The sequence below is a fragment of the Ascaphus truei genome, chromosome 12 (genome assembly GCF_040206685.1).
Source record: "Ascaphus truei isolate aAscTru1 chromosome 12, aAscTru1.hap1, whole genome shotgun sequence".
Lineage (NCBI taxonomy): Eukaryota > Metazoa > Chordata > Amphibia > Anura > Ascaphidae > Ascaphus > Ascaphus truei.
The window spans coordinates 15,821,005-15,965,183 of NC_134494.1; the positions used below are offsets into that span (position 1 = coordinate 15,821,005).

General features: G+C 48.0%; 1 protein-coding gene and 2 long non-coding RNA genes across 5 annotated transcripts; 2 read left to right on the forward strand and 1 right to left on the reverse strand.

The window, feature by feature from the left end:
- Positions 1 to 3,704: 3,704 nt before the first annotated feature.
- On the reverse strand, positions 3,705 to 33,087 carry IRF7 (interferon regulatory factor 7). Of its 3 annotated transcripts, none has more exons than XM_075566800.1 (11): positions 33,006 to 33,086; positions 25,729 to 25,819; positions 23,744 to 23,903; positions 22,007 to 22,247; positions 21,559 to 21,665; positions 21,246 to 21,300; positions 18,052 to 18,189; positions 16,877 to 17,104; positions 15,278 to 15,676; positions 11,722 to 11,834; positions 3,705 to 5,239 (listed from the first exon to the last, which is right to left on the reverse strand). In XM_075566800.1, the coding sequence occupies exons 2-11, from the start codon at positions 25,743 to 25,745 to the stop codon at positions 5,057 to 5,059; spliced, it is 1,641 nt and encodes a 546-aa protein (XP_075422915.1). In that variant the 5' UTR covers positions 25,746 to 25,819; positions 33,006 to 33,086; the 3' UTR covers positions 3,705 to 5,056. The 3 variants fall into 3 exon arrangements, with proteins under 3 accessions (XP_075422915.1, XP_075422914.1, XP_075422916.1); XM_075566799.1 differs by having other exon boundaries at positions 21,559 to 21,668; XM_075566801.1 differs by lacking the exon at positions 25,729 to 25,819 and having other exon boundaries at positions 21,559 to 21,668; positions 33,006 to 33,087.
- On the forward strand, positions 6,949 to 87,839 carry LOC142463923 (uncharacterized). The gene is made up of 4 exons (XR_012787542.1): positions 6,949 to 7,636; positions 23,831 to 23,992; positions 74,813 to 74,921; positions 87,614 to 87,839. It is a non-coding gene; the product is annotated as an uncharacterized LOC142463923 (long non-coding RNA).
- A 1,680-nt stretch (positions 87,840 to 89,519) lies between these two features.
- LOC142463805 (uncharacterized) lies at positions 89,520 to 121,010 on the forward strand. Its single transcript, XR_012787500.1, has 6 exons — positions 89,520 to 89,572; positions 97,413 to 97,588; positions 97,900 to 98,024; positions 107,026 to 107,113; positions 116,655 to 116,791; positions 120,585 to 121,010. It is a non-coding gene; the product is annotated as an uncharacterized LOC142463805 (long non-coding RNA).
- Positions 121,011 to 144,179: the final 23,169 nt, after the last annotated feature.

Sequence of the window (144,179 nt, forward strand, 5' to 3'; positions counted from 1 at the left end):
ATTAACATTCCAGAGGGCGGGGCTGACGAAACACAGCAGTAAGCAAACGCAGATATTAACCCTTAACACGCTGGTTCTGTGCAGAGGGGAGCAGCTCTTGGGGAAACCCACCAGGCGTCCACCTTTTGGGGCGACGCAAATGTAGACTGAAGGGGTTCAGAACCTCTTCAGCCTTCATCTGCGTCACCCCAAATGCCAAAGGGTGTCAGCCGTTTGCTGATGTTACAGCTGATCTGTTAGAATCTGAAACACACCAACCTTCTTATCCCCCTGTACCTTAAGTTTCCAATTACTCTTCCTTACGCATTGCATGTTCCTTGGGGCAGGGCCCTACTTACTGTACCCACTGTAACAATGGATCTTTGTTATTTTTTTTTTGTTTCGTCGTCCAACCCTACTGTACTGCGCTACGGAATATGTTGGCGCATTATAAATAAAATGATGATAATAATAAATGGACATAATTGTAATGGCTACAATGTCGCTTCAGCCTGTGCACCATATTTATATGTGGGTAATGTGTGTCCCTTATTCAAGGCTCAAGGAAAGCACGTGTATCTCGTGTCGCCTACCACTGCTGTATTCACATCACCAACTACTGTGCAGCTTCTATCTTTCCACGACTGTCCAGCACGGAGAGATGTAATGTTATTACATTGCTGTGCGTGTCATTACAGTGCTCTGCTCATATACTGTTCTGCGTGTTAATAATATACTGCCCTGCGTGGTGTTACGTAGCTGTGCATGTTGATATACTGCTCTGCAATGCATTATTGGCCTCTCGCGCAGAGAAAAGAAAAACCTACACCAATACAAAAATAGTATCAAATCACTGGGACAGAGCTTTGCTCTATTAATTAGATTAACATATTTATAGATAACAAGAAGGAAAAAAAAAATCACATATACACGTGGCTCGGCTTATAATAAAATATTTATTTTTCTTATTGTATTTACAGACACACCGGGATTTACCAAACACTTGTTTTGTAAGACTTGCAAACAAGAATACAAAAAGCTGATTACCAGCCAGATTGTGTTTTAAGCGATGCAATGTGTTTATCAGCAATAAGTACATTACATCAACAGTCCAGCTGAACAACATATTTGCAATAAACTATATATTATTAAAAAAAAAAAAACTTTCTAAAGTATATCAACTGAACAGGCCGGTTTTCTTCCATAATACCCTATTGGCCTCAATGGGGAATTTCAGCCAAAAAGGCCAGTTCAAAGAAGTCCCTTAGCCTCTTAAGGGAGAGATTTCACCTTTAACAAAAGGCTAAAATTCACTAAACGGTGCTTTTGCCATAAGACCCCTTCCCATCCAGAAGACATCTTATGTGACTCGTTCACGTGAATGGACCGGAATGCGTCGTCCGGCACTGGACGGTATTTTATGGCAATGCTTCTTAAATATTACCCTTAATATTGTAAGATTCAAGGGCTCTTATCTCCAACAACCCCTCCCCAATTCCACAGCTGCAGAATTTCTATGCCCTAATGGGAGGGGATCCCAGGTTCCCGCCAATCCTCTGCTGCGTATCATGGCGAGAGTCTTGATAGCAATGGTAAAAGCCAGATGTCAACCTAAACCAGTGTGATTTGGGGCTTCTGGGTCGAACAACAATCAGTGCTAAATTTATTACCAACAATGACTCCATAGAAGTCGATTGGTTAGAGTGCAAGCAAATCAGGGCAAAGTTACGTGTAAAATTGCTTGTAGTGCTAAACATTGGTTGTTCTGGGTGTATTCCATGAGAATTACCTATGCAAAAATACTGCTACTAAAAAATACTCATTGGCAACAGTATAAAGCATACATCTGTACCATATGGATTCTTTTTGTAGGGAAGTGGACTTTTTTTTATTTTTTATTTTTAAGGTTCAACAAAAAGATCCATATAGTGAATCTGAAATTATTGGGCATAGGACTGAAATACTAAGTGGGCGAGATGCTTTTTAATACCACATTTCCTTATTTAATTGAAGTTTGGATGTAAAGACGGCATGTCTTTCAGGGCTCCGGCACCCTTCCTATAGTTTAAATGATAAATCTCGACATCCTGGGGTGGGTAATATAAATTAGATATATATTTTACCTAATCGGTCCTTATCTTGCACTTAATGTAAGTTTTTTTATCTCTCAATATTGTGAGATTTCCTTCTTTTCACCCACAATTTGCCCAGATTTTGAAAGACCCAGATGAAATCACTAGATAAAGTCACACGGTTTGGGATTTGACAAGACGCTTGCATGAATGAGACTGGCTCCAAAGCATTGAGGCTCACAGAACTTCAATGAGAGGTGCTGTTTAAGGAGCTCGGAGTGGTGAGAGCATCGGGTATAAATAAGATTATCTATTATTAATAATAAAGGTCAAGGAGGGAAATGGGCAATGTGAATGGATCCTTTATACCCCTTTCGTGGCAGAAACGGTGGTGGAAGAGGCAGGGCAATACAAACCGCGAGACGGAAACCCTGCCCTGCAGAGCTTGCGATCTAAAGATTCAAAGTGCAAAAAAATCCCCAAACAATTCCTTCATTAACCCAGTCAGTGCCAGAGGGTCCTGCCACCTCCACGGCCAAGATCCTCCCTTCCCTGCCGGCACTTCCTGATCACGATCTACCCCTAGAAAACTAGCGCAGTGCCATGATGCACAGGTGCATTATAAGACGACAGAGAAGTCCAATGCTACATCCAACATGACAGAAATACACAGTAAAATAATTATATATTCTCTTGAAAAAGGGTCATTTAGTTTAACCCTTTGGCCAAAGCGTTGTAAGCCTGTGAGCCACGACAAGGCAGACCCTGTTCGCAAGTCCTGACACTACCAGATAAAATACTAATATACCTCTATTAGGATTAAAATTCTCATTTACCTCTATTAGGAGGGAGAAAGACCACATTGGATCTATGTCCAGTAGAATGAAAGGACCTACTAACTTGCATTATAAGACCCCACAGGGCTCTCGTGGTGTATGTACACTATTTCCACAAGGCACCATAAAAGCATTAAAACCCAGTCAAGTAAGATATAACCTTACCCATATTGCCAACTAGTTCCAGAAATAATTTTTTTCTTTATTATTGCTCTTTATGGGTTGAATAAATATGGGCGTCAGAAACTTCCTTGCATTAACGGCAATCATCCATTAGGCTACATAAAAGTGACAGTGCTATAAAACCATTGGCATAGTCAACGTTTCTCAAGGGTAAAGATCAGCACTACAAATCCCAGAATGCTCAGCGTTTGACCTCACAGCATCATAAATTTCAAATCCTCTGTTCACTGCATTTTAAAGAGTAATACAATAACAGCTAATTTACCAGAAAACTACTAGTTTCTTCACAGTGCACTGCAAAATAGTGTAGTGCAGATAGAGAAAAGGCACAAAAGACTGCAAGCCCCAAAAAGCTTGCAGTCACAATTGGAGACAGTTGACATTTTAAGACCCCTTTCGAGATTGCGACGTATGAAATAAAGTGAAAGCAAAACGGTTATGTCATTACCGACCAGTAACGAAGACTAACGATGCCACAATATTAGGCAAGACTGAGTAAGTGCTGTGTTTTCATTAAACCTAACAAATAATTACAGGCATAGTGGTTCTCTCCTGGTTCTTAACTAGATTATATATATATATATATATATATATATATATATATATATATATATATATATATATATATATATATATATATATATATATAATTAGTAAATACATGAGAACAAAGGCACTCCGTCAGGTAGATAATGGTGGGTGCAAATCCTGTATGAAAAAAATAGGCAATACGATACCGTGTGAACGAATATCAGAGGCAGCACTCCAGAAAGTAGTCAAAAAGAATTGTATTAATAAGACATCATATCCGATGGAGGTTTCTTGTTGCGTTTTTCACCCACCATAACTAAAATATATATATATATATATATATATATATATAAGGTAGGGTGACCATATTTTCCCAGTGAAAAACCGGGACAACTGTCAAGCAAGCGCCAAAGGCTCGCACCGACTGCACGAACGGCCAGGGCTGACCGCATGCGCGACCGGCCCACACAGATTGCGCATGCGTGGCTGGCAAGAGCCGATCGCGCATAGACAATGGCCTCTTGCTGGCAGTGCATTCGCGATTGGCATGGGCCATTCGGGGAGCCGATCGCGCATGCGCGATAATAATGGGGCATTTTGGCACTTTCTAAAAAGTCATCGGGACACAAAGCCAAAAACCGTGACAATCACGGAAAAAACGGGACGTTTGGTCACCCTATAATAAGGGGACTGGTTAAACAAAATCTGGATTACCGTTAGAGATGTGCAAAACGTTCCCAAACGGTTGTGAAACAGGTGAAATTTGGACTTGGGACAGTTGAAAATGTTGCTAATAAAGTAGAAAAAAAATGAATGGTCACTACTCCCTTGTACCGACACAAGCTTAGTAGATTAAAAAATAAATTTTATTACAAAAAAAGACTGGACATCATGGATAAGACCACTCTGACGCGTTTCATCCCGACATGGGACTTTATCAAAGAGAACATTTTTTCTCTGATAGCAGACACGTCTATATAGAAGCAACCAAGAAAATGTTGCTAAGTTGTCACCATTCACCGCTATCATGCTGGTTGTGTGTGTAAGGGCACCCCCAGAACAAGCGTATATGAGACAACCATCGTATTCCTCAGGATTGCAAACTGGGAACGGGTTCTAAACTCTTATAGCTGCTCATATTTACGTAAATCTGGCAAAATGTGGCAAATCTGCGGATAAAATAGTTTGCAAAACCTTTGCCCATATCTGCATTTCTGGGAGAAATCCCCAAAAATGTTTGTGAAAATGTTTCACAAACTAAAATGCACACTGCAGGTATTTGCACATCTCTAATTAGAAGACCATGTTACAAAACCCGCCGAGCCCATCTATGATAATCTGGAGTCAGGATATATACCCCCTACAATTCGATTTCAAACCAGGAGTGTCTAAACCTGCCACTGATAATCTGGAGTCAGGTCATCCCGTCTTCGTGAAGAAACCTCAGAGGCCAGTTTATAATAAGGAGGAGAAGTCGATAGCCATGTCTATGTCCATGAAGTATTGAGGATCGAGGAAGTCTGGGAGACTGAGGGAGTTCCCGTTGGAGATCTGCAGACTGATGTTCTCTCCGTTGAGGGATGAAGCCCCCTCTCTCTGCACAAGCTCATGACAGTAAACGCAGAACTGAGGAACGAGCTGGAAGAAATAAGAATACACGTTGTATGCAACGTTACATGAAAACACTCACCAGAACAACAACATTTGCAGACATGGCAAGTATTCGTCTTGAAGTCTGTGGGGTCAGCTGCTGTGTGTAAGAGGGTGATCCTATTGAAGTCTATGGAAATAACTTGTGTATACGAAGGTATTGTTACTTAATTGGTTTGTCCTATGGAAATAGTTCTTTAGAAGTTCAAACAGATTCAGTAAATCAAGAGAAGACATGGGAAGGCAGTCTCTCTAATTTATCAATGAGACTTACTGCCTTCAATGAGTGAGATTCTCCATCAGGAGAGATACTTATTTAGGGGTTGAAGGTGTAAGATGCAGTTACAAAGTAGTAAATTCAGAGTTGACAAATATTTTTGGCAATATTGCTGCAAAATCTGAAACTACTGAAAGATTTCAAAAGGGATGAATGTGATTAGGATGGCACGAGAAAACTGAAACGTTTCTGGCTACCGAATCATAGGACCAAGCAACGAAACCTATATTGGGCTGGAACAAGAAGGGGCTGGGCCAAGGAAAGGCCTTTCTCTGGAAAGTGAAACTTAGAAAAACGAGGAGGTCTCAAGTAAAAGTAATTAGACTGCGTGCATCTGTGTCTTATAGACCATCTACAGCCGGCTCTCCAATTTAAAACCTCCTGGACCCCACCAGTAGTTCAACTCCACATTGAAGGAAGTGATATTGTTCCCAATTGCCTTCATTTGCTAAATTTGAGGATCTTGCTGGATGTGTGGATCTCTTTAGAGTCTTGTTGTAATTAATCCCTTTTGTTTGAACAACACGGATACAATTCCCAAATGTCCCTATGCAGGAGATTTCCAGACTGCTACATGTCTTCTCCTCCAATGATCTTCAGATGAAAAGGAGCCTTTGCAAGATCTCGAACTGTCATCCCTTTTGAAGTCTATGGGGGCTACTGAGGTATGCAAGATAGGAATGGCTTTAAAATCTATGGGGAGAACATTGTGCCAGTGGGTGATCATAACTTAATATCCTATTGATATCTATTCCTACAAGTCTAGATGGTCCACATATAAGATATGTAGTTGTTTGAAGTCTCAATATTACTGTGTCTCAAGTATAAGACAGTCTCACCTACAGGCAGGGAATGCCCTTAATTAGGAGAGCGTCTCACACACATGGAAGCTATACTCCTCATTCAAAGTGAATCTCACTCAATGATTGGCAGTGGCAGTCGCAATATGCAGAAAGAATTATGTAGGAATTCCAAAATTGTAGGGTTGACTAAAGACATTTTTTCTGCCAATATTTCCATAAAATCAGAAACTGCTGAAAGATTTCAAAGTGTCGCGATCAGGGTGAGAAAAGAAACCCCAGACTGGTAGTCCAGTAATTCTGGAGATGGAATCTATAGATATAAAAGGCTTGGGTATGTTTCCGTACAAAGGCTCAGCTGTTACAGGACTGCTAAGCAGCAAGATGTCTTCAACTCATTATGATGTCACCAGTGTGATGTCACGTGCCAGACATATATAGCCTTCCAGGTACAACACCCAGTGGCTGACTTGCTCGGAGAAATGGTGGGTAGGAGGAGACGGGTGTCGCAGGACAGCGAGGAGGAAGGCGAGGGTGGTTGTTATAGGGAGGGTGGGGGTGAGGGAGACCAAGAGCAGGTCCAGGTATGGGGGGGGGGGGGTATGTAGAGGTCACACAGTTGATGTGGGAGATGTAGGGAGCACAAGGTTGATGGGGGGATGCAGGGGGCACACAGGTGATTGTGGAGGAGAGGTGTACGGGGTAATGGGGAAGAAATGTGTAGGGGGCACATGGGTGATGAATGTTTAACTAATAATCTTTATGATCCGGAAAATCGTCATATGTTATGCCAGGTACAGCTAGCCAAAAAGGTAAAACAGTCAAATGTTTGTATTGGAACATAAAGGGGCTGGACCAGTGAGAAATCCTATCCCTTCTTAGGAAAAGGAAATTGAAACTTAGATGAGCCAGAGCTAGTACGTCTGTAACAACATAGATATATCATTTCTCTCGGTCCCGAAGCAGGAGGTTTGCAGTCTTCTCTTCCGATGTGGAACACAATCTCCAGATGACAAGGAGCCTTTCAAAGCTTTGGCAAATGTCATTTTTCTTTGGGGGGGGACCAACACGGCTACTACAATTCTTCATCAGAACAGAACGCTGCTTAAATGGTGCGAAACCCATTGCTTCTGCGATACTTGGGACAGTTCTATTGAAGGTTATGTTGGAGTTTATTTCCCATTGAATTTTTAAGACCGTTGACTTCTCAGCACGACTATCATCGTATGTAGAAGACGAGGGAAAACATGGACCACACTAGACAAACGTGTGACTGGAATAACCGTGGCTTGTTCATCACTGGAAACGGTAAGTAATTCAACATGAGTTTATCGTTGATGTATTAATCTTACTCTGCTTTTGTCAATGCGTGATCCAGGGTATTATTTCTGAAAGTGTGATAGTGCCGATCAGGCACCACAGCACGGGAACTTCAAGTCAATTTCACGCAGTAGTGCCCGACTGGCACGATCACACTCTAATGAATAACCCCTGTATTGTGAGGAGTTATATGGAGCAATAGGAGGAGTTATATGGACCAATAGGAGGTAGGTTAAGGGAGAAGTTATACTCACCCCGTCGCCCCCGCTGCTTTGTCGCTAAGGTAAGTCCCTAATCATAACCCTTACCATAAAACCCCCTAATCTTAAACCCTAATAGCATGTTCTTGTATAGCGCTGCTAGTTTTACATAGAGCTTTACAGAGACATTTTGCAGGCGCAGGTCCCTGCCCCGTGGAGCTTACAATCTATGTTATTTTGGTGCCTGAGGCACAGGGAGATAGGGTGACTTGCCCAAGGTCACAAGGAGCCGACACCGGGAATTGAACTAGGTTCCTCTGCTTCAAACTTTTAAAGTTAACCCCCTACCCTAACCACTAAAACCCCTAAAGTTAACCCCTTAAGCACAAAACTAAAAACTTGTCTTACGTTAGAAGCGGCCGAGGGCGGATCGGCTGCGGTAGAACGCAGGCGGCAAAACAGCCGCAACCAAATGTCCTATTGCGGAGTAATATAGGGAGAGATTATACGGAGCGGTTATATGGAGCAATAGGAGGAGTTATAGGGAGCGGTTATATGGGGCAATAGGAGGAGTTATAGGGAGAGGTTATATGGAGGAATGGGAGGAGTTATAGGGAGAGGTTATATGGAGGAATGGGAGGAGTTATAGGGAGAGGTTATATGGAGCAATAGGGAGTGGTTATATGGAGCAATGGGAGGAGTTATAGGGAGAGGTTATATGGAGCAATAGGAGGAGTTATAGGGAGCGGTTATATGGGGCAATAGGAGGAGTTATAGGGAGCAATAGGATGAGTTATAGGGAGCGGTTATATGGAGCAATAGGAGGAGTTATAGGGAGCAATAGGATGAGTTATAGGGAGCGGTTATATGGGGCAATAGGAGACGTTATAGGGAGCGGTTATATGGAGCAATAGGAGGAGTTATATGGAGTAATAGGAGGCGTTATAGGGAGCGGTTATATGGGGCAATAGGAGGAGTTATAGGGAGAGGTTATATGGGGCAATAGGAGGAGTTATAGGGAGGGGTTATATGGAGCAATAGGAGGAGTTATAGGGAGCGGTTATATGGGGCAATAGGAGGAGTTATAGGGAGCGGTTATATGGAGCAATGGGAGGAGTTATAGGGAGCGGTTATATGGAGCAATAGGAGGAGTTATAGGGAGAGGTTATATGGAGCAATAGGAGGAGTTATAGGGAGAGGTTATATGGGACAATAGGAGTTATAGGGAGAGGTTATATGGGGCAATAGGAGTTATAGGGAGCAATAGATACCCGGACTCCTGGGGGTGGGGCGGCTTGACTTGAACGCCGAGGAACATCCCCCCCTCACTTGACATTTGATGTGATTGTTAGGGGTATGGGTTAGGAGGGGTATGGGTTAGGAAAGGTCATTTATGGGGGGTGGCTAGTTTCTCCTACCTCTTTGCCTGCTTACACTGGATGAGGAAGTTTCCCACCCTCCCTCTATTATGTGTTTAACCCCTTAAGGACGAATGATGCAAATTCGCCTCATACTGTTCAATGACTTTTTCATCTAATGATGTGTTAAAAAAAATAATAATAATAATTAATTAAAAAAATAGGCGTTAAGGTTGTGTTTAGATAAAAATGAATTATTGTCGCCGCTTAGAGAAGAAGTGTGGCTCCGGGGTGGGAGACTTGGTCAGTCTTGGCTCCTCTGCCTGGCCAGAGCAGCTAGTGGCGATGATGGGTACAAGGTGGCCTGGGCAGCTAGTGGCGATGATGGGTACAAGGTGGCCTGGGCAGCTAGTGGCGATGATGGGTACAAGGTGGCCTGGGCAGCTAGTGGCGATGATGGGTACAAGGTGGCGATGAAGGGTACAAGGTGGCCTGGGCAGGTCAGCTACTGGCGATGATGGGTACAAGGTGGCCTGGGCAGCTAGTGGCGATGATGGGTACAAGGTGGCCTGGGCAGCTAGTGGCAATAATGGGTACAAGGTGGCCTGGGCAGCTAGTGGCGATGATGGGTACAAGGTGGCCTGGGCAGCTAGTGGCGATGATGGGTACAAGGTGGCCTGGGCAGCTAGTGGCGATGATGGGTACAAGGTGGCCTGGGCAGCTAGTGGCGATGATGGGTACAAGGTGGCCTGGGCAGCTAGTGGCGATGATGGGTACAAGGTGGCCTGGGCTGGGCAGCTAGTGGCGATGATGGGTACAAGGTGGCCTGGGCTGGTCAGCTAGTGGCGATGATGGGTACAAGGTGGCCTGGGCTGGTCAGCTAGTGGCGATGATGGGTACAAGGTGGGCTGGACAGCTAGTGGCGATGATGGGTACAAGGTGGCCTGGGCAGGGCAGCTAGTGGCGATGATGGGTACAAGGTGGCCTGGGCAGCTAGTGGCGATGATTGGTACAAGGTGGCCTGGGCAGGGCAGCTAGTGGCGATGATGGGTACAAGGTGGCGATGGGTACAAGGTGGCGATGATGGGTACAAGGTGGCCTGGGCAGGGCAGCTAGTGGCGATGATGGGTACAAGCCGAGGGTATCCCTTGGGCTTTTGTAATGATGGCGGAGTACGCTTGCTGGGTCCTCGGGTTCATCAATGCTATGTGTTTCATATAATGTTTTAATAAAACGGTGTCCGGTTTATCCTCAAGAAGTTGTACGTGTTTATTGGGATCAGGGGAGTGGACCGGATCAAGGCATTAGGAAGTGAAGGAGGAGGTGGCTGTGAAAGACCTAATAGTTAATGTATCGGATGAGGAGTATTAACAGGATGACGAGGATGCACTGCATTATTAACCTCATCAGCCTAATTACCTTTTAGTTTGAGGTAATAATTTAGTAATTGTTTTATTACTTCAAACCACCAAGTCCATCTTGCTGTAAATTCAGCCTGGGTTTTAAAAACGATAAAGACATTGAAAAAAACAAACAAAAACCAGGCATAACATACATACATATGAAGGGTTAATACCGTATCATGCTTGATCACACACGCTGAACATACATGCCAAAGGTCATCAGCTTAATGAAGCACCACAGTTCATAGCAGAGAAGAATAGTAGCACATGTAGCCTGAGGCTTTTGTGGAGAATAATTAAGAATTTACATGGAAACAGGATCCCTGTGCTGCTTAATTAGTCATTAATTTCACCCAAACTGTCCTAGGTATTCAGCCTGGGTAATTTCCCCCAGCAAATAATCAATAGGTTGTGTTAACTGTTGATCAGCAGAAACTCAGAGAGCGAGATGTAGAAATTGCATTGTTCTGGAGGAGAGCAAACTTGTATATTTAAATGGTTCGACATAAAGAGTTCCTTGAAGGTGTAGCCTGTACTGTATGTTACTCAGTCTTGCAAGTAATCACGTCTTTCAGATACGCTGTAGCAGTAAAGTTTTTAGGAAGGGAGCAGATAGACCCAAGTTGGGTGAGAAAGGATCTTCAAGAAGAAGTGGGTAGATCATAGACTGAAGGGCCCATAGCTCCAATCTGTCTATATCATGGTCATACTGTGGGGGAAGAGAAAGACTCAATGAGCCATCAATATCCTCTGTGTTACCCTGCAGTGGGAGGGAGAGACCCAATATGTCATAAACCCCCACTGTTTGTGTTACCCTGCAGTTGGAAAGACAGACTCTAGTCTCTATAGGCCATACATCTCCTCTATTTGTCTCATCCCCAAGTGTGAAGGACACTGTTGAATGTTCATGAGTCCCTACTGTCTGTGTCACCTTGCAGTGGGAGAGACAGACTTGATGGGACAAAATTCCCTACTGTCTGTCACCCTGCAATGTGACGGACACACTACATGGGCCATAGGCCCCTCCGATTGTTCATGAATCCCTACTGTCTGTGTGACCATGCAATGGGAGGGACAGGCCCAATCTCGGTCAGCGAGAGTCTCTCACTCACCTTCACCAACACAAGCTTCCTCTCTTTAGGCCGGCGCAGGTCCTGGCCAAAGCACAGGTATATGGTGTAGTCGGGGGACGACGGGCGTTGATTAGCTTTATACGCCCTTACCTCTGAAAACCAAAACAAACATCTCAGCCTTTTTACACGGACCAGCAGACCCCCTGAGCTCATTTCGTTTACAGTTTAGGGCCAGATTTATAACGCGGTTGTAAACCAATCGGGCACCATTAAAGAGGCAGTCCAAGCTACACCTTTTATTTATTTTTAAAATAGGTGTGAAGCACGGGGTCTCTGCTGTTGAACCACATTAATTTCAGCTCCGGGGACCCCCTGCTTCCCGGAATACCTACCTCTGTAGGGAGTGCTGGTAGCAGCTCCGTCTGGCTGTGGGCCAATAGAAAGCCGTGACGTCACCCTTTGCGGCTTCCTATTGGCTCGCGTGACCAGGAGATTTAAATAGCACTGAGATACCACCACCCCCCCCGGAGGTATCTCAGGAAGCAAGGGGGGGGGTCTCTGGAGCTGAAATAAATGGGGTTCAGCTCAGGAGATCCCCGCTCAATAGCTTGGACTTCTCCTTTAAGATGAATGGCCAATGAGGTGGTTTAAACCCTTCAGGGTTTAGTCACAATTAGCTCATCCAGTGCCAGAAAAGAACAGCAATGCATTGCCGGCCCCTCTGACCTTTATAGGGGTTAATTAAAGGCAGACCAACCTTGAAATATTGTAATGAATATTTTTGTTATTTTTCAAATAAAATAATCTTTTTTTTTTAAATATATAAGGCATATTGACATTATGAAGATTTAAAAGTATAATCAGGAAGTCTCAATGTTTCCATTTTGATGAGGGAGGACAGGGCACACGGATTTGAAAATAGAAAATGTATTTGTGCCAACACGACGTTTCAACCACAATGGTCTTTATCAAGTCGGGGGATCCGAATCATATAACTCTTTGGAGCCAGGACTTTTCCATTGGTTACCATGCAGGACATTATGACAACATGAGGAGTGGTTTACCTTATGTCCATGGATGATGAGAAGGCAGCCATACACAGATGTGTTATATCAAGGTTGATTTGTTCAGGGAGCATTGTGGGTAATGTGGGTGCTATTTAAAGGTTCACTGGTGATTTGTTCATTAAGCCATTGTTTTGCACTTGATAAAGACCATTGTGGTCGAAACGTCGTGTTAGCTCAAATACATTTTCTATTTTCAAATCCGGGTGCCCTGTCCTGCATCTCTCTTTGTATACCGTGGATTGGATGCAGCCTTTCGTTCATGGATGGGAGAACCGGTAACTGTATCATCTCTTATTATATTATTTGGTGTGCAGCACTTATCCTCTTTCACATTCCATTTTGATGATGGCACCAGGCGTGCTCAGTATTATAGCCATTAATGTGATGTCACAGCATGTTCAGCTCTTCCCAGACAGGAAGAAGCAATGTAACTTGGTGATCTAGCTGCAGAGATGCACTGGGGTTACATCACTGGGGTTACATCACTGTCCGAAATGAAATTTTTTATATTAAAATCACACCCAACCTGCTGCCGCCAAATGGTCCCTGTTAACAGACAGCCATAAATGACATCACAGGAGGCGAGAGTTAGGCCTCGGCCATGCTCCCTGCTGGCGTGCTGAGGCGCGCTGAGGCGCAGGGAAAGCGGGTGCTTCCCCTGGCCTTGCGGTTGCTTACCGCACGCGCTGTCAGCGGGCCGTCAGGGGGCGGGCGCCCCCGGCCAGTGACGTCACGGAGCTGGTTCGCCCTCATTGGGCGAACCGCTCACGTGACCGGCCTGTCGCACCGGCAAGCGGGGGAATTTTAAATTCCCCTAAGACCTGCGCTTCTGCACGCTTGCGGAAGCGCAGGTGAGCCCCTACTAAAGCCGCTCTAATTGCGGCTGTAGGGGAAGCGCGCTCCCGCCAGCAAGCAAGGAACATTGCCGAGGCCTTAGGCTAAGGCCCCGCTCCCTCCGTCAGCGCTCCCGCACTGCAGACAGGCGGGGCGCTGACATACACAGACCGCGATATGCGGTCTGCAGGGAGCGGGAGGTGAGCGGGAGCGGGAGGGGGGGCGTGGCTTGAGCGGAGGGACCTGCTACTCCCCCCCCTCCCTCCCTCCACGGGCTCGGGCTGCTGATGGTTTTTAATTAAAAGCAACACACACACACACACACACACACACGCAGGCACACGCAGGCACACACACACACACACAGGCACTCAGGCACTCAGGCACTCAGGCACTCAGGCACTCAGGCACTCAGGCACTCAGGCACTCAGGCACTCAGGCACTCAGGCACTCAGGCGCACACACATACACAAACACAGATAGGCACTCAGACACACACATACACACACACTCACGCTGCTTTCCCTCCACACTCCTCCCCGCTCCCTGAAGCCTCTCCTCCTCCCGAAGCCTCCCCTCCTCATTGGCTCACAGCCACACCACGTGACGCGTCGAAGCTAGGGATCACAATTCTCTTGTATCCGCTAGCGGCTGACGCGTCACAGCGTGTAGTGAGCTGTGCAGCCAGGGGGGACCGGGACCAGCTCGGGAGGATTCCCCTGCTGGTGGGGAAAGCCCGTGCAGCCACCCGCGCCGCCGGACGCAGCGGGTCCCAGGCCTAAGACAGCAGAGAGATGCAGAACACTGAACATGGCAGCACACCGGGGGGTTACCACGACATCCATTACTTGGGGTCATTTAGCTGGATTATTTCATTTATAAATAATCAGGCATAAGATTGTAGGGTCCTATGTGAATGTGGATGAGAATTATAGAGTGACGCACTGTGCTCATTTGCATGGCATTACCCAGAATCCCTGGCTGCAGAGGAAGCACTGTTTGGTAAGCGGTAATGGGGAAAGACAGGGTTGTGCAGACCTGTCTTGAGACGTGCAAATGTAAGTGGGTATTTGTATGTACTGTTAATTTAGATTGAAACCTTGCTAGATGTATTAAACACAAAATGATTACCTGCCATTAAAAACATTTAGATGAAAGATTTTCTTAATGGTGATGAAACCTGCCTTTAAATTTTGTGGTCTAATAAATATGGCCCTTAATCTTTGCATCACAGTTAAATATTTAATTAATAGCTTTTTAAATATAGACCCTATGTAATGCATGCTGCTCTTGTTATGGGGGTTTATGAATGAACCATACCCAAACGATAGGAATTTCAAGGATCTCGTACACCACTTATTTCCTTCCCTGGCCTTCCCCCCCATATTTATTATCACTTGTGTGAGATTGCTGTAGCATGGACTCTTGCAAAAATATGCGAGGGTGACCATATTTAGAGGGGCCCGGCTAAAAAAATAATAATAACGGTCTACATCAATATTTCTTGAGATGGAAAACAGCTGAAGGGTTGGGCAGGAGAATCTGGGATTGTGGTGGATAATTGAAAGCGATGGGGAAATTATTTAGTTATGGGCACATGATTTTAACCCCTTTGCGGCCCCCCTGGCAGTGAAGGAGTCAAGGATAGCGCTCCTCTGAACAGTACAACCACTATCGGTGCCAGCTCAACTCACCTTCCCAAAACCGACTGAAGTCGAAGATCTCGGTTTGGGTTTCTCTTTGGAGGAAATTTGACTTGTAGGTCTCACATTCCCCAGTTTCCAGCTCTTTGGAGAAGTCCCAGAAGACATTAGCCTTGCCCAACCTCTTGGCGTATAGCTTGTAATCCTGTGGGTTGACCTCTAGTAGAAGACCCCCTCCTACGCTCTCCATGATGGTGTTGGTATATTGAAGCTGTTTCTGGTCCGCGAGATTCTCCGTGGGTGGGAAACGGACAATGTCTACAGGTCCAAGTTCGGGGTCTCCGTTTCCTGTGTGTCTGATGATGAACTTCCTGGTCACAGATTGTTTGAGAACCTCACATCCCTTGTAGTATACCGTGATGTCCCAAGAGGTTATGTGCGGTATCACACCTAGGACAGCAAAAATGGTATTGTGACCAAACCACTGCATCAGTGGTGGTGTTGTATTGTAACCCCAGAAACCAAGCAAAATATTTATGTACATATATAGCAGGGTTCATTGTCCCTTCTGGTGGGATACAGTATGTCCTGATATTCTGCACCAACCTCCATTGATCCTACAGAAACTCCATAATAGTCTACATTGTAACAGGGTGTGTACTGCTGTCTGGGGGAACAATATCACATGCTATATCTATATAAACTGCAAAAATGTATCCAGTTTTACAGGGGAAAGTCAAAATAGGCAATAAAAAAAAAATCAACTACCCTACAGCAAAAGGAATAATGGCCCATATTTACTGAGCAGTCTTCTGTTATGGCACTAGAAGACCCTTTACCTACTGTATTGACTTGAATGGTCTGTAAGGTGACTTACAGTGCCAAAAGGTGTTATATGTCAGACGACGGCTTGGCAAATATGGCCAAACGTCTTTTGAAGCTGCCTAACTCTCTAAATTAAGTATAATCTCGGTGACGTAGGTCGGGTGGATATGGGATCTATGAAGGATTTTCATGTTTGTCCCTATTGCATCTTGGAGGACAGCAACTCAAATATCCCCTCCTGTCACTTTGTTAAAGGTTTGGATTTACAAGTGTAAAAATAAGAGCAATACTGAAGGATAAATATTCAGGGGGTATATAGTGTTGTGAAAAACAGAAAGTGAATCCCTGCGCTTCTCCCTTTGGGATAGCAATAAATGGGGAATATATTTGTATATGTATATATGGTGTAACAATCTATACGATAAAGGAGACTTTTGGTTTACATCCTTTGATCAAGGGAGAAGCGCAGGGATTCACTTTCTGTTTTTCACATTTGTATGGCCAATCCCTTTGCCAGCTGCATGCTCCTTACATGGAGAAGCGCGGCGATGATATATTTGGTATATAGTAATAACAATATTGAAGGATAATTACTGACACCTTCACCGTTAATGCATTTTACTTCAATGGGCAGCTGATTAATGTGCCACGGAAGAGGTTTAATGAAATACCGGCAGGGAGTCTTCACGAGAAAGGGCCGGCTGACTATATAACAACCTGACTGCAGATGTCTGAGTAGAGATGCTTCGGAGCAGCCGATACCATTATAAAACACGCCAGTGGTCAAAGTCTAGCAAAACTCAACGTCATCGTGCTTCTACTCACCTTGGAGTTGGTATGGGATAGGATGGGTTTGGGGTGGCTGCTGTTCAGGATGAGGTGTCCCAAACCCATTAAGGACAGGTGGAATTGGTTTTACAGAAGCTTGGTTTGTCCAATATTCATCAGTGACCTGGTGGGTGGCATCATGGAGTGGTTGGAAGACCCTATCCACCAGTGGGTAATCCTGTGGATGCCCATTCTGTGAGGGTTTATACATTTGGAGCTGTGTCTCTGTAGAGGGAGAAAGTGTGTTTTATCAATTAGCTACCAGATCCAACACCTTTTAGTAAAGAAGGACTTCCTGACCTTCCTCTCTGCCATCCACCCTCTAGCGTTGAAATGTGACCCCTTATCCTGGTGTTTCTTTTTCTCAAAGTTTGCATAACATTTGACATTTCCCACAACATGATGGCCCCATAAACTATGAAAAAAAGAGGTAGATCAAATATTAACAGGGACACTTCCTAAGTGAGGGTAGACTGACAATACATTGCTTGTCTGGCCATGTTACAGAGGGGGAAGTTGCCACTCCTATATTCATACCCTGGCCTTCACTAAACCAGGTTCATTATGCTTCTACTCCCCTTGCTGACAAAGGGAGACATTGGGATTTGGGGGGGAGCACAGGCTTTGATGCCACAGAATTAGTGATTGGCACCAGGAAGGAGTTTCTCCAGTATTCCTTGTTGATCTGGAATGTTGCATCAGGGAGTGTGGGGGGGTTATACATTGAGCATTCTGTTCCTGTAGAGGGAGGAGGTAGCTTGTGTTATGTAATAGAGATGGGATTCCCAAGCGTACAGAGAAACTGAAGGTAGTCGAGTGTTATTTGACCCACAATCTGGTCATTTTCTCCACATTATGCAAAATACCTATCCCGGCGTTCTAAAATGGTTTGACTTCCTATCAACCTTCTAACATATTGCTGTCATTTGTTCACGTTGGTCCTAAATGGGACATTCCCGCTAACCCATTAAACATATGACTGTAATTACTTTTGGCCTACAAGGGCAGGTCTCTGTCATGACATAACAACCTTTATTCCCCTTATATAACAGCTTCAAACCACTTTTACTGACATCACCTGGTCTCTCTGTGAGTGATTAACACATCAATGTCTCATCCTTTGATAACTAGCCTAGCACCGAGCATCACACAGACCAACCCACCCTCCTCACCATGAATCTTGATGGGCATCCAGGCTGCATGGTCAATGAAGCAGCCGTTGGGTGTTGGATTTCCCTCCAGTGGAATAAAGCAGGGCTGTGCTGACTCGGAGAAATGTACAGGCTGCAGTGTTGGAATCGGCATATCAGCTGTCACCAAAAAAAAAAAACAATCATATAGATGTGTTCCCTTTATCACTTCACTGCTGGTGAAATCCCCTTTCCTCTAATCTCAAGGGATGTACTGATGTAAAGTTCCCTTGAAGGTTTCTTGCATGGACATGTGCCTCGTGTCTGGGTGGCCATGCAATGATAGGCTTGCACAGGCTGTGCCTCGTGTCAGTGTGGCCATGCAATGATAGGCTTGCACAGGCTGTGCCTCGTGTCAGTGTGGCCATGCAATGATAGGCTTGCACAGGCTGTGCCTCGTGTCCGTGTGGCCATGCAATGATAGGCTTGCACAGGCTGTGCCTCGTGTCTGTGTGGCCATGCAATGAGAGGCTTGCACAGGCTGTGCCTCGTGTCCGTGTGGCCATGCAATGATAGGCTTGCACAGGCTGTGCCTCGTGTCCGTGTGGCCATGCAATGATAGGCTTGCACAGGCTGTGCCTCGTGTCCGTGTGGCCATGCAATGATAGGCTTGCACAGGCTGTGCCTCGTGTCAGTGTGGCCATGCAATGAGAGGCTTGCACAGGCTGTGCCTCGTGTCCGTGTGGCCATGCAATGATAGGCTTGCACAGGCTGTGCCTCGTGTCCGTGTGGCCATGCAATGAGAGGCTTGCACAGGCTGTGCCTCGTGTCAGTGTGGCCATGCAATGATAGGCTTGCACAGGCTGTGCCTCGTGTCAGTGTGACCATGCAATGATAGGCTTGCACAGGCTGTGCCTCGTGTCAGTGTGGCCATGCAATGAGAGGCTTGCACAGGCTGTGCCTCGTGTCTGTGTGGCCATGCAATGATAGGCTTGCACAGGCTGTGCCTCGTGTCAGTGTGGCCATGCAATGATAGGCTTGCACAGGCTGTGCCTCGTGTCCGGGTGGCCATGCAATGATAGGCTTGCACAGGCTGTGCCTCGTGTCCGGGTGGCCATGCAATGATAGGCTTGCACAGGCTGTGCCTCGTGTCCGTGTGGCCATGCAATGATAGGCTTGCACAGGCTGTGCCTCGTGTCAGTGTGGCCATGCAATGATAGGCTTGCACAGGCTGTGCCTCGTGTCAGTGTGGCCATGCAATGATAGGCTTGCACAGGCTGTGCCTCGTGTCCGTGTGGCCATGCAATGATAGGCTTGCACAGGCTGTGCCTCGTGTCAGTGTGGCCATGCAATGATAGGCTTGCACAGGCTGTGCCTCGTGTCCGTGTGGCCATGCAATGATAGGCTTGCACAGGCTGTGCCTCGTGTCAGTGTGGCCATGCAATGATAGGCTTGCACAGGCTGTGCCTCGTGTCCGTGTGGCCATGCAATGATAGGCTTGCACAGGCTGTGCCTCGTGTCAGTGTGGCCATGCAATGATAGGCTTGCACAGGCTGTGCCTCGTGTCAGTGTGGCCATGCAATGATAGGCTTGCACAGGCTGTGCCTCGTGTCTGTGTGACCATGCAATGATAGGCTTGCACAGGCTGTGCCTCGTGTCAGTGTGACCATGCAATGATAGGCTTGCACAGGCTGTGCCTCGTGTCAGTGTGACCATGCAATGATAGGCTTGCACAGGCTGTGCCTCGTGTCCGTGTGGCCATGCAATGATAGGCTTGCACAGGCTGTGCCTCGTGTCAGTGTGGCCATGCAATGATAGGCTTGCACAGGCTGTGCCTCGTGTCCGTGTGGCCATGCAATGATAGGCTTGCACAGGCTGTGCCTCGTGTCAGTGTGGCCATGCAATGATAGGCTTGCACAGGCTGTGCCTCGTGTCAGTGTGACCATGCAATGAGAGGCTTGCACAGGCTGTGCCTCGTGTCAGTGTGGCCATGCAATGATAGGCTTGCACAGGCTGTGCCTCGTGTCAGTGTGGCCATGCAATGATAGGCTTGCACAGGCTGTGCCTCGTGTCCGTGTGGCCATGCAATGATAGGCTTGCACAGGCTGTGCCTCGTGTCCGTGTGGCCATGCAATGATAGGCTTGCACAGGCTGTGCCTCGTGTCAGTGTGGCCATGCAATGATAGGCTTGCACAGGCTGTGCCTCGTGTCCGTGTGGCCATGCAATGATAGGCTTGCACAGGCTGTGCCTCGTGTCAGTGTGGCCATGCAATGATAGGCTTGCACAGGCTGTGCCTCGTGTCAGTGTGGCCATGCAATGATAGGCTTGCACAGGCTGTGCCTCGTGTCAGTGTGGCCATGCAATGATAGGCTTGCACAGGCTGTGCCTCGTGTCCGTGTGGCCATGCAATGATAGGCTTGCACAGGCTGTGCCTCGTGTCAGTGTGGCCATGCAATGATAGGCTTGCACAGGCTGTGCCTCGTGTCAGTGTGGCCATGCAATGATAGGCTTGCACAGGCTGTGCCTCGTGTCAGTGTGGCCATGCAATGATAGGCTTGCACAGGCTGTGCCTCGTGTCAGTGTGGCCATGCAATGATAGGCTTGCACAGGCTGTGCCTCGTGTCAGTGTGGCCATGCAATGATAGGCTTGCACAGGCTGTGCCTCGTGTCAGTGTGGCCATGCAATGATAGGCTTGCACAGGCTGTGCCTCGTGTCAGTGTGGCCATGCAATGATAGGCTTGCACAGGCAGACTGCAGCACATTTTTCTCATCGTTTGTCAAAAGTGAGGCTGTTTCTTATTTATGATGCAGGTTGTTATCCAGAGATGTAACATTACAATATGAGCCGTAACTCCTCCTATTGATCACTATAACCGCTCCCTGTAACTCCACCCCAATTGGCTCCCTATAACTCCTCCTATTGCTCCATATAACCGCTCCCTATAATTCCTCCTATTGCTCCATATATCCGCTCGCTATAGCTCCTCTGTTGCTCCATATAACCGCTCCCTATAACTCCTCCCATTGCTCCATATAACCGCTCCCTATAGCTCCTCTGTTGCTCCATATATCCGCTCCCTATAGCTCCTCTGTTGCTCCCTATAACTCCTCTGTTGCTCCATATAACCCCCTCCCTGTAACATCTCCATACAATCTAATATTTGTTAATGGATCTGCACTTGGAATCGCTCACTATGAGTAGCCGTTGCTTTAGAAGTGGAATATCCAATTTACCTGCATCACCAGGATCCAGAACAAGGGCATTCTTCCAAAGGGCCGCAAGCGATTCCTAAAAACAGGAGAGTTGAAATATTAAGTGACCTCCTGACTTCCGATTTTTACAGATAGCCTCAGTCAGTCCTGGTTTATATCTGAAGCACGGTGACCACCCGACTACAGATTGTCATGGACAGGCTCAAACTGTTCTGTGTTTATATCTAATGTATGATGACACTGTTAAGGCAAAGTTAGCTAGATTCTTAGGAATGGCTCCTCTATCCTGTTACTGAGGCGATTAACAGTTAATAACTTTGTTGGAAGAGCGTACCGTATTTTGCCCCTGCACCACGTTAAACGGGAGGGCACGTATATTATCGGGACTTATAAGCAATTTCTCGTCGTCATCGTCTTGATCCGTCTTGTTCGGATGTTGCTCTGCTAAAAAAAAATAAAAAAAAAATAGCCATAATGAGGGATACTTGCACAGGCGACATGTCGACAGAGGGAGGAGGCGAGAGAAATAAGGAGACGAGGAGGGAGAGAATGGGACAGAGAGTGGGGAGACAGATTATTAGCATGAGGGGAGGGGGGGGAGGAGGAAAGAGGGGGGGAAGGGGGGGGGGAGAAGGGAAGGAAGAGGGAGAAGGGAAGGAAGAGGGGAAGGGAAGGAAGAGGGGAAGGGAAGGAAGAGGGGAGGGAAGGGGGGGGGAAAGGAAGAGGGGGGGAAAGAAGGATATAGATATTACTATTGGAAGCTGATTGTGGAGTGACCATACCTGCAGGGGCCACGTTGGAAACAGCAGTGCGGAGGGCTGGGGTAAGGGGGACAGCAGGGAAGCTCTGGTTGACCTGGTATATTTTGTGGGGGTCTTTTTCGTCCCCTGAATTGTCCTGGACCTCCGAGAACATTTTGACGTCCCCGCAGGTGACCCCGTTCAGGGCGCAGCGGAAGTTAGTTTTCCACTTGGCGGGGTCCTCGTTATTCTCATAATACTTGCCGCTCTCGATGGCCCAGGCCTGAGCGAGGGAAGGAGACAGAGTGAGCAAGAGTTACGAGAGAGACAGAGAGACAGAGACAGAGACAGAGAGAGAGAGCAAGAGTTACATGAGAGACAGAGAGACAGAGAGAGAGAGAGACAGAGACAGAGAGAGACAGAGAGAGACAGACAGAGAGAGCAGAGAGAGAGAGAGGCAGATCATGAAGACAGAGAGACATCATGGAGATAGATCATGGCAAGGTAGGGAGAGACATCACGGAGAGCCATATCATGGAGGGAGAAAGAGGGACATAACTTATGGAGAGAGAGAGAAATTACAGAGGGGAGAGAGACATCGTAGAGGAAGAGAGAGACAGACCTCATGTAAGAATAGAGGGAGAGAGAGATGAGAAAGAGAGGGAGTCATAATATGAGAAGGATGGAAGAAGAGCAAGGAAAATGTGTAATTTGACGCCGAGTCCTTGGATAGGAGGTTGTGAACGCTGTGGCTGCCGGGCAGGGGGGCGCAGCTCACGAAGTTTGCGCACCCCTGGCTTAGTGAATTTAGCCCAGATGGAGGAATCTTGGGTTGTAAATAGAAAGCAGCGGTCCTGAGTATTCTCCATGGTGAAAGAGGTTTATAGCTTAAATAATATGCTCATCATATAACCTTTTCAGAGGTGCCAGCAATATATTTGTTTTTCAACAGGGGCTCCTAGAAAAGCTTTGGTTCCTAGAGCATCCCTAAAGAATTCTCTGCAGTTTCCAGATCATTTGATAATGGTACCAAATACAGAAGAATTTACAATGCATCTGATCTCAGACGCGCTATTAGAGAGGGTTGGGGTTCCTTACAATGCATCTGATCTCAGACGCGCTATTAGAGAGGGTTGGGGTTCCTTACAATGCATCTGATCTCAGACGAGCTATTAGAGAGGGTTGGGGTTCCTTACAATGCATCTGATCTAAGGCGCGCTATTAGAGGGGGTTGGGGTTCCTTACAATGTATCTGGTCTCAGACGCGCTCTTAGAGAGGGTTGGGGTTCCTTACAATGCATCTGATCTCAGACGTGCTATTAGAGAGGGTTGGGGCTCCTTACAATGCATCTGCTTTCAGATGCGCTATTAGAGAGGGTTGGGGTTCCTTACAATGCATCTGATCTCAGATGCGCTATTAGAGAGGGTTGGGGTTCCTTACAATGCATCTGATCTCAGACGCTATTAGAGAGGGTTGGGGTTCCTTACAATGCATCTGATCTCAGACGCGCTATTAGAGAGGGTTGGGGTTCCTTACAATGCATCTGATCTCAGACGTGCTATTAGAGAGGGTTGGGGTTCTGCGGAATTTCCCAATATAATTATAGGGTTCCTTAACAACAACAACAAAAGGATTAAAAAAAAAACCCCACTGGGTTAGAGGGTGGTTGAATGGATATTCAAATTTTGTAATATACGGCACAGTACCATTAGTTGCTTTTTAATAGATTTTTAAGCCCATTCGAACCCATGATAGATGTATCTGTAGCCGACACCTGCCTTAAATATCTCATAATCCTGTTCAACTATGGGCTTCCTGTTCAGATGCTTCCAGGGGATGCGAAATTTGTTGCTTTCCTCTTCCAGCCAACAAACGCCGAACTGCTCACTGCGGATTTGTCTGAGGAGCCAAGGCCCAAAGAGCTCTTTGTGATGAACCCTGAGGTGAGACAAGGGACCACAGTCACGGACGCCCTGTGTACAGTATGCTGCGCCCCTGCAGCTTCAGAAAATCAGAAATCCAAGCGGGTGAGTTTGTTTTTAATAATAAAATTTTTTTTAACATTGGATTTAAGCAGGGGTCTCTGGAGCTGAAATTAATGGGGTTCAGCCCTAGGGACCACCTGCTTCCGGAGATACTTACCTCCGTAAGGGGGTGCCGGTAGCCGCTGGGCTAGCAGGGTTAATTTAATGGCAAAGCTTGCAAGATTCTGCTCCCCATGGGCCAATAGGAAGTCATGCCATCAGCTTCCTATTAGCCCGCCAAGAGACCAGCACCCCTTTCGGAGGTCAGACGTGGGCCTTGGCACTGTATTCCCTGCTGGTAACAGGGAGGAGGTGCAGACGGCTCTCTGGCCCTTCCCCTGCAAGGCAGGCTGTGTCACTGACAAGCTGCTACACAGCCTGGTCTCTAGAGGGCGCTCTGCACCAGCCTCCTGCTACTCTGATCCAGGTAAGACAACATTTACACTATGTGTATAGTGTGTATGCGTTAGTTTGTATCTGTGACTCTCTGGTGGGTGTGATGGGTTACTTATTTATGCATGGTGTGTGGTGTTTAAGGTAATGGATATATATGATGGGGGGTTAATTTGGTGTGCATATATGGGGGTTAAGTGTGTGTATGGCATGTGTGGGGTTCATTTGGTGTGTGTATTGGGGTTTGTATGCACGATTTCTATACACTTGGGATTGTGTGTATGATGCGTGTATATATTTGGTGTACATGTGTTCTCTATGGCGGGTCTGGTGAGCAGGCGTGCGCTATGGTGTGTGTATAGGCCAACTGGAACAGGGACTTATCCATGTTTAAATAACGCAGCCTCAGAGCTCTGAGAATCCAGCAGAGAGAGTTAATTGTAGCCACTCAATTAACTAGTCTCCACCTGGACTAATGAGAGCTCTGTAAAGAGTGTCATGTGAGACACAGGAAAGGATTTTCCTCAGTACACAAGGGTGCTGACAAGAGGAAAGAGGTCTTGAGTGCACTGAAGGACTGGGCATTGAAAACAAGACAAAAAGAGGACAAGACCTCTTTTCCTGGACACAGGACCCTGCCAGAGGCTGGACCCTCCAACACACCTGGACACCACTGACCTGAAGGGCCACCTGCTGTAAGGTACTGCTGAGACTTTAGGGGTGGTATACTGGTAAGGGGCTTTTCCCCCCAGTCTTACAGATAGGGAATGGGGAGTGAGTTAGGCCTTACACAGGGATAGGTGTTTGTTGTTTTATGTATATTTTTGTTTGCTGTGTTACTTAAAGGAACAGGCAATAAAGCTTTATATTAATTTCACCCTAGAAACGGTCTCCAATTTGTACACCTCTGCACACATCTTACACCAACAAAATACAAAATGCCCCAATGCTACATCCAATATGGCAGATGAGGGAGCACGCGTGTGGGGGAGCGCGCAGAGAGGAAAGGGCGCGCGGCGAGGAGGGGGCGTGCACGGGGGAGAGCGGCGAGGAGGATGCGTGCGTGCATGGGGAGAGCGGCGAGGAGGGAGCGCAAGAATTGCAAATGGGGTTTATTTCATTTTTTTTTTTTGTGTGTTTCCAAGTGGAGCTCACCTCATATACTTTTCACTAGTTCCATCCCTGGTGGGACGGACTCTTTTTAACCCATTAAACATGACTGTCATTAGGTCACCTTTTTTTGTTTACTTTAAGTCAAACCCATTAGACATGTCACTATTACTAGGTCTCTTTGGTCCTACATGGGACAAACTCTTTAACCCATTCAACATGACCTTGCCACTCACCTCTCTCTTCCATGCATGGTGACTTATGCGTGTAGCCAAGATGAATAAAGCCTCGTTATGATATCGTGGTGGTTTAACAACCAAAGTGGATCTAGGAGAAACATGTTTTTAAATGTTTTTTTAGTAAGCAGCAAAAATTGCCTATTTAAAAAATTACTGGTGTAATCCTCAATTGTCCCTTCACCTTCTGACCACCTCACAGCTTCCCGTCTTCCACATCTACACATAAAACATCTATGGTCATAGCATCTTGTTCCATATCTATGTGCTACTCCATAAGATGCCTTACAGAACAGCTTACTAAACATGGCCCTTAAGAGCCATTTTCAAGTGAATGGCCCTTAATTACCCATTTCCTTGAATGGGGCTGTAAGGTGTCTTCCATAAGGGAAGTGGTCTTATGAAATAGTACTACTTAACAAGTAGGGTACTTTATTCACAATCTTATACATAATCTCATACATAAATTAAGAGGACCTTGCCTTCACTTTGTGTATATATAGCATATACACCAGTCATGAGCCTAACCCACTTGGTGAGTTAATCCAAATACCATAACCAACCTTCCATGAGAGGACACCTCCATTCCCTGCCGTTCACCATTAACTATTAGTGCTGCCTCTACGTCAATGAGAGGACAGCACCAAACTGTGCCACCAAGAGAGGACACCACCACACCTTGCCTTCACCATCGAGTGATATCGCTACATCTACCTCAATGAGAGGACCGCATCAAACTCTGAAACCAAGCTTCCTCCTTTCAAACCCCACTGAACCGATCTTTAGTGTCGTGGCAAGGTCCTTCCACCACCAGAGAGCCCATTTGTAACAGGGGATTTATCCCTGTTCAGGAAATGTGCCTCTAATCCAACAGTGTGGTGGTTAACTGCTGGTAGTCAATTAACCAACATCACCTGGCTGATTAGGTTTGTTAGAAAAGCCTGTCTTTGAGATAGGAAGTGAGATTTTTCCTGAGTCTCACAAATTGTGGGACTGACCATAGGAACAGGTGTCTTGAGCTGCAGAGGGACTGGACTGCACACTGCTAGCAAGACACAGGGGAAAGTACTTCTAAACCTGGATCGTGACATTGCCTTATCGGCCAAAGGTGTGGACACCAGAAGAACAAAGAAGCCTTCCCCTACAAGAAACAGATAAGACTTTTCTTATAGGACTGTTGTCTATGTTTTGAGATATATATCTCTATCCCTATGATTTGGGCTGATGAGTCATAACCACACCCTTAAAGAGAGCTGGACTATAAGTGTATACAGGCATACCCCGCTTTAAGTACACTCACTTTAAGTACACTCGCGAGTAAGTACATATCGCCCAATAGGCAAACGGCAGCTCACGCATGCGCCTGTCATCACGTCCTGAACAGCAATACCGGCTCCCTCCCTTTACCAAAGCTGTGCGCAAGCAGGGAGACTATAGAGCCTGTTACAAATGCGTTATTTACATCAGTTGTGCACGTATATGACGATTGCAGTACAGTACATGCATCGATAAGTGGGAAAAGGTAGTGCTTCACTTTAAGTACATTTTCGCTTTACATACATGCTCCGGTCCCATTGCGTACGTTAATGCGGGGTATGCCTGTATATACTCCAGAGTGGAGCGGATTTTGTTTGCTGATTTACATGTTTGGTGTGTTTAAAGTGACAGGCGCAATAAAGCCTTATTTTAATTTCACATTAAAACAGTCTCCATTGCGTACCTCTGAACACGTCTCTTACACCATTGATTACTTTCAATTGCGCTCATCTCCTAACAAAGACAAATGTCTTTCAATGACCAATAACTAGGGACATCCACTTACCCAAGTCACTGTGCTTTCTTGCACTTTATTTCTCCTTTATCTTCACAAGAACTTTTCTCCAATCCTAACCAGCTGAAGTGCTTCATTATGTATGTCCCCCAGTTTAAACAATATTTCAAGCCTCCATGGTATGGATGAGTTGTTTTAAGAAGTCCTTTCCTACAACTGAACAGCAAAATGGCTTCTAACGAACAGCTGAGCCATTGATTTGATGGCAGAACTTGGCTCCGTTAGTCTGCCCATTCTCCTATCCTATTAGATCCATGGCTTAATTTCATATTCAGGATAGTCTTGTCTATTTCAAGAATTTCTGACCTACTCTCTGTATTTGCCTCAACCACCTCCGTTAAAGGGCAATTCCAACAATCTACCACTTTTTTCCGTGAAGTACAGTACTTTTATTTCCCACAATCCTCCAACCTTCAGAGCATGAACTTGTCCTAGCACCTCTCTCTTACTCTGAAATCTGCTTCTCTCTTGCACCTTCTTGAACCCCTTGATCTATTTGAAACCACAAAAAACAAAACAAAGATGCCCGAAGCTACTTCCAATGCGACAAAAATACACAGTGCAATACCTATATATTCTCTTGAAAGAGGGTCATTTAGTTTAACCCTTTGGCCAAAGCGTCTTAAGCCTGCTGCCGTGGGGTCACGTGAACACAAGGCATAATTTGACGCCACGTTGCCATTCGCCCAAAGCCGTCGGAGACCAGGTAAGTGAGTTAGAGGCCTTGCGCGCTCCCCGGCATTTAATGTGCGCAAAGTGGGGGTGCTGGATTTTTTGGGGGGGGCGGCTCTTCCCAGAGGCATTTAAATTAAATGCCGGGGGACAGCGTGAGGCCTCTGCAACAATAAAACGTACCTGGATTCAGACGCTGTGACGCGTTGCTATGGCAACGCAGCGTCAAATTACGCCGTAGTGTCATGCGGGGTTGACGTCACACGGCCGTCTCCATGGACGCCGCACACATTATCCAGCAGCAACCAATCAAGACAGAGGAAGCTGCCCAGCCCCCTAGCAACAGCTCTGCCGGCCAAGTCACTATGTCCAGAGACGCAATACCGGTACACGTATACCTGTACTGTATTACCTCTAATTTTTTACTGGACAGTGTCCAAATATTGGACACCTGGCAACCCTACAGACAATACCAGTGATTGCTCTACCCATGCACAATGTTTTCTTGACGATTTCTTTTGATATGGGAAGTAAGGTTTTCACTTCTGCCTCTTATTATCCACTTCTGATGCTTACATTGGTTACTCAGCAACCAGCAGATGGGCACACCTGGAGGCACCTGCCAGTGCTGTTATAGAAGAAGTACAGTACTAATATATTGTTTGTAATGTGCCAACATATGCCATAGCGTTGTACAATGGGGGTACAGAGCTATGTTCATTACATAAACAGAATGACAGACATGTGCATACAGATACAGAAGGTAATGAGGGCCCTGCTTATAAGAGCTTACATTCTAGGATATATCTCTAGGTGTTTCACGTATGACTGGTGTATCCAGTAGCGAATTTCCCGTTAGGCCCGGGTCGGCAAAAAATGTCAGCCCCCTGTATGCATTTGCCGTGCTCTCGGGCCTAATGGGCCTAATGTGTCCATCTCCTTTGGAATCCCAGCTTCAAATGACGCAGCGGATGCCCCGTGACGTCCCACGGCATGGCAACGAGACATCAAAAGGATGTCGCGTTACCATGCGCCGTCACGTCGATGACGTCCTTTGACGCTGGGATTCCGAAGGCGATGGAGGGCAGTGCCAAGAAGGCAGCAGGACACGCAAGTGCCATGGGGCGGCGGATTCTGGGTGCATCTCGATAAAGCTTTTGATACTTTGTAGACTGTGCTACCATTAAGGCTAAGTCCATAGTGACTGCAGCCGTGCGGAGGCGCGCTGAGGCAGAGGGAAAGCGGGTGCTTTCCCTGGCCTTAGTTCGCGTGCCGTCCGGGGGCGGGCCACTGACGTCACGGAGCTGGTTCGCCCTCATTGGGCGAACCGCTCACGTTACCGGCCCTGCGCTCCCGTGAGCACCGAAACTAAAACAAACTTGTCGGCTACGCTTCCGCACGCCTGCGGAAGCGTGTGCGAGCCCCTGCTAAAGCCGCTCATTGCGGCTGCAGGGGCTCACTGCCGAGCATGCCTAAGGCCTTGCCCCCGCTGCCTACTACACGGACGCTGCACGCACGAGAGCCCTCCCCTCAATGGCGCCGGGTCCGCTGCGAGGGGGGGCCGCAGCGATTGAGAGCAGGACTCGCGTCGAGCGATTAGGCACGCCCCCCGGCGGTTCAGCCAATGAGGGCGAACATGCCGGGTGACGTCATGGCCGCGCCCCCGTCACTCCCCCGCCACGCCCTCCCGGTCTCTCCTCCTGCAGTGAGCTGCAGACCGGGGAATCGCCTGAACGCGCCGCCAATATCGCGGGCACGTGTTACAGCGGCGTGACCGGGGCCTTAGCCTTAGGAGCAGCAGTCTGTGCCGATCGCTGATTCTTACCCTTTCCTACAGTGTTTTTAGATTTTGAAATCTGATGCTTTGTTGAGGAGATATAAGCCTTTAAGATACCAAGTGTTAAAATGGAGCTCTTCCCAGAACCCAGTGCAGTCAAAGTTACCGTGGTAACCTCAGGAGCTAGAGATGAAGACACAATGCCCCGTCTTTTGTTCCAGAGCTGAAAGGGCTCGTTCTAAAATCCCTCAAACGTCCAGCAATCAGGCAATGCATGTGTTTTTTAAAAGACGTTGCATAATTTTAACCCCTTCTGTGCCAGAAAGTATTGCCAAAGCATTGCGAAGCTTTGCTATACGGGAGGGAAAAAGGTGGAGCGTAAGAAGCAGAGGATTCTGGGAGTTGTGGTATCAGGACACAGGGCCAGAGCAAGCGTGCCAGACTCATTCAGCACTTTGCAGTCTGTATCAGGCCCCTTTGGCACTGGAGGGGTTAAAGAAATCTCACTTCCTACAGCATTGCAAAACCGGAGGTGTACATGCCTCAAACATCCCACTTATGATGTCAGCATTTCCTCCTATAACTCGCTGCCAGTGGAGTATAGGCTGCCCTAAGCTCAGATCCCATACCCATACACAGCATACCTCATAGAACTCCTATAGTAGCCCCATGGTAATGTCCTTGCCTTTGAAGTGGGTGAATCCTGTGCCAACTCTCCTTGTGAGCCCTGGCAAGAGCCTTTATCTCCCTGTGCCTCAGGCACCAACATTACATTGTAAGTTCATCAAGACATGGACGAAGTGTGCCCGCAAAATTCTATGTACAGTGCTGCGTACACTGTCAGCGATTTATATAGGAAAATATAAATATCATTGTAAGGAATGTGAGCATGTCCCCAGTAACATTCCGCCAAGGTAACGTATGCAGCAGGGTGCCTGCATATGGGAGAAATGTTATTGTATACAGTTATCTGTCCTGTGGGTGCCAAGCTCATTTCCCTCCCCTGCAGCAACACGTAAGGTGTGTGTGTTTCAGTGTTTTTACATGTTTTTATGTGTAAGGTGTGTGTGATAGATAGATATACACACACACACTTATTTATAACACACCAACATATTCCATAGCGCTGTACAATGGGGTTGGAGGGGTAAAAAACAATAACAAACATAAATATACATTGTTACAGTAGGTAAGGAGGGCACTGCCCCAAGGAGCTTGCAATCTATAAGGAAGGGTTAGTGGAAACAGGGTAGGGGGATAAGAAGGATGGTGTGTGTCGGACTGTGCAGAGCAGCTGTAACATTATCGGGGCGATCCCGGTGGTATAATCTCAGAGTCTGGGGTAGAGTGATATCAGCTGCACAGCAAACAGACACCCACAGCAGAGATGCAGAGGGAGGTGCTAAGGAAGCGCCAAGTCTTAGAAGTTGTGCATGTCCTTGCCTCATGATATTAACCCTGTGTACGAGCAGTGAAGGGGTAGCATAGTGGGGGACGGGTGTGTGCGTGTAATGTGGCTGTGTATCACGGTGTGTGCAAGTGTATTATATATATATATATATATATATATATATATATATATATATATATATATATGTGTGAATGTATTGTGACAGTATCAAAGTGCTTGTGTGTGATAGATACATACACTAGCTTTGTGTCAGTACGAGTATACTGTATGTATGTGTTTTGTATCAGCGTGTGAGTGTATAGCTGTATACAGTAAGCGTGACTGTGCATTAGTCCATTTGTTTTTTAATATTTTATCATTATAACTTGTTCTGTGACATAATAAAAAACCCACTAAAAACAAATATAAATCACGATGTCTCACTGATTTTGGTGCTTGTAGCTTGACGCTTGACAGCTCGGCTGTCAGAGCGAGAGCTCATTTGCATGTCAATACCCAGAATCCCTGGCTGCAGTGGAAGCACGGTTATGTGAAGAGATAATAGAGGAAGGCAGGGTTGCAGACCTGCCTGAGACATGCAAATGAGCTCTCAAATGGTATGTTTATTTGCTGTCCTATTCCCAAATCCTAATGTGGTGCACTTCCATTTCTCATATATTATTTCAACACATAATTCAATCCCATATGGAAAGCCACTTCCCCTACAACAATCAGACTCAGGAGGTGTGTGGCTGCAGATAGGAACATTACCCATACTGTGCTACACACTTTCCCCAATATTATTGCAATGTATAAATAAATTGTATAAAGGAAGATCAGCATTTCCCCTATAACTCTCACAGAGGAGATGGTATAGTATAGAAACAACACAAATCCTATAGATGTGCACTTTATTTCCCCTATATCAATGCAACACTACAAATAATGCCATAAAGTACATCTGCATGTTCCCTAGAACACTCAGCCAGTGACTGCACAGAGGAAAAGGTTATGGTAGGGAGACAACCCTAATCACAAATCCTGTACATGTGCACGTTATTTCACCTATAATACTGCAACCCATACAATATTCATAGAAGGAAGATCAGCATTTCCCCTATAACTGGCAGCCGGAGAGATTATAGACCATCACATTCCCACATCATAAACGTGAACATTTCATTACCCCTATAACACTGCAAAACCAAAAATAATCCTATAAAGATTAGCATTTCCCCAATATTATTGCAATGTAGAAAAAACCCCTATAACTACGATTGGCATTTCTCGTATAACACTCGGGCAGTGGTTGCACATTATGCATTTCATTTACCCCCTTATTATTATAACGTAGAAAGAAATACTATAAAAGCTGCATTCCCTATTATAATGCATCACAACAATAATCCTACAAGGAAGATCAGGATTTCCCCCATAACAGGCAGTGGCTGCACATGGAAAAGTTTTTAGTATAAAGACAACCCTATTACCAAACCCTAAATGTGTACACCTGATTTCCCCCCTACAACAATACAACACCGAAAATAACCCTCTGAAGAAGTTCTTTCCCCAATAACACTAACCCTAATTACTGTAGCTGTGTTTACCTTAATGCTGATTGTTTCCCGGCTTTACTGCCAGCTGTAAGTTTTGTATCAACACAAGCTCAGCTTGTGCCTTGCCCCTATATAACCAGCTAGCCCTGCCCAGCCCTGTGTCAACTTCAATGGGCGGCCAATTACAGAGGCACACACTGTACCGGGGAGGTTCCCCCGCAGGCCGTGCCTGCCGTGTGTAATGAGACCAAGCTCTGATGTGAAACAATGGTCTGGGAGGCTTCTAATTACACACAGCAGTGCTAGCACATTCCTGGAAGTCATGTGACCTGTGTGTGTGTCTCTTGGTCTCGCCTCAAGTTTGGTCGTCAAAGGCTACTTATCAGGCCAGGTGTGGTTAAGATTTCTTTAATTAACACATACTAATCCAATTAACCTAGCATTAATTACCACTAAGACAACTTAATTAGGGCTGTTCTAGGCTGTTAGTCAGCCTTTCTATAATGGTGCGTGGAACCGGCCGACAGGGGGGAAGATGAAGAAAATAAAGAATTTGCGCCGCTACCGCCGCTGCACTGTGTGTGTATGTGTGTGTGTGTATGTACAACGTTAAGAAACAATTTATTAAATTATTTATTTATTTCAAAACTTATTTAACACACATACATTCATATACACAAATATACATACATACAGTACCTCACTCGCTCACAGCATACACACAAAAAGCGTGCGGCACGTGCACGTGCGTTCGCACAGGCCCACGCGTTCGCACACACTATAGAACGGCCCTTAGGTGTGTGTTGCTGTAGAAACCTGTTCTCTTGAATGTGAGCACGCCTGCTCTAGGGAAACACCACTCAGGAGTTTCCCAACCGCCTCAGAGAGTAGTATAGTGAGAATGTGCAGAGCAGGATGTGGCTGGCCTATCTAGGAGTGAAAGGGTTACTGGCATCGGTGCATGGATAGGGCAGGGGACAGAGAGAGCGCAGAGTACAGAGTTCATAGGAAGGGGAGTGAGAGTACAAATGATAGATAGTGTAGACCAGGGGCGCGCAAACTGGGGGGACCCACCCCCCAGGCGAAGCGCAAGATTTTTCAGGGGGCACGGCGCTCTTCCCCAAGGCAATTAAATTAAATGCCGGGGGATCGTCTGAGGCCTCTGCAACGTCATTTACCTTGCCTTCGGTGACGTGTCGCCATGGCAACGTGGCATCAAATGACGCAGCGGGGTCACATGACCCCGTGGCACAATTTGACCCCGAAGACGCAGTAAGGTGGGGGCGGGAGTGCAGTCAGGGGGCGCAGCGGGGAAAGTTTGCGCTCCCCTGGTGTAGACCGTGGCGGATATCCCATCAGGCCTGATACCCCGGCCTAGGGCGCGGCAACATTTTGGGGCAGCATATTTCCGAGGGAGAGCGTGGGGCCTCTGTAAAGTTCTTACCTTCTCCTTCGTGCCGCTCTCCTCCTTCAGGATCGTGCGATGCGTTGCCGTGTCAAATAACGCTGTGATGCCACATGGCGTTGCGTTTCCATGGCAACGTAATGGCGCATGGCACTGCGTTTCCATGGCAACGTGACGTCACACGGCCTCGCTTTGCCATGTGACACCGTGTTGCCATGGCAACACGACGCCATGTGGCATCACAGCGTTATTTGACACGGCGACGCTGAAGGAGGAGGAGGACGGCACAGCAGGAGAAGGCCGCCTGGGCGGCACCAAGGTAAGTGCTTATAGGCGACGGATATTTAAATCTGCTGCTGAGTGTAGAGCAGGGCTATAGTGGACCAGGAACGGCATTCCGGCACTTACTTTAGCAGTAGGAACGCGGGTACTGGCGGTTCCATATTGGCCTCAGGAGGATCACCCATGGAGAAAATTAAGGCTGTGATTATACCCCAAAACACGCGACGCCGCACCAAAACAACATGCAAAAATCCTATGAAACGGCTCAGGCCGCAAGCGATGGTCGCGGTGCGACCGACTCCAAAGCAGACGGCTGGGGAAGAGACAGAGGATTTAGTTTTTTTCATGCGACGGCCGTGTCACTTGAGCGGTTCAGCCAATGAGGCCAACTGCTCACTGCCACGCCTCCAAGCCTCCCCTGCTCTCTCTCCCTGGTACAATCAAGATGCTGCTCGGCGGCAGCGCTGGGTGACGCCACAGAATAGCGCTGCCGCCGAGCAGCACTTAGTATAATCTCAGCCTTAGGGTGCAGACAGTGTGTCTCGCCCCTGCAGTTTTATTTATTAGTGACTGCATTGGAGTGCACAATCACTAAAGTAATACACAATGTCCCTGTTGCAGGGTACATGCAACCACACGCGGGTTCTCTAGATAAGGCTTATTTATTGAGCCTTTTAAAATACAGCACACAAAATCAAAACAGCTTCTCTTCAGCATACAAAAACAAAACAGTAAGTCAGCTGCTTGTTGTAGGAGAATGGTATTTTATCAGAGCGGTCACATAGGATACCGATTATGAGGGTATTCTGTATGTTCAAGTTCTTTTCAAACGATCCTTCGTCAGGCGCGTGAGAGTTAAATTTACACCGAGGTGCAGGTACTGCGTGATGGATTTAATTGCTCCCAAAAGGGTGTATAGTTAGTAAAACGGCAAGATACTTCTCAATAGCCTGTAGTGGGACTGGTCAGTCAGCTGTGGTAGACACTATTAGGCCTCGGCCATGTTCTCTGCTGGCGTGATGAGGCGCGCTGAGGCGCAGGGAAAGCGGGTGCTTTCCCTGGCCTTGCGGTTGCTTACCGCACGCACTGTCAGCAGCCGTCAGGGGGCGGGCGCGTCACTGGCCGGGGGCGGGCGCGTCACTTGCCGGGGGCACGCCAGTGACGTCATGAGGGCGAACCGCTCACGTGACCGACCTGTCGCGCCGGCAAGCGGGAAAATTTTAAATTCCCCTAAGACCTGCGCTTCCGCAAGCGCGCGGAAGTGCAGGTGAGCCCCTACTAAAGCCGCTCTAATTGCGGCTGTAGGGGCTCAGGGCTGAGCGGGAGCGTGCGTCAGCACGCTTCCGCCAGCAAGCGCTAAACATGGCCAAGGTTTTAATCTAATACGTGGATGGTGGGGACACGAATAAAAAAACGTTGTTTTTATTTTTAGGAGAGCATAGAGAATGCACGTTACTCAGCAGTGCTGTGCACTGTGGCACTAGTAAAGCATATCTGCCGCCCATGTAGGACCCAGTGACGCCCCAAACGATCTCCAAAGCATCCAGCTCTGTGAGCCACACGTTAGCACACTGCGGTTTAAAAAGTCTCAGCAGCGATCTGAGGCTATCTCATTAGGTGAGCGAACACATTAAGCTAATAAATATTGACGAGTGAACAAGTTTACGCTAATAGATATTTAACTGAGATATCGGCTAAGACCCGACATGCAGCATGTTTCGTCGCTTACTGCGACTTCTTCCGGAACACTCGGTCTCACAATCCTACTTTTAGGACCGTGTATGAAGGACACCGGAACACATAAGGCATAATTATGACACATGTCTAGGCTATTATTTTACAATCCGCTATATGTATAATTGCTATAAGACTTACCTGATCGAATCTAGGAGGATAATAACATCCCCCCACGAGGCTCCACTCACTGTAAAAACGGAGCATGGGCAGTGAATATTTGACTGCACCATCCACGTATTAGCTTAATAGTGTCTACCACAGCTGACTGACCAGTCCCACTACAGGCTATTGAGAAGTATCTTGCCGTTTTACTAACTATACACCCTTTTGGGAGCAATTAAATCCATCACGCAGTACCTGCACCTCGGTGTAAATTTAACTCTCACGTGCCTGACGAAGGATCGTTTGAAAAGAACTTGAACATACAGAATACCCTCATAATCGGTATCCTATGTGACCGCTCTGATAAAATACCATTCTCCTACAACAATCAGCTGACTCACTGTTTTGTGTATCATAGTGGGTATCATCCCCACTAGCAAGTTTTCATTCGTGGTGCACGGTGCGCGGAGCATGTGCAGTAACTAATTTGCTGCACTGGTCACATGTAGACCTATACAGTATCTGCAGGACTATAAGCAGTGGCAAATACACCACTGATCTATACGTTTTTACTGTGTTCTTTGTTATTCAGCATTTCTACTAGACGTAGATCCATCAGGGAGCATATAGATCTCATCACTATACTAGGCATACTTTTCATTTTGGTGGTATATTAGACCATACTTACCTGCTTTGTAATTACGGTCGAAACATTTTCCTTAACTGAATATTGATAAAAAAAAACAGGTCTGATATTGAGTGACATAAGCGTCTAGACGTTAATTTTAAATAATCCACACACATGGTTTTTAAGCACATTTATTAATAAAATATTTTATATACACTTTTCACCCTTGACCACTTTATACTATAAAGGTTTGCAGTGCGCCTATATCAGGGACTTTTGTGTGCCCCCCTAGGTACACCTCTACGCTAATATTGCTACTCTCCCTAGGCAGCACGCGTACACCATCCAGGGGTTCGAGCGAGGGTTCTCTCTTCATAGTTCATCAAACATGTACTTAGAAGACAGACCTTTGAGCAGTAATCTTACTTCAGCATTTCAGTACTCCCTCTTGATCAGGCAGCCTCATGTGTGTGCAGCCTGGGGTTTTTAAAACACCTTGATTATGCAGCTGGGAGCACTCTAATTGTCAGGAGCTTCCCAGCTGAAAGTTAACCTTGTCACTGCTGCACTGCATACCTACACATACGTCTGCCAGGCATAGAGCTGGTGACGTTCATTCACCCTCTGTAAGGAATCCACTACTGGCTTTGACTATAGCTTTGCAGACCTGTGCGGTTGCAAGCTTCCTCTGGCAATCTATGGCACAGGTGCTGCCTCTCATTGCAGCTTCTGCCCTGTGCTACTTCATTGGAGGAATTCTCACACACCCTCCTCCTGTGATTGGATCTCCGCCCTTTATATTCTAGGCGTTGGCTCTGAACCAGCGCCGAGCATAACTATTCCTACCTCTATGTTACTGTCTCTGCCACAAACCACCCCAGGCCTCTCTCCTAGCGTTCTTACCTTCCAAGTTCCTGAGTATCCAGAGGCCTGGTCCTGGACGTCTGTGCTGAAGCGTTGTTGCCAGCACTGGCCTGCTGCTATCTCCTTGCAGTGGCCTACCCTGGACGTCTGTGCTGAAGCGTTGATGCCAGCACTGGTAACTGCTGCATTCCCTCCTAGCAGTGGCTACCCTTCCTGTCCTGCGGCCTGCTGCTATTCTCCTGCAGTGGCCTACCCTGGACGCCTGTGCTGAAGCGTTGATGCCAGCACTGGTAACTGCTGCATTCCCTCCTAGCAGTGGCTACCCTTCCTGTCCTGCGGCCTGCTGCTATTCTCCTGCAGTGGCCTACCCTGGACGCCTGTGCTGAAGCGTTGATGCCAGCACTGGTAACTGCTGCATTCCCTCCTAGCAGTGGCTACCCTTCCTTTCCTGCGGCCTGCTGCGATCCTCTTGCAGTGGCCTGCCTTGGACTTCTGCGCTGAAGCGTTGGTTCTTCCCGACGCTGCCCTGCGGTGAACTTTGGCCAGCCTGCTGTCTCCTCCTGCTGAGATCGGCGTCATGGGCCGAGGCCGCTCCTCGCGCAGAAGCCACCCCCGCGCTCACTCTCCTAAGCTGAAGCGGGGTACTCCTGATTTCCTGTTGCCGAACTCCTGCTTCATTAACGACGATGCTGCCTTCTCCAATCCTGACCCTGCGATGTACGACTACGAACTGCGCACTCCGGATCAGTCTGCGTGGACTAAGGTCGGTGATTATATAACCCCACCTCAGCCCCGCGGTCCGGTCCCGGTTTGTGGCGAGCACAATCGTAACAGTATGCTCGGCCCAAAACCGGACCGCGCCGTGGCGGGGGTTGGCAAATGTGTAACTGCACCTATGTCCCAGGCTGCGGACCAGTCCCTGTTTGAAAAACAGTATCTGTTTGAAAGACTGCCTCCACCTAATCTTGCCTGTATGTATGAAGGGTTAACCTCTGCAGAAAGACTAACTCGTAAAGAAATACTTACAAGGTCTCAGGAATGTAGAGAGGTAAAGAAGATGTTACAAGCCGAGTACTCCCAACTACTCCTTCTTATGTCTACTCCAGGTCTGGAAACTGCGGATTTTGGGGTACCGACTCAGGCCATAGACACCACCCTTAAATTATTCCTGGAATTTGACAAGAACATAAGCGAGTGTGAACCTCTACTTGCTGCCCACGCGCAGACTATTCACAAACCCTTTTCTGTCAGTCCTGTTGCTAAACCTGTGGGGGTACCTCTCTCTCCTAAGAATGGTCAAACCATTTCTCTGTCGCTGCCCGCTAAGGATGAAGCTGCCACGCTCCCTAATCCTGAGTTAACCTCCCTAAATTCTGTCCCTGAGGTTATTTCGGTCTTAACCCCTGCTAGTCAGGCTTATGCGTCCCCCACTGTAAATCCCTGCATTCCCCAGGTCAGTGTGTCTTCCCTAGCACCAGAGAATGAATCCTGTTTGCCCTCTTTTCCTAAACCAAAAATTCTAAGCTCTGTTTCCGAGGTTTTTTCTGTATTAACCCCTGCTAGTCTGCTCTGTGAGGTCCCTACTGCTAACCCTAGTATTCCGCAGTCTAATGATAGGTCCCTTGGGCAAGAGGCAGAACCCCCTATGACCCCACTCTCGGAGACTAGCTTCTATTTCTCTGATTCTCAGGTACAGAGTAATTTAACCCTTGGGGTTTTTCCTATGTTAACCCCTGCAGGTCAGCCCTGTGAACCTTCCTTGGTAGATCCCTTTAGTTCGTCAGTCAGGGACACCTCCTTAGCCTCAGAGGATCAACCCCTTTTGTCCTCTGACTCGGCTAAAATTCTCGGGGCTATGCCCCCTGAACTTTCGGCAATAATACTGGCTCCAGTAAAAAGTATTCTGGAGCCGTTTGTTTCTCTAAACCTGTTTGCAGAATCCCTACTCCTAGGTATTTCACTCACCCCGTCTGCCACTCAGAGAGCTGAGACCCCTGCTTCTGAGCATAGACCCCTTTTCGTGGAATCTGTTGTCGTTTCTGATGTCCCAGACACTCTTTCCCAAATACCCACTTCAGAGGCCAGCACAGTCGTGGTTGCCCCACTTGCACTGTCTGAGTTCTCCTTTTCTCAAATCCTAGGGTTTAAAGCGAACAGTACATATTATGCTCCTTTCCAAGTGACCCCTACTGAGATCAGCGTATCTGCTGTTGCTCCCTCAGTACCATTAAAGTTAGGGCCCTTCTTTTTGAAGGATCAGGCTTTCAAGTTTGAGACTCCCTTTATCCCTGACTTTGTAAATCTGCAGTCCCTTCTCACTGTAGTTAAAAGTTCTCCAGCAGCCGCTGAGTTAAGCTTTGCCGCTGCCAAATCTTCTGTTATAGAAGCAACCTTGCCTAGCTTACTTCTGTCTGTCCTATCTGTGATGCCTATCACCTTTACTAAAATTTCTGTTTTGCAAGGTATTTCTCCTATTAAATCTGTGATACCTGCAATTCCTTTAATCAGTTCCAAAACCCCTGTCACTAAGTCTCCCATGGAGTCTGATGCCCTCACTAGGGATTCTCAGGGACCCAATTCTGTAACAAGCAAGATGTCCCTTGTGTCTGTTGGAGAGTTTACCCCAGTTTCTCTCACGGATCATGCCACAGCCTCCGGGATGATTAAAAATGACTTTAAGTCTGGGATGCCCATTCCTGTAATAATACTGTTTCACGCTGATTCGCCCACAGTATTCTGGGTATCCACTACTGATTGTATGTCTACTACCACGAACTCAGGGGTATCGCATTTGGAACTTTCCCTTTTTTCAGAAGATCCCGTCTTTAAAATTGACTTATTTTTCTCTGTGTCTTCCACAATACTTGGGGTACTTGCTATTGACTGTCCTGTCCCAAAACTAGGGTTACCTCTCAAAAAGGTGCCTGGAGCTACCGATGTTAAAAACCCTATGTTTAAAACACTAACAATTTGCATTGCTTCTCCCACAGTATCATGTGAGACCTGGGTACCTGGGACCTCCACTCCGAAGCCAAGCTCTAGTTCTCTGTCTTCTTTCTCTGTGTTGGAGGCACCCAGCTTTAACCCCAAGACTTTTTTCTCTAAGGTTGATGCACCGCTTAACCGCCTGCCTTGTTTTTTGGATAAAATCTGTTTTCTCACCTTTCAAACAGACTCCTTACTCGCAGGTCTCTGTGTGGTGCCCAAAGTGCCCGTTCTGTATGGCAATTGGCCTCTCCCTAAGACGAAGACACCCTTACTGGACCTCGTCGCTTTACCTGAAGCGTCCGTTCCTGTTCTCTATGGGTCCACTATGGGTATAGACATGCTTATTATGTCCTTCGCCAAGGCCACAATTTCGGATTTGATTCTCTCTAAAGATCACAAACCAAAGGAAGCGGATCCTTCTTCAACTGCCAGTACCATGAGTTGCATACACACTGCTACAGACTCTCGCAAATTGCTTGGGATAGCAACCCTGTTTTTTATCAAAAGTACCGCTGCAATAGTGTGTAGTGAACCCTCCCGCCCCATTCCCTTGCTAACCACCACCCGGAATTCCTTGGAAGCTAAAGACTCTCGCAATTTCCTCCGTGCTGATTTCACCAAAGACATTGCCTTCTCTGAAGGTCCCTCTGCCATTTTTGTCCGACAATCTGTGTCCTGTGTCCCGTACTCTTGGACTATTACTATGCACCGGACACCTGGCTACTGTCCTTCCGATGTTCCCATTCCGGAGCCCTCAGGTCCCATTGTCCATGTACCAAGAACGGCAGTACCACCGCTGTCTTTCATGGCACTCGCCAATGTACATCTGGATTGTGGACCTAATTCTCGCCGGAGACACTTCAGGAACAACTCAATGTCTCCCAGACCTATGAATGGTCCTGTTCACCCAGGCTTCTCACCCAGTGGTGGGGGTACTGTAAGGAATCCCAACAAACTATGGGCTTTCAACGCCACCTCTCGCCTAAGGAGGTTTAGGAACAATTCCATGTCCCCCAAATCTGTGATGGATCTTGTTCGTCCGGAGGCCTCACCTGAAGGGGGGGGTACTGTAAGGAATCCACTACTGGCTTTGACTATAGCCGTGCAGACCTGTGCAGTTGCAAGCTTCCTCTGGCAATCTATGGCACAGGTGCTGCCTCTCATTGCAGCTTCTGCCCTGTGCTACTTCATTGGAGGAATTCTCACACACCCTCCTCCTGTGATTGGATCTCCGCCCTTTATATTCTAGGCGTTGGCTCTGAACCAGCGCCGAGCATAACTATTCCTACCTCTATGTTACTGTCTCTGCCACAAACCACCCCAGGCCTCTCTCCTAGCGTTCTTACCTTCCAAGTTCCTGAGTATCCAGAGGCCTGGTCCTGGACGTCTGTGCTGAAGCGTTGTTGCCAGCACTGGCCTGCTGCTATCTCCTTGCAGTGGCCTACCCTGGACGTCTGTGCTGAAGCGTTGATGCCAGCACTGGTAACTGCTGCATTCCCTCCTAGCAGTGGCTACACTGGCGACACACTTTATTCGAGCTCGGCTAGTCCCACGAATTCGGGTATACCCGGGTGTATTGAGGTTTGTGACTGTTTTCTGCCCGAGTGCATTGGGTTATTTTCCAGACAGGGATTGAAGCATTTTATTCCCGCTGGCTGCAATACTGCACAGTATATATATATATATATATATATATATATATATATATATATATATATATATATATATATATACTGCATTACAATTCATGAATTTATGCCATCTGGTAGACACGCGAAGCATTGCAGCCTATTAAATCCTAATCATTATCATTTAACAGATCAGCCGCCCGTCAGCCAGGCATGAACCCAGGCTGGGAAGGCAAACACAACGGGGCTTGTCAGAGGTGAGGAGCGGCGCATTCCAGGTATCTGCCAGGTACATACTGGGTATTTGCTCGAAAAAAGTGTGTCGGTGCAGTACCCTTCCTGTCCTGCGGCCTGCTGCTATTCTCCTGCAGTGGCCTACCCTGGACGCCTGTGCTGAAGCGTTGATGCCAGCACTGGTAACTGCTGCATTCCCTCCTAGCAGTGGCTACCCTTCCTGTCCTGCGGCCTGCTGCTATTCTCCTGCAGTGGCCTACCCTGGACGCCTGTGCTGAAGCGTTGATGCCAGCACTGGTAACTGCTGCATTCCCTCCTAGCAGTGGCTACCCTTCCTTTCCTGCGGCCTGCTGCGATCCTCTTGCAGTGGCCTGCCTTGGACTTCTGCGCTGAAGCGTTGGTTCTTCCCGACGCTGCCCTGCGGTGAACTTCGGCCAGCCTGCTGTCTCCTCCTGCTGAGATCGGCGTCATGGGCCGAGGCCGCTCCTCGCGCAGAAGCCACCCCCGCGCTCACTCTCCTAAGCTGAAGCGGGGTACTCCTGATTTCCTGTTGCCGAACTCCTGCTTCATTAACGACGATGCTGCCTTCTCCAATCCTGACCCTGCGATGTACGACTACGAACTGCGCACTCCGGATCAGTCTGCGTGGACTAAGGTCGGTGATTATATAACCCCACCTCAGCCCCGCGGTCCGGTCCCGGTTTGTGGCGAGCACAATCGTAACAGTATGCTCGGCCCAAAACCGGACCGCGCCGTGGCGGGGGTTGGTAAATGTGTAACTGCACCTATGTCCCAGGTTGCGGACCAGTCCCTGTTTGAAAAACAGTATCTGTTTGAAAGACTGCCTCCACCTAATCTTGCCTGTATGTATGAAGGGTTAACCTCTGCAGAAAGACTAACTCGTAAAGAAATACTTACAAGGTCTCAGGAATGTAGAGAGGTAAAGAAGATGTTACAAGCCGAGTACTCCCAACTACTCCTTCTTATGTCTACTCCAGGTCTGGAAACTTCGGATTTTGGGGTACCGACTCAGGCCATAGACACCACCCTTAAATTATTCCTGGAATTTGACAAGAACATAAGCGAGTGTGAACCTCTACTTGCTGCCCACGCGCAGACTATTCACAAACCCTTTTCTGTCAGTCCTGTTGCTAAACCTGTGGGGGTACCTCTCTCTCCTAAGAATGGTCAAACCATTTCTCTGTCGCTGCCCGCTAAGGATGAAGCTGCCACGCTCCCTAATCCTGAGTTAACCTCCCTAAATTCTGTCCCTGAGGTTATTTCGGTCTTAACCCCTGCTAGTCAGGCTTATGCGTCCCCCACTGTAAATCCCTGCAGTCCCCAGGTCAGTGTGTCTTCCCTAGCACCAGAGAATGAATCCTGTTTGCCCTCTTTTCCTAAACCAAAAATTCTAAGCTCTGTTTCCGAGGTTTTTTCTGTATTAACCCCTGCTAGTCTGCTCTGTGAGGTCCCTACTGCTAACCCTAGTATTCCGCAGTCTAATGATAGGTCCCTTGGGCAAGAGGCAGAACCCCCTATGACCCCACTCTCGGAGACTAGCTTCTATTTCTCTGATTCTCAGGTACAGAGTAATTTAACCCTTGGGGTTTTTCCTATGTTAACCCCTGCAGGTCAGCCCTGTGAACCTTCCTTGGTAGATCCCTTTAGTTCGTCAGTCAGGGACACCTCCTTAGCCTCAGAGGATCAACCCCTTTTGTCCTCTGACTCGGCTAAAATTCTCGGGGCTATGTCCCCTGAACTTTCGGCAATAATACTGGCTCCAGTAAAAAGTATTCTGGAGCCGTTTGTTTCTCTAAACCTGTTTGCAGAATCCCTACTCCTAGGTATTTCACTCACCCCGTCTGCCACTCAGAGAGCTGAGACCCCTGCTTCTGAGCATAGACCCCTTTTCGTGGAATCTGTTGTCGTTTCTGATGTCCCAGACACTCTTTCCCAAATACCCACTTCAGAGGCCAGCACAGTCGTGGTTGCCCCACTTGCACTGTCTGAGTTCTCCTTTTCTCAAATCCTAGGGTTTAAAGCGAACAGTACATATTATGCTCCTTTCCAAGTGACCCCTACTGAGATCAGCGTATCTGCTGTTGCTCCCTCAGTACCATTAAAGTTAGGGCCCTTCTTTTTGAAGGATCAGGCTTTCAAGTTTGAGACTCCCTTTATCCCTGACTTTGTAAATCTGCAGTCCCTTCTCACTGTAGTTAAAAGTTCTCCAGCAGCCGCTGAGTTAAGCTTTGCCGCTGCCAAATCTTCTGTTATAGAAGCAACCTTGCCTAGCTTACTTCTGTCTGTCCTATCTGTGATGCCTATCACCTTTACTAAAATTTCTGTTTTGCAAGGTATTTCTCCTATTAAATCTGTGATACCTGCAATTCCTTTAATCAGTTCCAAAACCCCTGTCACTAAGTCTCCCATGGAGTCTGATGCCCTCACTAGGGATTCTCAGGGACCCAATTCTGTAACAAGCAAGATGTCCCTTGTGTCTGTTGGAGAGTTTACCCCAGTTTCTCTCACGGATCATGCCACAGCCTCCGGGATGATTAAAAATGACTTTAAGTCTGGGATGCCCATTCCTGTAATAATACTGTTTCACGCTGATTCGCCCACAGTATTCTGGGTATCCACTACTGATTGTATGTCTACTACCACGAACTCAGGGGTATCGCATTTGGAACTTTCCCTTTTTTCAGAAGATCCCGTCTTTAAAATTGACTTATTTTACCAGTACCATGAGTTGCATACACACTGCTACAGACTCTCGCAAATTGCTTGGGATAGCAACCCTGTTTTTTATCAAAAGTACCGCTGCAATAGTGTGTAGTGAACCCTCCCGCCCCATTCCCTTGCTAACCACCACCCGGAATTCCTTGGAAGCTAAAGACTCTCGCAATTTCCTCCGTGCTGATTTCACCAAAGACATTGCCTTCTCTGAAGGTCCCTCTGCCATTTTTGTCCGACAATCTGTGTCCTGTGTCCCGTACTCTTGGACTATTACTATGCACCGGACACCTGGCTACTGTCCTTCCGATGTTCCCATTCCGGAGCCCTCAGGTCCCATTGTCCATGTACCAAGAACGACAGTACCACCGCTGTCTTTCATGGCACTCGCCAATGTACATCTGGATTGTGGACCTAATTCTCGCCGGAGACACTTCAGGAACAACTCAATGTCTCCCAGACCTATGAATGGTCCTGTTCACCCAGGCTTCTCACCCAGTGGTGGGGGTACTGTAAGGAATCCCAACAAACTATGGGCTTTCAACGCCACCTCTCGCCTAAGGAGGTTTAGGAACAATTCCATGTCCCCCAAATCTGTGATGGATCTTGTTCGTCCGGAGGCCTCACCTGAAGGGGGGGGGTACTGTAAGGAATCCACTACTGGCTTTGACTATAGCCGTGCAGACCTGTGCAGTTGCAAGCTTCCTCTGGCAATCTATGGCACAGGTGCTGCCTCTCATTGCAGCTTCTGCCCTGTGCTACTTCATTGGAGGAATTCTCACACACCCTCCTCCTGTGATTGGATCTCCGCCCTTTATATTCTAGGCGTTGGCTCTGAACCAGCGCCGAGCATAACTATTCCTACCTCTATGTTACTGTCTCTGCCACAAACCACCGCAGGCCTCTCTCCTAGCGTTCTTACCTTCCAAGTTCCTGAGTATCCAGAGGCCTGGTCCTGGACGTCTGTGCTGAAGCGTTGTTGCCAGCACTGGCCTGCTGCTATCTCCTTGCAGTGGCCTACCCTGGACGTCTGTGCTGAAGCGTTGATGCCAGCACTGGTAACTGCTGCATTCCCTCCTAGCAGTGGCTACCCTTCCTGTCCTGCGGCCTGCTGCTATTCTCCTGCAGTGGCCTACCCTGGACGCCTGTGCTGAAGCGTTGATGCCAGCACTGGTAACTGCTGCATTCCCTCCTAGCAGTGGCTACCCTTCCTGTCCTGCGGCCTGCTGCTATTCTCCTGCAGTGGCCTACCCTGGACGCCTGTGCTGAAGCGTTGATGCCAGCACTGGTAACTGCTGCATTCCCTCCTAGCAGTGGCTACCCTTCCTTTCCTGCGTTATTTGACACGGCGACGCTGAAGGAGGAGGAGGACGGCACAGCAGGAGAAGGCCGCCTGGGCGGCACCAAGGTAAGTGCTTATAGGCGACGGATATTTAAATCTGCCGCTGAGTGTAGAGCAGGGCTATAGTGGACCAGGAACGGCATTCCGGCACTTACTTTAGCAGTAGGAACGAGGGTACTGGCGGTTCCATATTGGCCTCAGGAGGATCACCCATGGAGAAAATTAAGGCTGTGATTATACCCCAAAACACGCGACGCCGCACCAAAACAACATGCAAAAATCCTATGAAACGGCTCAGGCCGCAAGCGATGGTCGCGGTGCGACCGACTCCAAAGCAGACGGCTGGGGAAGAGACAGAGGATTTCATTTTTTTCATGCGACGGCCGTGTCACTTGAGCGGTTCAGCCAATGAGGGCGAACTGCTCACTGCCACGCCTCCAAGCCTCCCCTGCTCTCTCTCCCTGGTACAATCAAGATGCTGCTCGGCGGCAGCGCTGGGTGACGCCACAGAATAGCGCTGCCGCCGAGCAGCACTTAGTATAATCTCAGCCTTAGGGTGCAGACAGTGTGTCTCGCCCCTGCAGTTTTATTTATTAGTGACTGCATTGGAGTGCACAATCACTAAAGTAATACACAATGTCCCTGTTGCAGGGTACATGCAACCACACGCGGGTTCTCTAGATAAGGCTTATTTATTGAGCCTTTTAAAATACAGCACACAAAATCAAAACAGCTTCTCTTCAGCATACAAAAACAAAACAGTAAGTCAGCTGCTTGTTGTAGGAGAATGGTATTTTATCAGAGCGGTCACATAGGATACCGATTATGAGGGTATTCTGTATGTTCAAGTTCTTTTCAAACGATCCTTCGTCAGGCACGTGAGAGTTAAATTTACACCGAGGTGCAGGTACTGCGTGATGGATTTAATTGCTCCCAAAAGGGTGTGTAGTTAGTAAAACGGCAAGATACTTCTCAATAGCCTGTAGTGGGACTGGTCAGTCAGCTGTGGTAGACACTATTAGGCCTCGGCCATGTTCTCTGCTGGCGTGATGAGGCGCGCTGAGGCGCAGGGAAAGCGGGTGCTTTCCCTGGCCTTGCGGTTGCTTACCGCACGCACTGTCAGCAGCCGTCAGGGGGCGGGCGCGTCACTGGCCGGGGGCGGGCGCGTCACTTGCCGGGGGCGCGCCAGTGACGTCACGGAGCTGGTTCGCCCTCATTGGGCGAACCGCTCACGTGACCGACCTGTCGCGCCGGCAAGCGGGAAAATTTTAAATTCCCCTAAGACCTGCGCTTCCGCAAGCGCGCGGAAGCGCAGGTGAGCCCCTACTAAAGCCGCTCTAATTGCGGCTGTAGGGTCTCAGGGCTGAGCGGGAGCGCGCGTCAGCACGCTTCCGCCAGCAAGCGCTAAACATGGCCAAGGCCTTAAGCTAATACGTGGATGGTGGGGACACGAATAAAAAAAACGTTGTTTTTATTTTTAGGAGAGCATAGAGAATGCACGTTACTCAGCAGTGCTGTGCACTGTGGCACTAGTAAAGCATATCTGCCGCCCATGTAGGACCCAGTGACGCCCCAAACGATCTCCAAAGCATCCAGCTCTGTGAGCCACACGTTAGCACACTGCGGTTTAAAAAGTCTCAGCAGCGATCTGAGGCTATCTCATTAGGTGAGCGAACACATTAAGCTAATAAATATTGACGAGTGAACAAGTTTACGCTAATAGATATTTAACTGAGATATCGGCTAAGACCCGACATGCAGCATGTTTCGTCGCTTACTGCGACTTCTTCCGGAACACTCGGTCTCACAATCCTACTTTTAGGACCGTGTATGAAGGACACCGGAACACATAAGGCATAATTATGACACATGTCTAGGCTATTATTTTACAATCCGCTATATGTATAATTGCTATAAGACTTACCTGATCGAATCTAGGAGGATAATAACATCCCCCCACGAGGCTCCACTCACTGTAAAAACGGAGCATGGGCAGTGAATATTTGACTGCACCATCCACGTATTAGCTTAATAGTGTCTACCACAGCTGACTGACCAGTCCCACTACAGGCTATTGAGAAGTATCTTGCCGTTTTACTAACTATACACCCTTTTGGGAGCAATTAAATCCATCACGCAGTACCTGCACCTCGGTGTAAATTTAACTCTCACGTGCCTGACGAAGGATCGTTTGAAAAGAACTTGAACATACAGAATACCCTCATAATCGGTATCCTATGTGACCGCTCTGATAAAATACCATTCTCCTACAACAAGCAGCTGACTCACTGTTTTGTGTATCATAGTGGGTATCATCCCCACTAGCAAGTTTTCATTCGTGGTGCACGGTGCGCGGAGCATGCGCAGTAACTAATTTGCTGCACTGGTCACATGTAGACCTATACAGTACCAGCAACAGGCAGTTGATCTGCAGGACTATAAGCAGTGGCAAATACACCACTGATCTATACGTTTTTACTGTGTTCTTTGTTATTCAGCATTTCTACTAGACGTAGATCCATCAGGGAGCATATAGATCTCATCACTATACTAGGCATACTTTTCATTTTGGTGGTATATTAGACCATACTTACCTGCTTTGTAATTACGGTCGAAACATTTTCCTTAACTGAATATTGATAAAAAACAGGTCTGATATTGAGTGACATAAGCTTCTAGACGTTTATTTTAAATAATCCACACACATGGTTTTTAAGCACATTTATTAATAAAATATTTTATATACACTTTTCACCCCTGACCACTTTATACTATAAAGGTTTGCAGTGCGCCTATATCAGGGACTTTTGTGTGCCCCCCTAGGTACACCTCTACGCTAATATTGCTACTCTCCCTAGGCAGCACGCGTACACCATCCAGGGGTTCGAGCGAGGGTTCTCTCTTCATAGTTCATCAAACATGTACTTAGAAGACAGACCTTTGAGCAGTAATCTTACTTCAGCATTTCAGTACTCCCTCTTGATCAGGCAGCCTCATGTGTGTGCAGCCTGGGGTTTTTAAAACACCTTGATTATGCAGCTGGGAGCACTCTAATTGTCAGGAGCTTCCCAGCTGAAAGTTAACCTTGTCACTGCTGCACTGCATACCTACACATACGTCTGCCAGGCATAGAGCTGGTGACGTTCATTCACCCTCTGTAAGGAATCCACTACTGGCTTTGACTATAGCTTTGCAGACCTGTGCGGTTGCAAGCTTCCTCTGGCAATCTATGGCACAGGTGCTGCCTCTCATTGCAGCTTCTGCCCTGTGCTACTTCATTGGAGGAATTCTCACACACCCTCCTCCTGTGATTGGATCTCCGCCCTTTATATTCTAGGCGTTGGCTCTGAACCAGCGCCGAGCATAACTATTCCTACCTCTATGTTACTGTCTCTGCCACAAACCACCCCAGGCCTCTCTCCTAGCGTTCTTACCTTCCAAGTTCCTGAGTATCCAGAGGCCTGGTCCTGGACGTCTGTGCTGAAGCGTTGTTGCCAGCACTGGCCTGCTGCTATCTCCTTGCAGTGGCCTACCCTGGACGTCTGTGCTGAAGCGTTGATGCCAGCACTGGTAACTGCTGCATTCCCTCCTAGCAGTGGCTACCCTTCCTGTCCTGCGGCCTGCTGCTATTCTCCTGCAGTGGCCTAGCCTGGACGCCTGTGCTGAAGCGTTGATGCCAGCACTGGTAACTGCTGCATTCCCTCCTAGCAGTGGCTACCCTTCCTGTCCTGCGGCCTGCTGCTATTCTCCTGCAGTGGCCTACCCTGGACGCCTGTGCTGAAGCGTTGATGCCAGCACTGGTAACTGCTGCATTCCCTCCTAGCAGTGGCTACCCTTCCTGTCCTGCGGCCTGCTGCTATTCTCCTGCAGTGGCCTACCCTGGACGCCTGTGCTGAAGCGTTGATGCCAGCACTGGTAACTGCTGCATTCCCTCCTAGCAGTGGCTACCCTTCCTGTCCTGCGGCCTGCTGCTATTCTCCTGCAGTGGCCTACCCTGGACGCCTGTGCTGAAGCGTTGATGCCAGCACTGGTAACTGCTGCATTCCCTCCTAGCAGTGGCTACCCTTCCTTTCCTGCGGCCTGCTGCGATCCTCTTGCAGTGGCCTGCCTTGGACTTCTGCGCTGAAGCGTTGGTTCTTCCCGACGCTGCCCTGCGGTGAACTTCGGCCAGCCTGCTGTCTCCTCCTGCTGAGATCGGCGTCATGGGCCGAGGCCGCTCCTCGCGCAGAAGCCACCCCCGCGCTCACTCTCCTAAGCTGAAGCGGGGTACTCCTGATTTCCTGTTGCCGAACTCCTGCTTCATTAACGACGATGCTGCCTTCTCCAATCCTGACCCTGCGATGTACGACTACGAACTGCGCACTCCGGATCAGTCTGCGTGGACTAAGGTCGGTGATTATATAACCCCACCTCAGCCCCGCGGTCCGGTCCCGGTTTGTGGCGAGCACAATCGTAACAGTATGCTCGGCCCAAAACCGGACCGCGCCGTGGCGGGGGTTGGTAAATGTGTAACTGCACCTATGTCCCAGGCTGCGGACCAGTCCCTGTTTGAAAAACAGTATCTGTTTGAAAGACTGCCTCCACCTAATCTTGCCTGTATGTATGAAGGGTTAACCTCTGCAGAAAGACTAACTCGTAAAGAAATACTTACAAGGTCTCAGGAATGTAGAGAGGTAAAGAAGATGTTACAAACCGAGTACTCCCAACTACTCCTTCTTATGTCTACTCCAGGTCTGGAAACTGCGGATTTTGGGGTACCGACTCAGGCCATAGACACCACCCTTAAATTATTCCTGGAATTTGACAAGAACATAAGCGAGTGTGAACCTCTACTTGCTGCCCACGCGCAGACTATTCACAAACCCTTTTCTGTCAGTCCTGTTGCTAAACCTGTGGGGGTACCTCTCTCTCCTAAGAATGGTCAAACCATTTCTCTGTCGCTGCCCGCTAAGGATGAAGCTGCCACGCTCCCTAATCCTGAGTTAACCTCCCTAAATTCTGTCCCTGAGGTTATTTCGGTCTTAACCCCTGCTAATCAGGCTTATGCGTCCCCCACTGTAAATCCCTGCAGTCCCCAGGTCAGTGTGTCTTCCCTAGCACCAGAGAATGAATCCTGTTTGCCCTCTTTTCCTAAACCAAAAATTCTAAGCTGTTTCCGAGGTTTTTTCTATATTAACCCCTGCTAGTCTGCTCTGTGAGGTCCCTACTGCTAACCCTAGTATTCCGCAGTCTAATGATCGGTCCCTTGGGCAAGAGGCAGAACCCCCTATGACCCCACTCTCGGTGACTAGCTTCTATTTCTCTGATTCTCAGGTACAGAGTAATTTAACCCTTGGTGTTTTTCCTATGTTAACCCCTGCAGGTCAGCCCTGTGAACCTTCCTTGGTAGATCCCTTTAGTTCGTCAGTCAGGGACACCTCCTTAGCCTCAGAGGATCAACCCCTTTTGTCCTCTGACTCGGCTAAAATTCTCGGGGCTATGCCCCCTGAACTTTCGGCAATAATACTGGCTCCAGTAAAAAGTATTCTGGAGCCGTTTGTTTCTCTAAACCTGTTTGCAGAATCCCTACTCCTAGGTATTTCACTCACCCCGTCTGCCACTCAGAGAGCTGAGACCCCTGCTTCTGAGCATAGACCCCTTTTCGTGGAATCTGTTGTCGTTTCTGATGTCCCAGACACTCTTTCCCAAATACCCACTTCAGAGGCCAGCACAGTCGTGGTTGCCCCACTTGCACTGTCTGAGTTCTCCTTTTCTCAAATCCTAGGGTTTAAAGCGAACAGTACATATTATGCTCCTTTCCAAGTGACCCCTACTGAGATCAGCGTATCTGCTGTTGCTCCCTCAGTACCATTAAAGTTAGGGCCCTTCTTTTTGAAGGATCAGGCTTTCAAGTTTGAGACTCCCTTTATCCCTGACTTTGTAAATCTGCAGTCCCTTCTCACTGTAGTTAAAAGTTCTCCAGCAGCCGCTGAGTTAAGCTTTGCCGCTGCCAAATCTTCTGTTATAGAAGCAACCTTGCCTAGCTTACTTCTGTCTGTCCTATCTGTGATGCCTATCACCTTTACTAAAATTTCTGTTTTGCAAGGTATTTCTCCTATTAAATCTGTGATACCTGCAATTCCTTTAATCAGTTCCAAAACCCCTGTCACCAAGTCTCCCATGGAGTCTGATGCCCTCACTAGGGATTCTCAGGGACCCAATTCTGTAACAAGCAAGATGTCCCTTGTGTCTGTTGGAGAGTTTACCCCAGTTTCTCTCACGGATCATGCCACAGCCTCCGGGATGATTAAAAATGACTTTAAGTCTGGGATGCCCATTCCTGTAATAATACTGTTTCACGCTGATTCGCCCACAGTATTCTGGGTATCCACTACTGATTGTATGTCTACTACCACGAACTCAGGGGTATCGCATTTGGAACTTTCCCTTTTTTCAGAAGATCCCGTCTTTAAAATTGACTTATTTTTCTCTGTGTCTTCCACAATACTTGGGGTACTTGCTATTGACTGTCCTGTCCCAAAACTAGGGTTACCTCTCAAAAAGGTGCCTGGAGCTACCGATGTTAAAAACCCTATGTTTAAAACAGTAACAATTTGCATTGCTTCTCCCACAGTATCATGTGAGACCTGGGTACCTGGGACCTCCACTCCGAAGCCAAGCTCTAGTTCTCTGTCTTCTTTCTCTGTGTTGGAGGCACCCAGCTTTAACCCCAAGACTTTTTTCTCTAAGGTTGATGCACCGCTTAACCGCCTGCCTTGTTTTTTGGATAAAATCTGTTTTCTCACCTTTCAAACAGACTCCTTACTCGCAGGTCTCTGTGCGGTGCCCAAAGTGCCCGTTCTGTATGGCAATTGGCCTCTCCCTAAGACGAAGACACCCTTACTGGACCTCGTCGCTTTACCTGAAGCGTCCGTTCCTGTTCTCTATGGGTCCACTATGGGTATAGACATGCTTATTATGTCCTTCGCCAAGGCCACAATTTCGGATTTGATTCTCTCTAAAGATCACAAACCAAAGGAAGCGGATCCTTCTTCAACTGCCAGTACCATGAGTTGCATACACACTGCTACAGACTCTCGCAAATTGCTTGGGATAGCAACCCTGTTTTTTATCAAAAGTACTGCTGCAATAGTGTGTAGTGAACCCTCCCGCCCCATTCCCTTGCTAACCACCACCCGGAATTCCTTGGAAGCTAAAGACTCTCGCAATTTCCTCCGTGCTGATTTCACCAAAGACATTGCCTTCTCTGAAGGTCCCTCTGCCATTTTTGTCCGACAATCTGTGTCCTGTGTCCCGTACTCTTGGACTATTACTATGCACCGGACACCTGGCTACTGTCCTTCCGATGTTCCCATTCCGGAGCCCTCAGGTCCCATTGTCCATGTACCAAGAACGACAGTACCACCGCTGTCTTTCATGGCACTCGCCAATGTACATCTGGATTGTGGACCTAATTCTCGCCGGAGACACTTCAGAAACAACTCAATGTCTCCCAGACCTATGAATGGTCCTGTTCACCCAGGCTTCTCACCCAGTGGTGGGGGTACTGTAAGGAATCCCAACAAACTATGGGCTTTCAACGCCACCTCTCGCCTAAGGAGGTTTAGGAACAATTCCATGTCCCCCAAATCTGTGATGGATCTTGTTCGTCCGGAGGCCTCACCTGAAGGGGGGGGTACTGTAAGGAATCCACTACTGGCTTTGACTATAGCCGTGCAGACCTGTGCAGTTGCAAGCTTCCTCTGGCAATCTATGGCACAGGTGCTGCCTCTCATTGCAGCTTCTGCCCTGTGCTACTTCATTGGAGGAATTCTCACACACCCTCCTCCTGTGATTGGATCTCCGCCCTTTATATTCTAGGCGTTGGCTCTGAACCAGCGCCGAGCATAACTATTCCTACCTCTATGTTACTGTCTCTGCCACAAACCACCCCAGGCCTCTCTCCTAGCGTTCTTACCTTCCAAGTTCCTGAGTATCCAGAGGCCTGGGCCTGGACGTCTGTGCTGAAGCGTTGTTGCCAGCACTGGCCTGCTGCTATCTCCTTGCAGTGGCCTACCCTGGACGTCTGTGCTGAAGCGTTGATGCCAGCACTGGTAACTGCTGCATTCCCTCCTAGCAGTGGCTACCCTTCCTGTCCTGCGGCCTGCTGCTATTCTCCTGCAGTGGCCTACCCTGGACGCCTGTGCTGAAGCGTTGATGCCAGCACTGGTAACTGCTGCATTCCCTCCTAGCAGTGGCTACCCTTCCTGTCCTGCGGCCTGCTGCTATTCTCCTGCAGTGGCCTACCCTGGACGCCTGTGCTGAAGCGTTGATGCCAGCACTGGTAACTGCTGCATTCCCTCCTAGCAGTGGCTACCCTTCCTGTCCTGCGGCCTGCTGCTATTCTCCTGCAGTGGCCTACCCTGGACGCCTGTGCTGAAGCGTTGATGCCAGCACTGGTAACTGCTGCATTCCCTCCTAGCAGTGGCTACCCTTCCTTTCCTGCGGCCTGCTGCGATCCTCTTGCAGTGGCCTGCCTTGGACTTCTGCGCTGAAGCGTTGGTTCTTCCCGACGCTGCCCTGCGGTGAACTTTGGCCAGCCTGCTGTCTCCTCCTGCTGAGATCGGCGTCATGGGCCGAGGCCGCTCCTCGCGCAGAAGCCACCCCCGCGCTCACTCTCCTAAGCTGAAGCGGGGTACTCCTGATTTCCTGTTGCCGAACTCCTGCTTCATTAACGACGATGCTGCCTTCTCCAATCCTGACCCTGCGATGTACGACTACGAACTGCGCACTCCGGATCAGTCTGCGTGGACTAAGGTCGGTGATTATATAACCCCACCTCAGCCCCCCGGTCCGGTCCCGGTTTGTGGCGAGCACAATCGTAACACCCTCACATTCCTCCCCTGTTAGTGTGTGGCTGGGGCAAAACACGGCTGAAGCCCGACAATCCACCCCTTCTCTAGAAAAGAAATCAGCATTGGCATTTTCTTTTCCAGACCTATGCTGAATCTCAAACAAGAAGGGTTGGAGGGCCATATACCACCTGCTCAACCTAGCATTGGAGTCTTTCATCGTATTTAACCATTTTAATGAAGCATGGTCTGTTACTAATGTAAAATGGACTCCCGCCAGGTAGTGCCTGTGACGGGAGCTTTGTGACAGGCTATTAATAATACACCAAAAAAATATATAAAATATATATATATTTATAACTGGGTCTGAACTGGGACGAGACTTAGATATGATAAAATATAATTTATTCCTTGATAAAGGTGAACACATCAGATATACAAATAACGGGCAAAATATAGACACTGGCAGGACGGCCTCGTGGCGGGGTCAGTAAGACGCTAGACACGATGGGAAACGTTCAACTATAGTGGTTTATTAGCCACAACCAAAATAATTACGGGTGCACTGTCCCTTTAAGAAACTACTTTCTTGAAAATTAAAGCCTAGTCCCGTTAGGGACACTAACTCACTTCTTGAGCCCTTACTAACAGGACAGCCTCGCAGCAATGTTTATCTTTATCCTGGGTTGGGGTCCCAGCTGGTCCCAGCAGCAAAGCTCCTCACAGGACTGGGGACCAGAGCAGCAGCAGCTGCTACGGCTTCCAAGCCAGGAGAGTTCTCTCCACCTTCCTGTGGAAAAACAAGCTCCCCTTGTGTGAGCAACTTCCTGCTTTTTAAAGCACTTGTTTCACTCATGAGTTCAGCCCGTTTAATCAGTCCTCAGCTGTGCTTTCTCTGTCTGAGGAGATTAACACTCAGTGATCTGGCTGCAGCATCTCTCCATTCACTGTCACAGCCTACTGAGTCAGTGACTCTGTCACATATCCCTCTCCCCAGCGAAACATTGTCCTGTGGAGCGGCCCGTGCACCATTCCCGTGCACCAGCATCTTCGTCGAAAATGTCTGACGTCGGCCCTTCCCTCCCCCTTTTTTTTTGTCCTTGCCTTCCAATTTAGGCATTTTCTTTTTGGGGTAATTACCAGGCCACCTGGGTCTGAAGACTGGTACCTCCCTATCTCTTTGTCTTGTGCCAGTTTCAGTTTAAGGTTGATGCTCCGCTTTTGTTGTATCTCTTCTTGACAAGGTTCCTGAGCATCCTGCTGTCTATTAGCTCTCTCTGCCAGGACTCTACGCCACGCTGTGACCTTGATCTGTAAATCCTGAAGATGCATTGTTGTCCTTGTCCTCTTGTGCTCAGAGTCTCCCTTATCCTGTAGAAGAGCATTGACCTCGGTCAGCTCATTGCATACACTCGCCAGTGACTGTTTGGCCTTCTCTTTTGGACCTTTCTTCCTCAGTGTACCTTCAGTGTTGGGTTCCACACCATTTATCTTCAGTACTTCAACTTGGTCGGGATTCCTTTTAACCCGAAGTACACCCCATGGCACCTCCCTTTTACGGTCAGCAGACTCATAGGCTTGGGCCTTTCTGTCTTGACTCTTTAACTTACTCTGTTGGGAGATTTGCTGGACTATCTGTGCGGTCTTTCCCCCCTTATGATCACGGGCACACTTCCGTCTCATTCGCGGCTGTCTCTTCACAGTGGCTGCCCTCATGGCAAGGAATCCACTTTGTTTCCCCTGGGCACTGTAGTTTGATTGGATTCTTACTGTGCTAGTGCATCGCAATTTGACCTTCGCATTCCGTGCCTTGTGGAAAGTAGACTGTAGTTCTGCAACGGTATCACGGTCATGCTTCCTGGAGTGCCTCCCTTGTTTTATCTCTACCGCCACCTTTTCCTTGGACTGCTTCAGTAACCCAAACGTCTGTCTTGGGGTTGCAAGCTTTTCCTCCAGCTTCATCTGAGAAACCTCCTGCTGGTCAGCCGTAGAGTCCAACGTAGCGTCCCGCTCAGTCTTCAGAGCCTCAAGCTCCTTGACCAGGTCACACTTTTGTTTCTCCGCCATCTTGCGGCCAGCACACTCAGACTCCAGGTCCTTCCTCAGGTCTTGAAGCAGTCCTTCTGCCTTTCTTCTTTCACTCAGTGCGGCTGCTAGTTCATCTTCGTTAGAATTGAGTCGCGATTCTACGTCTCCTAGCAGACTCAGAGCAAGGCTTAAATCTGTCTCTCTTTCTTTATTCTGGACCTGCAGCTGCTGGTGCTCCTCCCGGACCTTGTCTAGCTCCAGCTGTAGCCGGGCCCCCTCATTGGTCGTGTAGTCCAGCCGCTTGTGGATATCAGCCATCTCGGTTTCATAGTGCAACATCAGGCAAGCCACCTGTCGGACGGTCACCTTCTCCCGCTCGGCGAGCTGTATCTTGCGCTCAGCAACCTGCGTTTGCAGCTCTTCAATCTGATGCTGCCAGTCCCCTCTCAGGGCCTTCACCTCTTCCCGGTGCTTACTCTGGGTTTGCATCAACGCCTCCTCCATCTTTTTGAGCTCTGCAGTTCTTGTCGCCAGTATCGCTGTTGCTTCTGTCTTCCAGGCTTCTTTCTCCTTGGCATACTGACTCATGGAGATGGAGTTGCCTCTCTGCTTCTCCAACTCTTGCTCCAGTCTTTGGACCTTCTCATGTTCCCTCTCACACAGTCACCTGGCTTCTAAGCTCCGCCTCCAGCGATGTTCTTGTGGCGCTCAACGTGATCTTCAGCTGCTCTAGGGTGAGGCATTCTTTTTCCAGCATTTTCCCTGCATTCTGCAGAGCAGCCTGTACTTCATTTTTTTCTTGCGCCAATTGCGTCTTCACTTTCTGTGCTTGGTGAAGCTTCTCAGTCCCATCACTGACCTGACCAGTCAGGTTTAAAACCTCTTCCTTCAGGTTTATATTCTCCATTTTCACAGTCTCTATATCCCTTAGGACCGTCTCATTGGCTTTCTTCAAAGTACCCAGCTCTGTTTTGAGCGCGCTAGCTTCTTGGTGAGAAACTTCTAAGTCTTTGATGAAGTTTTGCACATCTCTCTGGGACATCTGATAGCACAGTCTCCAGTCAGGACTTGTTCTCTCTGATTCCATGTTAGCAATTGCGGTGTTGGCTTTATTCAAGCTTGTCGTCAGCTCCTCCAACTCACTCCGCAAGAGTTGCTCTGTTTTCTTTAAAGCCGCATACTCTTGTATAGCTGGGAGTATACACCTCTGTACCTCTGCATTAGCTTCTCGCTCCCTATTCAATTGTTTCTGCAAGACATCATAATCACGCTGGGCAGTTTGGAGTGCAGAAATTAAGGCCTCTTTTCCCTGGATCAAGGATTCAGCTTCCCTTTGCTCCTCCTTTTCCTTTGCCACCGTTCCTGTGACAATTCTGCCCATCACTCCGGTCTGCAGCACATCTCGGTGGCTTGCTGATGCCTGTTGTCCTGATATCGCAGGCTCAAGTGGTTTGGTCACTTCCTCTGTGACTTGAAAAATATTTTTATTTTTCTTCTTTCTCTTTGTTTTATTAGTTCCAGAGACATCAGTGATATTGGGCACACACACTGGACACTTTTGCAGCTTCCATCTGCGGGTTCGTCTCTCTTCTCGAGGCCACATATGCGTCGTCATCATAATCATCATATGGCCTGAAGGGACACTGTTTTGTATGGTTATGTACATTGCAAAACTGACAAATGACGGCGGCCATTTTAAAACCCCGTTTTTTTTTTTTCACACCCGACGAGGCAGACTTTGCACAACACACGTAAGTTGTTCTTGCTTTACAATATTTGAACCTTCTGGGTTCTTCTTAGGGCAACTTCTTTGCAAAAATCCATTTTCACTTTCTTTTTTACCAGACAGGGCAAACTTTACCTCACAGCACTTGCTAGCTGCAAATTCACTCACTTCAGCAAAAGGCATTAGCTTTACACAGCAATCCTTACATACCCGACGGGGCAAAATTTACACTCAGCGCTTGCTAGCTGTAACTTCCATGCTTCAGCAAAAATCATTTTTTTTTCCCGCTTGAGTTCAGTGTCTCAACACATCTTCATCTACTGACCCCCAGAGGTGTAGCATCCCACCGCTGCCACCACCTGTGGCAGGACGGCCTCGCGGCGGGGTCAGTAAGACGCTAGACACGATGGGAAACGTTCAACTATAGTGGTTTATTAGCCACAACCAAAATAATTACGGGTGCACTGTCCCTTTAAGAAACTACTTTCTTGAAAATTAAAGCCTAGTCCCGTTAGGGACACTAACTCACTTCTTGAGCCCTTACTAACAGGACAGCCTCGCAGCAATGTTTATCTTTATCCTGGGTTGGGGTCCCAGCTGGTCCCAGCAGCAAAGCTCCTCACAGGACTGGGGACCAGAGCAGCAGCAGCTGCTACGGCTTCCAAGACGGGAGAGTTCTCTCCACCTTCCTGTGGAAAAACAAGCTCCCCTTGTGTGAGCAACTTCCTGCTTTTTAAAGCACTTGTTCACTCATGAGTTCAGCCCCTGTTTAATCAGTCCTCAGCTGTGCTTTCTTTGTCTGAGGAGATTAACACTCAGTGATCTGGCTGCAGCATCTCTCCATTCACTGTCACAGCCTACTGAGTCAGTGACTCTGTCACAACACTTACTTAAAATGGAAATGATGAAGCAGTCCTATCTGGACTGGCAGTTCATACAGCACTCTTCATAGTCATCAAGACACCAAAGACATGAAAGACCTCTGGCATAAAATCATTGCATAGCGTTTCTCTCAGCAATCAAGATGGTATAGAACAGACAAAGGATACAGGGTGGACAACAGTTTATAAACCTTTTGTGCCCTATCCTTAACATTGAGTACAGTGGATTGGTTTTCAATTAACTCTAGCCACTCATTAACGTGGGAACACAATTTGATACATGCCCCCCTGCTAGCTGGTACATGCGCAGTAGAGCTCTGGGGTCTCATTTCTGTAACCCCTCCTCTGCATCAGGAATGCCAGCTAGTCTACCAGATTGGATTCCTGGCAGGATATGCTTTGTTATGAGGTGTGAAATGGAACACTTGAAGACTGCTCTGGTTTGAGTAATCTCCACCCTCATGCAAACAGTGGAGGTGACAAAATCCTTTGAACCATACTTAAGTCCTAGACATTGGGTCGCCTTTCTGGCCATATGCTACCCTGGTATGCAAAGTAATTTCCTCTGGGTTTTACCCATACCTTGGAACACAGTATGAAAGATAAAACATAAACATATTAAAATATCCGGTTCCGTTGGGTCCAGCAGGTCCAAACTCCCCAGTTCTCAATGCCGGAACTGGGACACCCTATGGTCCAATTTGCGACTTGCTACGACCTTCGGAACCGGAGATACACAAATACACTTAAAACCGTTTCACATTTTAATACAAAAATCTCCGCTGTAAATTAAATCACGGTTTTTCACTAAATCCCCATTGAAAACAACGGGTTCCGTCGCCATAGACTTTCAATGGCAAACCGCCGCCGTTGGCGGCTATGGGAATCACCGCCATAGACTTTCAACGGGGCGATGCCGCCGTTGAAGTCAATGGGGGTTTTCCGCCGTAGCCGGTCAATGGGGTTTGGCCGCCATTGGAGTCTATGGGAAAAGTCCCGAACTTTCAAGGGGGTCCATACTCCGTCGGGTTGATCCAAGAGGGTCAAGGATGGTTCTGCAGCGATGCCGGAGCAGTGGCTACAGATACCCCAAACCCCGATCCTCTGGGCCCTCCGGAACCGGAGCTATGGATTACCAAATTTCAGCTTTTCACACTTAGCCGTTTTCTTGAGCTGTTTCTGCCTCCGCCATTGGAACCTATGGCGCGACCCGCTCTTCTCGGTTCGACCCTTATCGGGGGTCCAGGATACGGGGACCCGGTTGTGGTCGAGTGGGGGGAGGTCTAGGAACTAGGGGCAGAAAGAATTTTATTTCTAGGTGCTCTAGAACTGTTTATTCCCACGCCACTTGTCGTTGAACTTGGCTAATCAGTGATCAAAGCTCTCCTATTGAAAATGTATCCGCTTTGCAGTTAAGCGGTTTGGACGGCAGCCAACTCGTTCCTGGAAAGCTCTTTCGAGGATTCTCCATTGAAGTCAATGAGCCCATTGACTTACAATGGGAAACCGCCGCTCCTCCTCTCGGACGCCATCTGCTGGTCTTCTCAGGAAACAGGATTCAACAGCAAGATTCACCATTGAAACACATGGAGCTCAATGGCGGCCTAAGGGAGCCTGCAAAATGGTGCCTGAAAAGGCGGGACAATTACACAAAGGGCTATAATCACTAAACAACTATTAACCCTTGTGCTCCCGGATGGGTCCTAGTGTGTGTGTGATGCAGACACTGATATAACAATAAAACAGGGGAACAGTGGAATATACATTTTCAGGTTATGACAAGGGGTAAATCACATTTCTGGGCCTCAGCCCAGTTAACCCCTTGTCTCCCTGGTGGGGTTAGAGGGTGGCCAATTGGGGTGTAACCCCTTTAATCCCAGGCCAAATCCTCCCCATCGTCGATTGCCCACTTTACTGCGAGACACTCCTTCTCAATTACTGAGTAGTTTTTTCCCCTTGGGAACAATTTCCTACTCAGATAAAGGATCGGATGTTCCTCTCCCTCAAACTGTTGCGAGAGCACTGCCCCTAGCCCTATCTCTGAGGCATCCGTTTGTACAAAAAAAGGCTTATCGAAGTCTGGGCTTCTATGGACGGGACCCTCTGATAGACACCTTTTTACCTCCTCAAAGGCTCTCTGGCACTCCCTTGACCATACCACTTGTGTAGGGGCACACTTTTTTGTGAGGTCTGTTAGTGGGGCTGCAACTTCCGAGTAGTTGGGGATGAACCTCCGATAGTACCCTGCTAAACCCAACAGGGAGCGTATCTGCGTTTTTGTTCGGGGGGTCGGAACTTCTCTCAGGGCAGCTACCTTATTGGCTAGTGGTCTTACTTTTCAACCACCCACTGCATACCCCAGGTACTTGGTTTCAGCCTTACCTAAGGCACATTTCTTAGGGTTGTCTGTGAGCCCTGCCTCTCTTAGCGACTTGAGGACCGCTTTCAGCCTATTTAGATGGGCCCGCCAGTGTTTACTATAAATGACAATGTCATCTAGGTAGGCCGCGGTATAAGCCCTATGAGGTCTCAGTACTTTATCCATGAGCCTCTGAAATGTGGCTGGGGCTCCATGCAGTCCAAATGGCATTATCACAAACTGGTATAAACCCATGGGAGTGGCAAAGGCTGTTTTGCACTTGGACTTTTCCTCTAAAGGTATTTGCCAGTATCCTTTTGTTAAGTCCAGCGTGGATATATATTCCGCGTTACCAAGGGCGTCAATTAACTCGTCCACCATTGACATCGTATATGCGTCAAACTTGGATACCGCATTGACCTTTCGGAGGTCCACACAAAATCTTACCTTCCCATCGGGTTTATTTAGGGACCATAACTAGTGGACTACACCACTCACTGCATGATTCCTCAATCACGCCTAAATGTAACTTTTCTTGTACCTCTGTAAGGAATCCGCTCCTCGGTTTACTGTTTGCCTTACCTTGCATACTTGTGCAGTCCTGGAACACTTCCCCTGATATTTACTGCAGCCTGGATTCACTCATCAAAGCAATACTGCCACACGCCCCTTCTGCCATTGGTTCTCTGACCTTTAAGTACTGCTTTCCCACAATGCTCCCTGCCGAGCATAGTCCTTCCTGGATGTCTCTGTGTTCTGCCATAAGCCTTGTCTTGTCTGTCTCCTTGGTTCCTGAGACCGGCTGCTAGTGTCACGCAGCGGTCTGTTCCTATGCTGAAGCGGAGTACTCTCCTTGTTACTTCAGCTCCTTGTTTCCTGTGACCGGCTGCTATATTCACGCAGCGGTCTGTTCCTGTTTCCTGCACTGAAGCGGAGGTTTCCCTGTGTATCTTCAGCTTCCTGGTTCCTGGGGCCTACTCTTTCCCTAATCTAGAGAGGCCGTGTCCTGGTTCCTGCGCTGAAACGGAGGATTCCCCTGGATCTTCAGCCTCCTGGTTTCCTGCACTGAAGCGGAGGTTTCCCTGTGTATCTTCAGCTTCCTGGTTCCTGGGGCCTACTCTTTCCCTAATCTAGAGAGGCCGTGTCCTGGTTCCTGCGCTGAAACGGAGGATTCCCCAGCCTGCTCAGGACTCTTGCGCTGAAGCACTGGTTTACCAGTGCAGCTAGGCGGTGTGCTACTCTGGTCTGTCTACCACCTCCTGAGACCAGTACCATGGGCCATGGTCGCCGCACGCGCAGAAGCCACTCCCGCGCTCCTAAGCTGAAGCGGGGCTCTACTGACTACCTGTTGCCGAACATCTGCTTGAACAACGTTTACCCTGATGTCTCCAGTCCTGACCCTGGCGTGTCCACCGACGATGCTGTCTTCTCCTATCCTGATCCTGCTACGTACGACTACGAACTGCGCAATCCGGATCCGACTGCGCGGTCTAAGGTCGGTGCTTTTACAACCCCACCTCAGCCCCGCGGTCAGACCCAGGTTTGTGGCGAGCACAGCCGTGACAACCTCCTTCTCTACCAGGGCCATACGGCTTTCAGGCAACCTGTAAGGACGAGAACGTACTTTTACCCGAGGTGCTGTCTCTATCACATGGGAAACTAAATTAGTTTGCCCTGGGTTTGCCCTGGGTCAGAAAAAACATCATTGAATTGTGTAATTATTTATAACAAGTCCCCTTTTTGTTCAGAGGACAATTGTCTACCCATTGGGATTTTATCGTCACCCAAGATGTTCTCCCGTGGGGGCTGAGGACCCAGGTCCGTTTCCTCCTCCACCGGGTGGATCAATAGAGACCGCTGCACCTTCCAGGTTTCAGCAAGTTCACATGGTAAATTTATTTACCCTTCCTGGACCCTGGTTGAGCGATCTCGTAATCCACGTCACCCGTGCGGCGGAGTACTTCAAATGGGCCCTGCCATTTGGCCAGGAGTTTACTCTCACAACTGGGTAATAATAACATCACCTGGTCTCCCGGGTGAAACACTCATGCGAGCATTCTGATTGTAATGTCTCTCCTAACTGTCCTGGGCTGATCTAAGATTCTCCCTAGCAAAATGGCCGACCACATCTAGGCGCTTCCTAAGGTCTAGTACATATTTCAGGGTATTCTTAGAAGGGGACCGCTGTTCCTCCCAGGACTCCTTTAGGAGGTCTAGGATTCCCCCGGGGTTGGCGGCCATACAATAATTCAAATGGAGAGAACCATGGAGGGAACTTCCCGATACTGCGAACAGCAGAAAAGGGAGAAGTTCATCCCAGACTCTCTTCTCTGAATCTACAAATTTTCTTAGCATACCTTATAGAGTTTGGTTAAATCTTTCCACCAATCCGTCAGTCGGTGGATGGTAGACCGATGTCCGAACAGACGACCTCTAGTAATTTTAAGACATCCTGCATCAGTTTAGCCATAACATTTGTACCTTGGTCTGTCAACATAACCTGTGGAAGTCCAACCCGTGAGAACAGCTCCAACAATTTGTTGGCTACTTGCTTCGCCGTTGCTGTCCTCAGGGGGAACGCCTCAGGATATCTTGTTGCATAGTTGACTATTACGAGAATAAACCTGTATCCTTTCGCAGAAGGCTCCAGCGGTCCTACCAAATCTACACCAATCCTCTCAAAGGGAACAGACACCAAGGGTAGAGAAACCAAGGGGGCTGGTTTTTGTCCCTTCGGACTAGTTAGCTGGCACTCAGGACATGCCGCACATAACTTAGCAATGTCACTATGCATCCCTGGCCAATAGAAGCGGAACGAAATACAGTCCAAGGTTTTATCTCTACCCAGGTGACCACCCCAAGGGACAGTATGGGCTAGGGTAAAGACAGTTTAAACAAACGCCTTGGGAACCAATATCTGTCTGGTGACCTTCCCTGTTTGTGTCTGCCTATTCACCCTATACAGGATATCATTTGATCATTCAAAATGGGGGAATACTATCACCCCCTGTGCATTTAAAATCTGCTCATCAATTTTCACCAACTTGTCATACTGTCTAGCAAGGACTGGGTCTTCCCTTTGCTTCTGGCGAAAGTCAGGGAGGTACAGGTCTGGTAAATCTCCAGGGCCCATATCCCCCTCCCTCTGGCCATCCCCAGCCATCACTTGTGACCTCTGACTACTAGAATGGTCACCTTGAGACCCAGATTTCTGCAAGCAGTCCTGTTTGTCAGAGCGTCTTTGCTTCCGAGTTTTTTGAACCCGGTGTCTACTGGGAAAAAGGTCTGCCGAGAAGGGGGAACAGTTTGCCAGGGTTCTCCTGAGCCATAGAATGAGGCTCCTCGTGAGAGACTGGAGCCATTAGGTCCGAAAAGAAAGGCCAGTCCCGGCCGAGCACAACGGGGGCAGGGAGCCAAGGAGCTACTCCTACTTCAAGGTAGGCCTCCTGACCTTTTACCTGTAGCCGGATTTTGGCCGTCAAATACCGTTTTACATCGCCGTGTATACATTCTATACTCCATGGGGAGTCACAAGAACACACGTTAGGCGGTAACAGTTCCTGTAAGACCAGAGTTTTCCCCGAGCCCGAATCTACAAGGAACAATCCATCTGTGGCAGTCCAGGCGGAACATGGAGAGGGTTCCCTCGCAGGAGGGGGCCGTGGATAGCGCTCCGCTGGACCAGATACTGGATACCAGGCATCTGGTGGGTCTTGTGGGCGACGTCCTCGGAAGTTCCTCTCATTTTGCGACGAGCCGACATCAGGAAGGAGATGAGGGTCTCGGCGGGACCAGCATTTGGACTCCGCCCTTGCTGGAGCGACTGCTCCTTCCGCTGGACTTGGCGGTTGCACGTGGACGGGCCGTAGGTTCCCCGTTGATCCGACCTCCCTCTTTGGGCGTCCGCAGGTGCCGGTGGAGTCGGATCCGTCGGATCCTGGACACTCGCCTGTACCTCAGCCCCAAGGAAGTTCTCCACGAGTCGGACCGCCAAGGTTAGGGTTTCAGCTGTGTGACGTTTTACCCACGAGCGTGCGGAGGGGGGTATTATTTGTAGGAATTGTTCCAAAACCACCTGCTCAAGAATTGCCTCCTTAGTGCACTCCTCGGGGTGTATCCAGCACGTACACCAGTCCAATAACTGCTGAGCGAGGACCCGGGGTCTCATCTTAGCGGTGTACTTCATGTTCCGGAACTGCTGCCGGTAGGTCTCTGGGGTTAGACCTAAGCGATCCAGTATGGCGGCTTTCACTTGTCGGTAGTCCATTGCCTGATCTGCAGGGAGGCCCTGATATGAGGCCTAGGCTTCTCCTATGAGGAGCGGGGCCAAAGCAGTTGCCCAGCGATCTGTAGCCCAGCCCTGAGCTTCGGCAACCCTTTCAAATGTCAGTAAAAAAGCCTCTGAATCCTCGTTCGGAGCCATTTTCCTCAGGAGTATCGGGGGTTTGTTTGCAAGTTCTCGACTGGCAGACCCCTGGAATTGGGTCAGCAGCTTGGCAATCCGCTCATCCTGTGCTGCCTGTAGTCTTTCATCCCTCTCTGCTTGTAGTTGGGCCTGCTCCTGCATTAACTGTCCCTGCTATCTGGTCTGCTCGCACAGAAACTCTTTAAAAAATGCTTCCATTTTTCTCATTCTTGTGTGTGTGTGTGTGGCCCTTTAACTGCAGGGGCCTTTCAAAATCCCGTCACTTCTGACACCATATGTTGCAGGGTACATGCAACTACACACGTGGGGTTTTCTTGATAAGGCTTATTTATTTAGCCTTAAATTATACAGCACACAAAACAAATATAGCTTTTCTTCAGTAGACAAAACAAAATTCCTTGTCTTCAGCATGGCAAACAAAATAGCTTCTCTTCAGCATCGTAAACACAACAGTCCATAAAACATGTACTTTTCAAAACAGACCTTAAATCAAGCTGTTCTCCAGAGTTTCAGGGTAATTCCCTGCTTCAGACAGCATACAAAAAGACAGACCTTCTAGCAGTAATCTCTTCAGTAACTCACTCCTGTCTCCTCACCAGCTAGGCATGTGTGCACATCCTGGGGTTTTTAACACACCTTGATTAGGCAGCTGGGATTCAACTAATTGCCATGAGCTTCCCAGCTGAAGTTAACCTCATCACTGCTGCACTGCAGACTAAACATATGTCTGCCAGGCATATAGCTGGTGGCTTTTATTTACCCTGTCACAGGCTTCCTTAGAATTTCACTTAGGGTTCCTTAACCACGGAGAGGAGAACTCAGATGAGACCCCCAATGTGACACGCGACATGGAAGCGAAGACAGAGACCGGTAGATCAAAACAGTTACTGAGTGTGAGAGTCTCAGTCTGCACAAACTCTCCTACTGCCTTTTATTGTCTTGCAAAGTATGAATTTTATCCCTACTGTATATGTATAGGATTTTTTAATTTTTTTTTAAACAAGCAGTTTTATGCTATGTCTATTTCCCACCTTTGTTTCACCCCCATGAGACTTCCCTGAGACGGAGATATAATATCTACATCGAAAGCGGCTCAAGATCCTGGAGTAGCTGAACTGGATAAAGATATACTCAAGACTTCATCAGGATTTCTGATTACAGCAAAGCCCAAGCCCCTGCACTGTTCCTGGTCCATCATTTTGGATAAAGGCTCCATAATCCTCATCTAAGTGTAAGTGCATTACCAAGCACCCATCACATTCTTTACACAGACATACAGCTCAACCCAGGGTGCTGGGACCCGGTGTCAGGTCATTTCCATTCTGTTCTGCTCTCTCGGTCCTCCTCTTGGAGAACGGCAGGAGCAGAGCAGCAGAAGAGATATCTGCAGACGGCAGCGGAGGGTGAGGAGGACCATGACGACATCCTGGTGGCGGTGGGAGCAGGAGTAGACATCCTTCAGGCGGTGGTAGCAGAGGACGTCATTCTTCAGCCGATGGCAGCAGAAGATGACATCCTTCACAGCCGGTGCCGGTGGGAGCAGAGGAACATGTGACATGAACGTTACTATTGGACAGCCGGGGAGGAGCTGCGTCGGAAGTCACGCTCCTCCCCTTGTCAATCCACTGCTGGATGAAGCCTCCCCAATGATCCTGCAAGTTAGTGCTGTTAAAAACTGGTACAGCTCAATCCCGTTATAACGCGGTTTGAGCATGGACCCCGAATTAAAAAAAAAAAAAAAAAAACTGCATACACTCACTGCACACTGCACACACTCACTGCACAATGCACACACTCACTGCACACTGCACACAGTCACTGCACACTGCACACAGTCACTGCACACTGCATACAGTCACAGCACCAGCACACTGCACTTTTTTTTTGCACATTGCATATACTGCATATACTGCATTACTCTCACTGCACACTGCATACACTCAATGCACACTGCATACACTCACTGCACACACACACTACACACTGCATACACTCACTGCACACACTCACTGCACACTGCACACACTCACTGCACACACTCACAGCACACTGCACACACTCATAGCACACTGCACACACTCACAGCACACTGCATACACTCACAGCACCAGCACACTGCACACATTCACTGCACACACTCGCAGCACACTGCATACACTCGCAGCACACTGCATACACTCGCAGCACACTGCATACACTCGCAGCACACTGCATACACTTGAAGCACACACCTCACAGCCCCCTCCCTCCCCTCTCCCTACCTTTGGTGTCAGCTGCTGAGATCGGAGCAGGGCTGGCGGGGTGAGGGGGATCGGAGCGGGGCTGGCATCGGAGCGGGGCTGGCATCGGAGCAGGGGGGCTGGCATCGGAGCAGGGGGGCTGGCATCGGAGCGGGGGGGCTGGCATCGGAGCGGGGGGGCTGGCATCGGAGCGGGGGGGCTGGCATCGGAGCGGGGGGGCTGGCATCGGAGCGGGGCTGGCATCGGAGCGGGGCTGGCATCGGAGCGGGGCTGGCGGGGTGGTGATTGGAGCGGGGCGAGCGGGGTGGTGATTGGAGCGGGGCGAGCGGGGCTGTGATTGGAGCGGGGCTGGCGGGAAGGGGGGATCGGAGCGGGGCTGGGGGTGGGATTGGGGCTTGGGGGGGGATCGGGGCTGGGGGGGGAAGTGAGGCTGCTTATTGAAGCGCATGGGCAGTTACGGTGGCTGCTGAGGGGAGTTACGGTGGCTGCTGAGGGGAGTTACGGTGGCTGCTTGGGGACATGTAGGGCTGCCGGTGCCTGACTCCACCTCTTCCTCCCTCCTCTCTTCTCCCCCCTCACCCCAAAAGGGCACACGTCGGCCATTTTTTTTAAAAATTAGCGCAACCCCGGTAATAGCGCGGCCGGATCGGGTGGCCCCCGAGGACCGCGCTATAACGGGGTTGAGCTGTATATACCAGTGAAGATACTTACATGTATGCAAGTAAAGTGAAAAGTGAATTACAGGGACCTTACTTTGAGATTATACTGGTATATACCAGTTTTTAACTGCAATAAGTTACATAAACATACACTTACTTTATTAACCCCTTCAGGGTATATTTCACAGTACCTTTGTATGCATTTAACACAGGGACCTGCTATTGAGACTTACCTTGACGTTGGTTAGCAGGCTTAACATTAAAAAAAAATTGTGAGAGGAAGAATACATTCTATACTGAGAAAACCCCTACTTTGATTATTTATTGACAAACCTTTAGAAACATGACATTGGACTGACGTCTAACTCCTACTTATTGGGAGCTGGCTGTTCCTGGGGGTGAGAGATTCAACACAGCTGGCATTTGATTTATAATTACATTGTGGATCCAGAGAAGTCCAACTGTGGTGTGGCTACTACAAGGTCCCTACGATGTCGTAACTGATCTAAGTAGTGGAGGATCATTTGAAGACAACGTATTTTTCGGTCTGCATCGTGGGATCAGGAGGAATTGTTAAATATGTTTTTTTTTTTAAATGTCCAAGGTAGGTAGTTGACCAAGGATCGCCACTTAGATTTGCCGCCAATCAGGATCGAATTGAGGGATGTTGTTTTGCTGAGTTTGCCATTATGATGTATGACCTGGTTGTGAGTCATGGCGGGACATTACCATGGAAAACGGTTGCTGATATTACAGCAGATGGTGTGGTGTCTGCTATGACTTCAACTCAGAAGTGGAAGGTGGGAAACATTGGATAGGTAGAGGTATCCAATTGTTGTTAGTGGAGACTCTTCAGAAGAGAGACCACAATAGAAAACGTTACATTAAATGTGAAGGTACGAAGATAGCGAATGGGGTTTTCATGGCTTCTAACAAATCATCAAAGCAGTAGGAACGAGTTGCCACTTTGCACATTCCAAATCTGTGTGTCAAGGAACACGAGGAAAGAAATGATGAGTGGGATAAATTGTGGGTTGATGCTGAACCAGAGAGAGATTGATGTTGAATCGCAGGGCACCGCTCTCTGTCCTGTTATGCTCACAGCAGCACCACCAAACACAGTGCCATATTTCCCGTTAGGCCGGGGCCTAGGGCAGCCAAATTTGTTTTTGCCGCACTTTCGGGCCTATCGGACCTAATGGGAAGGCGCTTGCCTGTGTCGGCCGCCTCCTTTCTGCTCCTTTGTAATCCCAGCGTCAAATGACGTCGCGAACACGGCGTCACATTTCCATGGCGACGTGCCGCCACCGACATCACGTTCGAGACGTCTGCGGCATAATTTGACGCTGGGATTCCAAAGTTATGCCCGGAGCAGCACCAAATGCTCCTTCTGAATTGGATCCGCACATCTGTGCGGTTCACAGGTGAATCGCAATTTAACCCCCTTTGTGCCCGTTGCAAAGATGTTCCCTGATAGACTTGTGAAAACAGATGAAATGACACGAGAGGTATAGAAATATGCTGAAGCATCGAAAGAGAGAGAGAGATGATTCACACGCTGAGTTACGTGAGCAAGGGCCTCAGGCGCCGCATGTTGATGGAAGGTATGGGAATAGTGACGTGCTAGTGAAACAAGTATGTGTCCGGAGACAAAGGTCGTGCGGTGGAGATGCTGAATGCTGAATGGATTTCTAAATAAAACGTAAGAACGAGTTACTTGAGGGAAGCGTTAAGGAACTGGAGAATCAATTGAAGCGACATGGAGTGCGTCCTCCTTATTCTGAATAAAGATGATCTTGGAACCTTTAGTTCCCTTCTGCTTCAGTGGTATGTTCCTTATGAACAGCCTACAATAATAATGGGGGAGAAATTGGATAGAATTCAAAAGAAGTTGTTTTAAATGATTTTCTTAGAGACATTTTTGCATTTATTAACGCGCCCTAAAAATGTTGAGTTATTAACTTCATAAGACTTTTTTTATTTAGAGAAAATACAAAATAACAATACAAAAGTACTAAAACAAGCGCTAGACCTAAAATTAAACAGTGCAGTGCACAAAGCTAAGCAGCCTGGTAATCTACTAGGGTAGGGGGGCGCAAACTTTTTCCCCTGCGCCCCCCTGACGGCTGTCCCCTCGCTCCCGCGCCCCCCCCAACCCCAACTTACCCGCGCTCCGGCATAATGACGTCACGTTGCCATAGCAACGTGACGTCACATGACCTCGCAGCGTCATTTTGACGCCGCGTTGCTATGGCGCCGCAGGGAGGAAGCCGCCGGAGCCACGGTAAGTTAGGTTTACAGAGGCCCTGCAGCTCCCCCGGCACTTAATTTAAGTGCCTTCGGGAAGCGCGCGGGGCCTCTGTAAGCCCCGCGCCCCCTGTCGGCAGTGTCGCGCCCCCCCTGGGGGTCGCGCCCCACAGTTTGCGCACCGCTGTACTAGGGAATATCTCAAAATAAACCCCAAACAACAATATAAAAATACAAATATAGAATCAGAACCTGGCGCGTGTGTATAAAGATAATCAATGTGTATAGTCCAATAAAGGATATGTGATAATGTGAGTGAAGTCCTTATTCTTGCAAACTTGAGTGGTTAGCCGAAGAGAAATGGACTCAAATACACAGTTCACAGGGCAAACAGTCCTCTTCACAGTGTGATGCTTCCCTGTAGATTTGAGACATGAAGCAGGGAAAAAAACATTGCGCAGTATTGTTTTACAACCAAATGCCCCCTTATTCTTTAAACTCAATAGATTGCCTACTTACTAGAAGTAGGCAGGTCGCATACAGGGGAGAGAAACTGTGTTTGGATTCTTCCGAGTATAAGCAGCTTTGGGTATAGCACGAACCCCTCGTGGTGTCCTCAGCTTCAGTGGATGTAGGAAGGGTCTCCCTCTCAGGAAAAGATGTCTCCTGGGCCTGTCTTCGGATTCCTGTATCTTATTCTCCAGTGAGGGATGAAAGAAGAACAGAGGATTGCGCAATAATAAAACTTTAATGACGCCTCCAAACCTAAAACAATAAAATACTCACAAAGGAACGTGAGTCTAAAATCAAAATAGAAGTGCCCGACCCAGCACACCCAGCAGCCGTGTTCAGTCACTGAATGTCCTTCCCGGTATCGCATGTACCTCGCGTGGTTCCGGCGGTTTAGGATGACGTCACCGTCTCCGTTCTTGACTGGCAGCTGAATGAGTGTCTAGGGCAGTACCTCGTTAGGCTCCTCCCTACGCGTTTCGTGACGGGGAACGAACGCTTCAGCATTGAATATCACGAACAATTGTTCTTTTCTTTTAGTTTCGGATATCCAGCAAATGTAAGAATAATAAGGGTTAAGAAAAAAAAAAACCCCTGTGGGAATTACATCTTAAACTCATTAATGTATAAAGAAAATGTTTGCAATTTGGCAGTTGTAAAAAGATTACGCTTGTGTCCAACTGGACAATACAGCGTATGAAATAACTGTTAGGGGGACAGGAGATTATTTTAAGATCACATCACAATCCCCTTTTGCTGCTAAGTAAATAAAACGGGACTCAGGGCTAGTGTTTCTGAACCGGGGTTCCCTGGGCACCCCTGAAGGCTTCCCTGTAATTTTCAGGTCATTTGAAAACTGTGGAAAGGTGTAGATCATCGGGAAGCGCAAACATGTGAAAACAGAAAAATATTCTGATGGTGCAATATTGTTAAAACAACAAATGTGATGGTAGTGGTATCAAGTGGATATGTAGAATAGCTATCTTAGACAAGCTGCTATGCAGATGGATTCACAGCTACATCTCTAAACCACAGTTCACTGGAGTGTACATCTCCATTGGGATTGTTATTCACCGCAGTGCTAGCGGATCATCCTCTAAAGATACCATTACGTGTTTACTGCCCATCTCACGTTTGTGAGTATTCTACTTATCCACTTGATACCACTATCTTCACATTTGTTGTTTTAACAATATTGCACCATCAGAATATTTTTCTGTTTTCACATGTTTGTGCTTCCCGATGATCTACACCTTTCCACTTGCCACGAGGATTGAGAGAGCAATCCCACACTGGGTCACAGCAGCATTCATCACATGTGTTTGTATAAAGTATCACTGTTGTTTATTTTACACGAATGATTTTTCACATATTGATAATTTTAGAGCGCCACTATTGATAAGTCTGTTTTCTCATTTGAAAACTGTACCAAATACAGAAGAACATACAATGAAGCTGATGCTTTTAGAGAGGGTTGGGGTTCCTTACAATGCATCTGATCTCAGACACGCTATTAGAGAGGGTTGGGGTTCCTCTTAATTTCACAAAATAATTATAGGGTTCCTTAACCAAAAAAAAAGGTTGAAAAACACTGCTCTGGGCAATGTCTGAAATTGAGTTTGTGAGATGGGTGGTTATTCTGCTTTAAGACCATATCACTGTGAAACTGTTAAAAGAACCCCACATTTCAGTGCTAAGATTGTTGATTTCCGATAAAGCCCACAGTGCAGCCTGTGAAACATCCACTTGTGGGAAGTGTGGGAGGATCGGCTCAGTGAGTAACGACACTGACTGGCACTGAGTTTGAAGCAGGGGAACCTGGTTCAATTCCTGCGGTTGGCTCCTTGTGACCTTGGGCAAGTCACTTTATCTCCCTGTGCCTCAAGCACCAAAAACATAGATTGTAAACTCAATTGGGTAGGAAATGTCAAAGAATGTTCAGTCCGTGCTCTTGCTTCCTAAGAATGTGGAAAATTAATTCCTCTCTGTCCTCTCTGTCCTCTTGCAGCTCCTGTTGTTCGAGGTGTCTTCCCCCACCTCAAAGATGGATCCCAGCGGAGAACTCCGTCGGCAGAGCCAGCAACCAAGACTAAGAGAGAACACAGGAGCGCACCAAGGTAAGAGTAGTATATTGTAAAACAGAAAATAAAAAGTAGTCACTTACATATAGTAAAACTTTAATATTAATATGTCCCGATCTAAACGATGTCCTTCTCAGTCAGGCACCACTTGAGAGGGTGTGCAGGGGCGATATTCAAAACCCTCCAGATAGCAGTCCCGCCCGCTGGGGCTGTCTCTGTAGTACTGGTCGCATTAAGCCTCCACGAGTGTAAGCGTGGTTTGGGGCAAAGTGCGCATGTGTGGGAATGAAGCCCCCTTTAGCCATCTATGGATGCCTGTCCGTTTGGGTACTCGCGATCGGAAAAGAAACACTTGTGTGTATGCCAGCTACCAAGGTGAGTAGAAGCTGGTTACATTTGTCTATAAAACTCGTATGTGCTGCATACAGTGCACTGTGCTTGTGAAGCTCTTTAAGTCACATTGGGGAAAAAAAGCTCTATGAAAAAAAGTAATTATTATTTTTACACCAAGAAATCTCACAATTGTCTGAGATAGAGACTCAGGAAGGAGCCGCATGGTGGCTCAGAGTGAGAGAGGATGACACGGGTGTGTGGGAATGCAAACACAAGACATCACACGCTGTTATTAGGTTAAATATCTTCATCAGAACTGATCCTCCGTACTATGAAGTACATGCAAAGGATTCCCCTTTTCAGATAGTACAGTAGCTCCTATGCAAATTAAAGTGAATTCTCCAGTGCCTGGAGCCAGGAACGTGAAATATAAATTGGTTACATGGGTTACTACGCCTGCAGAATGGTTGGTTACGTCCAAATATTACAATTGCACCACATGACCGCATTTCAAATGCAAATTATTTGCAAGGTTGTTTCACTGTTGGCATGCCCACGTACAGAGAGGAGCCATTGTGGGCGTAGGTGTGATGAATTCAACAGATACTGAAAGACAACTAATAAGTGTGAGCTGTTCCTGTAAATGAAAGGGCTTGGTGCACAAACCATTCTATTATTAGATATAATACTAATAATAATAATTATTGTTATTATTAGATTGTAAGCTGTTCGAGGCAGGGACTCCATTTCCTAAATGTAATTTTTCTGTCTGAAGCACTTCTTTCTTCGTGTTATTTGTATTATTTATTGTTTATAGTGTATGATTGTCACGCGTATTGCTGCTGTGAAGCGCGATGTACATTAATGGCGCTATATAAATAAAGATATACATACATACATACATTAGTGTATCAATGTGTGTATGTCTTTTACATTAGCTCACATTAATTATTTAAACATTAAATATTTATTTTTGTCTTTTGATATTTCATGGTCTAGGACAGGAGTGTGCAAAGTTTGTGAGCGGCGCCCCGCTGCCTGGCAGCCCCCAGCGTTCGCGCCCCCCTCTGCTAGGACCCGGCATCAAATGACGCCGCGGGTCATGTGACCCCACAACGTCATTTGACGCGCGTGGCCATGGCGGTGTGCCACAGAAGAGCCGGCTGACAGCAGGTAAGAGATGTTACAGAGGTCTCACGCCTCCCCCGTTATTTAATTTAAATGCCTTGGGGAAGGGCGCGGGGCCTCTGTAACCGCCCCCCCCCCCCCTAGAAAATCTTGCGCCCCCTAGTTTGCGCACCCCAGGTCTAGGTTTACCACAGGTTTAAATTCTTCTGTATTTCAATTTGGGAATCACAGGACATTTGAGGGATTGGTTAATTCATTTGAATGCTACTATATACAGTGCTAAAATGTGCTCAATGAATCTTCTGTCCGCCAAAAGAAAAGCAGGGTGTGGTGGTGTGGCCTGTATGAATGATACTTTTTTTAATCACCAGAAGAGGTAGTGTAAGGTAACTCAATGATAAAGAGTTAATGAATTCATACATCCAATGTGACAAAATATATAGTAAATAGTATAACATATAACGGCATAACCAAATTTGCAGGTCCTAACACTGAACTGTGAAACTTCTCTCTTTACCTCTGTTGGAGGGAGAATGACCGCAGTGAGTCTGTCCATACAGCAAAATGACAAAACCTTGCCTACTTTAAAAAGTAAGGAGGGGCGAGCTTAAACCCTGGGAGGAGGGGACACTAACCTCCAAACAACTGATACCAGTTTAAAATTGAAATTAACAAACACACAACCCTAGCAAGCTCTAACCCCAAACCCACCACTATAAATATATACACATGTATATATATATATATATATGTGTGTGTATATATATAATGTCTGTATATGTGAGGAGTGCTACTGGGCGTGGCCAAATGTATAGAAGAGGTAGTGTAAGGTAACTCAATGATAAAGAGTTAATGAATTCATACATCCAATGTGACAAAATATATAGTAAATAGTATAACATATAACGGCATAACCAAATTTGCAGGTCCTAACACTGAACTGTGAAACTTCTCTCTTTACCTCTGTTGGAGGGAGAATGACCGCAGTGAGTCTGTCCATACAGCAAAATGACAAAACCTTGCCTACTTTAAAAAGTAAGGAGGGGCGAGCTTAAACCCTGGGAGGAGGGGACACTAACCTCCAAACAACTGATACCAGTTTAAAATTGAAATTAACAAACACACAACCCTAGCAAGCTCTAACCCCAAACCCACCACTATATATATATATATATACATGTATATATAGATATGCGTATATATATATATATATATGTGTGTGTATATATATATAATGTCTGTATATGTGAGGAGTGCTACTGGGCGTGGCCAAATGTATAGAAGAGGTAGTGTAAGGTAACTCAAGTATAAAGAGTTAATGAATTCACGGAGTGTCTGTCTGATGACTGTGTAAACTAAGGCTGTGTATGTCGCTCCTTAGCACGCCAGACGGGACTATTTGGGCTAATTATACTACCTGTGTAAGCGCGTGCGTGACGGACCGCATAGACTCGCGCGAGGCGTGGCAGAGGCGTCACAAAGCTGGTTCGCCCACATTGACTGAAAAATTTGGTCGCGCTATTGCGCTTTGTCGTGTGTCCGCGCACACTAGGGGCGGCCTCATAGTCGTTATGCAATTTGTGCTTGTCGCGTGCGCGCCATCAGTATCGCGTGGACTATAAACAGCCTTACAAATGAATGAGGATTCGAAATCATTGGGGTATCTGGGTTACAAAATGCTTTCTAACCCATCAGGGTGTTTGGCTTCAGAGGTTTATAAAGGGTAACCTAACACAATGGACTGAGTATGGACACAGTGGTTGAATTGTATTGAAATGGAAGTATGTATATAATGTGGTTCGTTATTGTAACTTTGAGTCGGTTTTATTTAAGGCAGTTTTTTTCCGCTGGCTTTCTTTGGAGCTGTGCATATCAGCGAATTGGTGTTGAGAAATAAGTATGGTCAGGGTGGTATAACAATATGAGGTTAAACCAAGCAAAGGCAGCGGCGGGTTTCCAGGTGTCTCCTACCCCGACCTGCTGCCCTCTGTCTTCCTCGAAATTGCAGAGTCAAATGACACTGCAGACGTCACACCCGGCCATGGCAACAAGACGTCATGACACCGCGATGGCAGGTTGCCAAGGCAACGCGCTGTGTGACGTCACAGCGTCGTTTGATGCTGCAGAAAGAAGGCAGAGGCAGCAGGAAAGCAGGGGCAGCAGCTAAGGAACTTCCCATGAGGCCCGATAGGCCAGAGAGCGCGGCCTCAATGGGGGGCGGAACTTTTTGCCAGCCCAAAATGTTGCCGCCGTAAGTCCGGGCCTAATGGGAACTTTGAAACTGAGCAGAGGTGAGTTTTGTATCCGTTGGTCTAGGATTCTGGGTTATATTGTATTCTATCCAGTGCTCTCCCATCTTTCAGGTTAAACACTTGATGGATTATCTTGGGCTGAGGCTCGCGTTGGGACAGGTGCGGTTCGGGCATGAAACTGGTTTTGCAGTTTTAAGGTTCCAATTTCTTTCAGGTTTTGAGGCATGTCTGGCCAGGCTTGGCCTGTGTGTTAATGGTTATGATTGTCATTGTTTCCTCCAAGGGGGGCTATGGATGCTGTGCATTTTTTATCCTATATAAGGATGCTATCAAGGATTTGGAGGTGGGAGTAGGGCTTCTTTAGCCAATACGTGTGGTTTTATTTCTGTTTGTTTTCAGTTTCAAGCCCTCGAGTTTCTACTGTTTGGATTATCGGGCACTCGTTTGTGTATTGGGCGGCAAAGGGGGCAGTGCATGCTCTTATGGAGGATCTTTTTTTTTGATTGGTTGCTGGTGGCTTCAGCCATGAAGATGAGGAGGATGACCTTCATCCGGCTGGGGTAAGTAATCAATTGTAATTGTGTCCAAAATGGATTAGCCAGTGTTGGGTATTAGGCCCCCACTGAGGGCCTTCATAGCCACAGTGGCAATCAATGGATTTAATGTCTATTTTAAATGTTTGTATTTTTTCATGTATTTATTGGTTGTTGTTTTTAATGCTTTTCAATGGGCAAAAGTCCTGTTAGCCACATTTGGCTAATAGGGCTATTACACATTACTGTAAGGGGGAGGTCGTTTTGTTGGGAGTAATGGGGTGATGATGGGGGTAGTTGCCCCAGTGTGGGTTGCTTGGCCCTATGGGGGGGGGGGCGGGGGAATGGGTGGCAGGAGGAGTCAACCCCTTCATTACCATAGCCGTTAATAAAGCATTACAGTACTTTGTAATGCTTTACTATCCACTAAGGTAGTCAAGGGAGGAAAGTAATATATTTTAATATTGTTAATGAATCTTTTTTTTATCATAGTTTGTCCTTGATTGCCAATGTGTCTATCTTTGCCCTAATTGAGAAGGCCTAGGCAGCCACAGGGGTTTAGGGGAAAATCATTTTTTTTAAAGTATTTTTAATGCCATGTATTATTTTATTTTTCTATTTTTTTGGAATGCTAAAAAGGACTATTGGCCACATTTGGCTAATAGGGCTTTTGTCCATTAGTCTAGAGCATGGGGGTTGGGTGGGGAATGGATGATGGGGGTATGTGCCCCTCGGAGGGTGGTTGGGGTGAGAAGGGGGGTGGCGGGAGGTGTTAACCCCTTGCTTACCTTAGGGGTTAGTAAAGCATTGCACGTGTTAATTCCTGCATTGAGGTTTATCTACATTTCATGTGTTTTGCTCCTGTTGCAAGCGGTTTACCAGTAACACAATTGATGCATCATCTATTTCTGATAAAGGTTCAAAAGATTGGAAAAACATGTCTGCAATTCTAGCTGCACACGAGAGAAGCAGTGAATATTTGGAGCAAGGAACTTGAACTGCGATTGAAAAGCAAGAAAACAATTGATCAAGAACATTTGGGTCTCATTAAACAAGAACAAAAGCATGGGCAGCAAATCTTAGAACGACTGATTTCTGTAGTGAGAGTTCTTGGTACAGTATGCAAAATCTGTCCTTTCGGGGAACAGGCGAAGAACTGAACACGTCTGGTAACAGGAACTTCCTGAGGTTTGTAGAATGTCTGGCTTTGTTTCACCCACTTATGGATGAGAATCTTTGTAAAAGATAAAAGACAATGAGACATGTACACTACCTTAGGAAAGATATACAGGCAGTCCTCGTTTTACAACGCTTCGCTTTACAACGAATGGCATATCCAACGCTATGCAATACATACCTATGTTCATTTTTACAACGCCAAAATGGCTTATCCAACGCTCTTACGACGCTTTGCAACGTTGTGTATGTGTGTATATATATATACAAATTCACATAAACAACGTTGCAAAGCGTCGTAAGAGCGTATATATATAATATTATACTATATAATATTATATTATACTACATAATATATTATTTATTATGTTATATTATATATATAACTAGCTGAGAGACCCGGCGTTGCCCGGGATGTAAATGCGTAATAGGTAGTATTATTTATAAATCGTGGAACAATAGGTGAGTATTTGTTGTAAAGGTTGGATAATAATATTGAAAAGAAAGATGGAAGAAAATGTAATACGATGTTGTATAAAAATGGTTTATTGTAACCACACCACAGTACAATGTATATTTTGGTGCCATAAGTGATGTAAAAATCTGAGTCGTGTGTCCTGCTAGGGTGTGAGGCGGCGGGTGGCGCGTGGGTTGTGAGTGCTGTCTGTGAGTGGGGGTCCTGCTAGGGTGTGAGGCGGCGGGTGGCGCGTGGGTTGTGAGTGCTGTCTGTGAGTGGGGGTCCTGCAAGGGTGTGAGGCGGCGGGTGGCGCGTGGGTTGTGAGTGCTGTCTGTGAGTGGGGGTCCTGCTAGGGTGTGAGGCGGCGGCTGGCGCGTGGGTTGTGAGTGCTGTCTGTGAGTGGGGGTCCTGCTAGGGTGTGAGGCGGTGGGTCAGTGATGTCGGGGGGTAGGGGCGGGAGGCAGCAGGTGTGTGTGGCGGCAGGTATGTGTCGAGTGTGGCGGGTGTCTGTTGAGTGCGTGCAGCGGCTGTGAGGCGGTGGGTGAAAGGCAGAGGCGGCCGGAGTAAGGGCGGGTGAAAGGCAGAGGCGGGGGTGGGGAGGCGGTAAGGCGGGCATGAAGGCGAAGGGCGGCGGGAAGGGGAGGAGGGGGTGGAGGAGGGGGGCAAGGGGTGGAGGAGGGGGGAAGGGTTAGAGGAGGGGGGGGGAAGGGTTAGAGGAGGGGGGGGAAGGGTTAGAGGGGGGGGGGAAGGGTTAGAGGAGGGGGGGAAGGGTTAGAGGAGGGGGGGGGGGGGGAAGGGGGGGAAGGGTTAGAGGAGGGGGGGAAGGGTTTGAGGAGGGGGTTGAAGTGTGGGAGGGGGTGGGAGGGGAAAGGGTAAAAAGAGGTGGAGGGGGGGGTGGAAAGGGGAGCGGAGGGGGGGTGAAGGGGAGCGGGGGGGGGAAGGGGAGCGGGGGGGAAGGGGAGCGGGGGGGGGGAGGGGAGAAGTGGTGGGAAGGGGGAGGAGGGGGGAGGTGGTGGAAAGGGGGAGGTGGTGGGAAGGGGGAGAAGGGGGGAGGTGGTGGGAAGGGGGGAGGTGGTGGGAAGGAGGAGGAGGGGGAAGGTGGTGGAAAGGGAGAGAAGGGGGGATGTGGTGGGAAGGGGGAGGAGGGGGAAGGTGGTGGGAAGGGGGAGGAGGGGGGAGGTGGTGGGAAGGGGGGAAGGTGGTGGGAAGGGGGAGGAGGGGGGAGGTGGTGGGAAGGGGGGGGGGGTGGTGGGAAGGGGGGGAGGTGGTGGAAAGGGGGGGGGAGGGGTGAGGTGGTGGGAAGGGGGAGGAGGTGGGAAGGGGGAGGCGGAGGGAAGGCGGGGGTGGGAGGCGGTGGGAAGGCGGGGGGTGGGAGGCGGTGGGAAGGCGGGGGTGGGAGGCGGTGGGAAGGGGGGTGGGAGGCGGTGGGAAGGGGGGTGGGAGGCGGTGGGAAGGGGGGGGGAGGCGGTGGGAAGGGGGGGAGGGAGGCGGTGGGAAGGGGGGGAGGCGGTGGGAGGCGGTGGGAAGGGGGGGTGGGAGGCGGTGGGAAGGGGGGGTGGGAGGCGGTGGGAAGGGGGGGTGGGAGGCGGTGTGAAGGGGGGTGGGAGGCGGTGGGAAGGGGGGGAGGGAGGCGGTGGGAAGGGGGGGTGGGAGGCGGTGGGAAGGGGGGGTGGGAGGCGGTGGGAAGGGGGGGTGGGAGGCGGTGTGAAGGGGGGGAGGCGGTGGGAAGGGGGGGAGGCGGTGGGAAGGGGGGGAGGCGGTGGGAAGGGGGGGAAGGGGGGAGGCGGTGGGGAAGGGGGGGGGGCGGTGGGAAGGGGGGGGAGGCGGTGGGAAGGGGGAGGGGAGGCGGTGGGAAGGGGGGGGGGAGGCGGTGGGAAGGGGGGGGAGGCGGTGGGAAGGGGGGGGGGGGAGGCGGTGGGAAGGGGGGGGGGGGGCGGTGGGAAGGGGGGGTGGAGGGGAGGTGAAGGGGTGAAGGGGGGGTGGAGGGGAGGTGGAGGGGAGGTGAAGGGGGGGGAGTGGAAGGGAGGGGGGTGGAAGGGAGGTGAAGGGGGGGGTGCAAGGGAGGGGGGGTGGAGGGGAGGTGAAGGGGGGGGTGGAGGGGAGGTGAAGGGGGGGTGGTAAATGGGGAGGTGAGGGGGGAGGTAAATGGGGAGGTGAAGGGGGGTGGAAGGGAGAAGTGGAGTGAGGGGAGGTGAAAGGGGGTGAGGGGAGGTGATGGGGGGTGAGGGGAGGTGATGGGGGGTGAGGGGTGGTGAAGGCCGCTCACTCACCCGTCCGGCAGGTCCCACGTGGATCTGAGGCGGGAGGCAGCGTGTTGTGGCCGCTCCCCCGCTGTGTCCCGGGCGCTCGCTCGCTCCCCCGCTGACTGTAGCGGCGCCGGGGGGGGGGTATCGGATAGACACTGACACTGGAGGGGAGGGGGGGGGGTGGAGGGGAGGTGAAGGGGGGGTGGAGGGGAGGTGAAGGGGGGGTGGAGGGGAGGTGAAGGCCGCTCACTCACCCATCCGGCAGGTCCCACGTGGATCTGAGGCGGGAGGCAGCGTGTTGTGGCCGCTCCCCCGCTGTGTCCCGGGCGCCGCCATCTTGGGCACTCGGCGCCGCGAGGCAGCCTGCCTGGCCACTGGCTGTTCCCCCGCCGGGGAGGGGGTGAGTTGTAGCGCCGGTGAGGGGGGGGCATGTATATGTGTGGGGGGGGAGAGGTGGGAGATATAGAGGGGGGGTCTCGCACGGCCGCTGACACTGGGTGGGGGGGGGGGGCGCTGAAGGGGTAATAATAGTGTGTGTGTCCCGCTGACTGTAGCAGCGCCGGGGGGCGGGGGCGAGGTGAAAACGCGGGAGACACGGGGAGAGGAGGAGGTGTGCGCGGGTGCTGCTAACTGTGAGCCCCGCTAATGTAGGTAACAGTGTGTGTGTGTGTGTGTGTGTGTGTGTCACTGTGTGTGTGTCTGTCATTGTGTGTGTGTGTCCCTGTGTGTGTGTGTCCCTGTGTGTGTGTGTCCCTGTGTGTGTGTGTCCCCTGTGTGTGTGTGTCCCCTGTGTGTGTGTGTGTCCCTGTGTTCCCTGTGTGTGTGTGTGTGTCCCTGTGTGTCCTTTGGCCCGTCACTCCGCCTCAGGCCAATGAGAGGTGTGCGGGGGCGGGCCAAGGGACCAATCAGATTTCCCCTAGGGACACCGGACATCCAGCAGGCATGCATGCATGCAGGCAGGCAAACATACAGTGCTTTCACTAATATAGTATAAGATACAGTATATACTCTATATAATTTATGTGTGTGCTGCATATCTTATTGCCTGCATAAAATATTTTGTGTATTTTAGCATTAAAAATGCCTTCAGGAAAGGAACCTTTCATTTAAACAGTGTTCCTATGGGAAAACGTGTTTCGCTTTATAACGTTTCGCTTTACAACGCCATTTTGAGTAATGCATTGTGTCGGATAACCGAGGACTGCCTGTACAGAATGAACTGATTCTGCTTTTATCCAACACCATTAAAGAAGAAATCGTACCATAAGAGAAGGAGTGGCTCAGTGAGTAAAGACACTGACTGGCACTGAGTTTGAAGCAGGGGAGCCTGGTTCAATTCCCGGTGTCGGCTCTTTGTGACCTTGGGCAAGTCACCTTATCTCCCTGTGCCTTAAAAAAAATAGATTGTAAGCTCCACGGGGCAGGGACCTGTGCCTGCAAAATGTCTGTGTAAAGCGCTACGTAAAACTAGCAGCGCTATACAAGAACATGCTATTATTATTAGAACATATATGCTCAAGTACTTTTCAAACCTTCTAGATTGTACGCCAGATGTAGGCCACGTTAAACAAATGAACCTTCCGCTTTCGTGAACATAGCTACAGACACTGATAATTGTGAGCCTGTATGCATCAAGGAACATTTCTTGGGATTTCTGCCACTAAAGAAGACAACTGGTGCGGTGTGACGGACACGATCTTTCACCAGTTACAAGACATGTCATTGCCTATTGAAAACTCACGTGGTCAAGGCTATGATAACGGAAGCAATATGAAGGGGGAAGAAAATTGTGTGCCACAAAGAATTCGGGAGTTTAATTCACATGCCTTGCAGTGCACATTCCTGCAATGTGGTTGTTAAGAATGCTGCCAAGTACTACTGGGAGGAAACGGATTTCTTTGACCTAGTACAATGTGTACATGTATATTTAATCACTTCAGCACGTCGTTGGGAAAGTCTAATTATTTATTTATTTCTAAAATGTTTTACCAGGAAGTGCAGCAGGGCCCCGCTTCTCGGCGATCCGCCGATACGGCGGTGCTGAGTAGGGGGCCGCCATGACCGCACATGCGCAGAACGGGCCGGCCAGGGGTCGCGCATGCGCGGAATGGAGGGGATTCCTTCTGTCGCGCATGCGCAGAGCGGCGCATTGCCGGTCTGCGCATGCGCACCTAACGAAAATCGCCGGTTTCCACTTTCCGGCGGGTCCTCAGAACAGAACCCGCCGTATTAGTGGGGCCTTGCTGTAATACATTGAGTTACCGCTCGTTTTCAAGTATGTCCTGGGCACAGAGTTAAATGCACCATTTGCCTCAACTTTCAGTGAAACCATTGAGCGAAACAAGATGAGAAAGTTGAATTGATGCCTCGAAACCTCCTCTCTGTCAGCTGGGTGATATCTCTGATGCACTCATTGAAATCTCTGTTGACACTACACTAACAAGATCGTCTGGCAATACCTCACGAGTAGACACACAAGCTCTTGCAGAAGGAATTTCTAGTTTCCAGTTTGTGGCTTCTCTTGTGTGGTATGACATCCTCTTTCATATCAATATGACTAACAAACACCTTCAGGCGAAAGAATTTGACGTACACGATGCCATTAAGGAAATGAGAGAAACCAAGAAGTTTCTTGTGGACTTCAGGAGTGACTTAGGCCTGTAATGTAGTGGGCGTGCGCGTGTCTGTGCACGTGACGCACACTTTTCGTGTGTGCGGTTCGTGCTGCTGTGAGCGACAGGCTTGGAAGGTACTGTGTGTGTGTCACTGTGTGTGTCACTGTGTGTGTCACTGTGTGTGTCACTGTGTGTGTGTGTGTGTGTGTCACTGTGTGTTTGTGTGTCACTGAGGAAGGTGTGCTGGGGAAAAAGACATGCTGTGAGAAGAAATAATTTATTAATATTGTGCAACTTTATACATACACATACATACACACACATACACACACTGCAGACACTGAGCTGTAGCAGCGCAAATACATACTTTTCGGAGTCTTCCCCCCGATCGCCCGGCTTCACGCTCTCTGCCGTGCGCGCGGGCCTAGCATACAATGGCTGACTAACCACAGCCAACTATAAGTGCCGTGCGCCCACTATATTACGGGCCTAAGGCTAAGGCCCCGGTAACTCCGCTGCAACGCGCGCCCGCGAGATTGGCGGCGCGTGCAGCCGATTCCCTGATCTGCAGCTCACTGCAGGAAGAGAGACCGGGGGGGCGTGGCGGGGGAGTGACGGGGCGCGGCCATGACGTCACCCGGCAGGTTCGCCCTCATTGGCTGAACCACCGGGGGGCGTGCCGTATCGCTCGTCGCGAGTCCTGCTCTCAATTCTATTGAGAGCAGGAGCAACTCTCGCCCCAGCGCTGCAGCCCCCCCTCGCAGCGGGCCCGGCGCCATTGAGGGGAGGGCTCTCGTCCGTGCAGCGTCCGCTCGGACGCTGTAGTAGGCAGCGGGGTCAAGGCCTAAGGGTTTGAGAAAACACTGGTAGATACATGTGAACTTGCTGAGGATTTGGAGATACCGGCTTTGACCCAGATCCGGTCCATATTAGGACGAGGAGGAAGCAGTTCACACGTGAAGCAGATGATGAGCCTATTCAGAGCTCCAAGGACAAATTCAAAGTGAACATTATTTTGCAGTCCTTAACACAGCCATACAGATCGGTTGAAGAAAGATTTACACAGATGCATCAAATTAGTTCTGTGCTTGGCTTCCTTACTATAAAGTTCACAGTTTGCCGAATAGAACATCAACGCAAATGATGGACATTACTTGAGGCTAGAGCAAGCTTTACAACATGGGGAATGCAAAGATGTTGATGCTTCAGATTTGTGCAGTGAATTGCGAGCCTTTGCAAGACTAGTTCCAAAGTCACCTCGAGATGTATTGAACTTTCTATGCAACAATTAGCCGACAGATAATGTCCCCTACACCTGTATTGCTCTCCGCATCCTTTTGACCCTCTCTGGTTTTTTTTGCCAGTGGTGAACGAAGCTTTTCCAAGGTAAAGTTGATCAAAACATATATTGGTTCCTCAATGATGCAAGAAAGACTTGCTGGGCTATCCACCCTGTCAATAGAACATGAAATTGCACAAAACATTGAGCTGAAGAAACTTTTTTCTGCGTCTGCTAAACTGAAAGCACAGAAAGTAAAATTCTAATGTGCACTTAAGAACTGACGGTTCACCTAGGGCACAGACCTTGCTAATAACCCTTACTTTCTGTTCAAAACTAAACTCTTTGATATTCTCAATTTCGCTATTTAGCTTTCTTTTATTATTTATCCCATTATTTATACCAGCAGTACGCAAACTGGGGGGCGTGCGGGAGATTTTGCTGGGGGGGCGTAGGCGGTTGCAGAGGCCACCGCGCTCTTTAATTTAATTTAATGCCGGGGGAATCCTGTGAGGCCCCTGCAAACTGTATTTACCTTGCTTCAGCCGGCTGTATGACGTGTCGCCATGGCAACGCAGGGTCATGCCGTGACATCACATGACCCCCGCACGCCGGAAAGGAAGGTAGGGGGGAGCAGGAAGGGGCGAATAGTTTGCGCACCCCTGATTTATACTATTGTGTTTATTTCTATTTCTATTTCTGTTTGCAGAAAGAAGACTACTTTGATTCTGTTGCAAAGCTCTCGCCTGTGCTGACTGAACAACCAATGGCTCATACCCTTACTAATAAACCTATCAGATACAAACTACATCTGGGTGTTTCATTTGAGACATCAGAACAATTTATTATTAATATCAAAAATTGTCAGCAAGGGACATTATTGATCCAGGTTCTACTCTGATAGGTAGCAGGGTCCCAAATACATTTCTCTTAAAAATAACTCATAAATAATTTATCACGGCTAGGGTCAAAATCAGGCCTGCACAACTTGTAAAGTGAGAAGGGGCGAACTGCTCCAAAGAACACTGATTTGGGCCGCACGGGTAAAATCATCATCATCATATTTCCCCCAGCACCCCTCATCATATCTTCTCTCCCCCTCCCCCTCCCACAGATCATCATCATATCAAACTCCCCCCCCCCCCCCACCCAACCCACTGACACTGACCTGCACAGGCACAGACACTGACCTGCACAGGCACAGACACTGACCTGCACAGGCACAGACCTGCACATACACTGACCTGCACAGGCACAGACACTGACCTGCACAGTCACAGACCCTGACCTGCACAGTCACAGACACTGACCTGCACAGTCACAGACACTGACCTGCACAGTCACAGACACTGACCTGCACAGTCACAGACACTGACCTGCACAGGCACAGACACTGACCTGCACAGGCACAGGCACAGACACTGACCTGCACCGGCACAGACACTGATCTGCAGAGACACTGATCTGCAGAGACACTGACCTGCAGAGACACAGACACTGACCTGCACAGACACTGACCTGCACAGACACTGACCTGCACAGGCACTGACCTGCACAGACACTGACCTGCACAGACACTGACCTGCACAGGCACAGACACTGACCTGCACAGACACAGACACTGACCTGCACAGGCACTGCCACACTGCCACAATGACACTAGCTCTGAGGAGCAGCTGCAGGGGGGGGGGGGTGTTGTCCTACCTTTCACTGTGGAGCATGGCTGGAGGGGGGGGGAGCCATCTTGGGCCCTGGCAGCAGGCACCTCACTTCCTGCTCTCACTAACAGGCTCCGCTGTCACTAACCCCGCCCCCACCCTCTGCAGTCAGACCGGCCTCAGCTCTGTTCCTTCTCTCTCTGCTGCAGGGGATCGCATCAAACTGCTGCCGATCCTTCCCTAATAGGCAGAGTTGGTTGGGGGGGGGTTGGGGGAGAAGGAGGGCATCGCGGGCCGCAGAGGGAGTCCAGGGCCGTATGAAGACTCCGCGTCTAGATTAACCAACCTATAATCATCGTGCCAGATTACTGTTTCCGATACTTCCAAAGTTGCTAGAGTTTCTTTCAGATACGACTGTAGTGTTGCTTAATTTTTAAAGTAAATATCTACACAACAGGGCAGATGAGGTTAATTAATTAATTCCTGCAATAATAGGATGTCCTTGCGGACACTGAAGGTCCGTATGTATGTATGTATGTGTATCTTTATTTATATAGCGCCAAAAGTGTACTCAGCGCTTCACAAAGAATACAGTACAGGGAATAATAATACAATAAGCACAGCAAAATCAGAAAATAGGAAAGGAAATCCCTGCCCCGAAGAGCTTACAATCTAAGAGGTATTATGGGAGACAGCAGGAAAGGGAAAAAAGTGCTGTAGATGGCAGTGCTTGGCCACAATAATTGGTACGAGTGACTGTGAGTGTGGCCAAGAACAAATGGAGAGAAGAAGGCGGTGCTCTTTGATAAAGTGCGATCCCTCGCATGAAACATGTCAAAGTGAACTTTTTTTGCTGTTTATGTGCCAATAAATTTATAGTTTGCTGTTCCAGAGGATTCCCGTTCTGTTCCACTGACGTAGGCAGCTGCCCCGCCTTCTTCTCTCCATTTGTCCTTTGCCAGCACCTCGGTAGGAGCACGCCGACAGCGCCAGGATCCCACACACCAACAGTGAGTTATGCATTGATTTGTTCCGGTTTCTTCTTGCAAAGTGTTCCTCAGTGAAGAGGTTATAGAGAGGCTGGATACCACTGTGTTATAGAGTGTGGCTACGTGGGATTTCTCTTACATTGCATTGTATTTACGTCTCAATATTGTATTTGTGCCTGATCTAGTCTGAGTAGTGTTGCTGAGGGAAGTGGTGTCCCCATTTCTCCAGAAAGACTGTGAGTGTGGGACAGTAGCTATGAGTTCAAGCTATTGGGATGCTTGAATTGCGGGGAGAGTTTTAAGGTTAGTCAGTAGATAGGTTAACACCATTGGCAGGTGAAGAGGTAGCAGGGAGGTGTGGGTGAGATATATATGTAGCCCCGGATCCCCGTCACCTCCGTTGCCAGGGGAGATGGCAAGTGCTGCTGGAGCCAAGCGGCAGACCCGCCGGCATGTCAGAAGGGTGGGGGCCGAGCAGGGAGCGGTCCGGTGCTCCGGAGGCTCCGCAGCGGGCCGACAGTGCAGGGCGCCGCCATCTTCTTTTGCATTGCGCATGCGCAGTGAAGGAATAGTCGCGGAGGCCGTTGGCTAGCTCGCGCATGCGTAGTGATAGCGTGCGAATTCCCCACCAATCAGGATAGGCTATGGGCAGGGACTACATGTCCCATGAGCCTCAGGAGTATCCCACATGGTGCCAGGGAGCCAATAGGGCTGCAGTATCTCCCTGCTCTCAGGGATTGACCCACTGCACTAGGCCAGCAGCCCCCTAGGCCCCAGTTAGCCCTGAGCCACTCAGTAGATTGAGTCACTACAGGGACAGGCCCTAGGTTAGGGACCCTGCCCCTTTTAGTGTCAGCAGTACACAGTGCGGGACACAGCGGACGCTGCGCTTCCCATTCCGAGGCCTGGGATCAGGCCTACTCCGCAGAGAGAGCGGAAGCATATCCTAATGGACAGCCCTGCCTGAGCACCGCGCTGGTGGAACCGGACGTCGCCCAGGAGGTCGTCGGATCCTTTTTGAGGATCCTTTGAACGCCTAGGTGCAGCCGCACTGGGCAGGTATTGTTAATTAAGTTCACCAACTACAGAGTACTCACACATAGTGGCAGCGCTGACCATGGGACAAGGGTTATACTGTGGACACGGTGTAGGGGTACACGGTGGTGGGCACGAGGTATACACTCCTAGGTGGGAGTGGATGACATTTGGGACTTTGGTACATGGTATGGGGTTATCACCCATGGGAAGTAGTGTTATAGAGTGACACAGTTATTGTTGCTGATGCATGGATTCACCCCAGGTTCCCATCAGCGGAGGCTCAGGCCTCCTGTGAACCTGCAGGTATATGCACCACACCTGGTAACATATAGGTTCCCCCTCACATGCACTCTATCTACGATTGAGGTAGGGGAAATACCCGTTACATATATATATGTAGCCCTGTTTCTCCCGGTACACAGGAAGCTACCAGTGCTGTTCTCAACCTTTTGGCTTGCAGGGCCTGAGCCTCTGCCACTGAGAGCCTGGGGCGATATAGTTTTACCACTCGGTGCAGCGCCTCCACCTGGGAGGGATCCCAACGGAGTGGGATTTGCCCCTAACAGGACCCAATAACAATACACACATAGCATAAAATAACAATAGTCTTTACTGTAATACTAATATTGTTATCACTCTAATGTAAATATAGATCCCCTGAGGAAGTCACGTGTTAGTGACGAAACTAGTTGGGACGAGGTGGTGACGTCAACGCGCGACGGAGAGAGGAGGTGCCTTCTGCCTGTGTGGAGCCCTGTTATTCACGCTGCACACGCGGCTAGCAGCCGAAACTTCCATTGACTGAAGGATTTATACTGCATGTGGGTTATCAGTGGGTGGGGGAGTGGGGAATGTGGATGGACTGGGCGCTTCCCAATTAATATTAGATTGGTGTAATTAGTGACACACCTTAGATACACACAATAAACCTTACACCACAAAGTGATAATAGAAATAAAAGTGTACAAGTGCAGCTCAACTTCCTCTGGTGGGACAGTTCCAAGTCCCAGGATGTAGAATTTTCTTTTCTTGGGGTTGAGGAGGAGCGCAGGATAAGTTCGTGATATGTGAAAAAATAAAAATATATATAGTGCAGATGGTAGATCACTGCTAAAAAGATAATCAATAAATGAAATGAACTCACAAAAATCGTATTGTATTACTGCATGTCAGAGATCCATCTCTCTCTGACTGGAGCCCTTTGTGTAGCTGGGGTCAGGATGCCTCTCAGTGGAGTGGATGATATGCAAGTGAAAGAAACCACAAATAGTGCATACTGTATAAACTATAAATATGTATTAGTCACAAATGTTAAGGAAACTCACATTTTCCATAAATTCAATGGGTGGTGGAGAGAACCGCCGATAGAAGGGTGGTGGAGTGTAAGGCTGCTGCCCGGTGCTTCCTTTCACTTACACCTCACAGTGTAGTTCCGCATCAGTCTCTGCGGTCGCGTCACTTCCGGTTTCGCGTCACAGGTGAGGGCAGGAAGCCAAAATGGGTCTGGTGTCAGCAGTAGATTGCCAGTCCTTCAGTGAGCAGATTCTCTCCAAACTCTAACTCTACGCGTTTCGCACACTGCTTCGTCAGGAGTATGTGGGTTATCAGGCTGATCTATACAGCACAGCGGTGTGTGTCAGAAGCTCCAACAGTTGCAATCTACTCAGGCAGAGTATTTACACTGGACCCCTCCCACCCAGCTGACGAATCCCTTAGAGATTATTCTCTTACATGCTTATTGTTTTTTAAATCTTGTAAGTGCGATTCCTTGGGACTGCGTGTCTTATTAAATGGCCTCTATTTTGTATACCGTATAACGCTATGGTGCCTGTGCTTCTTTGCTTCTCTCTCTCTCTCTCTCTCTCTCTCTCTCTCTCTCTCTCTCTCTCTCTCTCTCTCTCTCTCTCTCTCTCTCTCTCTCTCTCTCTCTTTTATATTTATATATATATATATATATATATATATATATAATCTATATAGAGAACAGAAAAATACAATGAGCGCAATCACACAGAGATTAACAAATGTTATTGTTACCACATAAACTGGAGGGTATATTACCTCACAATCTAACTTTCCCTAACTCAGTCTGCAGCCAAAAGGTCTACCGTTCCACGGGCTGGTAATAGAAAGATTTCCAAACAAGAATGACCTAGGCGCAAGTGGAGACAAGAAAAACAAACATAGGGTAATACGTTTTAACAATTCCACCACCAGATGGTACGATATGCACTTACAGTGTGTAAGATATAATCAGGCCTTGTATCCACTCTGGGATCTGGAACTATAATGAAGATTCTGGAACATCCAGCAGCTTGTCTTCCGCAGGAAACGTAATCTCGTGCGTAATGTCACATGTAGGAAGAGAAGTGAGACACACATATAGTGTAACACAGTTTATTTAAAATTAGTTATAAAATGACCATAGGTAAAATACTCACACTTTGTGAGTTTTCATAAAAACTTTTGAGAATTTAGAGCATCTCACACTCATCAGGGGTGGGTATTTGAGGATCTATGAACAGTCTTTGTTGTTGTCCTTTAAAGTGTGCTATTGACCACTTAGAATATTAGGGCCGGCTGCCAGAGGCGTAGAAACACTCTATGACTGCACTTTGATAAGTGTCCACAACCTCTTAGGTAAAGAAATTGGCTCCGTTGATTAAGGACCTGTTGGTAAGGGCCCGTGCGTCTCTCTAACTGCACCTAATGTGCTAGTTATACTCACGCCACTCAGGGGTACAGATTGTGCAGTCCCTCCCTTCTGTTTATATAATTCCCGGCCGTCTGCAGACTTCACCACTCCTCCGGCTGCTCCCGTCCTCTGTCCTCTGTGGCCGTCCTGCAACACGTGGCGGCGTGATGACGTCACTTCGTCTCGCGGGATTTTCGTCCAAATCCCCCGGCTCACTGATCCATCTGCGTCCCAATCCTCCTTGTGAAAAAACATGTACCGCAAAGATATGCCGGTACAGATCGCTACCAACAGCTGTTTGACTGCTGTCTGCTGCTCCCAAATGTCCTGTGCTCACTCTACAAATACATAAACCACGCCCTACGCGTTTCTCCGTTAGGCTTCGTCAGGGGCTGATCTCACTCTCTGTCCCTCATACTGGGTTTAAATACCCTCCTCCATTATGTGACTGGCTGCCCAGTTAATGAAAAAATTGGCAAAAATTTACATAACAATTAAACTTACTATTAAGATCATGCATCAGAGAAACATCTATTCTAAGTTATATTTATCTTTACGTTATTTCAAATTATCAGAAACAAATAATTCTAATACCACCAATTTAATAGTAAAAACATATAAAAAGATATATTGTAATATTGTATAAACGCATTCAATTATGGATACACTTCTAATTTGGCTCTTAACTTTTAAAAAACAATCAATGATTAACCTTTATTCTTAACCATTAAAGTCCCCCAATTTGGATAGACTCTGGTATAGAAGTTGCTATATTCCCTTTTAATAGAGAAGGTCTGGACTATTTAAACTTTATAGGAGTGCAATAATAAAATTAGTACCAACACTATGTATTCTATGTCAAAATAGAGTCACTACAAATCATTGGAGTAATTCTAAATTAAGATTATTTCCTCACCGGTTTTTAAAGTCAAATGCTTAAGAGGATTCCTTATATTTTTCAATTTCTATACAACACGCAAAGTAAATTTCAGAAATGATTTACCCAATTCTATTATGATTTCTGATTGAAAGACACACATTAATTCTTAAGGGAAACTGCCATGAATTTCATTCTATATGCAAACATGGTAAATTTCAAATATAATCTACACGAAAACATTGTGGATATGTATTCATAAGCCTACTGTATATTAATACTATCATCAGTATTAAGTTTGAACAATTTAAATAAAGAATCAGAGACTTTTCTTATTTTTGTACATAAAATTCACATACAATTGCCTTATTGCGTAACATATTAGATATATATAATCGGACACTTATACATAATGGACATAGATAGGGGTGGGTATGTAATGTTTCCTTGAATATATGATTCCTAGTTACATAATGGATGGTAGACTTATCACAGAGTCTGACGTATAAAGACAATTCCGGTCGCATAACTACATTTTGACTGATAATAAAAAATGTTCTTAAATTGTCACTGATATAATATATATATATATATATATAAAGGGGATGACATTATTCATATAGTATTCTAAACTACAGGCATACCCCGCATTAACGTACGCAATGGGACCGGAGCATGTATGTAAAGTGAAAATGTACTTAAAGTGAAGCACCACCTTTTTCCCACTTATCGATGCATGTACTGTACTGCAATCGTCATATATGTGCATAACTGATGTAAATAATGCATGTGTAACAAGCTCTATAGTCTCTCCGGTTGCACACAGCTTTGGTACAGGTAGGGAGCCAGTATTGCTGTTCAGGACGTGCTGACAGGCGCATGCGTGAACTGCCATTTGCCTATTGAGCGAGATGTACTTACTCGCGAGTGTACTTAAAGTGAGTGTCCTTAAACCGGGGTATGCCTGTACTTTATTCACATAGATGACAATTGGAACTCAATGTAAGTTATATGTTTAACATGTATACAGCTTAATCTCTTAGAAAGGATCCTAGGTCTATGTCGATATTTAGACCTAGTGGTGTTAGAGTTTTGAGGGCATAGATCCAGTATGTTTCCTGTCTTGATATTTTAATCACAGGGTTCCCTCCTCTCCAACTAGGTCTAATTTTTTTGATGCCTACAAATTTCAGACCCTTGGGGTCCTGACCAGGAAAATCTTTCAAATGCTTCGACACACTATGTTGTTGCAGGCCCTTTTCTATATTTCTTACATGTTCCGCTATGCGGATTTTGAGTTTTCTTGTAGTTCTCCCAATATATTGTTTGTTGCAAGGACATTGCAACAAATAGACCACATAGCTCGAATTACAGTCAATCATATCTTTTATATCATAGGTAACTTGTGAGACTTCTGACTTTATCGTCTTAAAGCTCTTTTGAGAGTTTGGATGTAGTTTGCAACCTTTACACGTCTGGCACTTGAAAAACCCAGTGGTTATCGTAACTGGTTTCAAGGTGTCCTTTTTTAAACAGCTAGGGGCTAGTCTTTGTTTGAGGTTTGCTGCCCTAGTAAAGATAATTTCAGGTTTAGATGGCAATACCTGTTGCAACATTGGGTCCTTATGTAAGATACCCCAGTGTTTGTGTATGATTTTCCTAATATCCCTAGCCGAATTACTATATCTAGTTACAAATGAAACCGATGTTTTCCCCTCTTCTCCTCTTTGTTTATCTTTAATTTTATATTGTATTAACTCTGCCCTATCCATCAAGGAAACTTTTCTATATGCATCCTCAACTATTTCCTTTTTGTATTTTCTATCGTTAAATTTAACCATTACGTCTTTTGCCTGTTCATCAAACTCATGTCTCTTCGTGCAATTGCGTCTAATTCTTTGCATTTGGCCCAATGGAATATTGTTTAACCACTTCTCTGAGTGTCCACTGTCTCCCAATAAAAAGTTATTTGTGTCCACACTTTTAATAAATGTTTTGGTCTCGATTTGTCCTTCATCAATATAAATGAGTAAATCTAGGAACTCAATCTGGGTCTTACTGTACTTAGTTGTGAACTGGAGGTTATATGGATTATTATTCAATCTTGCCAGAAATACCTCCAAGAGATCTATACTACCCTCCCAAATCAGTAGGATATCATCTATGTAGCAATGCCATGATACCAAGTTTGCGCCAAATTCGTGATTGGACCAGATAAACTGGTCCTCCCACATACCCATAAAGATATTTGCATAATTTGGCGCAAACTTGGTGGAATTGTTAAAACGTATTACCCTATGTTTGTTTTTCTTGTCTCCACTTGCGCCTAGGTCATTCTTGTTTGGATATATATATATATATATATATATATATATATATATAAATACACACACACATGATGAGCACTATTGGTCGGGGAGGAAAGTAAAAATACAATTAGCTTTTAATTAATACACCCTGTTGAAGGGTCTCTTCTTACCTAGGTGTCAGCCTGGTATATCTTTTTATATTGTAGCTCTATTTTCTTGTATATCTTTTCTATGCACTGTTCGTTGACTTTGTATATGTTAGGATTTTTTCTATTTTTATCCAATTAAAATACATTTTAAGATATTTATATATGATAACTTAATTAGTTGCTTATTTTTTCTCAACATGTGTCCCTTCAAATTTCCATGTTAATGCATGGGGATAATATGTCATTTATTTCCACCCCTTTCCTACAGGGGCTGGTGGCAACTGGTATGCCAGGCCATCAGCTGGAGAAAAGAAAGGAGTGTGTTGGCTATACAATGAAGGGCTATGTAGGTGGAGACCGAACTGTAAATTCAGCCATGAGTGCACCAATTGTGCAGGGTATCACCCAGCTCTGCAAAGGTTTGATGCCGGTGAAGGTTGCCGCGTTGGCGGCTCGGTAAGAACAGTACTCCAATAGTAAGGCTGGTGTGCAGGTTGTTTGCCAGAGTCTTGGAGAAAGGATGTCATTATTAGGAACCTGGTCTTCCTGGAGCTTTTTGGGGTTCTGGTTTCGGTGAGCGTGTGGGGGAAGAGCTGGCCAACAGTCATATGGTGTTTCGGTCGGACAATACGGGAGTGGTGGTTGCTGTAAATAATCTGTTGGCTTCGTCTCCCCTGGTAGTTCGTTTCCATAGGCATTTCGTCCTGCGTTGTCTGAAGTATAATATGTGCATCAGGGCTAGCCACGTTTCAGGGGCCACTAATGTGATTGTGATGTTCTTTCTCATTCACAGTTGTCATTATTTCGGAGGTTGATACCTGCTGCAAAGGCCACCGGGTTGGTCCGTCTGGCTCACCTGTGGAGCTTTGGCCCAGCAAAGTGATGGAGCGGGTTAATGTTGTATTGGCACCTTCTACTTCAAGCATAAGCTAAAGACTGCAAGGAATGGTATGGGGTGGCCCATGGAGGGTGAGGTTTGTTCGGCATTGATTTTGTTGCTGATTCAAAAAGGGGAGGATGGTTTGGCTCCTGTGTCCAAGTACCATTTGTAGTGGCTTTGTCTTGTAATGGCTTTGTCTTTTATGTTTAGGGTTATGGATTGAGAGAGTCTTTCAAAATAATATATAGTTAGGAGCTGGAAAAAAAAGTTATGGCAACCAGAGACTTACTCCTGCCATTCCTTGGGAATATTCGGGGGTGTCAGATACAGTATGTTTTTCGAACTTTGAATCCAGTCTGTTTAACGCAGTATTTATTTTGTCCTTTTTTGGCGCATTAAGGGTGGGCAAACTGGTCCCAGATTGAAAAATGGTTGCTGGCGGGCTGCGTCCAGGGACGGTATAATTATATCATTTGAGCGATCGATACAGATGTACAAGGAGGCAACATCACTTGATGCCCAAAGGTAAGATGTTTACCATTTAACGAGGGAATCGATGACATGCAGCGTGTCCCTCAGGTGGGACCTGATTTTGACCACGTAAAGTTGAGGAAAGTGGCCAACATTTTGGGACAGGCCGGATGTCATCGATCCCACCCTGAAAATAATGGATTTATCTGGAGGGTCTGTAAGTTTTTGGTGAACCTTGGACAAGGGATATTAGATCGTCATCCAAGGGTGTTCAATGTACAAAAATGTGTATTCGATCTTAGTTATAATATTCCATTTAAAGCCTCCTGTTGATGATTCTAATATATTATTTGGTGCTCCTTTGTAGGATCACAGGTGAGATCCGGCATCACACAGAAGTCTGAAAGGCTCCTTAAAATAACACATTTGTCCTGGAGAACAGTAATGCCTTACTTATCGGCGTGTTTAATGATAATTTGATGGATGTTTTTAAGTTTATCGAAAGCTTCCTTTTCACTACGTGCGAGATTTTGTTGGTATCTCAGATTCTTGGCACAGAGTGAATTGAAATCACGCAGGACTGAAGAATAAAATGCTTCAATGCGGCTAAATACTTAGGCAGCCAATACTTAGGCATTTTTCACTCTCTTTATTTTCTTTGTTTGCTGACATTTAACCTCCTCCTCATATAACAGTGTTCAGTTTAACCACAACAACTCTGTAGCTCTGTCCTGGAACACGATTATTCATTTCTACACCCCCCCCCCCCCTTTGCAGCTCTCCCTGCTAGCCCTTTATATTTCAGTTGCGTGTTTTCCCTGCTTTGAAAACGGATAGTGCCTGTGTAATCGATACATTATTGTTACACATTCCCTTCTTACACTACCAGTAGCTGGTTGCCTTGCACACCTCTTTAATCTCCCTGGCTAAGTGGACTTTTCCATACTCCCCTGTCTGTATTCACAGGTAGCATAGTCCTGTCACTATTCCTGTGTGACAAAGATTACGCACTTGCTTTTGCAACCTAAGCAGGCTGAGTGAATACCTCTTATGCTATCTACCCCCTGGCAAGGCCATTCCGTTTTTACCTTCCCTTGATACAAAGCACTCCACATAGAGAAGCACTCTCTTACCACTTCTCAACATCTACAAGTACCCTTTATTTGCTGTGACTTTCCCATTAACGTTAAGAAAATACATAAGGACTTGTTGTGCTTTCAAAGAGGGACGAGTTAAGCTATCTGGCCTCATTCACATCCTACACGTGACCCTGTTTCCAGAATAAGCTCTGAATAAAAACAGTTAGTTTGAAAAAATGCGCAGAAATTCGTTGTAATTCAAGAGCTTGTGACATTATTGGTAGGGGATAAATACATCTGCAAGCCACTGTATATCTGAAAATTCAAGTGCAAACAGAACACCCCCAAAGGATAGCGCAATCAAGTGTTATTATAAACAAAAAGTATAGAAACAGGTTTGCACTTACAAACTTATTTAATTTAATATTTCAATAATAGATTGAGTTTCTGAACCCTGTATGGGCCGGTGTTTCTCAGCACTGTGTCTCGAACTGAAGTGCTCCCTTCCGGCGTTTCCACCACATGTCATGGATTAGTCTGGTGTCGCTCATAATTATGCCATGGTTTACGAAAACGAGGCTTGGAACCCAAACCAAGATGGCTGCCCAATGCGTTTCACCAGACTCTATTGGCTTCATCACGATGTAGCAGCGCCTCCACCTCATCAGGGTCCCAGCTTGAGCTTGTGGATGGTCCTGGTGAGGAACTCCTCTGTGGTGCAGCCCCCTGCGTAATCACTCCACACTTACACACGAGGATATCTTTTAACAGGAACGTCTTTATTTGCACGGTGGGCCAGCTGCCCTCCACAATGGGTGAATTTAGCCCTCCATTGTTCACCGTACTTCCCTTTGAAAGGTATAGTCCTCCTAATGTAGGGATTCCCTATCCCCGCAGGGATATCTCTCTGTGACCAGGTCCCTGGTCACAGTTCCAACACTGTCCTTTTAACAGCTTCTTAACTCCATAACTCAGCAACACACTCTTACTCTCTACTTCCAACGCGCTCTAACTTTTGATCAGTGCTGTGCCTTATGTATCCTCTGGGGCTGACACAACTCTGACATCACTAACCGTGGAGTCAGAGCCTGTGACCACTCCCATCCATACATAGGGCACCTCACCAGGGTGTGAGGGCAAACCTCCATAATTACTGCTGGCATGCCCATAACTTACCAGGCCTTACTGTCAGCAGGAGAGATGACTGCAGCCATTTTACAGCATGGCTACATATGTATGGTTGGGGATAGAAGAGAGTTGACTAACTAAGCACATAATCAATATTATATATATATATATATTATATATAACTATATAATATGCTGCCATTATTTATTAGTGCAGTGAGTGCTTTAGCTCAGTATTAGTCATTCTAGTTGCAGAAGAGCTTACACTCTAGTACGCTAATCGTGCTGAAAGGCAGGGCCGTCTTAACGTATGGGCACGATGGGCAGTTGCCCTGGGGCCCCACAGCATAGGGGGGCCCACGCGCCCGGCCCATGCGTGCCCACTAATGCTCTCCCCCCCGCCCGGCACTCCGGCTCGCTCTTAGGGTTGCCAGGTGTCCGGTATTTGGTTCCCCTGTCCGGTAAAATATGAGAGATAATACGGGACATGGGATAGAGCAGGGCTGCTGCTGCTAGGGGGCTGGGCAGCTTCCGATTGGTTGCTGCTGTGTAATTCAGCCAATCGGGAGGTGGCAGGAGCCTGGGGGGTGGGGCCAAAGAGTGGAGGAAAAGCATGCAGCAGAGAGGTTAGGCTGTGTCTGTGTGGGTCTGTCTATCTGTGTCCTGTCTGTATATGTGTGTGTCTCAGTGTGTGTATATGTCTGTGTGTATCTGTGTGTGATTGTGTGTGTGTCTCAGTGTGTCTGTCTTTCTGTCTGTGTCCTGTGTCCTGCCTGTATATGTGTGTGCCTTAGTGTGTGTGTGTGTGTGTGTGTGTGTGTGTGTGTGTGTGTGTGTGTGTGTGTGTGTGTGCTTGAGTGAATCAGTGTGTGTGTGTGTATCTCAGTGTTTGTTTGTATATATGTGTGTGTGTGTGTGTGTGTGTGTGTGTGTGTGTGTGTGTGTGTGTGTGTGTGTGTGTGTGTGTGTGTGTGTGTGTGTGTGTGTGTGTGTGTGTGTGTGTGTGTGTGTGGTGACAGACAGTACATACAGTACTGGCAACTTTGTTTAATAACTCACTCACCCTTACTTTTCTTTTACTATACTAACAGTCTTCCCATTTTCAAGATCTATTAAAAATAACCACCATTGTAAATTCCCAGAAAGGCTCCATAACTCAGCTCTCATCACAGCAGCATTGCAATCTCTGCAGCACTCTTCTTACTTACAGATCATCCCCAAGAAGGCAGAGCAGGTTACTTATTCAATGGCACGATTTAATATGCAATTTAAAGCTGGATTTTGAAGTCTAAATTTGAAAGCTACTGTACTGATAATGACAGGGAGGGGGGGGGGTGAGAGGATGAAGGGATGGGGGGTGAGAGGATGAAGGGATGGGGGGTAACAGAGGATGAAGAGAGGGGGTGAGAGAGGATGAAGGGAGGGGGGATATGGGGGATGAGAGAGGATGAAGGGAGGGGTGAGAGGACAAAGGGGGGTGGTAGGGTGAGAGGACAAGGGGGAAGAGAGAGAAAGGATGAGGAGGGGGTGCAACAATCTTGGAATGTGTGGAAGGAGCAGTAAGATCAGTATTGCTCGCCATGTACAGTATGACTGCAGGTCAGTTATTTATAAATGATCTGACCTTCACGTCATTTGTTCTAAATTTCACTCCAAGCGTGCACCAATTTGCACCAATTTGCACTATTTCTAGGGTGACCAGATTTTGAAAATGAAAAACCGGGACACAATTTTTTTTTTTTAACATAACAGTTTATTTATTGTAGTACACTTATACTTTACTACCATTAGTCCTTGTTACATAGTTACGTGTGTGTGTGTGTGTGTGTGTGTGTGTGTGTGTGTGTGTGTGTGTGTGTGTGTGTGTGTGTGTGTGTGTGTGTGTGTGTGTGTGTGTGTGTGTCGGATGACCTCACTAATCGAACAAAAAAAAAAGCCAGATGTGAATGATTCTGAACCCATTAACCAGTGCCAGGATGCCCCCTCTTCACAATTTCTAAAGCAGCAATCCTGCCTGGGATCTTACCTGATCCGCAGTCCCTCAAGGTACTATACTGGAGGGGAGGTGTTCCCTACCTATCTTCCGATGTCTCCCGCGTGAAACTTGAGTCAGATATGGAAGAAAGCATGGTAGGTTACTTCGGTGTAGGTATACAGCAGTTAAGATAAGATATAGAGGGTGAGGGAGACAAGGAGGGAGAGGGAGACAGAGAGGGTGATGGAGACAGAGAGGGTGATGGAGACAGAGAGGGTGAGGGAGACACACCCACTTATACACACCCACACCCGCTGATATATACACACCCACTGATATATACACACACCCACTGATACACACACACACCCACTGATACACACACACACACACACACACACACACACACACACACACACACACACACCACTGGTACACACACACACATACCCACTGATACACACAAACCCACTGATACACACACACACATTGATACACACACACACACTCTGACACCCACCCACTGACACCCACCCACTGACACACACCCACTGACACACACCCACTGACACCCACCCACTGACACACACACACACACACACACACACACACACACACACACACACACACACACACACACACAGATACACACACAGATACACACACAGATACACACACAGATAGTTACATAGTTACAAAGTAGATGAGGTTGAAAAAAGACATAGGTCCATCAAGTTCAACCTATGTTAAATTTAGGCAACAGATACTTGATCCTATATCTATACTTACTTATTGATACACACACACACACACAGATACACACACACAGATACATACACATACACACACACACACACACACACACTGATACACTCTGATACACACAGTGATACACCCACCCACTGATATACACACCCACTGATATACACACCCACTGATATACACACCCACTGATATACACACCCACGGATACACCCACACACTGATACACACACCCACACCCACTGATACACCCACGCCCACTGATACACACACACACACCCACTGATACACACACACCCACTGATACACACACCCACCCACTGATACACACACACACCCACTGATACACACACACACACACTGATACACACACACATACACACACACAGATACACACACACATACAAACACACACACAGATACACACACACACACACACACACACACAGATACACACACACACACACACACACACACACACACACACACACACACACACACACACACACACACACACAGATACACACACAGATACACACACACACTGATACACACACTGATACACACACTGATACACACACACTGATACACACACACTGATATACACACACACTGATACACACACATACAGACACTGATACACCCTGCCTCCCCCTGAACCGCCCGCCAACGACTGCGCAGCCACCACTGCCCGCCCCCAAGCCCATTTCCCGCACCAAGGGGACGGGGGGAAGTGAGCGCCAGGAGAGGCAAAGGTGGGAGCGTCAGGGGACAAAGGTGGGAGCGCCGGGGGGCAAAGGTGGGAGCGCCGGGGGACAACAGTGGGAGTGCCGGGGGGCAAAGGTGGGAGCGCCGGGGGGCAAAGGTGGAAGCGCCGGGGGGCAAAGGTGGGAGCACCGGGGAGCAAAGGTACAAGGTGGTACAAAGGCAGGCGCACCCTCGATACCACCTCCTATTACCCCCCCTGGCTGGGACCCAAGACAGAAGGGGGACACTCACCGCGCAGCCGACAGAGGAGCCAGGAGCGGGAAGACAGACACACTCACGTGTGCTCTGCACAAAGCGGAAGCCCCGCCCCCGGCTTCCTCTGACATGCCTGCGACCAATCCCCTCGGGCTGGCCGGCATTCTAAGTCCCGCCCCCGGCATTCTCCTTCATTCAATCCCCCCGGCAGCATTCATTCATTCATACACACACATAGAAAGTACTTACCGGCCGTCGCATTCTCCTCACCGCCGCTGCCCCGCAATACCGGGACCAGGGACAAAAACCGGGAAATTTCCGGGACGGACCTGAAACCGGGGCAGGACAGAAAAAAACAGGACTGTCCCGGCAAAAACGAGACAAATGGTCACCCTAACTATTTCATATTCTATTTCCTAAAACAATCCTCGGAAGGGCGCTCCCTCCCAAGACCCTCCCCAGATTTTTTAGGAAAAAGAATATAAATTGGTGCAAATTGGTGAATACTTGGAGTGAAATTTAGAACAAATGACATAACAGTCAGGTCATTTTATAAATAACATTCTTCCTCACCAACGATTCTCGAGTGCGTCGCACCTTTCACCATTGTGTCCAGTATTTTTGGACAAGCCACCTGGCAACCCTACTCGCTCGTCCGGCACCCCGGCTCCGCTCGCTCTCCCTCCGCCAGGCCACCCCGGCTCCGCTTGCTCTCCCCCCGCCCGGCACCCCGGCTCCGCCTGCCCGGCACCCCGGCTCGCGTCACAACCTGACGAAGTCTGCAAAGACGAAACGCGTAGGGCGTTATTATTTGGAGTATTTTTATCTTTATTATTGGACTTTTCACTCTGGGAGAATGGAGTAATTATCCCTGTATTGTCGGGACTCATTGCTAATCCGGCGCTTGCTGCACTGTCAATGATCAGGCTGACCCGGAAGCCTTCCATGTGTTCCACGCATTGTGAGTGACGACGCTGACTCGCAAGCGCTCTACGACGAGAGAGACACTTGAACAGCGAGGAGGTGCCTGGTTGTCTTCGATATACAGAAGATTTATTACCACGGATTCCCCCTATACAGCGACGTAAACGGCTTTCCATCCGGAGTTGCAGTCGAGTTCCTGCTTCACATGTTGGCGATTGAGTATTTATCTCATACATGCGATTAATTATTCTCTGTTTGTGAGTGTACAGTTCATATTTTATCCAGTCCCATATATAAAATTGTTAACCTTACTACACTATGAGTGCGCCTGTTTTTGTTTTTTTCTCTTATATATATATATATATATATATATATATATATTCAGTGTTCGACAAATCACCCAAAAATCTACTCGCCGAACAAAAAATCTACTCGCACCCTAGCCACGCCCCCAGACCCGCTTAAAAAAAAAAAAAAACGAATAAATTCCTACAGTAGTAAGAACAACATTCGTTTTTGACATTAGTTTATTTATTGTATTACATTATACTACAATTAGTCCTTGTTACGTGTGTGTGTGTGTGTGTGTGTGTGTAAATGTTCCTGAACCCCATAACTAGTGCCTGGACGCCCCCTCGTCACAATATCTAAAGCAGCAATCCCACCTGGGATCTTACCTGATCCGCAGTCCCTCAATGTCCAGGTACCCGCATTCCCGCAATGTTATACATTGGAGGAGAGGTGTTCCTTACCTGTCTTCTGGGTTAGGGAGAGGGCGACAGAGAGAGGGAGAGGGCGACGGAGAGAGGGAGAGGGCGAGAGGGAGAGGTCGACAGGGAGAGGGCGACGGAAAGGGTGAGGGCGACAGGGAAAGGATGAGGGTGACAGGGAAAGGATGAGGGCGACAGGGAAAGGGTGAGGGCGACAGGGAAAGGGTGAGGGCGACAGGGAAAGGGTGAGGGCGACAGGGAGAGGGTGAGGGCGACAGGGAAAGGGTGAAGGTGACACAGGGAGAGGGTGAAGGTGACACAGGGAGAGGGTGACACAGGGAGAGGGAGAGGGTGACACAGGGAGAGGGTGACTGAGGGAGAGGGTGACACAGGGAGAGGGTGACTGAGGGAGAGGGTGACACAGGGAGAGAGAGAGAGGGTGACACAGGGAGAGGGAGAGGGTGACACAGGGAGAGAGAGGGCGACGGGGAGAGGGGGAGGGCGACATGGAGAGGGAGAGGGTGACACAGGGAGAGGGTGACACAGGGAGAGGGTGACACAGGGAGAGGGAGAGGGTGACACGGAGAGGGAGAGAGGGTGACACACACACTCACTCACAGACACACTCACTCACAGACACACACTCAGACAAACACTCACTCAGACACACACACACACACACACTCAGTCAGTCACACACAGTCACACACTCACCCACTGTCACTCACACACACACACACTCACATACACACACTTACCCGCAAGGCAGGGGGTCGCACATGGCAGCAGTGGGGCCTCCACACGGCAGGAGGGCCCTCCGCATGGCAGCAGGGCCTCTGCAATGGGCCGCCCCACCTCCAGAGGCGGACACCGACGCCGCAGCACGCCCCCCCCCCCCCGAAGCGCCCGACGCCGCAGCACGCCAAACCTTCCCCCCCCTCCAGAAGCGGAAGCGGACCCCCTTCAGAGATGGACACCCCCGGGCAGCAAGCAGGGATCGGGGGCAGCGGGGGGCAGGAGATCAGGAAGGGGAGGAGATCAGGGACAGGAGGGGGAAGGGGCTAACCCAAAGCTGCCTGCCGGCCCTCTTCCCCGCGTTAACCCAATCAGGGAGGGGGGTTATTTATTTAAAAAAATAAAAATTTTGCACGAGCAGGAGAATTCAGAGAGCCGCAGCACGGCTCGCCAGCGGCCTAAATACACTCGCCACGGGCGTGTGGTTATAATTAATTGTCGAACACTGTATATATATATATATATATATATATATATATATCATACTGTAAGTATAGTTAAAATAGTGTTTTAATGTAAATAAAATATTCTGCTCATTATTTATACTAATTCATTGGCTGTAATATGGAAGACTTGGCCTGTAGTATACTTGAATAATATGAGATCTTTATTTTAAGCATGTCACATCTAACTTATTCTGATAAATACTCACCCCATGTATATGTGAGTGACTTGCAAATAACTGTTTCCCCCTTTTGTTTTTGTTTTTATTTGTTGCAGTTACCAACTCGTGGAGTTCAACCAAAACCTGATTTAACCTTCAAAGACTAGTCAACATACTAGTCAAACGTAACTAACGAACCTTGGGGTAGTAATAATAATAATAGCATGTTCTTGTATAGTTCTGCTAGTTATACGAAGCGCTTTACAGAGACATTTTACAGGCACAGGTCCCTGCCCCGTGAAGCTTACAATCTATGTTTTTTGGTGCCTGAGGTACAGGGAGATAAAGTGACTTGCCCAAGGTCACAAGGAGTTGACACCGGGAATTGAACCACTCTCCCCTGCTTCACACTCTCAGTGCCAGTCAGTGTCTTTTAATCACTGAGCCACTCCCTCTCATTCATTCATTTTTCATTGTCTTCTTTAGTGACTGGTACATCTCGATAAGATTTACACATGGGAGCATTCTAGGAGGCCTATTACTTTGCTTTTACTATTTACAGTCTCCATGTTGGTTTAGTTCGGAGTATTGTTAAAGCTGCAGTTCAGGCAATATCCTGCATGTGTGTTTTTTTTAATAAATCAGTTCTGTAGTAAGAAAAAATACTTTTAGCATTTTCTGTTTAAAAAAAAACAATTTGGAAAGACTAATTTTGCTTGTATTCTAGTTTTAAAAGCATGCTTGTTGCTATAGCAACCATTTATATTCCCCATATTTAAAGATGTCGCCAAACGTTGCCGATCAATACACGGAGAATGAATTGACCGGCAGCTATGCAGTTCTTTAGGTAAGTAGAGATTGCCCACATGAAACTATTGAAGTAAAATAAAAACTAAAAAAAAAAAGACTGAACTGCAGCTTTAACTCCTCTTGTCTTTGCCTTGGTAAAATATCAATGAACCATTTCCATTTGGACGTGGATTTTGTCGGCTTTTGTTTCTTTGTTAATGCCTCTATCTTATCCATAGAAAGTAATTTGAACAGAAGGGAGTGAACCATCTCCTGAGAGGGCTGCTCGGGAGATAACATTATTGCTTTCCTTAGCTGCCAGTAGTATCGTTTCGGTAGGACGTAGAATATCCTTCCTATTTTTGGCCTTTGTAGCCCAGGGGTTGATGTTGGCAAATATCATAGGCAGTGGGTGTTTCTCCCATGAGATTCCTACAGCTTTCTTTTTTTTTTTTCCAAAAATTTTTATTAGGCATTTAGATAATTCACAGTATGCATGAAACAAACGATAATACAGCCTAATACAGATTTTCTCCTTTTGTTGGTTAGAGAAACCGGAAATAAAAGAGGAAAGCTCACCGCTCCCCTGACCCTCCAGGGGCTATGTGGGGAGCGCGAGTATGGAAACAGAGAGTAAGAGTGGGAATAGGAAGGGGAGGGTGGGAGGGGGTGGGGGGGATACCCATTGCTTCCCGTGTCCTCAGTCTATTTTCATTGGTGCCCCTGACCTGGTTTTCCTTTCTCTCTCTCTCTTTTTTTTTCTCCATATGTGGATTAGTGGCGTAGAGGTGCCATATGGGATAGCCACGGATCCCATGTTTTGTTAAAGGAGTCAGTGGATCTTTTCAAGAAGGCAGATAGTTTCTCCATATTCATCACCTCTTGCACCCTATTTTTTACCGTTTGTTTTGAGGGGGGAGACACCTTCTTCCAGGCGGCTGCCACCGCACATCTAGCCGCTGTAAGAATTAAGGAGATTAATTTACTTGTTGGTCGGTCCAAATTTTCTAAGGGCCTGGCCAACAGGTAGGTCAACGGGTCAATAGGGATTTTGAGGTCTGTGACCTCCTCTATTAATTTTTGTATTGTTCCCCAATATTTTTGAATTTCCGGACATGTCCACCAAATATGGGCCATGTCCCCCTTCTGACCGCAACCTCTCCAGCATAAATCGGACGCCTGGGGGTAAATTTGATTTATTCTAACTGGGGTAAGATACCAGCGAAACAGTATTTTATATATGTTTTCTTTGATTGTGGTACATATGGAAGTTCCTGAGGCATTTTCCCAAATTCTTTCCCAATCCTCTCGGTCTATAACTATTTCCAATTCTGCTGCCCAATGCAGCATATAGTCATGTGTAGGGGCTTCTATGGCCCTTTCCAATTCACCGTAGATTTGTGTTATAAGACCTTTCTGGTGGCCTGTTTCTCTACAGAGCCGCTCGAAACTGGTGAGAGGGGGAAATTTCAACGTTGGGGATAAAGTTTGAATAAAATGCCGAATTTGTAGATACTTGAAGACATCCAATCTTGCTATTTCATATTTGGTTTTTAGGCGTTGATAACTCAGGAACTCCTCAAAGCTCAGGAGGTCAGCAACCGCTCTAATATTTTTTGTTTTAAATTGGTCCCATTGTCTGGGCTCACAGCCAGGGGGGAATTTCGGATTTTTATAAATTGGTATGAGTTGGGATTGAGGTGTGGTGAGCTTAAATTTAAATTTGCATTTTGTCCAAATCTCCCATGTGTGTCTCATTGGGCCTAACTTAAATTTACTGTTCTGCATGTCTTCCCTGCTCAGGGACCAAAGGCAAGCCGGCAGTGAAGGCGTCCCGGCATAGTATGATTCTATATCTAGCCAACAGTATTGGTTTGGGTTGGCGTTCCAGACTACTACCTGTCGCAATTGGGCGGCTTGGTAGTATTTTGTGATGTCTGGAACACCAAGTCCTCCTCTCCCCCTTGATGCCAAAAGAACTGTCCTGGTGATTCTGGGTTTCTTACCCTGCCAAATAAAGTGGAAGATTAGTTTTTGAATGTTCTTTAATTCTGAGCCAGGGATGTGGACCGGGAGAGTCTGAAAATAATATAATAATCTAGGGAGTATGTTCATTTTAACTGATATCATCCTCCCGATCCATGATATCTGATATCCTCCCCATTTCTCTAGATCTTGTTTGATTTTCCGGAACAGAGTCGGATAATTTTGTTGATATAGGGATTGGTAGTTCCTCGTTATCTTTACTCCCAAATATTTGATACTCGAGGAGCTCCAATGATAGTTAAAGTTTAGTTTGAGGAGTTTCACCTCTGGCTCTGGCAGGCTTAAATTTAGTGCTTCCGATTTGTCATTATTGATTTTATAACCTGAGATATCTCCAAAGTCCCGGAGCTCTTTTTGGAGGTTAGGTAGGGATGTTTGGGGTTGTGTAAGGGTTAGGATGACATCATCTGCGAATAGCGATATTTTGTGCTGCCTGTGTCCAATTTCTATTCCTTTGATGTCTCTATTGGCTCTAATTGCAGATGCTAGGGGTTCTATGGTTAATGCAAAGAGGAGAGGAGATAGGGGGCATCCCTGTCGAGTTCCATTAGTGATCTCAAATCTCTGGTTACTGCCCCCTGGTAGTTTTACTGTTGCAGACGGGTTTTGATATAATCTACGGACTCCTTCTAGGTATGCGTCTTTGAATCCGAATTTACACATAACTTGGTCCATGAATAGCCAGTCTATTCTATCGAACGCCTTCTCTGCATCTAGGCTTAGGAGTAGTGCTTTGGTCTCTGTGAGATGGACATGTTCGATAATGTCTATTATCTTCCGAGTATTGTCCGAGGCCTGTCTGCCTGCTACGAATCCTACTTGATCACTATCTATTAATCTCGGTAAGATGGGGTTTAATCTATTTGCGAGTATTTTGCTATATAGCTTGAGATCACAATTGAGCAGGGAGATTGGACGATAGCTTCCACATTGCATCGGGTCCCTGCCTTCTTTATGTATAATGGCCAGGGTGGCCAGGGACATTGACGTGGGGATTTGATTTCCTTCCATGAAATCGTTAAATATCTTTAGAAGATGCGTGGATAGTACTGGCAAGAATCTCTTATAGTAGACATTAGTGAACCCGTCGGGGCCAGGAGACTTAGTAATTTTTAGTGATTTGACCGCCTCTTCCAGTTCCTCTTTTGAGATCTCAGCGTTGAGGACTGTGTTTTCCTCCTCCGTTAGTGTGGGGAGCTTACATTTATCTAAATATTGCGCTATTAATTCGGATGCTATTGATTCAGGCCGGCCATTTTTTGATCTTAGATTATACAGTTCGGTATAAAATTTTGTAAATTCAGCTGCTATTTTGCTATCACTATGTTGTATTTCACCAGACCTACTCTTGATTGCCGTGATTTGGGACCGTTTATGTACCCCTCTTAATTTAGTCGCCAAAAGTCTGTCTGCCTTGTTCCCCTTGTCATAATATTGTTGATTAGTCCATTTGAGGGCCTTCTCAACATCCTCCAGCTGGATTTGTCTAAGTTTTACTCTGGCTGTTGTCAATGTTTTATATATTTTTTTTGAGGGGTTGGTTTTATGAGATTGTTCTATTATTTTGATATTATCCGTAAGCTCCTTTATTAATTTTTGGCGGGCTTTTTTCCTGTGGGATGCGATAGAAATGAATTTCCCTCTAATGGTTGCCTTATGGGCCTCCCACAGGATTGCTGGTGAGGAGACGGATCCTGAGTTAAAAAAAAAATAGTCCCGAATAGCGGCTCTGATCTCTCTTTCTATCTCAGGATGATTGAGTAATGAATCATTTAGTCTCCATGAGTAATTTATTGTTTTTTCAAAGGGGGTCGTCAAGGTTAAGGTAATCGGGGCATGATCAGACCATGTGATTGGTCCTATGTCGGAGTCGGATGTCGCCGCCACCACATTTTTTGTGGCCAAAAAGTGATCTATTCGAGAGTAGGTCTGGTGAGGTGCTGAGTAAAAAGTATAGTCTCTCTGGCCCTGATGTTGGGCCCTCCATATGTCCACCAGTGAGAACTCGCTTAAGATTCCCCTAAACCTTTTCCCTATGATCTGGGAGGGGGTTGTGCGGGGGGGACCCATTGTGGTTGATCTGTCCTCGGTAGGGTTAAGGACCATGTTTAGGTCTCCTCCCACTATCATCGATGACAGATATCCCGGGTCTATGCCCTCGAGAACTTTCTTTAGGAATTCTGTTTGGTTCTCGTTCGGGGCATATACATTGACCAGAGCGATTGCTGAGCCCGCTAAGGAGCCATATACCACTAGAAATCTACCCTCTGGGTCCGCCGTTGTTTTGATATGATTAAATGGGGTGCCCTGTCTGATCAGGACAGCTACACCCCTCTTTTTACTAGTAAACGATGCGCAAAAACACATTGGGAACACTTTTTTGAATAAATTTGGGGGGTCTTGTGATGTGAAATGGGTCTCCTGTAGGAATATGATGTCTCCCCCTGATCTTTTCATATCTTGAAGTGCTACTCTCCTTTTTCGGTTATTTTGGAGCCCTTTTACGTTGAGTGAGGTTAATTTAATTGTGGCTTGGCTAGCCATTTGGGTTCTTTTTTTTTTTTGGATAATACCATAAGGCCTTCTCTTTCCCATGATCCAGTAACTCTGAGTCTGGTTTAAATTTCTGAAGGTATAGAGGTTGTGTGTTTTTTTTGGTTAGAATAGATATCTTAAGCTGAGGAAGGGGGGCGTGGGAAGGGGTAGGTGGGGGTGGGGCGGAGATCTGCTGGGACAGGGTCAACAGATAGAGATAGGTTGTAACAAGGCCCACAAAAGGCCTTAACATATTTTCACCAGCCTTAAGAACGGCCGGCATTTGGACCAGGTGGGTCCCTTGGGGGTGATTCCGGGTTCGTCAACCGCTGGAGGTCAGAGGAGTCCAGACCCTCTATAGAATTTACTTAACCCATTTAGTATAGACCCCCAGTCCATGTGTGTGGGGAAGCAAAGAAGGCATAGGAACATTTCAAGTAATTCAAACATTTCACATCTCAAAAAGACAACCATATTGTAACTATGCGTTGTGAGAGTGGAGTAACCTCTTAAATATCTAACTAAAACAATTTCCGTTTTCTTTTGTATGCTCGCTTCCCTTGGGTGGGAGGGATAGGGGGAGGAGGGGAGGGGAGAGGGGGAGAGGGGAGGGGGGGTGGAGGAGGGGGTAAGGAGGAGGGGAGGGAGAGGGGGGGAGGGGGGGAGGGGGAGGAGGGGGAGGGGAGGGAGGGGGGAGGGGGGGGAGGGGGAGGGGAGGGAGGGGGGAGGGGGGGGAGGGGGGGGAAGGGGGGAGGGGGGAGGGGGGGGAAGGGGGGAGGGGGGAGGGGGGGGAGGGGGGGGAAGGGGGGAGGGGGGAGGAAGGGGGGGAGGGGGGGAAGAAGGAGGGGGAAGGGGGGGAGGGGGGAAAGGGGAAAGGGGGGGGGGGAGGGGGGGGAGGGGGGGGGAAGGAAGGGGGGAAGGGGGGGAAGGGAGGGGGGAGGGGGGGGAAGGGTAACTCTTATACAACTCTGTGCAGAAAACATATTTTATACAATTCTGTGACCATACAAGATAAGTTCGGCTTTCTTTCGTATGTTTGTTTTCCCCCTTAGTGTTTTTCCCTCTTATTTATCTTTGCGTTTATGTGAGGTACTAGGTAGGCTTGTTAGCAGGGGTAAGAGGGGAGGGGCCTAGGTGCGGCTCAAGCATTTCACATTTCTGTATAGCACAACTATTATGTAACTCTACACAGGGAGTATAGGGAGGGGAGGGGGGGGGAGGGAAAGAGGGGAGGGAGAGAGGGGAGGGGGGGGGGGTAGGAGGTGGGCCTGGTTGCAGTTCAAACATTTCAGACATCTCCCATTTCTGTATAACACAGCTATTATGTAACTCTGCGCTAAAGATATATTGTGAATCGTTTTGTGACTAAATAAGATTAATACAACTTTATTTTATATATTCGTTTCCTCTTAGTATGTTTCTCCCATTGTTTTTGTGCTTAAGTAGGGTGCTAGGTGGGTTTGCTAGTAAGGGTGGGGAGGGGGGGTGGAAGAGAAGGGGAGATGAGGGGGGGGTGGGGGAATAGGGGGGAGAGGGAGGGGGAGAAAAAAGGGGGGGAGGAGGGGGGGAAAAGAGGGGGGGGGACGTGGGACATGTGAGTGTGTGGGGGGAGGGGTGGAAGAGGGGGGGGTATGCATGAGGAAGGGGGGAAGGGGGAGGGGGGGCGATTGCGTGTCTGGGTTACAGGGGGGGGGGGGAAGGATAGAGGGGAAGCAAGGTGTTAATTGAGATATAACAGTTATATTATTTTAATCTACTCACGACCTCCGGATCATCACTATTAACTTATGATTTTAAGTTCTTTGATTCAGTCTGGGTGGCCCGTCTTCCTGGTATCCTAGCCGCCCCTAGTCCCACAGACTGGGGAGTCCTCCGTGGCAACGGGGTCCATGGATCGTTGGCGGAAAGGCTGGATGCCGACACCGACCCCCCCCCCCCCTCCCCCCAATCCAGAGCTCCGCTCCACGGGACCGGAGAAACCGGCAAAAGGAGGGGGAGGGAGATCATATTTAAAGCGGGACCGAAAAGCCGGAGATTGAGGCTGGTGGGGGCAAAACCGGGATCTAAATTCCTCTTATGCTCCGGAGTTAGAAGATCAGCGATCCTGCTGCTCCGGGTTGAGTCAGTCGGTTTCCCGGTCTTACCGTCGGCGGACGGGATCCTCTTCGGAGTCATCGCAGGAGTAGGCGACTCGTGAACCAACTTGGAGGGCGGTGTTCTGTGTCAGCTCATCCTAAAAGTTGGCGGCTTACTTCTTGGTGCTGTTCTGGTCTGGTAAGATGATTTTAACGATGAGCAGAGGCGTCCCCCCTCCTCGAAGTCTCCTCAGAGCCATCTCGAGAACAGGCGCCTCGTGACTTCACTTTGGGAGTGGAGGTTGGCGCCGGATTACCATGGGGGTCCGCAGCCCACGCTCCAGTGCGGCCCCGGACCAACAAGGTAAATGGGGGCACTCTTCCCTCTCCGGGTCTGTCCGGGGGGATTTATCTGAGTGCCGCGGCGGTTGTCATTTTTCTCTAGGGTGTTGGGCCGCAATTCTCTCCGATGTTCGGGGGGGGTCTCCTGATGTATTTTCAGCGGTAGGATTGGTCGTTATCCACGTTTGAGGTGGAGTTAGGCCTAATGCTTTTGCGAAGGGGGCCATGTCCACGGGGTATTTCATGGACAGGAACTTTCCATTCCTGTTAACTGTGAGTTTGAAAGGGAATCCCCATCTGTATTGGATTCCTTTCTCGCGGAGTAGGTTGGTTAAAGGTTTTAATTCACGTCTGCGGTCTCTCGTTGCCTTTGACAAGTCGTTATAGACTTGGAGAGTTTCATTTTGAAAGGTTATTTCCCCCAGGTCCCGGCAGGCCGCAATTATTTTTTCTTTTGATGTGTATTTATGCATCTTTATTATAATGTCCCTACGCCGCCTCGGGTCGTCTGATTTAGGTCCTAGGGCACGATGAGCCCTATCCATTTCGAGCTCTTTCTCCTCCAGCTCCCCGCATACTAGGTTAAAGAGCTCCATGAGGTATGGTCGGAGTTGATCCTGTGCGACCGACTCCGGTACGTTCCGGACGCGGATGTTTTGGCGCCGGTCACGATTTTCTTGCTCCTCCATAGCTTCTTTAAGGAGGGTGATCTCTTCTCCTAGACGGCCTATCTCTTCCTCCGCTTCACTCTGTCTTTGTTGAGACTCAGTGAGTTTTTTCTCCAGGGTAGTTGTTTTCTCTGTCAGCCCTGAGATTTCCTTCCTTATGTCGCTCACTGCGGTTCTGAGCTCAGTCTGAAAGGAGGATTGGAGCGTCGTTGCCATAGCCCCCAGAAGTTCTTCCAAGTATGCCCTGGTTATGGGTTGATCAGGGCTTGCTGGGGTGCGATCTTTTGGCTGGGTTTTTTTCCCTGAAAGCGCCGTGGCGCCATGCGGTCCGCCGCCATCTTGAGGCTCCATCGTGCTGTCCCTGGCCCGTTGCGACGGAGAAAAGTATTTGGCAACTCCCTGATTGCTCGCTTTTTTGGTTTTTGACATCGCCTAGTTCTAGCTATCCGGGGGTGTAAGTGTTACCCGGCAATTTTGGGGAAAAATGTGGGTTTTTGCGTCTTTTAATGTGCGGGTCTATGGAGCTCCTCTTCTACCCGTCCATACCGGGTGACGTCTCCGGAAGTCCCCCCATTAGGTTTTATTTTAAATCATGCATGTCCCCTTTAATTATGGGGGGGGGGGGGGGGGTGGGCTGTGTACATTTGTTAAAGCCCTCTCCTCTGTAGGCTCTTTGTGCACTTCTGCAAAAGTGCTCTTTCCCCAGGGGATGTCACTTCTGGGTCTTCCCAATCTCCTGGAGTCCCTGGTCTGTGGTTTTTGGGGAGTGGGGTGGAGGGGGCCGGGGTAGTCCGCACACTCCGCAGGCACTTCTGCAGAGTGCCGGGTCAAAATGGCCGCCCCCGCTCCTCTCAGCTCCCTGCTGCAGCCCCACCAACCTCCAGTCGCACACTTGCAGCCGCGCGGGGACCAACGGCAGACAGCCTCTCGTCCCGCTTCTTACCCGGCAACCCACGCACTGTGGGGTCAAGGAGGAGCGCCGCTCTCAGCCGCGTCCGGGCCGTCCCCTGGGGAAAATGGCTGCTGCACCGCGTCTCCCGGCTCCTACGTGCTCTCCGCCGGCTGGTTGGTGTTTTTTTTTTTAATATTTTATTATTTATTTAATAGCTCCGCCGCCCGCGCCTTCCGCTGATATGTTTGTGGGTAATTCCCTGTGGGTTTGCAGGGGAAAGGCTGCTTTACGGGGCTTTGGGGCCCGGAGCTCTTGAGCTGCACGTCTTCTCGGCTCTGCAGTTGGCCACGCCCCCCTCCTACAGCTTTCTTAATATAACCCATTACTTCGTCCCAAAGGTTTGAGAACGGAAGTGGATAACTGGAACAAATCCACACATCAGCGCCCAGAAAACACTCCTAGGACGTTGGAAGAACCGGAGAGAGGGGCTGGTGACGGCCTGAATGTTCACACCGCATTTTTATGTGGGAAATCCGTGAGTGAATTTCCAATTGTTTGTGGTCTATGTTTTTTCTAGTAAAGATTTTTTAAACGGTATTGTCCTAAGACTATTTGTAATTTCTTTATATAACATGTGAGGCTTGTACGATCATCCCAAATCATCAGTCACTTCAATCAGTTCAAGATCAACAATAGATTAAGATAAGTAACATCGGTGTATTTAGCTTTACAAATAGAAGTGATGCATCTTTGCACTGTGCTATTGTCTCACTGGTGTAGGTGAATTAATATCATAGGTGTATGTGCTAGCATCCACACACCGCCTCTATAAGTGGTAAGAAGGGAGCAATATATAAAGAACACGTGGAGCTCCTATCCTAGATAGAACACACAAGTATCTGGGGAAAGTGTTTAAGAATACACTCCGTATAGAGGTGTTCAGATATATTCAGAAGGGTGCACTATAAGGTGAATAACAACAAAGATTGTATCAATAACTTTATTGAAGCACAACTATATTATTTTTCCTTTATAACAATTGGAGAAAAACAGCGTCACCAACCAAACTTCCAGCTCCAAGGAGGACTATCTCCTTCTCATTCATTCAAGAAGGTTTTTGAACAGACCTTCAAGTCTTCTGGGCTGCAGGACATTGGACTATACCTTTGTTGGTATCGTATTCATCAAGTGACTGTACAAAGTTGTGACATACACTGGCGACACACTTTATTGAAGTGTGGCCAGTTCCGCAAGCCGGGAGATTTCCCGGCTTGCAAGTGGCATCCCCTCGGCGTGCCGCGCATCACCGATGCGCGGTCACGCGTCATCGGGTGCCTGCGCCCCCTGCACGCGCGTCCAGGGCTCCCCAAGGGAGCCCTGGTGTCCCACAATGTGGGGGACAGCGGCAGGGGGTTCCGGGGGACCCGGCGGACCCGGAGAGGAGGGGGGGAAGCCGCGATCGGCAGGCCTCTCCTCCGCTGCTTCGGCGCGCGCCCGGCACCCTCCGGCGCGCGCCAGGTAACTGCTGCGGCCGAGAACGGGCAAATGCTCGAATAAACTCGGCCGCAGCAGTATATATACATATATATATATATATATATAAGTGTAGAATCTCCTGGAGTATTGAAATCAGTTCAGAAAGGATAAAAATAAAGGGGCTTATGCAGAGAGGATTGAGATTTACTGGGAAAACGGCAATAAAATAGCCACAGATTTGGCGTACATTATGGCCGTATGCTGAAAGCAGCTTTACTTTCTTTTTACAGATGGTAGCAAAAGTGCCAAGTTTTTCTGGCGACCTGGAACACGCCATATTATAGGGCAGAATGGCGCGTTCAAGTGCTTCGGTCCTACTGGAATACCACGCTATATTAGCATGGCGAGTTACAGGTTCTCGCCACGTGTTTGGTGAATTTTAAACTTCAGAAAACTGTTCTGCCGGATTTTTAAAAACGCGCCATGTTCTCGGGAGGAAAAGGTTTTGTGCCGAGTTTTTTGGCCAGAAGATGGCGCGATTTCCATATCTATCCTCTCTGCATAAGCCCCAAAGTATGTGATCTGTGAGGGGATATTACTCATGACCTCCTTAATCATCACTGCTCCCGAATCTGCGTGCTCTCGACTGTCAACGAAACAATACCGGAAGTCCTGCCATAGGGGAGGGATGACACGGTGCACAGCATGGAGGCAAACTGGATCGCTATACAAAATATTTATTGCTCAACTGATCATATAGCAACAAGTGAAAAAAAATCACACAGTGGGCAACCTCTAACGCGTTTCACGCATCATAGCTCTTTTACAAAGCGATCCAGTTTGCCATCCTTTCATGCGGTGCACCGTGTCATCCTTCTCCCCTGGGAGGACTTCCAGTCTGCCTTATGAGTTCAACATTTAGGGCGCTATGTGATATCTTCCTCTCCATTTTTGTTGTTGTATTGTAAATGCGATGTATGCTCTGTGTAATCTTCAATTGCATTTCACTCCAGGATTCTTAAGGTATAAGTTTATGTAAACTAACGTATCCCCCTCATCAGTTCCTTCATATTTTGGATTTCTGGGAAGTCTCGCTGCCAGACTTTGAGGGTATTCAAATGGGTTAGGTCCTGGTCCCTAATAAGATTGTACAGTTCAGAGAGGGTATATCAGTTCGGTTTCATTTGTCTCCTCAAAGACAGAGATACAAAGCAGAGCTCTTCTGACAAGTTAATGTGACAGCCAAGAACAGTGGAATAAAAACGTTTCATCCCCATATGGAACCTGAAACGTTGTTTTCCCACTGTTCTTGGCTGTCACATTAAATGGAGAACTTCATTATGAACGTGTGAGTAGAGCTCTGTCTTAGAGGAGACCTGCACTTTGAAGATATCGTTTGTCTGTGCTGTGTTGGCTGCACAAGCCGGATTCTCCTCACCTGAGGATGTTTCCACGCACTTTGAAGTTGCTTACAATTGGTCAATATATGTTCTTAAGTGATTCTGCACCCATATGAGCTGAGAGTCGGGTAGTTTATGAGGAAGGAAACGGTAATACTGTAGTCTGATGGACCTGGATTTCACAAGCAGCCTGCAGACAGGAAGCCGTTATTCTCACACACATCTCTGGGCATGCTTGCCATCTTTCCTTGTGCCAGTCCGTTACAGCTGCAACCCAAGAAATCGAAACTCCAGAAAAGTTTCAATTCTGATGGAGCGCCCTGTCAGAAAGAGGGAAGTGTTATTTGTGGTTTTCACAACCGAAGCTCGTGTTCATGTTTTTATTTTTACCCCCGAGATGTGAACTCTCACGGATTCTCTGGAAATCTCACTGATTTGCAGTCAACCTCGCTTACAGTATTTGTAGCATCTCAAAGACTTTAATGGAGTGTCACTGATAAAAGTAAACCCTATCCATTATAATTACAGTTCCCTCCAATATGACCTATTGCTATTTTGATAGTGAGCTCCATGTGATGTCCTTTAAAGCAGATTACCAACCTTATATTCCGAACTGTTTTGTTATTTTATATAGTTAAAAAGGGCCAAAGCCTGCAGTAGGTTGTCCACATGGCAACTCCTATTTCTTCTCACTTTCTCCACTACACCCAAGTGGTTCCATGCTGTTTCTACAAAGGTGATCATCAGAAATAATGTCATCCTAATCTTCTCAGATAAGGTTCTTTGAGGTCTACTAGTGTTACGGAATAGGAGGGACTCAGCAGCCATATTCATTTAGGTTTTGGGCTCATTGTTTAGGAATAAAATGCAGTTAAAAAAAATCACTGAGCAGAGAAAACAACTAGAGAGATAAAAACAGGCCACGTATTGTACAGTATCTAGAAGAAATGTTCTAACAAATACAAAAAGAACATGCAGAGGGAACAGGCTTCATTGTTCCACCAGATAACACTACAGTACATATCACATTATAATTCAGAATATCATAGAGTTTCAACTGGACTTAATGGCACAATTGTGCAGAATATCCTACAAGAGAGGACAATCACGCCTGCTACATCGGTTCCTTGTTTTCAGTCCAGAACACCTCAAATCTAGCTTGAACGATTTTGAGAAAATTGTCAGGCTACGGGGCTGTTTAATGAAAATCCGGGACTGTCCCGGCTAAACCGGCACGTATGGTCACGTATAGCCTCTTCAAGTCCATGGGCTGTAAGATGACATCCAGCATGAACAATGCCTTATGAAAAAACGCTGCTTAGTAATTATTACTCTTTTATACTTCCATGTTTACGGGGCTTGTATGTCTTCTACAGCAGGGGCTATTATGATGGGGAGTGCAAAATTCATCAGACCAGGAACCAATCAGTATCTCCCCCTCCTATACCGCAGAATCTCCCTCTTCCCGAACCGCAGACCCAAGCTTCCCTGTGATCGTATTTTTGGTGGTTCAGCTTCCTCTCTGCTGACCAGATCAGTTGTATCTCACTCAGCTGTGGGCAGCTCTCACCGGGACATCCGCCTCCTCCACCACTGGTTAGGATTCCTCCAAAGAAGACAGGAGAAAGAGGGTAATGTTTGATACAAAATCATACTGCAGCGACTGCCACGGTGCCAAGTCTCGCGGTGTCTCAAAAGATATCGAGGCACGGCTTTTCCTGGGCTCGGTAGTGATTGGCTACCTGCAACCGCCAATCACTGCCAAACTTGATAAAGTTGCATTGCAACAGTGCCACCACGACTGCGTTTCTCCTCTCCCACCAGGGCAATACGCTCTTTCCTCTCCCAAGTAAGAGATCTACTATGTAACTATGTAACTAGGACTAATTGTAGTAAAATATAAATGTTATACAATAAATATACTCTTATGTCAAAAATGAATGTTGTTATTACCCTATTTCCTCAATTCTTTTTTTCCGATTTTCACATGTCTGAAATCGGGGTGCGTCTTAGAATTAAAAAAAAAAAAGTGTCTACAGTACTAACCCCCTCTTTTCACTTACCATGTTTCAGGAGAGGTCCCATGTCAGCGGAAGACGAACCGGGAGGTGGAAGGAGAGGTCCCGCGTCTGCAGATGGTTGAAGATGGACAGCGGGCGGGAGTGCGGTGGCGGCGGCAGGACAGGTCCCAAGTCTGCAGGTGAATGAAGATAAGAAGATGGCAGAGGCGGTAGCAGGAAATCATAATAGCAGGAGAGCTGAGCAGGAGCAGAGCAGCATAGGGGAACGGCTTGGGAGGTGCACACTGTAACCGGAAGTCAGACACCGGTCAACTTCCGGTATTACAGTGTGCACCTCCCAAGTCGTTCCCCTGTGCCGCTCTGCTCCTGCTCAGCTCTCCTGCTATTGTGATCTCCCGCCGCCACCGCACACCCGCCCACTGTCTTCTTATCTTCATTCGCCTGCAGACTTGGGACCTGTCCTGCTGCCGCCGCACTCCTGCCCACTGTCCATCTTCAACTCTCCTGCCGCCACCGCCCGCTTCATCCTCCGCTGACATGCGACCTCTCCTGAAACATGGTAAGTGAAAAAGTAATTTTCCTCGATTGTAAGGGCCAAATCGATGGCGTTTTACAATCGAGGAAATACGGTAGTTCTTACTAGGAATTTATTAAATTAATTTTTTTTAAAGCGGGGCTAGGTGGCGAGTAGATTTTTTTGGTTCGGCATGTAGAAAGGACCGTATGGTCTGAAACATACTTTGCTCTGGAGCATGTGTTGATTGCCTGATGATTTAGTGCTATTAAATTATCCTTTTTCTACTGAGTGTGCTGCGGAACTTCTGTTTTTTGTATATCTTCTGGACGGGCTGGTGATCCCTGTCTATCTGCGAGCACCTGAATCTCTGTTAAGTATATTTTCAATTTTCTATTTGTATTATTTTTATAAGGCTTCATGTTTGTGTGCACCCAGCATTCTTTTGTTTATATTATATATATATATATGTAACCCCGGTCCCCTTCTGGGTTCGCTTAGCGTCTCCTGGGTACCTGGTTACCTGCTGTGAGCTGCAGGGGTGTGCGCGCATCAGCGGTGGCGTGCGGGGAGTGCATGCATGTGCAGGAAGGTGGAGGTAGGTGACCCGGTCACCGGAGGTACCGGTGGCTCCCATAGCAGGACGCCGCCATCTTGGATTAAGTTGCGCATGCACGAGAAGCCGCACATGCGCAATACTAGGCGCGCAAGACGGCCATTAGAGAGAGAGGCTTTGCGGGGACTACAGCCTCAAATATGCATAGGGATAGGCAGTCAGGTGCCCAAGCACAGCCAATAGGGTAAGAGGATTCCCTGCTTCCAGGATATTGATACTTTGCGCGTGCTTGGAGCACGTTAGTCGGAGCTGGGATAGCAGAAGGGTAGGGTGTGCATGTGCAGGGAGGCAGTGGCCCCAGCACTAGACCAGAGACCCCCTTATGCCCCAGCTAGGCCCCGACTCCCCTGTATAGTTTGTGGCTGCTACAGGGACAGGCCCTTAGACAGGGACACTACCCCATTAGCTGCACTAGTGACAGGGACACCAGTGAACGCCGCGCAGCAGTTGTGGTCTGGCCCCAGACCACCACCGAAAGACATAGAGACTCTCTACAGTATGGAACACTCCAGCCGGATACCACCCCACGCGGAGGCGGACTCATCACGGAGGCGCATTCCATCGCTGGATCAGCGGTTCCTGTCTGTTGTCAAGCGGCGCGTCCCTGGTGCTGGAGCACCCGGCAGGTACCTAAATACACCAAGTGCGCCAACCGTACATTTAGTCTAAGGGGCAGCGCTGTCTCACACATGGGGATGGGTGCGGGACTCTAAAGACACGGCGGTGGGTTACGGCTGTGCGAGGCTTGGCGGGTAGCTGTACCTCATTAGCATTCATTACTGATGTTTATGATAGAAGTGTTGTTCGTGGTTATGCTGGTTTATATGCTAATAGTAAAGAGTTACTGTTTTACCATATTGGTGTGTATTACTCATGTATGTTCCTGCACGGGGTTATCCCCCATAGTTAGGATCCTGCGCGGGTGGAGGCGCTGTTATCTATCGAATCAGGCACTTCCCAGGCTCCCAGCGGCAGCGGCTCAGACTTCCTGTGAGCCACAGGTAGGGGCTCGTCCAGGGTGGTGCTGAGCGGGCGCGGGCGCTCACGCTGGACACGTTGCGACAATGCACGTGACCTGCGTGAGCAGGTGGGCACGCCTGCTCGGCGCTCAGCTGCTTGCCGAGCGAGCAAATTTGAATTTGCCGCTCGCAAGCGCGTCACGTGAGCGATTCGCCCAATGAGGACGGACCAGCTCCGTGACGTAGAGGCCAAGCCCCCAGACGCGCGCGCACCTAGCCTGCCAGGAAAAGCACGGCCGAGCAGGGCGCAGCGCCGGAGCGCCAGCGCGCCTCTACCCACCCTGAACGAGGCCTCACGCACACACACCGTAGTCGCCTTATCTCCCTGGGGGTGGGGGAAAGAGCGCTACATATACATATACACACACACCATAAAGATTAATCAGGATTAGTCATGTCAGGCTGAACTATTAACCCATTGCGACCCATCCAACAACCAAAAAAAAGGTGTGTGTGTGCCGAGCACGTGCGTTCTAAACTTCTTTCTGTTTTGTCACTGAAATTGTTTTTTGGTTTTGATGGTTTTTGATTGAATGAAAGACTTTTGAGAGTATAATTACAATTTCAGTGATACAACAGAAAGAAGTTTCACTGAAAACATGCGTGCTCGCCACACACAGCCTTGTTTTGGTTTGCCTTCCTCTGGATCAATATACTGTAATTACGGATATAGGATAAAGTATCTGTCGTCTAAATTTAGCATGGGTTGAACTTGATCATCTACTATGTAACTACAGCTCCATCTGACTCCAATTGCTGTATAGGAGCTGATCTGAGACAAGCACTTGCACTAACTCGGTGTCACTAACCTAGCCACATTTGTAACACTGTTGCATAATCCCGTGTGTCACCATTAAATCATTTTTTTTTTGACAATTATGTTATCATTCACTTTTTTTTTTTCTCACCACTTCCCCTCTCATTTACTTTCGGAACTTGTGGGCTACGCACAAAACTTACAAGTGAGCTATTTGAGACCTAAACATTTAGTGACGCAAAGCAGGGGAAATACCTACTGAGATCATGCACTGACTATCCAGACGGCAGCTAACACCGTATATCAGTACGGCATTGAGATTTCAAGGTCCATAAGATGGATCCATCAGCATAGGGATCTAGCCTCATCTCAGGATACAGATAGCACTCAGTTCAGGATTTTAATGTTACATACAGGCATACCCCGCTTTAAGTACACTCACTTTAAGTACACTCACGAGTAAGTACATATCGCCCAATAGGCAAACGGCAGCTCACGCATGCGCCTGTCCGCACGTACTGAACAGCAATACCGGCTCCCTACCTGCACCGAAGCTGTGCACAAGCGGGGAGACTATAGAGCCTGTTACACATGCGTTATTTACATCAGTTCTGCGCGTATATGAGGATTGCAGTACAGTACATGCATCGGTAAGTGGGGAAAAGGTAGTGCTTCACTTTAAGTACATTTTCGCTTTACATACATGCTCCGGTCCCATTGCGTACGTTAATGCGGGGTATGCCTGTACATAGTAGATGAGGTTGAAAAAAGACATGCGTCCATCAAGTTCAACCTTTTTAATTTGTGAGTTTTTGGATTTCAATAAAATTTTCTTTTTTTTTTGTTGTAATTTACATCAGGAGGTTTCTGAGTGCGCGATATTGGGTTCTGTTCCTCTCCCTATAACTCAGCTTCTCTTATAGCTACATATAAGATACAGACACAGAATGCTAGGTTTCTGCAAACTGTGACGTTAGTGGTTATTTCCGTGATGAGTAATGTCTAGCACGAGAGGGCACCCCTTTACACCCACACAGCTGGCACAGGTACAGTATCATAGCTTGTGCAAGGGTTTCTAGGGCATTCCCAGAATCCTCCCCTCTGAGTAAATGTGCCACACTCAGTTTCAGTTGCAAAAATATATATCTTTAATGAGAAAAAATGAGTCCCCGCTCCCCCTTTTGCTTTGGCAATTTCTTTAATACCATATCACAAATAGTTATATATAACATCATTATTATTAACTGGCTGTTCAAAAAAACCCCAACAAAAAAAACGTGATATGGTGTCTGATTTCAAGAAAATCTACACACGCTAAACAAGAGAGGCTCTTTGTAACTCATTTGAAAAATAACTTTGCAATCTCAGAAATTCTCATGCAAGAACACACGCTGCAAACTCTGCTAACGTATATGCCAAGATCCCAGAGCCAGTCACAAACATAGAACACTCAATGTTAAAGGAACATTCTGCTGCACACCCAGGAATGTGGTATATGTGATTCAATGCAGCAAATGTGACCAAGGATGCTACTGTACGTTGGTAAAACCTGCCAAGAACTTCAATCCAGAATGAACCTACACAGACTCACAATAGCACACCATGAAGAAGGAAGATACTGCTCACCAGTGGGACAACACTTCTCACAGCCAGATCATTCCATAAATGATTTACAAATGGGAGAGGGAGTGGCTCAGTGAGTAAAGTCCCTGACTGGCATTGAGAGTTTGAAGCAGGGGAGCCTGGTTCAATTCTTGGTGTTGGCTCCTTGTGACCTTGGGCAAGTCACTTTATCTCCCTGTGCACCAAAAACATAGACTGTAAGCTCCATGGGGCAGGGACCTGTGCCTGCAAAATGTCTCTAAAGCACTGCGTACAACTAGCAGCGCTATACAAGAACATGCTACTATTATTATTATTATTATTATTAAATCCAAATCCTCAACTGAATGTTTAAAAACACTCCAGAACGGGAAACATCTGAACTCAAAATAATAATGCTCTTTGACACTAAAACATGAGGACTTAATGCTGATATGGGGTTTCTCACACACTATCATATTTTTTCGGAATGTCTCTCCCTGCCTCTCTGTTAATTGTATAATGAACAGCTCCCCCTGCACGCTGCTGATGGATGGATGCCTCACTGTACCTTTCACCCATTTATTGTCCTGTCTGTTTATTTACCATTCTCTCTACCATTCCTTTTCTACAGTTCATTATCTGCCTAAGATTGCTAACTTGTTGTGTGTGTTTGTGTGTGTTTGTGTGTGTGTGTGTGTGTGTGTGTGTGTGTTTAACTCATGGAATCTTTGTAAATCCGGATTCAAGACTTGAGGAAGAATGAAAACTCTTGAAAAATTGGCTTATAATATCAATTGTTAATCCAAAAAAAAAGAAGTGTATCACCTTATACTGAAGTACTCATTTACTCTGCACTATCGCGACTGGACTAACACGGCTATTTCTACTTACAGTAATTCCATCTTAGAAAGAATTTTACAATTTATATATGAGAATAAGGGAAGCTGTAAAAGTGCAAATAGAAAAGTTGAGGTACTCCGTGTCAGAGATGAATGCCTGCCTGTTAGCAATAGTCAATTACTAAACGGAGAGTCGACCCACTCAGGATCCAAAGGGTTTATCCAGGAGAAGAGAAGTCCACAAGCCATACGGTGTATTTAAAGGCTTGGTGATAACTGACCAAAGTCGGACCTTTCTCAGTTTAGAACTTTATTTCTGTACTGGCAGCACTGGGATAACCGCAGGATGAAGAACTGTTCGCATACAATCAAAAACAATCACCTTTATACTGTACACTTGATTCCTTCATATTCGTTACTATGTAATTTCAGTCATATTAGTACCAACCTTCTTGAGCAATGTTTAAGTTTTCAGTAGTTTTTATAAAGGTATTCTTTAAACACTGTTTGTTTTTCCTGTCCAGCCTCCTGGATGCCGTAGATGATCGATCTGCATCTTACCTTCAGCACTTCGGGACGGAGAGACGGTTGCTCAGTTCATCTTAAACGTTAGTATTGGTTTTATCTCTCATTAGATGGCCCATCAAGTGAAGGATTAACTCTGCGGGGTCCCATTCAGAAGCACGGACCCCCACAGTGTTAATCCGTATGGACTGCAAAGTGCAAACATACTGTTTTTCGGCCTGCAGTCGGTCCACAGCCCCAAGAACAGTAAGTCCTGCTACATCTGTGTGTTTATATGTATAAGTATATATATATATATATAATATGATATATATATATATATATATATATATATATATATATATATATATATATATACAGTGGTCGACAAATCACCAAAAAATCTACTCGCCAGACAAAAAAAATCTACTCGCCACCTAGTACCACACATGTGCTGCTTGGGCCAATATTTACTCGCCCGGGGGTTAAATCCACTCGCCCGGGGCGAGCAAATGTATAGGTTTGTCGAACACTGTATATATATATATATATATATACACGCACACATGACCATGGAGCCTTCGAGCATATCCGACTCCATGGCACCCAACCATGGCCAACCTCTATCACCAGCTGCCGCCCAGCACTGGCCCCTGCAACACCCAAAAACCACTAAGTGTAAGCCACCAGCAGGTACTGTTTCCCTCCTCACAATAAACCCAGTCCCAGGTCGGGAAAACCTTATTGGTAGAGTATCCCCACCCAAACAATCTCCAAAGCTGCCGTCATGAAGGGGGCTATTTAAAGACTTAAATTTGACACAGGTTCCTCCATTAAAACCTGCACTGCCGCATTAAAAGCGAGTCGTCTATCAGACCAATAATCACTATCAGACCTAAAAGGCCATCCTTTTAGGATTTAGGAAATCAGAATACCCAACTAGATAAACCTATTTAAAGCTCTGTTAATATCTTTCTGGCTACGCCCACATACCATAACCACACTGGCAGAGCCTTGATCTTTGGTCGGGAGTAAGGAGACTGGGGCGGTGCCAGGTTGTGCCAGTGGTATTGGCATTGGGCTGGGTGACATGATTGTTTTTGGTTATAAATGTTGGGGGCTTGGGTCTTTGTGCCCACTTTGGTCTGGAGCCATGCAGATTGGGGAGGTTGCACATTGGTAGGTGTGGTATAGGATGGAAGTCATTTGTCTGGTGACAGTGGGATGCTGGTACGGAGGGCTCAGGCCCATTGAAGCCCTCACCTTTCCCCTGTATGGCCACTCCACTGTTCACCTCTGAGTAGAGTAATTTGAGTAGAGGAATTTAAAAAACACTATGAAGAATTATACAACGGTGAGAAGGTCAGCCACAATACTTACACGAGCCGGATTCTAGAGGAGTTTCTGGTAGCCTCAAAATTTGCCTAAATTGAGTGGGGAGGAGGGAGAAGCGCTGCAAAGGGACTTTTCGTTGGAGGAACTGACACAAGTGATTAAACACTTAAAGCCCTCTATAGCCCCGGGCACTGATGGTTTCTCAAATTTATATTACAAAAAATGTCAAACATTTAGCCCCCCATATGCTCTGTATGTTCAATGCAGTGTTAGCAGGAGCTTCATTCCCAAGTTAGATGCTCCAAGCGTCAATCTCACTAATCTATAAACAGGGTAAAGACCCAACAAATTGTAAGAGCTATAGGCCGATTTCAATAATTAATTCGGACATCAAAATATTTTCTAAAATGCTGGCCAACAGATTGAGTCGCATCCTACCTAGGCTGATTCACCCAGATCAAGTTGGATTAATTCAGGATAGGCAAGCGGCCGACAGCACCAGACGCATTATTGATCTAATTGAATTAGCAAGCTCAAAACAGATACGGGTGATGGCGCTAAGCCTGGACGCCGAGAAGGCATTAGATAGGATAGACTGGCCATATCTGAGGGCCACACTTGGAGCTTTTGGTTTCAGGAGTAGAATATTAAAGGCAATTATGGCACTGTATGGGAACCCGGCAGCGAAAGTTATCCATCTGGGCTTCCCATCGGAACTGTTCCCAATTAAAAGGGGCACTAGACAAGGATGCCCTTTCTCGCTTTTGTTATTTGCTCTGAGTATAGAACCTCTGGCAGCACAGATTCGGTCAAATCCAGACATCACAGGTATCCAACTAAGAGACCAAACACATACGGTGGCATTATATGCTGACGATATATTCCTCACAATATCCAGACCTCTAAACTCCTTGCCCAATTTATTCAGCCTTATGGACAAATTTAACAGGATCTCAGGTTTCACAATTAACCAAACAAAATCGGACACGCTGAACATTAACCTTCCAAAGGAATTGGTGAAATTAATAACCATCAACTTTAATTTCAATTGGCAACCTGGATCCATTAAATACCTAGGGGCACAGATCACAAAGGATTTTAAATCCCGCTATCGAGCAAATTTCCCAAAAGTAATTCAGATACTGAGAGAGGATATTCGAAGATGGTCTACATACAGAATTTCATGGATGGGTAGAATATACTGTATCAAAATTAATCTACTTCCTCGTCTTCCATAGCTATTTCAGACACTCCCAATCCCATTAAGAAATAAAGAACTCCCAATCCCATTAAGAAATAAAGATATAGCCTCTCTTCAGTCGTTAATAACCAAATTTATATGGGGATATAAAAGGCCAAGAATTAACGGAAACATTTTAAAAAGACCAACATTAAGGGGGGAGCTAGCGGTACCTTGCTTGTTATCCAATTACAAGGCGGCCCAATTATGTCAAATTACGCAATGGCATTTGGATCCCAGCCTTAAAAGATGATTGTCATTGGAGAAAGAGGTCTGTGCCCCATTAGAATTGCACAACCTGATTTGGTCTCCAAAAAGGATATATAAATACACCAAAGAGCTGCTGTCCTCAATGACAAACTGACTTGGAATCTGGAAGGCCGCTAAATATAGGTGCGCTCTGACGACGAAAAATACATTAATGACCCCAATATTTGGTCATGTAGATTTCTCTCCAGGCCTGAACAGTAGGGACTTTCAAAATTTGAAACAGAAGGGTCTTTTGCGACCAAAGATCTGGAGGGTAGAAACTGCATCAAAACATTTGAACATATTGAGTCTGAAAAGGACATCCCACGCACGGAATTTTTTAGATACCTACAGGTTAGAGCATTTTATAACAAACTCTGTATACTAAAAACAGAAACAAAGGGACTTTTATCTCGGCTATAATGAGAGGTATGAACAACGGGTGAACCATGGGTTAACCCACCAGGCGCTCAGAAAAAAACTAAGCTGTTGGCTGATATATAAAATATAAACTTAGGACAGTAGTCACAGCGTACCCCCAGCTGAGCAATTGTGTACTTGTATACAGCACATACCTCTCAGCAACTGGCTTACAATAAGCACCAATGTAGTTTGAGACAAGGCAAGAATAAACTCACGGCTGGGGGATGTAGTATTGGCTGAGACGTCCTTTTGATGGTGAAGACCACTGATCCTTGCTGCTAGAACTCCTCTGTATGTAGAATGTGTGACCGGCTCTCTCTTCGGCCGCCAATCCTGCACCCGCTCCATCGCGGTGGGTGGTCACGTGACCAGCGGCAGTGTCGGGACTTCCGGGTTCAGCAGAGGAGCAGGGAAATATCGGCAACAACCCGGTGTGCAGGCAGCAATCAAACGCACAGTAGAAATCCTCCCGGATAGCAGTCACCCTAAGGCATAGATCCGTGCGCACCCCGGCAATTTCCCCTTGTGTGCATGCGCGACCTCCGTTCGGCGCGTGCAACCTACGTTCTGCGCATGCGCGACCTCTGAGGAGACATGACGGCCCCCTTCTCGGTGCCGCCGTATCAGCAGATCGCCAAAAAGCGGGGCGTCGAGAAGCGGGGCCTTGCTGTACTGTAAAGTGATAGGATCCTGCCCAATTAGCCTACCAGTCAGAATTGACGCTCTTGTCAGACAATAGTGAGAATTTCAGCAGCACCAAACGAATGTACAGGCATACCCCGCATTAACGTACGCAATGGGACGGGAGCATGTATGTAAAGGGAAAATGTACTTAAAGTGAAGCACTACTTTTTTTCCCACTTATCGATGCTTGTACTGTACTGCAATCGTCATACACGTGCATAACTGATGTAAATAACGCATGTGTAACAGGCTCTATAGTCTCCCCGCTTGCGCACAGCTTCGGTACAGGTAGGGAGCCGGTATTGCTGTTCAGGACATGCTGATAGGCGCATGCGTGAGCTGCCGTTTGCCTATTGGGTGATATGTCCTTACTCGCGAGTGTACTTAAAGTGAGTGTCCTTAAACCGGGGTATGCCTGTATAATGCACTATAATAAAGCCTTACACATTACTACATTTTCTTAGTCCCAGGTGCATAGGAGCTGTGCATGTAAGCCTTATCAGAGATATGCATAAGCAGTAAGAATAAGTGTAGTCGCACTGGAGATCTTTGCGCGTTCAACATTGTAAGTTAATGTGGTGCGGGTATATTAATGAACCCCTGCTTCCCGAAATTATTCCTTCAATCGGCCAGCAGAACATACAGTATCAACTTAAAATGAAGAAGGGAAGAGGCATTCTAAGGACATTCTGGGATTACTCACCACTCCCTACACAGTCTGCGAGGAATCTCCCCCTCCCTCCCCCGCAACCCACATATAAATAAACACACAATGATGGTCTGAAGGTACAAAGGCCACGGCTTTATTTACACAAATAATAAACCCTGGTACGTGCCAACTATGCCAGCCTGCTCCCCCCGGGGCACCCCAACCATGGCCTGCAAGACCCACCAAGACAACTGGCCCGGCCATTAGCGAGACACAGCCCCAGGGAATCATGCACAAATGAGCCCAGCCCACTCGACACCACAGGGCTTTTCTACACCATAGAGCCCCCACTGGTAAGGTTAACACACATGTAGCCAGGTCCCCTCCGGTCCTCCTTTCCCCCCCCCCTTACCTCCGCTGTCGTGGGGGGTGTTCCGGGGAGGCGACAGCTCACCGGCGGCTCACTCCACTGGGCGCCACCATGTACAAGTGCTCGCGCATGCGGGGAGGCTTGCTCATGCACAGAGCAGTCGCGGTGGTCATATTGGGATTGGCGCGGGAGGTCGCGCTTCGGCAGCAGGTTGCGCATGCGCAGTGGAGTGCCAGAAACGCAGCGGCGGCCATTACAAAGTCGCGCATGGGCAACACGCTAGGCGCACGCGGCGCCAATGTTAATGACCCTAGGTGGGGACTACAAGCCCCAGGAGGCATAAGGGGCATACACCCACCTGACCCAAGGCAGCCAATGGGGCTTACAGATGCCCCTGCAGAGAGAGATACATTTTGGCGCGCTGGGAGAGAGAGGAGTAGAAGCTGGGATGCAGACAGGGGAGGTTGTGTGTGCAGGGGTCAGGGACCCAGTGCACTAGGCCCGTAATCCCCTAGGCCCCCAGCTAGGCCCCAGTCATTGAAAGGTTGGAGCTGCTACAGGGGCATGCCCTAGATAGGGAACGAACCCCTTAGCAGTTAGGTGTATTTCAATATAGTCAGGGACACAGCTGTGTGCAACGTGGCCTGGCAAGTTTGGTCTGGGACCAGACCTCTTCAGGATAGAGACTGTCTTCATGGTGGGATCGTCCGGCGGGACATCACCCCACGCGGAGGCGGATTCATCGCGGGATCAGCGGATCCTTTGTGAAGTTTCATCATACCGGGTGTGGACACACCCGGCATGTATTATCCTCTAAGTGCACCAACGATAACACCTTCACCTTAGTGGACCGCGCGGTCATACACTTGGGGTATTCTGGGATTGGGGCTCTCATGGACACTGTGGTGGGTTACAGCCCTGCCAGGTGGGAGGGTAGTTGTGTCTGTTGTGGGTAGAGTTATAAGATATTATAGAGTCATAGAGTGTTAAGAGATATGTTGCACAGTAAAGCCCTTTTCTATTTTTACTAAGCTGTGTGGTTCATTGTAAGAGTGTCCTGTGAGGGGCTGCTCCCACTCTGCTGGGATCTCTCACAGGTGGAGGCGCTGCACCATTTATAGAGTAATTCACCCCAGGCTCGCAGCGGCGAAGGCCTAGGCTCCTGCGAGCCAAACAGGTAAAAGGGCAGCACCAGTAGCTATTTACAGCCACCCCCCTGATCTCACTTATGGGTGTGGGAAGCAGGGCTACACACACACCCCAAAACAGCTGCCTTGATATTAGCAACACAAGCCTTGGAGTGCCCACCTCAAACATGGCAGACATCAAAGTCTTTCATATATATATATATCAAATGGAAATATTCCTGTATGCTCATCTGCATGTCTTAGGCAGGTCTGCAACCCCGCCTTTCACCACTATCACCCAGCACACAGCACTTCCACTGCAGCAAGGGATTCTGGGAAATGACATGCAAATGAGCACACAGTGCCACCTTTTGCTTCAAAACCATTCAACATGGTTCCCTATAGGCTTAAGCTTACTGCATTTCACAGCTTTTGAACACAGCCTGGGTTAAGATGCATAGCCAGTAAACCCACCCACAGACAGCTGTTTCAACCTTAATGGGTCTCCTCAGTATATAATTTTTTTTGGAAAGGGGACAAGAAAATACAATACAATATACAATATAGTCATACCACTGTCATGGTATCACACAAACAAAGGGACGGGTGGGCGGGTATATCCTGCCAGGGAGCAGACTGCTTTGGTGCAACTGCCCTCCTTTGAATTCCCTTAGCCCCGCCACCTTCATGACACAGGACGGGGTGGGGGGGGAGGAGGAATAACCGCACGATCCAGCTGAGCCAGAGGAGGGGAGAGGGCAAGCTGCGTGTGGTCCGGTGCCAAAGGTGAGGAGAAGGTAGGGGGAGAGGGGAGCCTAGGCCCGGTGGCTCCAGGCTGCTTTCTACGCATGATGCTGTATTTAAACCAGCATCCCATCCAGGGGGTGTCCAGAGCTGAGTCGTAGTTTCAGCTCTGGGGACTCCCTGGGTTTGCTGGTTACTTTCTAGTTCTTAAATCTCCAGCGGCATGTGGGCCAATAGGAAGGATGATCGATGATGTTGAATGTAATCCGCAATTTCGTTTCCACGGCAGGGAATGGTATATTGGGCTCTTTTGGAGGTAAGTTTGTCAGGAACCAGGGTGTTAGTCTGTGTGTTGTCTTCCAGGTCAGGGCAGCGCTGCAGGTCTCAGATGTAATATGTGGAGAAGTGGAGAAAATATATAATGGTGCAGACAATAAAGTCAAAATGTATCCAAACAATAATATGTCAGTCTCACTCACATATTTCTTCTGTAAATAGAAGGCATATCAGAGACTCGTCTCCCTCTCTCTGATAGGAGCCCTTTACAAGGAGCCTCAGGCCGATAGCTGTATGTGGATGATGAATCTTGAATGGCAAGCTGTGTATGTGGTAATACCCTATTACATCCCTCCCAGGGATTGGGATAAGAAAGAAAGAACGCACAATGGTATAATATGTAGAAATTAGGTCTATTTCATCTATAAGAACATATCAATATCCACTCACATTTTCTAATATGGAACAGTGCGATGGAGAGAACCGCTGGTACACATGGAGTATGCGCCGTCTGCGCCGTTTCTCTTAATTCTTCGCAACTGACCATATGGGATATTCCTAATCCATTCTGGATTGTGGCAGCTACATTCCATTATGAAATTATTACTATCCACTTTCTTAATCACTGTACTAGAAGCGCCCGGTACCATTTTTTTCTGTTAGTCTGTGTGTCTGAATCAGTGCTAGTCTGTGTGTGTCTGTGTGTGTCTGTGCTAGTCACCGTGTGGTTATTGTGCATCTCTGCTCGTCACCATTTGTGTTTATCGTGCGTCTGTGCTCGTCACCATGTGTGGTCAGTGTGTGTCTGTGCTAGTCACCATGTGTGGTCAGTGTGTGTCTGTGCTTATCACCATGTGTGTCTGTGCTAGTCACCATGTGTGTCTGTGCTTGTCACAGTGTGTCTCTGTGCTAGTCACCATGTGTGGTCAGTGCTAGTCACAATGTGTGTTTATCGTGCGTCTGTGCTAGTCACCATGTGTGGTCAGTGTGTCTGTGCTAGTCACCATGTGTGGTCAGTGTGTGTCTGTGCTAGTCACCATGTGTGTCTGTGCTAGTCATAGGGTGACCAGATTTTGAAAATGAAAAACCGGGGCTTTTTTTTTTTTTTTTTACATAACAGTTTATTTATTGTAGTACACTTATACTTACTACCATTAGTCCTTGTTACATAGTTGTGTGTGTGTGTGTGTTGACCTCACTAATCGAACAAAAAAAAACCCAGATGTGAATGATTCTGAACCCCTTAGCCAGTGTCAGGATGCCCCCTCTTCACAATTTCTAAAGCAGCAATCCCGCCTGGGATCTTACCTGATCCGCAGTCCCTCAAGGTACTATACTGGAGGGGAGGTGTTCCCTACCTGTCTGCCGAGGTCTCCCGTGTGAAACTTGAGTCAGATCTGGAAGAAAGAAGGGTAGGTTACTTCGGTGTAGGTATATGGCAGTTAAGATAAGACAGGGAGGGTGAGAGAGAGGGTGAGAGAGACAGAGAGAGAGAGGGTGAGAGAGACAGAGAGAGAGAGGGTGAGAGAGACAGAGGGTGAGAGAGACCGAGAGAGAGGGTGAGAGAGACCGAGAGAGAGGGTGAGAGAGACAGAGATAGAGAGGGTGAGAGAGACAGAGATAGAGAGGGTGAGAGAGACAGAGAGAGAGAGGGTGAGAGAGACAGAGAGAGAGAGGGTGAGAGAGACAGAGAGAGAGAGGGTGAGAGAGAGAGAGGGTGAGAGAGAGAGAGGGTGAGAGAGAGAGAGGGTGAGAGAGAGAGAGGGGGAGACAGAGAGAGGGGGAGACAGAGAGAGGGGGAGACAGAGAGAGGGGGACACACACGGGTACACACACACACACACACACTGGTACACACACACTGGTACACACACACACACACACACACACACACCCTGGTACACACACACACACACACACACACACACTGGTACACACACACACACACTGGTACACACACCCTGGTACACACACACACTGGTACACACACCCTGGTACACACAAACACTGGTACACACACCCTGGTACACACACACACACACACACACACACACACACACACTGGTACACACACACACACTGGTACACACACACACACTGGTACACACACACACACACACACACACTGGTACACACACACACACACACACACACACACACACACACACACACACACACACACACACACACACACACAGACACAGACACTGGTACACACACACAGACACAGGTACACACACAGGTACACACACACACTGGAGTACAGACAGAGGCAGCCACGAGCAGGCGGCTCCTCGCCTCCCCCTGCACCCACCCCCGCGCCCATCTCCCGCACCAAGGGGGGGGGGGGTGGATAAGAGCGCCGGGACGCAAAGGTACAAACTGCCGTCGCCCCTCCCCCGGCGGGCAGCCACGGGTTGCCGGGGCAGAATGGGGGGACACCGCGCAGCCACCACTGCCAGCCCCCGCACCCATCTCCCGCACCAAGGGGACCGTAGGGGAAGAGAGCGCCAGGACAGGAGGCAACGGATCCACACCACGTGTGCTCTGCCGCAGGAAGCGGAAGCCCCGCCCCCAGGCACGCTTATCCTGACCCCCCCCCCGGCAAAAGGGGGACGGGTGGTCACCCTAGCTAGTCACCTTGTGTGTCTGTGCTAGTCATAGTGTGTCTCTGTGCTAGTCACCTTGTGTGTCTGTGCTAGTCATAGTGTGTCTCTGTGCTAGTCACCTTGTGTGTCTGTGCTAGTCATAGTGTGTCTCTGTGCTAGTCACCATGTGTGTCTGTGCTAGTCATAGTGTGTCTCTGTGCTAGTCACCTTGTGTGTCTGTGCTAGTCATAGTGTGTCTCTGTGCTAGTCACCATGTGTGTCTGTGCGAGTCATAGTGTGTCTCTGTGCTAGTCACCTTGTGTGTCTGTGCTAGTCATAGTGTGTCTCTGTGCTAGTCACCATGTGTGGTCAGTGTGTGTGAGTGCTAGTCACCATGTGTGTTTATCGTGCGTCTGTGCTAGTCACCATGTGTGGTCAGTGTGTGTCTGTGCTAGTCACCATGTGTGCAGTGTGTCTCTGTGCTAGTCACCATGTGTGGTCAGTGTGTGTCAGTGCTAGTCACAATGTGTGTTTATCGTGCGTCTGTGCTAGTCACCATGTGTGGTCAGTGTGTGTCTGTGCTAGTCACCATGTGCGTCTGTGCTAGTCACCATGTGTGGTCAGTGTGTGTCTGTGCTAGTCACCATGTGTGTCTGTGCTAGTCACCATGTGTGGTCAGTGTGTGTCTGTGCTAGTCACCATGTGTGGTCAGTGTGTGTCTGTGCTAGTCACCATGTGTGTGTCTGTGCTAGTCACCATGTGTGTCTGTGCTAGTCACCATGTGTGTCTGTGCTAGTCACAGTGTGTGTCTGTGCTAGTCACCATGTGTGGTCAGTGTGTGCCAGTGCTAGTCACCATGTGTGGTCAGTGTGTCTCTGTGCTAGTAACCATGTGTGGTCAGTGTGTGTCTGTGCTAGTCACCATGTGTGTCTGTGCTAGTCACCATGTGTGTCTGTGCTAGTCACAGTGTGTCTCTGTGCTAGTCACAGTGTGTCTCTGTGCTAGTCACCATCTGTGGTCAGTGTGTCCCAGTGCTAGTCACAATGTGTGTTTATCGTGCGTCTGTGCTAGTCACCATGTGTGGTCAGTGTGTGTCAGTGCTAGTCACCATGTGTGGTCAGTGTGTGTCTGTGCTAGTCACCATGTGTGGTCAGTGTGTGTCTGTGCTAGTCACCATGTGTGTCTGTGCTAGTCACCATGTGTGGTCAGTGTGTGTCTGTGCTAGTCACCATGTGTGGTCAGTGTGTGTCTGTGCTAGTCACCATGTTTGTCTGTGCTAGTCACAGTGTGTGTCTGTGCTAGTCACCATGTGTGGTCAGTGTGTGTCAGTGCTAGTCACCATGTGTGGTCAGTGCTAGTCACCATGTGTGGTCAGTGTGTTTCTGTGCTATTCACCATGTGTGGTCAGTGTGTGTCTGTGCTAGTCACCATGTGTGTCTGTGCTAGTCACCATGTGTGTCTGTGCTAGTCACCATGTGTGTGTCTGTGCTAGTCACCATGTGTGGTCAGTGTGTGCCAGTGCTAGTCACCATGTGTGGTCAGTGTGTCTCTGTGCTAGTAACCATGTGTGGTCAGTGTGTGTCTGTGCTAGTCACCATGTGTGTCTGTGCTAGTCACCATGTGTGTCTGTGCTAGTCACAGTGTGTCTCTGTGCTAGTCACAGTGTGTCTCTGTGCTAGTCACCATCTGTGGTCAGTGTGTCCCAGTGCTAGTCACAATGTGTGTTTATCGTGCGTCTGTGCTAGTCACCATGTGTGGTCAGTGTGTGTCAGTGCTAGTCACCATGTGTGGTCAGTGTGTGTCTGTGCTAGTCACCATGTGTGGTCAGTGTGTGTCTGTGCTAGTCACCATGTGTGTCTGTGCTAGTCACCATGTGTGGTCAGTGTGTGTCTGTGCTAGTCACCATGTGTGGTCAGTGTGTGTCTGTGCTAGTCACCATGTTTGTCTGTGCTAGTCACAGTGTGTGTCTGTGCTAGTCACCATGTGTGGTCAGTGTGTGTCAGTGCTAGTCACCATGTGTGGTCAGTGCTAGTCACCATGTGTGGTCAGTGTGTTTCTGTGCTATTCACCATGTGTGGTCAGTGTGTGTCTGTGCTAGTCACCATGTGTGTCTGTGCTAGTCACCATGTGTGTCTGTGCTAGTCACAGTGTGTCTCTGTGCTAGTCACCATCTGTGGTCAGTGTGTGTCAGTACTAGTCACCATGTGTGGTCAGTGTGTGTCAGTGCTAGTCACCATGTGGGGTCAGTGTGTCCCTGTGCTAGTCACAATGTGTGTTTATCGTGCGTCTGCTAGTCACCGTGTGTAGTCAGTGTATCTCTGTGCTAGTCACAGTGTATGTCTGTGCTGGTCAATATGTCTGTGCTGGTCCCTGCTGGTTAGAGTGTGTTAGTTTGTTGGTCAGATTGAGAGTTTGTGCTGGTGAGGGAAAGCTGCCTGGAGCCTATAGGCCAGGGGGGCGCAAACTTTTTTCCCTGCGTCCCGCTGCCGGCGGTCACCTCACCCCCTAGCCCCCCCCCTCAACCCCACTTACCTCGGCTCCAGCGTCGGCTCCGGCGTCATGACGTCACGTTGCTGTAGCAACGTTACGTTGCCATGGCGACGCGTGTGGAGCCAAGGTAAGTAAAGGTTTACAGAGGCCCTGCAGCTCCCCCGGCACTTAATTTAAGTGCCTTCGGGAAGCGCGCAGGGCCTCTGTAAACCGCGCGTCGTCCCCCCCCCGCAGGCAGTCTCGCGCCCCCCAGTTTGGCACTGTTGCTCTAGGTGACAAGGCACCTGACCGCTGGGGATAGGCTCCCCCCTCACCCTCCCTCTTCACCTTTTGGTGCTGCCGGTCTGTGAGCTTCTCCCCCCCCCCCAGTCCCTTCCTCACAGCATCAGTATGATACAGGGGAGGGGACAGGGCTATGGGATTCAAAGGAGGGCAGGGTTGGGAAAGCAGTCCGCTCTCTGTCGAGAAGATTGTGAAGCCATGGCATTGGTGCAGGAGCTGCTGGATCGGCTGCAAATAGAGGCTTTCTTAAGAGAAGATGGATAGCTCCAGAAACAGCTTGCGGGTCTGCTCGCAGGTGATGGCGACACAGGAGGCAGGTCGGAAGACCCCAGAGCAGAGGCAAGTGTCACGCCTGGGTGGCACAGACAGAGATCCAGCATGGCTGGTGGTGGCCCACCCAAAGGAGGCAGTGGAGATCCAGGACCCGGATGTATGGCGAATGTGGAGGAGCGCTGGTCCCGCAGCAAGGAACATGGCGAAGCAGACTGGTGCCAGGAGGTGGATGGCTGGGGGTAAGAGGAGGGCTTTGGCCTCTATTCCTCCCCAAGCTTCAGTGAGAGCAAGCCCCCCCCCCCCCCTTAAGGAAGACACAAAGGGGTGCAGAAGTGCAGAGGTCCCTGGGTATCCCAGAGACACGGGGTGGTACTCCCCTGAGGGGGACAGGCCATCGGGTGTCTAAGCTGCCCTCACAGGTGGGGGGAGGGCAGCAGCAGTTGAAGCAGCTGAGGGCTTTGAAAATGTTCTGTCGAGTCATTTGTGTCTCAAGAAGGTGTCGTTCCCCTTAATGGGAAACCTGGTTTTTGCGGCTAGGATAATTCCAGTGGATAGGGTATTTTGCAAATGGCTAGCGGCTGCTACGGCCGGTGTGAGACGTCCACATAACCACATAACTTTATAAGGGTAACGGCGGAGATCCGGAAGGATATGGGGTGTGCTGGAGCTCTTGTGCTGTTACAATGGGAGGATACTGTGGAGTGGTCAGCCGACATCCAACAATGAGCTCCAGCACATTTCAGATGCGGCCAGGTCAGTGGGATTCGGGGTGAATTTCGGGGGGTCGTGTTGCGCAGAGCCATGGCCGGATTTATGGGCGGAGTATCGGTTAATAAAGAACCTGACATTCCTAAAAATGTTTCCTTTTGTAGTTGCAATAGTACTTTGGGGCGCGCATCTGGATAACCAGAATGTAGTGTTCTGGACCGATAATATGGGGGTGGTTGAGGCAGTGAAGAAAAAGAACCAGGCACACGGTCTTAATCATGAATGAAAAAAGGTTTAATGTGCCAAGGAATCCAACGTTTCGGTAGTAAAACTGCCTTTCTCAAGGCCTACACCTTGAGAAAGGCAGTTTTACTGCCGAAACGTTGGATTCCTTGGCACATTAAACCTTTTTTCATTCATGATTAAGACCGTGTGCCTGATTCTTTTTCTTCACTGGATCACTTTGGGACGTCAGGAGCTCCCCAGAACCAGCGCACCAGCAGTTAAGTACCCCAACATCACCTATATGTTTGAGTGTGTGCACTACCTCCTTTCGGTGGTTGAGGCAGTTAATAATTTTTGGTCCCGTTCCCACTCCCAGTGTTGGCTTTATTGCGTAACTTTGTACTAACGCCTGAAATTAAACATAGCTTTTAGGGCTAGTCATGTAACGAGGTTGCTGACGCTTTATCCCGAATACAGTTAGCAGAGTCCAGGAGGTTGGTGCCAGAAGTGTATTCAGTCATCCTGCTATGCCCGGTGGAGTTGTAGGGGTTGGTTACAGTCCATTGATGGACTATGTCCAGGCTTCAGTGGCACCTGGTACGTTGGACGCTTATGCGGCATCTTGGCGGGAATACCAGAATCTGGCAGGGGATCTTGGGTTAGAGATATTTAAGGTAATTGCCCTCTTGACGTACGTGCTAGTATTAAAAGATAAAGGGCTAGGGGGCAGATCGATGGAAAGGAAACTCACAGGGTGGCATTTTTTTGTGTTTAAGGGGCGTGAGTGATCCGACTAAGACGCTGGCATTTTGGGGGGCATTACGCGTAAGCGAATTAGTTTGCGCAACAAAAAGAGGGGGGGCCTGTCAATCAAGAGTGTGGTGCAGGGGCCCGGATCACTCAGGCTCCTGATGCGGCAGTCTAAAACAGACCAGCATTGCTCGGGCGCTTGGGTTTCTATAAAGGAGTTGGGGGACAGCGCAACTTGCCTGGTCAGGAGGCTAAGGTGTCTACATGGAGATTCGTACTTCTATCCCAGGCCCATTGCTGATACATGTAGATGGTGGGTCGGCATCAACATTTCAATACCAGTGGGTTTTCCAATGATGCCTTAAAGATCTAGGGATAAATGGTACCTGGTTCGGGATCCACTCCCGCATATGGGCGGCGACAAAGGCAGCTGGGGTTGGCCTAGGAGCGGAGGTGATCAAAAGGATTGGCCATTGGGACTCCAGCCGGTATCCTTCGATACTATCGTATGTTACGCCCGAGTTGAGTTCAAGGGTGGATTTTGTTTTGATATTTGAGGTTTTTCGCTTCCAGACGTTTGGATCATCTGGGACGGTTTTATTCATTGGGCGGAGAATCGTGTGGTCATCTGGCCAAACGGGAGGGATTTGGGTGTGAGTGGGAAGCGGGGGTGTTCTAGTTGGCGGGCAAGGTTTGAGATGGAATTAGCTGCTACCGGAACTGCTGGTCTTGGTGAGGGATAGGAGGCCCCCACAGATTTTGATTATTCACGTGGGGCCATTGATGTGGGGGCGGTAACATCATTAGATTTTGCTAGGTCAATGAGGAATGATTTATCTCAGATTCAGGTGCATGGGGGGTGCTCTAGGTGGTGTGGAAAAGCGTGGAGGGGGGGGCAGGGCGAGCCTGGGCAGTGGAGCGAACCAGAGAGAAATTGAATAAGACTGTTGGGAATTTTTTGTTGCAGGTAGGAGGCTGAGGGATAAGTCACCCCGAGTTCCATTCAGCGAATAGCAAATAGAGGATTATTTCGCCCAGACGGGGTATATTTTTCTGAACTAGGGTTAGATCTGTTTAACATGACACTTCAGGAGGGGCTTGAAAGGGCCCTTGTAGACCTGGGGGTTCGGGGTTAGTTTAAGAAGATTAAATAGCCCCGTGGGTAGCGGCTGTTGGGGGAGTAAGTGCGCGTTAACCTTTTCAGAGGGGGCTCTATGGTGCAGAAAATCTCCGTGGTGGCTGGGGGTGGCGGATGGGCAGGGCTCATTTGTACCCATTCCCTGGGGCCCAGTCTCGAACAACGGCCGGGCTAATGGTGGGGCGCCTGCCTTGGTGGGTCTTCCGGGTCATGGTTTGGGTACCATACTAGCCTTTACCCCGGGGGGGTGGGGAGGGGAAACCCTGGCAGGGTTGGCACTTACCACGGGTTATTATTGGTGTAAATGAAGCCAATGCCATTGTACCTCCAGACATTCATTGTGTTTATTTATTTATATGTAGCTTGCGGGGGGGGGGGGGGGGGAGCTTCCTCGCAGGCGCCACGGTCATGTGAGAGTTTGTGCTGGTCAGTGTGAGTCTGTGCTGGTCAGTGTGAGTCTGTGCTGGTCAGTGTGAGTCTGTGCTGGTGTGTGAGTTTGCTGGTCAGTGTGTGTTTTGGCCACTGTGATCTGTGCTGGTCAGTGTGAGTCTGTGCTGGTGAGTTTGCTGGTCAGTGCATATTTTGGCCAGTGTGATTTGTGCTGGTCAGTGTGATTTGTGCTGGTCAGTGTGATTTGTGCTGGTCAGTGTGATTTGTGCTGGTCAGTGTGATTTGTGCTGGTCAGTGTGATTTGTGCTGGTCAGTGTGATTTGTGCTGGTCAGTGTGATTTGTGCTGGTCAGTGTGATCTGTGCTGGTCAGTGTGTGTATTGGCCAGTGTGATCTGTGCTGGTCAGTGTGTGAGTTTGCTGGCCAGTGTGGTTTGTGCTGGTCAGTGTGTGTGTTTGCTGGTCAGTGTGTGTTTTGGCCAGTGTGGTTTGTGCTGGTCAGTGTGTGTGTTTTCTGGTCAGTGTCTGTACTGGCCAGTGTGATCTGTTTTGGCCAGTGTGGTTTGTGCTGGTCTGTGTGTGAGTTTGCTGGTCAGTGTTTGTGCTGGTCAGTGTGTGAGTCTGCTGGTCAGTGTGTGTTTTGGCTAGTGTGGTTTGTGCTGGTCTGTGTGTGAGTTTGCTGGTCAGTGTGTGAGTTTGCTGGTCAGTGTGTGTGCTGGTCAGTGTGTGAGTTTGCTGGTCAGTATGTGTTTTGGCTAGTGTGGTTTGTGCTGGTCTGTGTGTGTGAATTTGCTGGTCAGTGCATGTTTTGGCCAGTGTGATCTGTGCTGGTCAGTGTGTGTGAGTTTGCTGGTCAGTGCATGTTTTGGCCAGTGTGATCTGTGCTGGTCAGTGTGTGTTTTGCCCAGTGTGATCTGTTCTGGTCAGTGTGTGAGTTTGCTGGTCAGTGCATGTTTTGGCTAGTGTGATCTGTGCTGGTCAGTGTGTGAGAATTTGAGCTGGTCAGGCTGTGTGTGGGTGTGTGGGGGTTATAAAGGCCAGTGTGTGCTTTGGGGCAATACTAAGATGTGTATGTGTAAAGTGTGTGGCATGTATGATTAGTTGTTTCCATGTGGTGGCTATATCAGGTTTGTACGTATTTTTGTGCTTATGGTGCCTATACAGTACAGTATATACAGTTGATATAGGTGGCGGCCAGTGGCTGTCTGGTTTCTGTACCTCTAGGGTACAATTTATTTAAATATAAAACACGAG

Bases quoted from the DNA above. Each gene is read 5' to 3' on its own strand.
- IRF7 (XM_075566799.1), bottom strand. The intron at 21,669-22,006 runs GTATGGTCACTC...ATTTTTTTTTAG, and splicing joins TTCCAACGTGGCCCCTGCAG to CAGAGCAACATCCGAACAAG. The intron at 5,240-11,721 runs GTGAGTGAGAGA...TATTTCTTCCAG, and splicing joins GGAAGCTTGTGTTGGTGAAG to CTCGTTCCTCAGTTCTGCGT.